This window comes from Cryptomeria japonica, chromosome 5 (genome assembly GCF_030272615.1).
Source record: "Cryptomeria japonica chromosome 5, Sugi_1.0, whole genome shotgun sequence".
In the NCBI taxonomy this organism is placed as follows: Eukaryota; Viridiplantae; Streptophyta; class Pinopsida; order Cupressales; family Cupressaceae; genus Cryptomeria; species Cryptomeria japonica.
This window is the reverse complement of record NC_081409.1, coordinates 11,991,455-12,135,633: the sequence shown is the minus strand read 5'-3', so window position 1 is coordinate 12,135,633 and position 144,179 is coordinate 11,991,455. Positions and strand designations below refer to the sequence as shown.

Below are 144,179 nucleotides of genomic sequence, written 5' to 3'. Positions count from 1 at the left end.
CTGAGGAGATGGTTGTGAAGCTTGGATTGAAGAGGCTTGAGCATCCTTGTCCTTATGAGGTAAGTTGGTTGCAAGATGATCAAAAGATAGAAGTAAAGGAGCAATGTTTGGTGAATTTTAATATTGGGCCTTTCAGGGATGAGGTTTTGTGTGATGTTGTATCTATGAGTGCTTGTCATGTCTTGTTGAGAAAACCTTGGCTATTTGATAGAGGAGCTATTTATGACTATAGAAGAAACCTAGTCACTATTGAGAAGGATGGGCAGAAGTTCACATTGATTTCTTTGAAGGAGAAAGAGAAGGAGGTGAAGAATATGAGTCTTGAGAAAATTTGCAATCCTAAGAAACCGGTGGCAGAGGTTATACTGGAAGGTTTGAAGAAACATCTGATAGAATTGATTGTAGAGTTTATACAAGAGGGTGACATCAGTTTGCAAAAGGATCTGACAGATGAGCCTGATGGACAAAGGGATCCAGATGAAAGAGAGCCTATGATGAAAAACTGGATGAAGTCTTTCGATAAAAAGAAATCAGAGATAAAGAAGAAAGAGAGCAGTAAATAGAGACAATGTGCAGATTTGAAGCAAAGGAAGAGAAACAAAGAGAGTCAGGGGTTAGAGAAACTGGTTGAGGTACCGGAGGAGCTAAAAAAGAGGTTGGCAGATAAAGAAGATGTTTGGATCATAAATGAGCATGGGATCTTTATTCCGAATCCCTTTAGATAATCATGAGTTGCCTCTCATGGAACATCTTCTTTCTACCTAGGGTGTCTAATGCAGGAGGGCATCCCCGGTCGATGAGAAATCTTGCATCAACCAAAAATATTTCCTTTTAGTTTTGTTCTTGTTTAGTTATTTGTGCAGTTTTCTGTGTTCTTACTAGTTGGTACCGGTAGTTGCTTATTTTTCATGGCAAATATTATTTTCAGTTTCTAGGATGTTCACATACTTAATTCCATATTTTTAGTTCATTTGGGTTCTTTTCTAGTCAGATATCGCTTCTGGTTGTCTATTTATGGGTTCTAGGATAGTTCTTGTGCTTACTGATTGGTTTTTCTTCTTTACCAACGTGATTCTTGGTGTGTGGACCTATTTAGGATCTTGTTCGATGTTCTTTGGTGTGTGGCTGACCTTCCTGTTGAACCACACCTCTTGGTTATTATTTTATGGAAATGTTTCTCTATTTCTTAGGGCCAACCTAGTTACATGTTTCATTTTCCTGCATTGGTAAATGTAATCTTATGAGGCCGACCTGGATATGTTCCGATGGGTATATATATGACATTATGTAATGATTTGTAGAGCAGAGGAAGTAGAATTGAGAATAACAATTGAGATTCACATTTTGTGATCCAATTGATTCTTAGAGTTCCGATTGGATTCTATCTGGCTAATAGCCTGAATGTAATTGGTTAACTACTATATGTTCTATGATGATCATCTATTGTTAACTAGATGGTTTATGTATGTTCTAAGGCAATAATATTATTTGTTTATGTTGTGTTACTCTTACTGTGTAAGTTGGTTGATTCTTTTTTAGAGTTTTACTGATTATGGCTACATCAGTGAGGTCTTGCATCTATTGTCTCAACATATCCATTTTTGTAAGATGAAGGGGGATGTTGTTGTCTTGATAGTTATTGTCATAGTTATGTGTATTTCTTGTCCCCCTATCACCTTGATTTTGTTCTTGTCGATGGCTATGTGGTGCAGGTCACACATCATTCCAAGCAATTTTAGTTTTTTATAAGTCTTTGATAGTTCTAATGCTTAATGTTAAGTACACATGCCAAGCTAACAAGATGAGAAGGGGGGGGGGGTGAATCATACAAACTTAAACTTCAATAAAACTAACAGATTCAACCTCGGTAACATATACTTCAGTAATATAACCAAAACTGCTAAACATGCAAACTCAAAAGCATATAAACATCATAACACTCATAACACCAGATTTAACATGGAAACCCAAATAGAGAAAAACCACTGTGGGATTTTGGACCCACTAAGAAATATACTCTTCTAGAGTATGCTCGATTAAAAGCAAATCCTGTTAAAAATTACAAACACGTTGCTAGATGTGACTGGGTTAAGGGATTTCCCTCAGATTTGTTAGGATCTTCACCTTGTTAGAAGTGACCTTGTTAAAGGACTTCAAACACTCAATCAGAATGTCACCTTGCTAGAGGGTTTTACAAATAAGACTATTAAGTCCACTCAGTTAAGAGATTTTTTGTCACTTCACAAAATAACAGTAATAAAAATCTATCTACAACTTCACATCTAAAATGCTAAAGCAGATTCTTATTTTCTCAATACAATAGGACTTATCTTGTCCATCTGTTGGGCTCTATACTCTATTATTCAAATAGATCTTCAAGCTTCTATGCTTGGTAATCACTATGTAGCAACCCTGTGCATACACTTGCCCGCATACATTGTCTATCAACAGTTCCTTATTTATAAACAATTCGCCAACCACTTAATCTCCTTGATCACATTTCCCATGATCAATCATAGCGATCAGATCTTCAATCTTGACCAGGTTCAATGTATCCTTTGATCTGAAAATGTTTTACCCTGCCTTGGAACTTGCATATATTTCTTGGAACTTGTGCTAGGGTATTGCGGTTCAATCTGAGTTGTAGATCTTCCTACCGATTTTTCTTTACCATATATTCTTTAACAAACTTCATGCACGACATACCAATCATTTAATCAGTTCCAGCTCATCAGCTTCCTTCATTAAATAATGCTTTTATTCATTAAATGCATTATATTACTACTTGGTTGCAACTCGGTAAATACTAAACTTCACTCGGTAGACATTCTGCCTTCATTAACTGATAGCGATAACCTTAGGGTTTATCGACTAGGTTCTTTGCTCGGTAACATAGTATAGTATTAACCTTACAATAAATAACATATGTATGATATCAAAACAATCTAAACATCATTGTCTAACTCAGTAATAGTTATCCATTGAATAACTTATTCCTCCCCTTATTCATCATATTCTTTCTGTGTCTTTTACCAACATCTTTATACTCATCAAATCATACTTCTTAAGATATGGCAACATCATACTAAATTAGAAAATCAATTTCTTGACATCAATGATGAAATAATAATATTAAGATAGTAAACATCCTTGATCAGTTATATCCATATTCATCAACAACCTTCTTAATTTCCTTATTGAAATTCCAACAATCTCCCTTTGTCTGTTATAATGCCAACAATCTCCCCCTTTGGCATTGATGGAAAAACCAATTGATTTGACCTAACTAATTCAGATTGCTGTGAGATTATAAAATGCTAAAATACTCTCCCTATCATCAGCCTTCTCCCCCATACATTAGTCTTCTCCTCTTTTCTTTAGTCTTCTCCCCCTTTGACAACAATGCCAAAAAGTAAAGAACTAAAACATAATTTCTTCCTGTATGGAGTGATTTCCTGTTGTTATGTGTCAACTTAGTCTCGGTCAGAGCATTTTGTCTTCAATTCTTGTTCCCTGTATTTGTTTCTTGCACACATTTAGAAAACATCCTAAAGTGTGTAAATCAACATCAACTCCTAAAAGATATTTTGTAGAGTCATCGAATTGATGCATTCACCAAACTTGGTCAGTGAATGGAAGATAGGGGTAGGACCCCTAACTTACTTTTGAGATACTCAAAAGTGTCCCTTGGTAGTGGCTTGGTAAAGATATCTGCTATTTGTTCCTTTGTGCTAACATATTCCAACACCACTTTCTTCTCTTAAGCTTCTTCTCTAAGATAATGATATTTGATAGAGATGTGATTTGTCTTAGAGTGCATAATAGGATTCTTTGAAATGTTAATGGCACTAGTATTGTCACAGAATATAGTTACTAGCTAGGTAACTTTCTCATTTATACCTTCCAACAGTTGTTTGATCTATGCTATGTTGGTACAATTCAATCCTGCAACAATATATTCAGCTTCTGCTATTGACTGTGAAACACATCCTTGTTTCTTGCTAAGCCAACTCACTAGTCTTTCTCCTAAAAAGAAAGCTCCTCCACTTGTGCTTTTTCTGTCATCAATGTTGCCTGCCCAATCAACATCAGTATAAACTTTTAAATCAAAGTCATTTCCTTTTTGATATACTAAGCCATAATCTTCAGTGCCTTTCAAGTATCTAAAAATTATCTTGATTGTTGTCATGTGTGTTTCCTTGGGATCTGCAAAGAATCTTGCAACTATACCTATTGCACGTGCTATGTCTGGCCTACTGTGAACAACATATTGTAGCTTTCCAATCATGGATTGGTAAAGTGTCTCATCAACAGATGCAGATTCATCATTCTTTGATAGTTTATAGTTGGTAGTCATAGGAGTACTTACTGGTTTTGAATCCTCCATTCCAAATTTCTTCAAGATTTCCTTTATGTACTTGGATTGAGTAATGAAAATCTCATTTTTCATTTGTAGTGTCTGTAAACCTATAAAATACTTTATCTCACCGATTAATGACATCTCAAATTCTTTGCTCATTTCATTTCCAAAGTTCTTGCATAGAGAGTCATTTCCACAAAAGATAATATCATCAACAAATATGGTTGAGATCAGTATTCCATTTTCATCATTCTTCATGTACATATTGTTGTTTTCACTTGTTCTTATAAAACCAATCTTGATTAAATAAGAGTGCAATCTTTCATACCATGCTCTAGGTGCTTATTTCAAACCATATAAAGCTTTGTTCAATTTACATACTTGATCTTTAGTCTTGTCTTCAACAAATCCTTCAGGTTGTTCAATAAAAACTTCTTCTTCTAATATACCATTCAGAAATGCAGATTTGATATCCATTTGATATACCTTGAAATTCTTGTAAGCAGCATATGCCAACAATGTTCTTACTCCTTCAAGTCTAGCCACAGGTGCAAAAGTCTCACCATAGTCAATTCCTTCTTCTTGGGCATAACCTTTGCAAACTAGTCTTGCTTTATTTTGAATGACCTCACCTTTTTCATTAAGCTTGTTTTTGAAAATCCACTTTGTACCGATTACTTTTTTGTCCTTCAGTCTTGGGACCAGTGTCCATGTGTCATTCTTCTTGATTTGATCAATCTCTTCTGTCATAGCGTTTATCCAATCATCACTATTAAATGCATCTTTCACTATTCTCGGTTCAAATTCAGATATCAAACATGTGTTCTGTCTCAGTTTGTTCCTTGTCATCATTGGATCATCCTTATCTCCTATAATCTGGCTTGATGCATGATGTCTTCTGAAATACTTGGCTAATGCAGGCTTGGTAGGCTCTGTATGATCTTCTTCATCACTCAGTGACTGGACAATATCTTCATTTTCTTGAACAGTTCTCTCGGTAGGACTTATCGGTTGAACATAGACAAATTCATCATAATCTTCTAGTTCTTTGGAGTTTCCTTCATCATTTCTTTCTGCAAATTCATCAATTTTCACATTTGCACTTTCTACTATTTTGTTAGATGATTTGATCAGACATTTAAATGCTTTACTTCTAGAAGAATAACCAAGAAATGTTCCTTCTTCAGTTTTCTGATGAAACTTTCCATTTCTATCATCTTTGTGTACATAGCATCTACTTCCAAAGATTTTGAAATAACTTAAATTAGGTTTCTTGTCATACCAGATCTCATATGGTGTCTTCAAAGTTCCTTTCTTTAGTTGTACTCGGTTCAGGGTGTAAACTGCTATGCTTATTGCTTCTCTCCAAAATGTTTGTGACACTTTCTTTTCAATCATCAGGGTTCTGGCACAATGCACAATAGATCTATTTCTTCTCTCAGCTATCCCATTTTTTTGTGGAGTTCTCAGTGCAGAGACTTATCTCTTTATACCATGATCATTGCAGAATAAGTTGAACTCATCAGATGTGAACTCTCCTCCTCTATCTGATATAAGACATTTCAGTTGTCTTCCTATTTCATTTTCAACTCTTGCCTTGTACCATTTAAACATTTGAAAAGCTTCTAATTTTTCTTTTAAAAACATAACTGACATCATCCTTGAGTAATCATCCACAAATAATATGAAATATTTATCACCATAATAACTTTGAACTTTCATAGGACCACAAAGATCAGTGTGCACAAGATCTAAAATTCCCTTAGAAGTGTAGGACTTACTTGTAAAGCTTGATCTTGTCATTTTACCCATCTGGCATCCTCCGCACATAGCATTCTCAGGTTTTTCCAAACTCGGTAGACCTCTTACTCGGTGCTTCTTGCTTATTTTGATCAGATTATCAAAATTTACATGACAAAACCTTTTATGCCATAATGAGGTATCATCTATCTTTGCATACAAACACTTATTCCGAGTTGAGTCAAGATTAAATGTATTACCTTTTGTTTGTGTCTCGGTAGCAGCTAACTTTCCATGCTTATCATGAACTTTGACAATTCCTTTCTGAAATTCTATTTAGTAACCTGTATTGTTTAGTTGTGCTACACTCAACAAATTGTATTTCAAACCTTCAACCCAATAAACACCATTGCATCTAGCATCGTCAAGAAGTGTTATGGATCGTTTACCTTTTCCTGGACATGGTGCATCATTACCAACTCTTACATAGCCTCCATCATAATCTTCTAACATAACAAACTTGTGTTTATCACCTGTCATGTGATGTGAGCATCCACTATCTATGATCCAAGAATCATTAGTATTTATGTGAGATATTAGGGCTTTTTCTTCATACCTTTCTTCATCTGATCCATCTTTGATAGCCACATAAACTACTTCCTTTGTATCAGTTTCATCTAATTTATCATCATTGGATTCCTCATCAGCTATTAAGCATGACTTGCTATCTCTTCTTCTGAAGTCTCAGTGTCCTTTGTAATGATTATCTTTCTATCTGTCATCTCGGTAATCTCTCTTTTCATTGGAATGTTTGTCAGGATAGTTAGAAGCCATATGTCCTATCTTATCACAATTGAAGCATTTCAAAGGTAGTTTTCCTTTATACTTACCTTTGCCTCTCGGTAACCTTCTCACTAATAGTGCTTCAAACTCTTCTTGCTTTCTAATTTCCTAATACAGTTTGTGTACTTCCTCCATGTTCTTGTGAAATATTTCACTTGCTCCACTATGATCTCCTTCAAAATACTTATACTTTCTTTCATTGTAATCATTAGATTCACCAATATGAAAAGAACTGAATGCAGATTCAACTTTATTTACCAAAGACCCACTGTTATCAAAGTTACTATTATCAAAGAGAAACTGGCATATTGGGTACAGACCTTAATCTCCTTTAGTCTTGTACTGTACTGGGTTATGTTCTCACCTTCATTCATCCTCATAGATTCAAGTTGTCCTCTTAGACTGTCCACTTTTTCTCTTTGAACATGTTCATCTCCACCATACACAGATATGAGCTTGTCCCACATTGGCTTTGCATCATTGCAGCCTTCTAGATCATTAAACTCTAAGTTGGTCAATGCAGATGTTATTTCAATCATTGCTTGGATATGTTCTTGATTTGCTTTTATCTCTTCCATTATCAATGGATAGGTGCTCAGTGTGATGAAATTATTCTCCAGATAATATACAACATATTCTCCAACTCCTGATAGGTGTAGCTTCATCCTTTTCTGCCATGTAGAGAAACTTGACTTATTCAGCTTCGGTCCATCCCTCTTATACATCTTTGGATCTTTGCCTCAGGTACCTTTAAACTTTTTCTTTTGGAGTCCAAAACTCTGATACCAATTGATAGTTCTGATACTTAATGTTAAGTACAGGTGCCAAGCTAACAAGATGAGAAGGGGGGGGTGAATCATACAAACTTAATCTTCCATAAAAATAATAGATTCAACCTCGGTAACATATACTTCAGTAATATAACCAAAACTAATAAACATGCAAACTCAAAAGCATATAAACATCATAACACTCATAACACCAGATTTAATGTGGAAACCCAAATAGGGAAAAACCACTGTGGGATTTTGGACCCACTAAGAAATATACTCTTCTAGAGTATGCTTGGTTAAAAGAAAATCCTATTAAAGATTACAAACACGTTGCTAGATGTAACCCAGTTAAGGGATTTCCCTCAGATCTGTTAGGATCTTCACCTTGTTAGAAGTGACCTTGTTAAAAGACTTCAAACACTCAATCAGAATGTCACCTTGCTAGAGGGTTTTACAAATAAGACTGTTAAGTCCACTCAGTTAAGAGATTTTCTATCACTTCACAAAATAACAGTAATAAAAATCTATCTGCAACTTCACATCTAAAATGCTAAAGCAGATTCTTATTTGCTCAATACAATAGGACTTATCTTGTCCATCTGCTGGGATCTATACTCTATTATTCAAACAGGTCTTCAAGCTTTTGTGCTCAGTAATCACTATCTAGCAACCCTATGCATACACTTGCCCACATACATTGTTTATCAACAATTCCTTATTTATAAACAATTCACCAACCACTTAATCTCCTTGATCACATTTCCCATGATCAATCATAGCCATCAAATCTTCAATCTTGACCATGTTCAATGTATCCTTCAATCTAAAAATGTTTTACCCCACCTTGGAACTTGCATATATTTCTTGGAACTTGTGCTAGGGTATTGCGGTTCAATCTGAGCTGTAGATCTTCCTGCTGATTTTCATTTACCATAGATTCTTTAACAAACTTCATGCACGACATACCAATCATTTAATCAGTTCCAGCTCATCAGCTTCCTTCATTAAATAATGCTTTTATTCATTCAATGCATTCTATTACTACTCGGTTGCAACCAGGTAAATACTAAACTTCACTCGGTAGATATTCTGCCTTCATTAACCGATAGCAATAACCTTAGGGTTTACCGACTAGGTTCCTTAGGGTTTACCGACTAGGTTCTTTGCTTGGTAACATAGTATAGTATTAACCTTACAATAAATAACATATGTAGGATATCAAAACAATCTAAACATCATGATCTCATCACTGTCTAACTCAGTAATAGTTGCCCATTGAATAACTTATTCCTCCCCTTATTCATCATATTCTTTCAGTGTCTTTTACCGATATCTTTATACTCATCAAATCATACTTCTTAAGATATGGCAACATCATACTGAATTAGAAAATCAATTTCTTGACATCAATGACAAAATAATAATATTAAGACAGTAAACATCCTTGATCAGTTATATCCATATTCATCAACAACCTTCTCAATATCCTTATTGAAATGCCAACAATCTCCCTTTGTTTGTTATAATGCCAACAGTATTTAGTGTTTTTTTTCAAGTTGTAATAATGGACCAACCATTTGGGACTCAGGGAGCCATGCTTGAGTTGTCCAAGCTTTTATTGTGTTCAGGATGTTGATATCCTACAAGGTTGTAATGTTGATGTTCTTCATATTTGCATTACTATAGAATAGAGTCATCATGTAATATGGTGCAATCCATTGTTCTTAGGTCTCCTAGAGTACATAGAGGGCCTTTGGAGCCTTGTAGGACACTAAAATGTAAATTTGCATTCTCAGTAGGAAAAGATGTAAAGTTGCTAAGCAACATTTTGGCAATTTTGCAAAAAGTTCCATTTTTTTTTTTATTGGTGGTGAAATTTGGTTCAACCAACTAAATCACAAGCATATAAGCCAAAAACAACTTCATTGTACAGGTTAGAAGATCAGGAATGCAAAAGCAATTTTTTGGGTTGTAAGGAAATCTTGTTTTGACACCGTTTTGATAATTTTCTTTATTTTTGTTGCATTGTACGGACCAACACGAACTTGTCAGAACAATCTCATTGAAGGGCATGAGAGTTTATTGAATATTCTTTCCATCAAGGTAGATATCCAAGCTTGGTTGTGTCTGGTTGTAGAGATTAGAACCATTCTCTGTGATTAGGTGCAAAACCCTTATAAAGTAGGGTTTAAGGGAAAAATGGCTCTAACCTGAGCATCCATTGATGGCACCAGTTGAAATCATGTGGAATGCTAGGTTAGGGTCTATAAATTTCTTTAGAGTAGGTTTTTTGGTTTTGCAGGCCTTTGTGGTGTTTCTACAATGATACCCTAGGCTCACAACTAGGAGTTGGTGAGGCTACGACAATAGAAGATGTGTGATTTCAGAGCATAGGTGGATTGGTAGAAGAAAAGTTGACACATGGTTGGAGACCCCTGAGAGCGCCTTTAAAGAATCCATAATTAGTTTTGGTAGATGTTTTGGTTGGTGAATCTTTCCAAGTCACTCGAGTAGGCCTAAACCCCTTGAAAATAGGATAGTTTTGGTAACCCCATGTGTACGGAGAACCCAGATGGAAATTTGAGATATTTTATGTAACTCTAAAAAGGGTGTCCATAAATGTAGCTTATTTATGGCCTTGTGTGGGAAGATTTCAAACTAAGCCCTGAAAACCGAGATAGGAGAGCTAATTGTATTAAGCCTATTTGGAGCTGGTAGAGACATAGTGAGGTGGAGAAAGCTTGGCGATGGGCTTGAAGGTGATCAAACCCCTCAAATACATCAAATTCCCTATATAAATTCATTTCACATACATAGAACAAGTTGGTGAAGCAAGATCCTTTGCAGAGGTTGTTGGACCCCTTAGGAGTGGTGTTAGAGATTGAGGTGGAATCCTCAATAGGAAGTTAGATTGATAAAGATTAGTGGCTATACCTTGGAGGAAAGACAAAGTGGATTAGGCCTTGGAGATCTAACTAGGAGAACCCTCACCAAGTACCATTAGATGGGCTTGAGGAGCTAGTGGGTTGAGTAAAATAAGAAAGACAAGAAGGTGAATAGGATTAGCTTCAAGACTCTCTACATCAGAGTGGTATCAAAGCCACCCTTTTGAAACATTGGTGTATGTTAGGCTATGAGGAATCAAAAGCAAGTTTAATGCCTCCAAAGGAAATGACTCCAGAAGTCATCCGACAGATGGTGACATAGATGCTAGAAGGATTGAAGGATCAGGAAGGAAATAAAGGAACCAAATATGTTAAGGAAAAGGGGAAGGTTAAGACACAATGGGGAGATGAGACAAATGAAGAAATGGAAGATGAGGAGGACTAGATAGCAGTAGCAATGCCCCAAGACCAAAAACTATTCTTGGATGCAGTCAAATCTATCTCCAAGGATAACTTGGATGGATTACCCACCTATGGAGGAAATCTCAATGGAGAGGAGCTAGTAGATTTGATAGAAGCATTGAATAATCATTTTGATTATAAGGAGGTAGCAGAAGAGAAAAGAGTAAATGTGGCCAAGTCAAGATTGAGGGGATCAACCCTAGTTTGGTGAAACATGATTCAAGAAGAAAGGGTGCAGGTAGGTAAGAAAAAGATAACTTCATGGGAGCATATGAAGATAAGGATGAAAGATAAATTCCTACCAGGAGATTATGAAGTCCAAATCCACAAGAGACTTCAAAATTTGAAACAAAGGGAACTAGATGTCAATGCATACATTGAGGAATTCCACAAACTCAGTTTGAGGGCTAGGAAGCATGAGAATGAAGTGGAGAAATTGGTCAGATACATGAATGGCCTTAGGAAAACAATACAAGATGAAATAAGCATCCTCACACCAGACACTATTCATAAGTGTTTTCAGTTGGCATTAAGGGTAGAGGAAAATATCAAAAGGAGAAGTGAGAAAAATTGGAAGCATAAAGGTGGTAAGAACTTCAAAGGTAGAGGAACCTTTGGCAGAGGGCAGAATGCTACAAGAAATGAAGAACATCAAAACCAAGAAGGAAGTGGGTACTCTCAAAGAGGAACATATAGAGGATCCTTTAGAGGGAGAAGCAATTTCAGGGGCAAGTTTTGGAAGCTCAGGGAGATGAAATACAGTCTTCAATGGTAGGTGTTACCAATGCAACCAAGTTGGACATACCATGAGTAGGCTCCCGAAAAAAGCTTCAAGTTCAACAAGCTCATACATGGGTGAAAGAAGGACTCACTTAGTGCAAGAGGAGGATACTCTAATTGAGACCTCTCCAATCAATAAGGAAGGGCCAGTGATAGATGGAGAAAACTTAATGATGAGAAGAACAATGCTAAAGATACCCCAAGATCAAGAGCCACCTCAGAGGAAAATTTTATTTAAGACCACTTGTAAGTTACATGGGAAGATTTGTAAGGTGGTTGTGGATTTAGGGTCCATAGAGAATATTGTCTCAGTTGAAATGGTGGATAAACTCAAACTGAAAAGATTACCTCATCTCACTCCCTATAACATGTCATGGCTCAACCGAGGTCAACATGTCTTAGTTGATGAACAAGCATGGGTGGACTTTGAGATTGGTGACTACAAAGACAAAATTCTATGTGACATATTGCCTATGGATGCTTGTCATCTTCTTTTGGGCTGTCCATGGCAATATGATGTGAAAGCCTATCATGATGGAGAAAAGAACAATTATCTCATCATCAAAAATGGTAAGAAGTACCAAATCGATCCATTACCTAATCCAAAGGAGGAAAAACAAGTAGGGTCAAGTGTTATGATGTTGAGTGGTAAAGAGTTCCTTTAAGTATTTAAACACGAAGGTAATCAGGGCTATGCTATAGTGTTAAAATCTAAAGATGAAGCTAAGGTAGATCCAATGAGTGAAGTGCCTCAAGAGGTGCAAGGTTTACTAAAGCAATATATAGAAGTTATAGAAGATGATATGCCTAATTCTTTGCCTCCAATGAGGGATGTAAATCATCAAATAGACTTGATACCAAGGACAAATTTGCCTAACAAAGCTTCTTATAAAATGACACCTAGTCAAAATGAAGAGATCACCAAACAAGTGCAAGAACTCTTAGAAAAAGGGTTTATCAAAAAGAGATTAATTCCTTGTGTTGTTCCCATAGTTCTAGTGCCTAAAAAAGGAGGAAAATGGAGAATGTGCACTGACTCAAGGGAAATTAATAAGATCACTATAAGATACTAGTTTCCCATGCCAAGGATAGAGGACCTATTGGACAATCTAGGTGGAGCATGGTACTTCACAAAGGTGGACTTGAAATCTGGATATCATCAGATAAGAATCAGACCTGGTGATGAATGGAAGACAACCTTTAGAACCAATGCAGGCCTATATGAGTGGTTAGTGATGCCTTTTGGCCTCACCAATGCACCTAGTATCTTTCAAAGGCTCATGAATTACATCTTAGTTGATTTTATTGGTAAATTTGTTATAGTGTATCTTGATGACATTTTGGTCTTTAGTAGTTCCAAGGAGGAACACCTTAAGCATGTGGAGATGGTCTTGAAGAAGTTGAAGGAGGCTCAACTCAAAATCAACCTTGATAAATGTGAGTTCTTGAAAACAGAGTTAGTTTACCTTGGTTTTGTTATTTCACAAGGTTGTTTAAAGATAGATCCAAGTAAAGTATAAGAAATACTTAATTGACCTATACCTAGGGGGCATAAGTGATGTTAGAAGTTTTCATGGAATGACATCTTTTTATAGGAAGTTTGTGAGAAAATTTATCCATGTTTGTGCTCCTATACTCAACACCATTAAAGGAGGGATTAATGTCAATTTAAGTGGACAGAGAAAGCCAATAAGGGGTTTGAATTGTTGAAAGAAAAAATAGCAGAGTTGCGAACCCTTAGATTGCTTGATTTCAGTCAGTTGTTTATAGTAGAGTGTGATGCAAGCCAGAGGGCAATAGGGGTTGTTTTGAGCCAAGAAGGTCATCCTAAAGCATTCTTTTTAGAGAAATTGAATGAATCCAAGAAAAGATACTCCACATATGACTTGGAGTTGTATGATATGGTGCAAGCATTGAAGAAGTGGCATCATTACTTTCTGCCCAAAGATTTTGTAGTTTACACTGACAACCATGCCCTTAGTTTCCTTAATGGGCAAGAGAAGTTGAACCAAAGACACCTAAAGTGGGTTGAATACCTACAATCCTACACCTTCACTATTAAGCACAAAAAGGGCACTACAAACAAGGTAGTTGATGCATTAAGTAGGAGAGTTGTGACTATGTAGGAGATACAATTGCAGAGTGTGGGATTGAATGAGTTAAAAGACCTCTACAAGGATGATAAAGACTTTGCAGAGATATATGATGTTTGTACTAATTTTTCTAACACCTCACATGTCTCTTATTTAGAGTATATGATACAAGAGGGTTTTTTGTTCAAGGGACACCTTCTTTGCATTCCCCAATGTTCTATGAGACAAAACATTATCAAAGAAAAGCATCAAGGAGGTCTAGGGGGTCATTTTGGCATAGATAAAACTATGGAGTAGGTTAGTATGTTTTACCATTGTCCCAAGTTGCAATCAGAAGTGAGAAGGCTTGTAGAACAGTGTGCAATCTTTCAAAGAGAAAAAGGTTCATCAAGTAATGCAAGTCTATACCAACCTTTGGTCATACCTCAAAGGCCTTGGGAATGTTTGAGCATGGATTTTGTGTTAGGCTTCCCAAGAACTCCAAGGGGATTTGATAGTGTGTATGTAGTGGTTGATAGGTTCAGCAAAATGACACATTTTATACCTTGCAAGAGCACCAATGATGCCACCTACATCGCAGGACTCTTTTTCAAGGAGATAGTTAGAATTAATGGCCTTCCAATCAGCATAGTCAGTGATAGGCATGTGAAGTTCTTAAGCCACTTTTGGAGGACCCTTTGGATAAATTTGGGCACACAATTATCCTTTTCATCTGCCTATCATCCTCAATCAGATGATCAGACAGAGGTAGTCAATAGATACTTAGGTAATTTATTAAGATGCATCACTAAACAACATGGGAAGACTTCAGATTTGGTACTCGACCAGGCAGAATATGCATACAATGAATCAGTTAACCAAAGCACAAGTAAAAGTCCCTTTGAGATAGTGTATGGATTTCATCCTAGGGGCATATTAGAGCTCAGATATCTCAGTTCTATGGCACCTAAGAGTGCACAAGGTGAGAATTTTGCAGAATGTATTAAAGAAGTGCATGATAAGGTAAGGCAGACCTTACAACCAAATTCCAAGCAGTATAAGGTGAATGCTGATAAAACAAGAAGGAATGTGCAATTTAAGATTGGAGATTTGGTCCTAGCATACCTAAGGAAGGAGAGACTTCCAAAAGGGAAGCCTATTAAGCTATTGATGAAGAAGATTGGGCCTCTCAAGGTGGTGCACAAATATGGACAAAATGCATATGAACTTGAACTCCCTCCCACCCTAGGTATTTCTCCTATCTTTAATGTATGTGATCTCTATCCATACGAGGGATAATCACACACACATCAGTTAGACACTTCATCACAAGGTACTGAAGATTAGGTGAGAGATTTGCCACCATGCCAACCGATCAAGTTGGAAAGTATCTTGGACACCAAGATAGTAAAGAAGACAAGGAAAGGAGTATACAAGCATTATCTTGTCAAGTGGGAAGGTTTACTAGAATCAGATGCTATGTGGATGTCAGAATCAAATATACTCCAGCATGGTGTCAAAATTAAAGACCTCTTAACTCAAGGGACTTGAGTTCTTTGTCTCAGGGGAGTATGCTACAGGGCACACATCATTCTAATAAATTTTGGTTTGTTCAAAGTCTTTAGTGTTGTTTTTAAAGTTGTAATAATGGACCAACCATTTAGGACTCAGTGGAGCCATGGTTGAGTTGTCCAAGGTTTTGTTGTGTTCAGGATGTTGATATCCTAGAAGGTTGTAATGTTGGTGTTCTTCATATTTTCACTACTCTAGAATAGATTCATCATGTAATAGGGTGAAATGCATTGTTATTAGGTCTCCTAGAGTGCATAGAGGGCCTTTGGAGCCTTGTAGGACACTGAAATGCAAAGTTGCATTCTCAAGAGGAAAAGATGTAAAGTTGCTAAGCAACATTTTGGCAATCTTGCAAAAAGTTGCATTTTTTGTCGATTAGCGGTGAAAGTTGGTTCAACTAACTGAATCATGAGCATATAAGACAAAAACAAATTCATTGTCCGGGTTAGAAGATATAGAATGCAAAATCAAGTTCTTGAGTTGTAAGGAAATCTTGTTTTGACACTGTTTTGACAGTTTTCTTTGTTTTTGCTGCATTGTACGGTCCAGTACGGACTTGTTAGGAGAATCTCATTGTAGGGCATGAGAGTTTGTTGAATATTCTTTCCAGAAATGTAGATATCCAATCTTTCTTGTGTCTGGTTGTAGAGATTAGAACTATTCTATGTGATTAGGTGCAAAACCCTTGTAAAGTAGGGTTTAAGGGGAAAATGGCTCTAACCTGAACATCCATTGATGGTACTAGTTGAAATCATGTTGAATGATAGGTTAGGGTCTGTACATATGTTTATAGTAGGTTTTTTGGTTTTGCAGGCCTTTGTGGTGTTTCTACAATGATACCCTAGGCTCATAACTAGGAGTTGGTGAGGCTAGGACAACAGAAGATGTGCGATTTCAGAGAACAGGTGGATTGGTAGAAGAAAAGTTGACACATGGTTGGATAACCCTGAGAGTTCCCTTAAACAATCCATAATTATTTTTGCCAGATGTTTTGACTGGTGAAGCTTTCCAAATCCATCTTTCCAAGTCACTCGGGTAGGCTTAAAACCCTTGAAAATAGGACAGTTTTGGTTACCCCATGTGTACGGAGATCCCAGATGGAATTTTGAGATATTGTATGTAAACCTGAAAAGGGTGTCCATAAATGTAATATATTTGTGGCCTTGTGTCAAAATATTTCAGACTAAGCCCTAAAAACCAAGAGAAGAGGTCTAATTGTATTAGGCCTATTTGGAGCCGGTACAGACATAGTGAGGTGGATAAAGCTTGGCGATGGTCTTGAAGGTGATCAAACCCCTCAAAGACATCAAATACCCTATGTAAATTCATTTCACACACATAGAACAAGTTGGTGAAGCAAGATCCTTTGCAGAGGTTGTTGGAGTTAGAAGTGGTGTTAGAGATTGAGGTGGACTCCTCAATAGGAAGTTAGATTGATAAAGATCAGTGGCTATACCTTGGAGGAAAACCAAATTGGATTAGGCCTTGGAGGTATAACTAGGAGAACCCTCACCAAGTACCATTGGATGGGCTTGAGGAGCTAGTGGGTTGAGTAAAACAAGAAAGACAAGAAGGTGAATAGGATTAGCTTCAAGACTCTTTTTATCACTATGTTGGGCTTGTTCTGGTATAAACATAAGTTGTGATAAGTCAAAGTCAGTGGGAAGTTTGGCCCCATATTGATAAATTTTTTAAAAATAGGAATCAACACTTCCATTGAGAATTTCTTCAAAAAGTTTGTGAAATTTGGGGTTGGTAAGTGCATCTTCTATTTGTGCTTGTGTAGGGGTATCTGGGTCTCCTCTTCTGTAAAAGGGGTTAACATTTTCTTCTTCTTCTTCTTCCCATATTTCATTTTGATTTTGTCTATGACACTGAGACCTAGTCCTAGCCATGTTTGGAGCACGCATCTGTGGGCGAAAAAGTGTGTTTGGTCTCCTTTGACAGGTCCAATAATTGTTTGAGTAAGATGTAATGAAGATGTGTTTGAAACATGTATGGATGAGTGATCTCCTTTTACCTAAGGTTGGATATCAACAAAGTTTTTTTTTGAGATTTCTTGCTTTGTTTTAAATACTTGTGAGATGAGGTGTAGTGAGGTTTTGTGTATTATAAAGCACAAGCCACCTCACTATGAGAGGATGCACTCAAAAGCTAGTTTTAACCTATCTAGATGCTTAATAATGCCTCTTAAGATGATTGATCCTAGATGTAGAGACACACTAGAAAGTATGTTTTGTTGTGTTGTAGAAATATCATAAAATAACTAAGGACAAAACCTTGGTGTGTTGGGAGTGGAATGGATTTGTGATGTGTTTGGAATGAGAATTGGAATGATATGTGAATTTGTAATGGGATTATGGAAGATATGTGAATTTGGAATGTGGATTTGAAATGAGATTTTAAACGATATGTAAATTTGAAATGGGATTATGGAAGATATATGAATTTGGAATCTGAATTGGAATGGGATTTTGAAAGGATTATGTGAATTTGGAATGTGGATTTCAAAATGGGATTTTGGAAGGATTATGTGGATTTGGAAATGATTTGAAATTGATGAGTGAAGATTAAATATAGAAGACTTATGAAATATGGAAGAGGTGAAACCTTTGAATCTCTAATAGGTGATTGCTGGTTGTGGAATATATGATGGATGAATGTGTTGACCGTGATTATGATTATATGACAAAGCTCGCCTTTGAAAGAAAGCTTGGGATGCAAGTGGTTCTAATTCAAAGTCGTTGGTGAAACCGTGACTAAAATCATGATATCGATGGATGAAGGTGCGGCGTTTTAACAACAACTTACGGTTTTTGTACAAGAAACTTATTCTCTTTCAGATTTTCTTTTCACTTTGCTTCTTTTTGGTTTTTTGATAAATTGACTTCTTGGAGTATTTGAGAGATTTCCAAATATGAAGCATTGATGGATTTTTCAAGAATTTTTGTTTTTGGGATGTAACTTGTTTCAAATGGTGGATGATTTCTTTGACAAGAAGACATGACAAGCACACAAGCACATAAAAACACTTTTTTTCTCTTGCTGATGTAGGTTTAGGATATTTTCAAATCCTCTTTTGTTTTCACAGGTTGTTGAACAAACAAAATGTTAAATCATATAGACTCTACTATTGTCAAAAAGGTCATTCCTAATATCAACAACCCATGCTTGATACTCTATCAGCTCAAACAACCCTATCACACCCTAAGGTGTGCCTGTTTTTTCGTCTTTGTCCAGAATGTGAACCAAAGAGAATTTCTCCTCAATTGGATCATTTTCTTGGGAGATATATGGTGGGTGTCTTGGGGGCAAATTCTTCCCCACCCTTGCACTATGATATTACAAATGTCTGGCTAATTGACTTGGCAAAGTTTCTACTTCTAAAGTTTGTAATCTGACTTTCATTTGGTCTTCAGTGATAAACTCCCTTGGGAGGCTTCCCAACCTTTAGAACAAAGGCTTTACGTATCTCAAGGATATTGGGGGAAGGCTAATCGCTGAGCAAAATAGTTGGAGGGGATTTTCATCAGCCTCCACATTTGATTATAGTGGGTTGGAATACTTGGCTAAAAGTCGTTTCCCACTTAGGTCATTCCCCTCTCACCGGACTTAAAGGTCCCCTAAGGGAAACTTGGGAGGGTAGACCTTCTAAAGGATTTATTGCATGAAATTGAAAGAAAGCAAGTAAAAGTGAGTTTGGGTTTTTGATCACCCAATTAAGGGGAGAGCATTTACATATCACTTAAGACAAAGCAAGCAATGTTTCATTTTAGCTCTTTATAGCAATGGTTTTCTAAGTCCTATTTGGAGATGTTTCTTGAGAAAGCATGATGTTGTTTTTATCCACAAATCAATTTGTGTGTTTCAAAACTTTGGAAATAAAACCTACTCAACTGAAAATAAAATCGTATACTAGCCAACAAAATCAAAATCATGTAGCCGATTATCAATGAGATTCTTTGTATTTTTCACCAAATAAAATAAAGTTCTTTTTAGGTTCCACTGCACGACCATTCTTAATCTTGTAATTAAGGCTTCATAATCTGTTATGTTGTTCATGCATAGGAATGTGATCCGATATGATTTTGGAATGTTGTCACCCTGAGGTGTGATAAAAAAATGTTGGCTCCTGAACCATGTCTAGTGTATGAGCCATCAAAATATAATTTCCATTGTTGTGCTTCTATGACTGTGAAGATTTCCTCATCTAGAAAATTTGAGATGAGCAGATCATCTCCTATGAGTGGTACTTTGGCCATCTGATCTACAATGACCTACCCTTTGATTGCTTTTCAGTCCACATACTCTATGTCAAATTCATTGAGTAGCATAACCCACTTTACCAAACGGCCTATTAGCTCTTCTTTATTGAGTAGGTACTTGAGTGGATCAATTTTGGCAATGACTTGTATCTTATGTGTCATCTTTTAGTGCCTCATTTTGGTAGCTGCTAAAATCACTGTGAGACAGGCTCGTTCAATAGAGGTATAATTGAGTTCATACCCTACCAATGCTCTGGAAATGTACTATATTGCACATTCTTTTCCTTCTACATTATGTTGTGTGATTAAGATGTCTAAGGCCATAGTTGTAGCTGATACGTATAACAATAATGGACTATCTAGAGATGGTGGTGTCAATAATGGTGGTGTCATTAGGTAGTCCTTTAACTACTGGAATGTTTGCTGGCAATTCTCTTCCCATTTAAAACAGACATTCTTGTGAAGCAGATGTGTGAAAGGATGAAATTTATCATCCAATTGTGCGATGAAGTGACAGATTGACTATAGCCTTCCTTGTAATGTCCTTAACTGATTGATGTTCTTAGGAGGTGGCATTTCCATAATCGCTTTGACCTTTATAGTATCAACCTCAATTCCTTTGTTTGATACAGTGTATCCTAGGAGCTTCCCAAAGGTCACTCCAAAGACACACTTCTTTGGATTTAGGTATACATTATATTGTTCTAGTCTGTTGAAGATTTTGTCTAGCATGACAAGGTGTCACTCTCTTGTTAATGATTTAGCTAGTAAATCATCCACATAGTCTTCCATTAGTGTATGCATCATGTCATGGAAGATGGTAGTAATTTCCCTTTGATATGTGGCACTTGCATTCTTGAGATCGAATGACATTACATTCCAACAGTATGTATCCCATGGGCATGTAAAAGTTGTTTCATGTTGATCTTCTGGAGAAATCTTTATCTATTTGTATCCTGAAAATCCATCCATGAGTGATAGCATTGCATGTCCTGTTGTGAGATCCATGATCATATCAATGTTTGGAAGAGGTAAGTCATCCTTAGGACATCCTCTATTGAGATCTCTAAAATCTATAAAAAAAAGACAGATGCCCCCAATTGGTTTTGCCACCAGTACAAGGTTGGAGATCCATTCTGCATAATCAATAGATCTTATGAAACCCACATCTAATAGCTTCTTGAGTTTGACTTTTACTAAGAGTGCAATCTGAGAATGCATCTTCCTGAGCTTTTGTTTTACTGATTTTGCTCCTTCTTTTACTGTCAAATGATGTGTTTTGAGTTTTGGATCTAATCCTGGCATATCTTGATAGGACCATGCGAAATTGATTTGTCGCTTGCGAAAGAACTCTAAAAAATTAAGTTCTTCTGCTAGATGTAGTATGTGTGGATTTTATGGTGCCCCTAGATTGACTTCCTTTGTCTCTTCAATAAGAATTGACGATCTCTCCCGATTAATCTTTAAGGGGAGAATATCAAACCTTCCACCCTTAGGCACCTCAGAGAGGTTTTCACTATTGGATACATCCTTTGTTTTTACTCTTTTTGTTTCAAGAAGTGCCACAGTGTGGTTTTTACTTGAGGATCCTATTTTTATTGTAATATTTTTACGACTGAAAGGTTTGGAATTCTCTCCAAAGTAAGTTGTGTTGTTAAGTTCAATAGCATACCCAACTTTTTTATTCCTACTTGGTATATCATCTCGTAATTAAAGAAATTCTATGATCGCATCATCATTTGGAAGGTGTCAAGGTGTGGGGGATCTTGTAGGTCCCAATTAATGAGTTTAGGGTGAATCATTGGCATGGATTCATCAATCAAGTTAAGTTCATAGGATGTATCGGTTAGGGTAAGTATGGAGGAATCAAGGTCATCACCAGTACTATCATCCTCATAATTAAGTTGGGGTGGTGACCTATCCATTCATGAAGTATCTTTAGGATCAGAATCCCAAAAATGTTTAATCCATGTTTCTCCTTCAATGATTTTGTCTACAAGAGGACCAGGGGAATCATCTTCATATTACTATGAAGCTAAAGAACCCCATTCGTACTCATGTGAATCCATCTTTTGTATGTTATAGGGATGCCGACCAATGTGAAAGATTTATCAACAATTGTTGTTGGGGTTTTATCTGATGGTGTTGTTGATGTCACTTGGGTCTCTGAAGTGGAAAAGAGTTTTATCCTAGGAGTGATAGTTTGGTAGGCAACATAACTCCTTTTCTTACTTTGAGAAGTGATTTTGTGACTGGAATTCATTGATCTTGTAAGTTGATTATCAATAGACACTGCCTTGCCTCTGGAAGGGGTAATCTTGGAAGTGGTCTTCTTTTGTTTGCCGAGAATCCTGAGCTTAAGAGAGCCTCATGAACTAGGGTTGAATCCAAGTCAAGTCGTATGTCATGGTTGTAGCAATGGCTACAATGGATCATGTATATTGGCATATGTGCAGAGATTGATGACATGATGATATTGTATGTTGTCATTGATGTCAATATGCTGAAGTATGAACTGGAATATTTTAGTAAGAAAACCGACAAGAGAACCGGTATGATGTTGTGAACTGGTATATGTGAAAAAGTGAAGCGGTATGTTTGTTCAAGGTGAACTGGTATGTTGGAATGAGAATCGGTAAAAGGAAGTTTTGTATCGGGTTTCATTTGGTATGACTACCAATTGGTAGTCCCAGCCTCAGGGTTTCCAGTTGATGCATTCCAAGCCTGTGTGATTTAACCAATGACATCTTGTGATGAGTTAGCATTGTAATGAAGATGAGATAGTGTTGCCATGTTATCCTTGTGCACATGAAGGATTTCCTTGAGGATCTTGCATGAAGATTGATCCTATCTACCTCGTGAATGTGCGAAGTCTCTATAAATGGTGGAGAACACATGATGGGTTATCAGCTTCCTGAAGTGGAAAAGAATGAATGTTGGAGAATGTCTTGAGATATGTTCAAGACTACTGTATTTAATGCAGTATAATTAATGGTCAAGATTGAACCGACTGAATTGTCAAACCTAAATGTTTAGGGTTTAGGGTTTATGCTATCGGCCTATCTGTTTCCTATAAGGTCGATGATGTTTTTCATTTTGAAGTTGTTGGCAAATGTTATGTGAGTATTAGAGTGAAGAGATACTTGATTCTTTCCAGACCAGAGAAGTGTGTTGATACCTACAGAGTGTGATTGCAGAAGAAAAGGAGCTAAAGAGGATCTACCTTGGCATTGTGTGCTATTATCAAATTAGTGTATTACCTGTTGACTTTTAACCATTTCAGCAATTAGAAAATCCCTTAACCAGGTAGCTTTAATAGGATTTTGTGTAAATCCTTTAATAGGGTGACTCAATTCAATGATTTCTTCAAATTGTAATGCACATACCCTAGTCGGACTTTTAAAACCCGTTTGACCTTGATTGACTTCCTATGTGGCATTCTTGAATGGTAGGTTAACCGATATGCAATGTGTAGTTTAGATAATACAAATAAATTGTGCATACTTATTATTGTGCTTTTTCATCGATCCTTGTGTAAATGTAATTGTTTCCTAACTCTTGTGATAAATCTCAAGCTAACGCCTTCATTGAATATGTATATGTATATGTATGCTTGCGTGATTCATGAGTGCAGGAGATTGCAGGTACGACTCCGCCTAAGGCAAGGTTCATCTCCTTTGGGATTTGCAAGGTTGAGTATGCCTCCTTTATCTTTAGAAATCAGTTTTGGTGGTCATATAACTATCGTCTTTCCTTAGCCATGGTCAGGTGAGCATCGCACGTGTGGTTCGTGGGGCTCTCACTTTTCATTGGATTTCATGTCATGTGATTTGGTGGACTTCCTCGTTTTGCGTGCCTTGCACGAGGTAAGTGGAGTTTGTTGTTCTAAGTATTAAATTCAATTTATGAGTAGACGAGCACATTAGTAATTTAGAAATTTAAATGGGTAGCTTCCTTTATATGATTAATCATTAATTTAAGAGATTGCCTTAAATTATTAATGTAGCAAGCTTAAGGTATTTAACTTGGATTAGTGTGCTCATTTGCGCATTTGTAACATTTACGTATTTGTAGTTGAGAAATTAGAAGAAATAAGACTCTTGCATTAGATTAGTCATTTATTTTTAAAAAGGTCGCTTTACTATGTTATAGCAAGTCAATTTAATAGTTAAATTCGAAAATAATGAATTTAATGAGTTATGCGTTTTGGAAAGGAAAAATTTAAAAGTCAATTGAGAAATAGAAATAAATTACTCATTTTCGCATTTTGGAAGAAAAAGGGGTAAATTATTACTATTTAAAAAGAAATTATCTCCTTTTTACTTGTAAAGTGGATATAGTATAAAAGTTTGGTTTTTAGAAAATTAAATTAATCAAAATATAAAGTGTTGGCTAAAGTGATATGAAGAAATTTAAAATTAGAGTTAAATAAGAAATGGAAGCTTTTTAATTTTAAAAAGAAAAATGAATAAGAAGGATTGAATAGTGGTTTCCATTTTGATTTTCATTTATTTTATTTTAAAAAAATAAATGCCTAATTTCGAAAGTGAAAATTAGGGCAAAATTAGGGTTTCTCTTTTTAACCTAGTTTTGTAAACATTTTGGGGGTTCTCTCTTTTGGGGGATTTTTTTTGAAAAAAAATGGAGGTGGGAAAAATGGTGGGAGAAAATGGAGTTCTCTTGCTTGGAGTTGCAGGTGGAGCTCTGCATCAGATTCTTGCCCGGAGTGCGTTATAAGGTAGGATTCGAATCTACTCCTTTATTTGTTTGTTGAATACAAAAAAATAGTATTACCCATGAATGTTTTGAGGCTTAGTTTCAATTTTCTCCCAACCTTGGTTGTTCTTGAATCAAATCCTTGTCCTTGATGGATTTTGTGATTTTTAAACTTGATAGGAAATATTCTTCCCATAATGGAGATTTTGGTAGAATCTGGAAAAAAAAAGAATGGGTCTGTGACAAAAAAAAATGAAAACAAAACAAATATTAAAGATGGGAGAATTCGTTATTTGGTTATATACTTATTTTTTTTAAAAGATTTTTAATGGATAAATCCGACTGTGAATCGGATCATATATTAACAAAAAAAAAATATAATAACAAAAAAAAAGAAAATAATAACAAATTTGGGGTTTCCGGGGGGGAGCCGAAGCTCAACCCGCCCCTCCCCATGCGCCGCTTGCAGTTACTATCGGCGCCCACACACAGTGGGGGCCGAAGGGGACTGCGTCTCCTTTGGAGGCCGCAGCCCCTTCCGGCACCACTGTGTGGGGGAGCCGTAGGGACTGCGTTCCCCATGGCGGACGCAGTAAACCCCGGGTTGCGCCCATCATGGTGGCCGCAGTTCCTATCAGTTAGGGCACGGCTAGGGTTTGGCCGCCCTTTGCTTTGTTTTTAAAATGTTTTTTAAAAAAAAATCTATTAGTATAGTTAAACATGAAATGAGGGTTTTCATTTTATAAAATGGGGAGATGTTATTGGTGTAAAATCTGTTTTAAGTAATATATTGTATTTTCAAATGAGTTGGGATTTTGTATTAGTATATATAATGTTTAAAAAAAAAAAGGGGGGGATTTACTTATTAGTATAAAGTTATCATAAGAAATATTTTGGTATTAAAAAAAAAAAATGAGATGTAGTTTATACTCTAGCAAGTATGTTTAACCAAAAGGGGATAAAGGTATATATTTAAAATATATGCTAATATGGGTAACACCTATTTAGCATGTATTATTAAATATATATATACAGAATTATGGGCCTTAATATAGCAATGACCTTCATTGTAATTTTTAAACCCAAATGATAAATAACTATATGATAAAGGGTAAATTAAATGGAGGTGATGGTTTTTGATCCTTAAATGTATGCAATAGAAGCTAATTTAGCTCAGAAATGATTTTCTTTCCTTTTCTTCATTCACTCATTATGTATTTGTTCTTCATAGAAAAAGGGGAAATTTTGTTTTGTGTCATTAGAAAGGGGGCTAGACTATTGTTGTAAACCAATTTGTCATTAGTGGGTATCTAAGGGTTAATTAATCTGATTAGACGTTTATGTCAACTTGAGAAAGTGTTGTAATTACCCGTTAATGCTTGAGCATGGCTTATTATTTTGGGAAGATTTGTTGTGTCTGTTATAATAGCACGGCTTAGATAGACATGTTGGGTCCCCGTCATCTGATTGCTTTTGTCTGACCAACGTCGATCAAGTCTCCATTTAGGATACCACCAGTTAAGAAACCCTTGCTCTTTTTGTTTTGATGTATTTGGTAAGATCCGCTTCAAAAGGGATCATTATGTAATTAACGTCCGAGGTGTCTGTTGTATATTGATTGTATTCGCCTAAGTGGCAAGATGTAAAAGACTTATAAATTTTGTATTCCTAATGTTATAATACCAAAGGGGTCTTGCAATTGAGCAGACCCGGAGATGTAGCCCCTTTAGGGGTGAACTCCGAGATCATATCTGTGTTATGCGAGGTTGTTAGCTTACTTTGTTTTATGCTTTAAATTATCATGGATGGTTGTATTCTTGTATATGTATATGGTGGAAATTTAATGAATTTAAATCTAAGTGCTTAACATTATTTATCTTGATAAATGTAGTTATTAGGTTCACAAAACATTGTAATTATGATTATGGAAGAATATTCTGATAATGTGGTTTAAAAGTTGTAATAGTGGAAAGAATCTTGCTAGATTACATCATTGGATTAACTTGTTATTAAGCATGTAAATTGAACAAATGAGTAGGGGAAAACAAAGAATTAATGTTAAAATTTCTAAGTTGGAATCTAAAGAATGACCAACATATAGGTAATTACTTTTATCTTCTTAAATGAGCTACGCCATGTTAATTATATTCCACTAAATTGGATGAATATTTTTAGTTAATTATGTTGTAATTATAATCAATAATCCTCACCAGATTAATTTTATAATTGGGTGAACTCAACTAGATATCCATATTTTAATCCTTATAAAAAGAATCCCTTATGATTGCTAAAATTGAACTAAAATGGGAAATAATTGATTAGTTGTTTATACATTAAATCTTAGTAAAAGTATCTCTCTCATATTTAACTTCATTTAACCCAAAAAAAGAGTGATATGCAATAAGATAATTGTATTTTAATCCTAATAGAAGAACGTCACTATGATCTTATTATTCTAATCTTGAAATGATGAATGTCATCTAGCTAACGATATTTTAATTTAAAGGATGCTCTCGTGTGTCCTAATGCATATCCACCTTAATGAAATTAGTCCGTTTATTTGCATTATCAAAACTTCAAATGAATTCTATGGCTACTCACATTTTACCTTTCATAAAAGAACTACAACTCACTAGTTGGCTATGCATGAAATCAAATGAAGGGATCTCACTCTATTAATTGTAGTTAATCCTTAATGAATGAATCTCGTCTGATTAACCATACTTTTAATATTAAAGGATGATATCGAATTGTGAATGGATTCCCTAATCCCAATAGAATGAACTTCATTATATTAAACGCATGAACCTTTTTGGAGGCCTCTTAATGTAATTATGAATTAAATTGCAATGAATAAATAACCTCTCAATGGCCTCCTAACCACCCAAAGTAATTGAACGCTTCCTAAAATTATAAGATGTCCAACCATAGAACACATATATAATCAAGATCTATGCATTATCTCGTAATTATGATATCCAGTTTAATGGATCTAATGATGCAAGTTGAGTTAGGTGTAAGGTTATGTAATCGCGTTGGGAAACTCCTTAGGATCGTTTCAGCCTTCCGCTGTGTTATCTAGTTAGAGATAACTTTGAGATAACTTCAAACTATCGAGATTCATATGCACTATATCCGAGAGCTCATCCAAGAGCAGGTCATTGATTTGCAGTATTGTCCTATAGCAGAGCAGGTTGCTGACATATTCACCAAACCTTTCACTGAGAGTAAGTTCTAGCAGTTGCGAGCTCTCTTGGGGGTGCGGGATGTGTCATTAGGGGGGGTCAGCTGACTTCTCCTTCCTCTCTAATGGGGGGGACTTTTTTCTCTTTGAGGTTTTGTCCTTCTTCTTTGAGAGTCTTTTGTACATTCATCTCTCTTTTGGGGGGGAGTTTTTTCCCACTGGGTTTTCTCCCTTTCTCCGTTTGTGAAAGATTGCATTGCATAGTTTTGCTTGCATTTGCATATTGTACATGGGTACCTATCATGGCCTAGTAGCCGAGACCCATCTTGCATTGTTGACTTGAGTCTTCATTTCCCTAAGTTGCACTTAAGGGGGGTTGTTGGTGTAAATAAATATTCATTTTAGATATTATTACACTTACTTAAGTTAACTTAGAATAATGCATCTCTTCGTAGTTTGGATTTGAGACACTTAGGGAAGTGTGCACTTAGGGATAGAGCTTGTAGGAGAAATTCCACCTTTTGTGGTCTTATTTTGTTGTTACACTCCACATTCGGTGGGTCATCCACCTCTTGTGGAATATTATATTATTTCTCCTACCTACCCTTAGTATTTCTTACCTACCCTTATTTCTCATTGAGCCACATGTCATATTTGTGTGCTCATACATCCATATGGCCTTGCTTATATAAGCAGACCTCTATTCATTGTATTGGTTAATCCAATTGATCATTTTGCATATTGATGAGAATACAGTTTGTTCTTGTCATTCTATTGTCTCTTTTATGCTTTTCATTGTGCCCTTGATCTTGGCAAAATCTTACAGTTTTCTTAAGTCTACATACATGAGACTCTGCATTATGAATTTCAAACCCTTCAGGTTGCTCTAGGTAGACTTCTTCTAAGATCTCGCCATTTAAAAATGTTGTCTTAACATCCATCTGGTGTACCTTCCATCCCTTTGCTGCTGCAATGGCTAGTACAGCTCTTACCAATGTATATCTGGCAACAGGTGCAAATGTTTCTTCATAATCTATTCGTTCCCTTTGTGAGAACCCTCTAGCTACAAATCTGGCCTTATGTTTTTCAATACTACCATTTGTAGCATGTTTGATCTTGAAAAGCCATTTAGATGAAACAACATATTTTTTAGTTGGCCTAGGAACAATCTCTCAAACATCATTCTTCATAATGGATTGATACTCTTCAGACATGGCATCCTTCCATACTTGATGTTCAAGTGCATCTGATACATTGTTTGGTTCAACTTTAGAGAGATCATTCATAAGGGCAACATAGCTAGTGAATTTATTAGGCCTTTTACTTTCCCTGAAGGTTCCTGAAGGAGCAGCAAAGTTCTGAGCTTCTGTTACAGTCTTGGTGGCCCATAGTGGTCTTTTCTTGAGGTTTTCTCTAGGTGGGTTTTGAGTTTCACCTATAGTCTCCTTAGAATTATCCCTCTAAAGCTCAGGAGTAGGATCTTCTTCTATTTTAGGAGTAGGGATATAGATTTCAGGTTCTATTGTACTTTGGGCTCTTTTGAAGGCTAAGTCTTCTTCAAAGATTACATCCCTACTAAGTTCAATATTTCTTTGACCTTGTATATAAATTCTATAGGCCTTGGATGTTTCACTATATCCTACAAGTATTTCCTTTTTTTCCAGAAGGTTCTAGTTTTAGTCTTTTCTCTTTAGGTACATGTATATAGACGAGACACCCAAATATCCTAAGGTGGCTGATATCTGGCTTTATTTTGGTGAAGACTTCCTCAGGAGTTTTATCTTCAAGGTGGGAGTGAGGACATATGTTTTGTATATACACCGCAATGCTAGTTGCTTCTGCCCAAAGTTTGATACTTAGATTTTGATCAAGAATCATGGCTTTGGCAGCTTCTACAATAGTCCTATTTTTCCTCTCAGCTACCCCATTTTGTTGAGGATTATAAGGTATTGTTAACTCCCTCTTAATCCCTGAATTTTTACAAAAATCTTTAAATAATTATGAAGTATATTCCCCCCCATTGTCAGTTCTTAAGGTTTTAATTTTATTTCCTGAGTAGTTCTCTGTTAGTGATTTGAATTCTTTAAACCTATTGAGGATCTCTTCTGATTCTTTATATTTCATAAAGTAGATCCAAGTTTTCCTAGAGTAGTCATCAACAAATATTACATAATACAAAAATCCCCCTAGAGAAGGTTCAAACATAGGTCCACATACATCAGAATGAACTAATTCTAATATTTTTCTTGTCTTCCTAGTACAATTTTGGAAGGCACCCTTGGTATTTTTACCTAGGGCACATCCCTTGCATGCCTCTGATGATATTGCTTCAACTTAGGTAGATCTGTGACAAGATTTCCCATAGGTGATAAAGCCCTATAATTCAGGTGGCCTAGTCTTCTATGCCACACCTCATTTGCATTTGTGGCTTCATGAATTAAGGCTAAGTTGGGCTCTGTGCATAGTTCATACAAATAGCCTTGTCTTTGTCCAATGACTTTAGCTTTCTTGATGGTAGAATTTCTCAGCTAAGCCAACACCTTGTTTTCCATGAAGGTCACTCTGTATCCATTATCCTCTAGTGTTGATATGGAGACTAGATTTCTTTTGCTCTTGGAGACAATCATCTCTTAACCTTTCAAACTTAGGATATTTGGACCTTGCACTAATGCCTTGGACAAATGTATTCCATCCACTGGGCAACCCATCTAGAGCAATGAGTGTCAATTCTTTACTCTGGATCTCATAATCATGGGTTGCAAGTTCATCTCTTAGAGTTGATATTCGCATGAAGTAGGAGTTGATTGTCTCCCCTTTGTTCATCGTGATATGATTTATCTCTCATTTCAATGCCAGAGTATGACTTGCATTTGATATCTCAAATGTCCTTTCAAGTGCTTTGAACATTTTGTAAGCCGTCTCTTGTTTCTTTATGATGGGCATTATGTTGTTTGTTACCCCATCAACTATTTTTTAATAGCCTTTTCATTTCCCTCAATCCATGTTGTTTTGTCGGGTTCATTCTCGAGTGCTGCACTTTCAGTTTGAACATATGAATCAACTTTGTTTTCTCTCAAAATCATTTTGATTCTAAACTTCCAAGCTGAGAAATCATCGCTACCTCTGAGTCTATCTTCGAATCTAATAGCACTGGCCATTTTGGAAATGTGATGTAATATATAATTTTGTTTTTGAATTATTCAGAAATTGAATAGCCTCATATTCGATTAGCCTCGCTCTGATACCATGTAAAGTTTTATTCAATTGCAATAAACGAACAAATTATATATGTGAGAATTTGATATGATTATATTGTCTGATAATCTGATTGTTTTGTTGCGGGCTGAAGGAGAAAGATCATTAATATTTTTATATGTCTTCTCCAAATGATTCATGTCGGGCTTTATATGTTTTAGAAGACCGGTCAATAGATGTCTTGACCGGTCTTGTCTTTTAGACATGACCGATCAAGGCACCTATTGATCGATGTCTTTCCATATTGCACATCCCGATTTCGGTTATGTTTGGTAACTAACATTTAATACTTAAACACTCGGTTGAAATGGTGTTAGTTATGATGCTTTGTTAATGGCCCGATTATAAATGTTCATCGGTATGAACTAAACCTGATAACAAATAGCATTACCTATGCTATCGGGTTATTAGCCCGATAGCATTTAGATCGACGCTTAACTATGTTAAGCAAGTCGTCGATCTAATCCATCTTTATCCAATGCCAATATCATAATCATGATCAATGTTACAATCTGATAAACATATTCAATTCGGAAAGCATAAATCAGATAATCTAATAGCATAGATGAATAAACCATAACAGAATAAAGGAGATTAACGGGTTAGAGAAGTCTTATCTTGCAAAAGCTACTAATGCATTAACAATTCCTTGATACCCTATTTCTAAACGAGGCCCCCACACCTATATCCCATGCCTCAAGGTCACTAGAAAAAAAACTCATTTGATAAAACATCAAATGATTATTATGCCTTCAAGGGACAAAAGAAGTAAAAATTCTTACAACCACTTGACCTTGTGACATTCCTTCAAATCAAATTATTAAGACAACTTTTTATTAAAAATAATCACAAGTTGGGCCTTCATAAGAGTAAAACAACCAAACATTATTAGTCAACCACTTCTTGGCCTTGTGACATTCCTTCAAATCAAAATTTAGAGGTATTTATTATAAAACCACACATAATTAACAATTTTAGGACTCCATGATGGATAATGTTGTGATAGATTGATTTCTCGAGCACCGTGGGAGTCCAAATTATCCAATGCGAAGCAACCTATCACAAGTACACAGCTCTTTACTTGTAAGTGTGAATCTTGAATTCCTTTAGTTGATCAAAACACACTTCGTGCATTATGATTACATTTGTGCCGTGGAAACAAGGTAAATGAGTTCAATCCATCTTGTAAATGGAATCTAATATCTGGAGAAGGGTAAGGCATGCACATCTCATTGATCAATATATAATGCAAATGGAAAAAATCATAGATGAATCTCATACACCAAATTGATGTCTGACTTGACAGTGATCTGAAAGACTAGATTTAGCTTTACTTTTCTTACTATCATGGTGGAGATGGAATCTGATGTTAAATAATGTGTTCTTAAATTTTCTTGCATTGCCTTTTTTATGTAATATCATTTTCCAAAAGAAGCTTCCATATTTAGATTAATTGATACATCTTCACCTTTTTAATGTAATATAATTATCCAAAAGAAGCTTCCATATAAGATTACTTGATACATCTTCACAGAATTCTACAACAATAAGGCACAACCATGGTAATAGACATTAAAAATTTTGATGGGTTCAAAAAGCTGAAAATTTTACCAACGTTTGGGATTTCAAAAGGGCTCAAAGCTATATAACATAAAAAATTATACATAATTGCAGAAATATAAAATGAAATTTGATATTAAAGAAAATTCAATGACCAATATTCATGGTAGTTGAAAATTTGATAGATAAGAATATCACTCAATGTCCCAAGGATGGCACTTAATCTCAGAGGTTCCAGTATCCATTGTTGAGACTCTAGGGGAATTACACTATAGGAAGACAATTTAAGTATCTTCAAAATATAATACTCGTACAAGATCTGATTTGTGATCATTAATAGAATTAGTGCCAACATCCTTATTCAATGCATCTGTGCTAGCACAACAATATTCAGTTTGTCCATGCATTCTTTTCAAAATATGCGGAGCTTCAAAATGGAGTTTACTTGACTAAAATGAAGATTGATGTCACAGTCAATGTGCTGAACTAACATTGTTAGATTCAGTTCAATAGCTTCTGGCCTCAGAAAAAAACGAGGTATTGGTTCTGTCAAAACTTGCTACTATTAGCATAGCATAACATGCTTGACCCATCCTCTACATAACTTAAGTTGTAGGTTTGGTAATTAAGCCTAAGAATTATAACTTAAAATTCTTGTTCTATTATTTTTGGCTTTAAAAACGCCCTTTCACCCAGCTTCTCTGAATCTCTTACAAAAGGATGTCTCAAAAACATAGAAATGAAATCAACAAGTAGCAGACATGGAAATGGGCAGCAAACCAGGACTTTCAATTTCCTACAAGATGCTTCCAGCTTCGCTGCTTCTTACAGGCCATCCAATCTAAATAATTCTCAGAAAAATAAGGCTTCATGGTTGAAAATTGCGATTTTGCACCCACTCAAACCCATGCACATTGCTGAAAACCTTTAGGATTTATAGGAAGCATTTATTTCATAAAAGGGAACTATTTTTCTCACAGCCCCTTATGAACAAACTGTGAAGTAAAAACAACTCTTTCTAAATCCTGCAGAATATGAACCCCATCTAAGTTTACATACCACATTGAAAACATTTTGCAGAGCTCTGACTTCTCCTTGCTGAATGAAGTTTAGCAGCATCTCAAATTTGCTGATAACAATTCTTCCACCAACATCAGCAGTGTCTAGTCAATCCATGATGCACCTACCATCTTGGCCATGAATGAATATCTGTCAGCTGCTCTTTCAATCTGAAAATGGTTGAACCTTTTAGTGTCTATTAACGGAGTGGAAAATCACTGTGAATTAAATTTACAGCTTCCAATAAGGATACAAAATCTCAATCTGTAAAAGTGGTGAAATTCTAATAAACATACAAAAACAAAATAATATTTTAATGAGACAGGAATTTGCACTCATTCATGTATTCAAATGAAATTACTTGAAAAAATCTCATTAACTACTACGATGTATTTCTGCTGTTAGGAAAGAGATTAACATCTCAAACACATGTACGGTTCTGTAGAAAAGCAGTGTCAGTTGATACTTACAAGCAAACAAAGCATTTTGTGTTAAAGGAGATCAATAAAATCAGAAATACTAGAAATTATTCTCAACTATATTTTCTTTTCATAAAGAAAGTTGTCCCTGGTTAATTACTGACTAAAATGGATTCCCAGCAGACAGCAAGAAAAGTGAAACGATTGAAACAATGCTAATGCATCAAAGAAGATAAGGTAACTTACCCTTTTGAATGTGGGACTTCCAGCTCCATGGCCTGACTTTGTTTCAAGTCTTGCAATGATGGGATTGGTTTGGGGACTGTTTTTCACACTTTTGCATAGAACATACTGCATGGTCTGCAATTGTTAATAAGAAAATATTTTAGTAGAGATGATCAATTTAACATCCACAAACACCCAAATACAGAAGAGAACCATAGAGGATTTGACAGAGTCAAATTGTTTGGCAAATGATCCATAAACAGAGTGGCTATGCCACACTCTGCTCTTTAGCAATGGATTTAGTTTGATATGAATATCTCAGATACTCTACAATCTGCATTGAATCCAATTAATAATGGATTAACTTCTACTTCTATATATGCAAATAAATCAAACAAAGATATTAACCCATCAGCAATGCAGAAAGTAATCAAACAAAAATGTACAAATCTGGAAAAACGCATGCAATCTGGAGAAAAATTCATTCCAGGTTAAAAAAAAACTCCAGTCTAAGGAACAAAAACTCACCATTGCATTAAGCAATTAGGAATTACAGAGGTACAACCACTAATCTAGTCCAAACAAGTTCCAACAGTGCTTATAAGAGTTCTAAAACAACTCAGTAAACACTACCCAGCTCACACAAATTTTGCATAAACATGCAGTCTTCTATAATGGTTCAAAACCATCAGCATTCGTCTAACCCTCTCCCGAGTATGGAAATAGAATCTAAAACATCCCTAAGCCTCCCAACAGTTAGAATAAAGAAGATCAAACACTGAGAACCAAATATCACAATTTTTGGAATGCAAAAATTCACTCTTTTGGGCGTTTTTAATAAAACTGGCAATGTTTAATCACTTATGTTGTTGCTACTGAGATTTGGACACTTGTAAGACAGTTACTTGCTCACTAGGATGATTAAAAACCTCAAGAAGCTTCCAAAAAGATTCAACAATCATTTAAATGGATTAAATCACAACAAAAGCACTTCGGCAGCAACCTTCCTGAAGCCATATCTTTTGCATAAAAACTCAAAATGTGATGCTGTCTTTTTTTGAAATTGCATACAATTTCAAGAGAAAAAACAATATACAAAAATATTCCACTTTTGACTCCATTTGACCACTATTTTGGCCCTACAACAACGTTGCATACTCATGACATGACCCTAATGGTCCAAATGTCAAAAAAGTTCCACAATTTCAGATCACATCTCTTTAACCAAAGGGCTTTTGGTCCCTGAAAGATCCCTGATGGATCTCTTTTACTAATCTGCTGTAATTTTTATTATTTTAAATTGATTTTTCCTGCTTATTAATATTTTCTTTCAGAAATAGACAGAAGTTGCAGAAGGGTTGGATTCTTTTTGTATTTTGAAGATTTTTCAACAAGTAAATAATGAAGTACAAGTACATGAACAAAGTACTGAAAATGAAGTTCATATACAACCAAGACAAATTCGATTCAAGGCAGATTTTTGAATATAAAATCAAATATTCGACCAGATGAAGATTTCCAATAATTTCAGGAAGATTACAATCAGGAATAATCCCAACCTGGATGCTGAAAGAGTAACATAACCAGGAATGAAGCTGCGGCAAGATTCCAACCCTCCAAGTGCTGCACGTGGGAAGAAAAGTGGCTGCCAGGTACAACCGTACTAAATCTCCAAGATGCTAATAGCTGCAAATAAATCCAAACCACTGTATTGGGGGCTACGTCCCAAACAGGCAAGGCATTGGGGTTGGCGTCCCAGATGCTGAAAAGCTCTTCCAGAGCCAAATCTCAAATCCAAGATGTAAAATATGTAAAAGATAATCATAGAATGAAGCTCCTATCCCCTTATAACCCCTCTCAATTGCAAATCGAACCCTAATTGTCTCCAAGTGGCGTGGTCTAGTGGAAATGTTATAATTTCTTATTTTAAAGTGGTCATGTTACTAGAAAATGACCTTTTTCCCCATAGACAGAAATCCGCTCACTGAATTGCCCTGAGACCAAAGAGAAAGATTTAAAGAATTTCAAGATCTTTCCAACGAGCTATCACACAATAGGATGCGCATCCAGATGAGACCAAAAATCCCCTTATTACTCCAAAATGGCTAACAACTTAGCCTTATTTAATTATTAAACGCTAACTTAGGAAATATTAAAAATATAACCCAAATAGCCACAAAATGCCCAACTGACATTACAAACCCTAAAATCATCCTGTCACCTGTCTGTGACTGAAGTCGGAAATCAAGGATTCACTGGTAGTCTCATCCCTAAAATCTAGGGATGTTCCTAAAATTTAGGAAACAAGCCCAATCTCTTTGAAACTGAAACCATCTAAAAGGTCATGAATAACCTCACGACTGGCAACTGTCACGACCTCCTAAAATTTAGGGATACCCCCTAAAATCTAGGAACTGCTCCAAACTGGCTCCAAACTGCCTGTAAAGCCAAAATCCAATCACTATATGCACTGAATGAGTCCCAATCAACCTCTGCTAGCCTACGAGACTCCAATGATAGGCCAACTCCTCCGTCTCCGATGTCCACTCTAGAAAGGGGACATGACAGTCCCCAAAAGCCTTGGCACGCCACTTAAATTGAATTGAAGAACTCAGTCCACATGTCTTTCAAGAATCCTTAACATGACTAGGTATCATCCAAGCCTACTCTATTTCGTCAAGTAATTGTGATCTAGTCATAGACACCATCTTGTCTCCTGACTGTTCCACTGACCACACCAGCAAATTAGAAAGAAAAATATTGCCCACCTGTGTGGTTATATTTTTCAACTCACTTTTCTCTTCCTCAATTCCACTGCTGTCCCCTGTTCCACATAGTCCCTCATCCACTAAAGAATCCAACCTTCCAAAAGCACTGATTAATCTCTTTGAATTTGAGGTGCTAGAAATGGAAATTCCATGCCTACCAACATATTGCACATAAAATTCTGCCCTTCAAATAGAGAATATATTAAATCTGGTACCTAAAATAGATAGCATCCTTCATATGCAAATTAGGGACTAACAAAAATCCAACGGCACAACATCAAATGCAACTTCACCCTTTTTTTCCAAATTTAGGCTAAAAGCTTCTTTACATTACAAATTCACCCGTATACTCCAAATATAGGCTAAATGCTAATTTACATCACATCTTCATCCTTATACTTTGAATATAGGCTAAATGCTACTTTACATTAGAATTTCATGAACCCTTATATTCTAGATGGATGCTAAAGCTAATTTACGTTACTTACCCTCATATATAAGTGTTGTAACCCTACCCAAAGTGTATAGGCATGGGTGTGGCACAACCTATTAGTTCCACAAACATGAGTCAGATAAAGTAGTTAACTTCTTATCTTTCACTTTCACACTTGCTTGAACTGACTAGGTAATCTCCTCTTCATGACAAGAGCTTCCACTTTTTTTCAAACTGCCCTTCTTGAGCATGGAACAAGATATATGCCCCCCTTAATCTAGAATTACCCACAAATTTATTATCTCTCCATGATGATAACATTGTTACCTTTCTTCTTCCTCCTACCAAGAAGGCATCAACTCAAGATGAAATTTCCAACATTTCTCCCCATGTGACCATCCTTCTGACAATGAGAGCAATGAAACTTGCTCTTACTTTTGTCCTTGGACTTTGACACAGAAGTACAACTCTTTATTTTTTGCTCTCTGAATTCTTCTTACTACCATGCTATTGTTCATTACCTTTGCTGGAAGAAAAAGGAACACCGTTTTGGTAATGTGCTTGGCTCATCAATATTCTTGAGTTTAGCCATGAGGACTGCCCATTGTAGATGGTCCAGTAGAGCTCCCATGTATTTAATCATCACCTCATGCTCCATTATATCCTTCTCAAGTTGTAATCTCAAAATTTGTTGGTATAAACCCATACACTTTGCCCTTAATCCTACTCCAAAATGATGCTACTGCATCACCCAGTTTTTTTCATGGCAACGAGAATAAAATTGTTTCTCCAACGCTAACTTGAAATCTTCCCACTTCAACACTGGTTGTAGTTTTCAAATCTCTAAAGAATATGCATAGCTCTCATACCAAATAAGACCATGCACTGCAAGTTTGAACCTTGCAAAGAAGATTCATGGTTGTGTAGATAGCTGGTACAAACAGAAATATGATTCGATTTGGGACACCCATTAGTGCAGTGTCTCTATGTTGATTTTTCTATCACACAGTTGTCTTGGCCTCTGCTTTGAATAACCTATTAGGTTTCGGAGTATACTCGATTAGAATATACTAAAAGCAATGAGAAGCCATATGTAGCAAGAAATAAACACTCAAACCTTTATTCAACAAATGACTAAAGAATGAAATTAGTAAAATAAGGACAGCTTCCAAGAATTCGATAAAAGCAAAAGATTGCGATACAAGAATATGGTTCAACACTTGGTTTTCATTACTGCTGTCATAACATTATAGGAAATATTACTGATCATAATGATTGATATAAAACATTGTTATTAAGATGGGGAATTGCTGTTCTGAGATATCATGGATGATTGTTGCCACTATCTGATGGGATATTTTAATCATATATTATTTTGATATTACATCATTAATATTTTAATGTTAATAATAATCGCATTATTATCATTAACATAGATACTGGTTGATTGGTTGCTCAAGTGTTGATTGAATAGTTCTTTCAACCACTCATTTTGTGTGTGTATTAATCCTCATGTCATATATAGGATTACAGCAATATTAATCCTTGTGTCTATGGAAGAGGCTGTCTGTGAAGAAGCATGTGAGAGGCAGATAAATTTCCGTGAATCATAGTTCAGAGTCAAATCTAGGGAAGCAAATCTTCCTATGCAAACTGCCAATTTAAATTCACGCTCTTAAATGCTGCAATATGAGCAGGATGGTAAGATTTCAACAAAAGGAGACAATCTTGTGAAGAAACTCACGTATAATCAAAGGCTGATCCAAAGTTGTGTGGAAATTGCATGAAAATTTCATCTACAATTTCAGAGCAAAGGTGTTGGCATCAGAAAATGAGCATGAAGAATAGCAAGATGCTGTTTGATAGGGTATAAAATTCTTCATCTCAGGAAGTCTATGTACTACTAGTTGCATGAAGGCCACCTTTTGAAGGTCATTGGAGTGTTAAACTATCAGGCACGTTTGTTTTTGAAATAAATCTCAGTTTACTCTAAAATTTGGAGATAAAAAAATATTTTGGAAAGTTTGCATATGGATAGGTTTTTGGAGTATTAAAAACAATTACACAAGGACACAAACTTTGGAGTTAAAGGGAGAATTATTTTTAAAAAAACAGTTTAATTGGTGAGTTGGTAATTATTTGATTTTTTAATTAATTTTTTATTTTGATTTTGCCAAATTAATTTGGCTTGTCGATGGTGAGTTAACTAAATTGACTATTAGGTTAATTATTTTGATTGGTGAGTTAACCTAATTGATTATTTAGTTAATTAACTCATGAGGTGTGATTTATTATTTAAATTAATTTAATTTGGCTAATTTTGATTTGAATTCAAATTAAATTAATTAAAACATAAATTTTAATTAATGAATTTAGTTGTGTAAATTAATAGACTTAGAATGGTATTAATTATTTTAATGGATTAAGAGATGGTATGTGAGTTAAATGTTAACATGAGATGTTATTATGGAAACTAGTGTATATCTGATTTCAGTGTCTACATTTTGCCCCCCTTTAAAATGGAGTTGCAATTAGAAGAAGCAATATCGTTTCAAAAAAAGCAGTTATGGAAATAGCAAGTATCAACATTGATAATCAATGTCCCAAGCATCAAAGGTTAAGAGCTGATTGGTTGTACTGAAAATAGCAAGTATCGACATTGATAATCAATGTCCCAAGCATCAAAGGTTAAGAGCTGATTGGTTGTACTGATTAGATCAATTAAATTGATTGATTGATTGGATGATTGGATTTGAAAGATGTAACGATGCTTGGATAGATTTTGGATTCGAAATGTTGATTTGATTTTTAGGATTGAATTGGACGATGACAGCCGGATTGGAAGAACACAGTTGTGCTCTCAAAATAGATAGAACGTTATTAGCAATGATGGGAAGGATGAATGGAGGTTAATATTCATAAATATGATGGAAAAAATAAAATAAATAATTCAATATGATTGAGAAAGATGTAAGAAGTTTGGAAGAAGATTAAGACAAGTAGGATGTAGAGATGGAGACTAGGAGGAGAAAAGTAAGGACGATGAAAAGAAATTAGATGGTAGATATGGGGGACATGTAATGTCCCTCTTCCTAATCTTCCATTATTCTGCCCTAGGTTATACCTCATCAAATGTCAAGTAGGTTTTAGGGAGAGAATCTTCTGGTTTTCTTGATATGAACAGCCTGCAACACATGTTAGAGAACAACATTCTAATTACAACATATGTATGACTATCACTAAAAGATCAGTTATGGAGTATAAAATTAAGTTTAGATAGAACAAGAAACAAACATTGATTTGCAGATTAAAGAGACTGTAAATTATGTTGATGCATGATAGCCTCGGTAAGATAAATGATTGAAAGAGAGATAAATGAAGTCTCTCATTCAATCATCTATTTTATCGATAGACTATGATAAAGACTTCAATTATCATTCCTTCATTTGATGATTATTCTTCGACTTATATATATATACAACCTTGCTTGCAGATTCCGATCAACATCGGATTCTTAACCAATGTCTAACTACCGATAATTATCGGTTGTAAATCATAAAGCACAGAATACCGATTGGTATCAGTTTACCTTGTTAATCATATGCACACCGATTAGTATCGGTCAAACATGTTAACTATATAAACACCGCTTGTTATCGGGTTTAGTAAATGACTGCATACATACCGATTAGTATCGATTAACTTGTTAATGATATACATACCGATTAGTATCGGTTAACTTGCTAATGATATACACGCCGGTTAGTATCGGGTAACTTGTTAAGTTTTATATATACCGATTGGTAGAAGATAAATGTGATTATGATTGAAGAGGAATCAAGTAATATCTTGATCGGTGGTATTGCTTGATCCTCCTTGCTGACATATATATATATATATATATATATATATATATATATATATATATATATATATATATATATATATATATATATATATATATATATATATATATATATATATATATATATATCAATCGGTGATTATGAGAAGGACATCGAAATTGATAAATGCTCCTTCTCCATCTGCATCATATCAGATAATAATCAGATCTATAATATTAAGAAATAACATATACTTGAAAGAAGAAAAATAACCTTGAATATAACTTACATCTTGAATTGAAAATCGAATAACATTTACATGGTATCAAAGCCAGGTTAAATCAAACCTGAGGCTATTCAATTTTGTGGAAAATTCAAGACAAGCATATATTCAACATCACATTTCTTCTAATGTCTAGTGCTATCAGATTCGAAGATAGACTCGGAAGAGGTGATGACTTCTCAACATGGAAGTTCAAAATTCGGATGATTCTAAAAGAAAATAAAGTCGAATCATTTGTAAAAACTGAAACTACAGAACCTGAGACTGAACCTGACAAAACAACTTGGATAGAGGGAAATGAAGAGGCCATCAAAATCATAGTTGATGGGGTGAGAAATAATATTATGCCCATCATAAGGAAACATGAAACGGCCTACAACATGTTCAAAGCACTTAAAGATGCATTTGAGATATCCAACACTAGTAGAACCTTGGCTTTAAAGAGAGAAATAAATCAAATAGCTATGATCAAAGGGGATTCAGTCAATGCCTACTTCATGCAGATATCAGCCCTAAGGGATGAACTAGCAACACTTGGATATGAGATCCAAAGCAAAGAATTAACACTCATTGCTCTAGATGGGTTGCCTAGTATATGGGAAACATTCATCCAAGGCATCAGTGCAAGGGATAAATTTCCAAAGTTTGATAGGCTAAAGGCAGATTGTCTCCAAGAAGAATCAAGGTTAAATAAGAAAGGGATCGAACAAAAAAAATATAGATGAAGATATTTAAGTCCTAAATACAAACTCCAACAAGAAAAGCAAGCAGAAACAATTTAGGAAGAGGAAAGGTCATCATGGCAAGAACACCTTCAAGAAGGATCTTTCACAGATTCAATGTTAGTATGTTACAGATGTGACAAATTCGGACACTATGTTGCCAAATGTCCAAAAAAAGCCAAACAACAAGCCACATTTGCCAAAGCAGGAAAATCTAAAAGGGAAGATGACTCCGAGAAGTATGTACTCTACTCAACACTTACAAACCAAGCATCAAACAAGGTTAACTCCTGGGTGATCGACAGTGGCTCATCCAGACACATTACAGAGTTTAGAGAAGTGCTAGACTCCATGATAGAGGAGAATGATGAGGAAGTGACTATCGGAGATGACTCCACACATCCAGTCAGAGGAGTTGGAACCTGCACCATCAAACTAAAGTCGGGTGTATCATTGCTTAAAGGAGTACTATATGTCCCAGGCATCAAGAGAAACCTAGTCTCCATATCAGCACTAGAGGATAATGGGTACAGAGTGACCTTCATGGACAACAGGGTGTTGGCTTGGCCAAAGAATTCATCTATCAAGAAAGCTAAAACCATTGGTCAAAGACAAGGCTACTTGTATGAGTTGTGCACAAAGCTTAACCTAGCCCTAATCCATGAAACTACAGATGCTAATGAAGTTTGGCATAGAAGACTAGGTCACCTAAATTTTAGAGCTTTATCATCAATGGGAAACCTTGTCACACGCCTACCTAAGTTAAAGCAATATCATTCAGGGGCATGCAAGGGATGTACCTTAGGTAAAAATGCTAAAAGTGTCTTTCAAAATAGTACTAGGAAAACAAGCAAAGTTCTCGAGTTAGTTCATTTTGATGTATGTGGACCTATGTTCGTACCTTCCTTAGGGGGATTTTTGTATTATGTAATATTTGTTGAAGACTACTCTAGGAAAACTTGGATCTACTTTTTGAAATGTAAAGAATCAGAAGAGATCTTTAATAGGTTTAAGGAATTTAAATCACTAACAGAAAACTACTCAGGAAATAAAATCAAAACCTTAAGAACTGACAATGGGGGGGAATACACCTCAGATTTGTTTAAAGATTTTTGTAAAAATGTTGGGATTAAGAGGGAGCTTACTATACCCTATAACCCTCAACAAAATGGGGTAGCTAAGAGGAAAAATAGGACAATTGTAGACGCTGCCAAAGCCATGATTCTTGATCAGAATCTAAATACCAATCTTTGGGCAGAAGCAACAAGCACTGTTGTATATATACAAAATACTAAGTTACCGATTCTTTGGGTATTGGCTTGGGTCCGGGTCCTGGTTCATGCCCGGTCCTAGTCTGGCCCGAGTTCGACCTGGGTTCCACCCGGGTCCTTCCCAAGTGGTCGGGTTCCCTGTGGGTCGCAGGACCCACAAGGAACCCGACCACCTGGGAAGGAGCAGGACCCACAGGGAACCCGACCACCTAGGAAGGACCCGGGTGGAACCCAGGTCGAACCCAGGAGGACCCGAGTGAACCCAGGCCCGTGGGTTCCCAAAAACCTGGCCCACAGGGCAAAAAACAATAAAAACCAATAAAAAAAGTACTTTAAAAAATAGTTAATTAATAATTAAACCCTAATTCGCCCCTTTATGATGCATTTCATGCATCAAAACATTCATTCAACTCATTCTATTTGCATTTTTGAAGATTTTTTCTCTAAAGCCGGGTTTCTTAGTTTTTGCATTTTTCTTCAAAGGTAGACTATGAAGATGTGAGACAAGCATAAAAGGCATAGGAATCACTGGAGAAGGAAGATTTAGCCATCAAAGGTGAGTGAATCTGAATTTTTTACAAGTTTTCAAGAATTTTTTTTAGTTTTTTTCAAAAAATTTAATTTTTTTTAAAAGTTTTTTTAAAAAAATTTAAATAAGTTTTGTATATTTTTTTACACTTTGTATGCATAGTATGGGGTTATAATGCCGAAATTTTATCAATTGATCAAGATTCACCACTTTGGCATTATACAACAATGATCAAGCAAGTGTCTGGTGGTGGGGGTTTTGTTTGGAAGTGTAACCATTGTGGCACTAAGTATACCAGCTCATACTATCGAGTGAAAGGCCACCTTTGTTTCATCCCCAGGCGTGGAATAAAATTTTGTAAGGGATCAGATGGCAAGGGGCTGCCAAAAGCTCTAGTTTTGGAATATATTAGAGAACAAGAGGAAGTTGATAGGAGAAGTGGCAAAACAAAGACTGATCATCCTCTTGTCTAGTCAAGCTCGAAGACTACAAGGCCTTCTAGTAGTATTGGCTCCACAAGACCAGCCGGATCGCATCCTTTCATGCCAAAACCACCAGTTGCTCCACTAGAGAATCAAAATGTTGTGGCTTCACGGAAAAGAGCCCCATTGGATACTACCTTCAAAAATGAAATGAGAGAGATTGCAGATTGGAGCATTGGGCGTTGAATTTATGGCATTGGGCTTCCTTTCAACCTTGTTAGATCACCTTACTTTTGGGACATGGTACATACCCTTTGCAACACACCTTCTGATTATGTTTGTCCAGGGTATGAAAAGGTTAGAACCACCTTATTGGAAAAGGAGAAAGCATCCGTAGAGTCACAGTTGAAAGTCATCAAAGATGCATGGCCGGAAATTGGTTTGACCATCGTTTTTGATGGAGGGAAAGATTGTAAAAATAGGCCATTGATCAATGTTATAGCAGTGTGCCCTAAAGGGGCAATGTTTTTGAAAGCGGTGGATTGTGAGGGGCAAGTGAAAGATGCAAGTTTCATTGCCAATATCCTCATAGAATGCATTGACATGGTGGGGCCTAGAAATGTTGTCCAAGTCATAACGGACAATGCTAAAAATTGTAGGGCAGCAGGGACTATAGTGGAGGCTACATACGGTCACATCTTTTGGACACAATGTGCAGTCCACTCACTCAATTTAATCATGCAAAAGATTGGCACACAAATTGATTGGGTGAAAAAACTGTACGAGGAGGGCGAGGAGATTCAAATGTTTGTGACTAATCATCATATGTCACAAGCCATTTTTAGGACCTTCTCCAAGTTGGAGTTGTTGAAGGTAATTATAAATTTAAATTTTTTATTTTATTTTTTTATTTTTTATAATTGATATATGTTGTGTATTTTTTTATGTCATGTTAGGTAGCTGAAATACGATTTGTATCTCACACACTTGTCTTAAGACGACTTGTAAAGGTGTGAGAGGCCTTGAGTTCTATGGTCATCAACGGATTCTGGAGTGTATGGAAGCAGACCCATACAGAAAGAGCTCTAAAAGTAAGAGCATTAATCCTTGATGAGAAATGGTGGGATAATGTGGAATATGTTTTGAATTTCACTGAGCCCATCATGAGCATGATTAGGTGTGCTGATACTGATCGCCCATGTTTGGGTGAGATTTATGATGGCGTGGATTGCATGGTGGAGAAAATAAGAGAAGTAATAAAAAGAAAAGTAAATGACCCAACGGAAACATTTTTCAAAGTTGTGCAGAATATTATTGTTGACTGTTGGAACAAGATGACCAATCCCTTACATCTCTTAGCATTTGCTTTGACACCAAAATTTTATAGTGTAGAGATGCTTGCAACACCAAGGAGGGTACCACCATATAGAGATGCTGAGGTTGCTTCTGGCTATAGAGTTGCCTTTAAAAAGATATATCAAGATGAGGAGACAAGAAATGTTGTCATGAAGGAGTTTGGCCAATTTGTATCCACAAAAAATCATGATGTTGTAGCTCTCAATGCTAGATATGGGATGGATGCTAATGAGTGGTGGCATGTACATGGTCAAGGCTTCGTTTACTTGCAGCCTCTTGCAGTTATACTTCTCTCCCAAGTATGTATCTTTTTATTTTTTATAGTTTTCCAATTCCATTTGATGCTATCATATTTTTATTTTATAATTTATAAATTTCTAATAATATTTTAACTTTTAACAGGTTGCAAGTTCTTCTTCAGCTGAGCAGAATTGGAGTACATACTCCTTCATCCACTCAGTCAAACGTAATCGTTTGGGTGCAAAGAGAGCTGAGGATTTGGTCTACGTACACTCCAACCTTCGTTTGTTGTCACATAAGGACCTTGAATATAATGTGGGTGCAACAAGGAATTGGGATCTAGCCCCTGAGTGTGCTGATTTAGATGCTACAGTTGCACAACTTGCCCAAGTCTCTATAGACAAGGCAGCTATGGAACTTGAGAGAGACTTAGCTAGTGGGTGTGACATTCTATTCAATAGTGGTTCAATTGATGCTGGATTTGAACCACTTGATGACCTTGGGCTTGGGTTGGATGGTTTGGATGAAGATGAATATGGAATTTAAATCCCAAAGATGGCTTGTAATTTGAATTTTTATTGTGTCATGACATATTCACATTTTGAAACTTGAATCAGTTGAAACTTGAAACTTGAATATTATCTTTTTTGCAAATTATGAATATGATATTAGACTTTAGTTATTAGTTTACTGATAACATTTGCGATATATGGATATTTATTGGCATTGGCAATTATGGATTTATCATTTATCATTTATCATTTATGTATGGAAAGTCACATTGTATATTTTATTTTTGTATGGATTGTATATATTGAAGATATATATAATATGTGTATATATATAAATTTATAATTAATATATGTATATATGTACAGACGAACCCGTACCCGTACCCAAGAAAAAAAAATTGCCGAATCCACGAATCCGAACCCGAACCGGTAACTTAGACAAAATAGATGTCCTCACTCCCATCTTTAAGCTAAAACCCCTGAGGAAGTCTTTACTAAAACAAAGCCAGATATCAGCCACCTTAGAATATTTGGGTGTCCTGTCTATATTCATGTACCTAAGGAGAAAAGATTAAAATTAGAGCCTTCTGGAAAAAGGGGAATACTTGTAGGATATAGTAAAACCTTCAAGGCCTACAGAATCTATATATCTAGTTAGAGGAATATTGAACTGAGTAGGGATGTAATCTTTGAAGAAGACTTAGCCTTCAAAAGAACTCAAAGCTCAATAGAACCTGAAGTCTATATCCCCACCCCTAGAATAGAGGAAGACTCTGCTCCTGAGCTTCAGAGGGAGAGTCTTGAAGAAAATGTAGGTGAAACACAAAACCCACCTAGAGAGAATTTCAAGAAAAGACCACTATGGGCCACCAAAACTGTAGAAGAAGCTCAGAAGTATGCTGCTCCTTCAGGAACCTTCAGAGAAAGTAAAAGGCCTAACAAACTCACCAACTACGTCGCTCTCATGAATGATCTCTCAAAAGCAGAACCTACTAATGTATCAAATGCACTTAAACATCAAGTATGGAAGAATGCCATGTCTGAGGAATACCAATCTATTATGAAAAATGATGTTTGGGAGATTGTCCCTAGGCCAGCTAGGAAATCTGTTGTCACCTCCAAATGGCTCTTCAAAATCAAACACGCTACAGATGGCAGCATTGAGAAACACAAGGCTAGATTTGTAGCCAGAGGGTACTCTCAAAAGGAAGGAATTGATTATGAAGAAACATTTGCACCTGTAGCCAGATACACCTCAGTAAGAGTGGTCTTAGCCATTGCAGCATCAAAGGGATGGAAAGTTCATCAGATGGATGTTAAGACAACATTCCTTAATGGTGAGATCTCAGAAGAAGTATACCTAGAGCAACCTGAAGGGTTTGAGATTCATGATGCAGAGTCTCATGTGTGTAGACTCAAGAAAGCTCTCTATGGGCTTAAACAGGCTCCCAGGGCCTGGTATGAAAGAATTGATACTTATCTCTCAAAACTAGGCTTCTCCAAGAATAATACAAATCCTAATCTCTATTATAAGCAAAACAAAGGTGATATGCTAATATTGATTTTATATGTTGATGATTTCTTAATCACAAGAAAAGATCACCTCATAGATCAGTGTAAGAAAGACCTTGCTAAAGAATTTGATATGAAGGACCTGGGACTCCTTCATTACTTCCTAGGTTTGGAAGTATGGCAGAATTCTGATGGCATTATACTAAACCAAGGTAAATATACCTTGGACATTTTGAAGAGATTTGGAATGCTAAACTACAGACCCATGACCTCTCCAATGGAAACAAACCTTCATAAACTTAAGGAAGCAACAACAGAATCACAACCCTTAGATCCTACTCTATATAGGCAAATGATTGGGTCCCTGATGTATCTTGTAAATACGAGACCAAATATCTGTTATATAGTTAATGCCCTAAGTCAGTTTATGTGTGAACCAAAGGATACACCTGGTAGCAGTAAAACATATAATGAGATATTTACAAGGCACCCTAAAACTTGGTCTCAAATATGAGAGAGTTGAACTAGATCTACACGGATTCACAGATTCATATTGGGTTGGAAGTGTAACTGACAAGAAAAGCACCTCAGGGTGCTGTTTCAGTTTAGGTTCAGCCATGATATCCTAGATCAGCAGGAAACAATCATCAGTAGCATAGAGTTCCACTGAGGCCGAATACATTGCAGCCTCCATAGCTGCTCGAGAGGCAATATGGCTTAGGAAGCTGTTTGTGGGGTTATTCGGTGAACCAATGAAGCCTACAGTTATTCATTGCGACAACCAAAATTGTATAGAACTTTCAATGAATCCGATGTTTCATGATGAATCCGATGTTTCATGACAAATCCAAACATATTGAGATTCCATATCATTATGTACGAGACGTGGTAGATAGGAATGTGATCCAATTGGAATACATTTGTACAAGAGATCAGACAGCAGATATTCTTACCAAACCACTTTCAAGGGTGAAAATTGAGCACTTCAGAAAAGGTCTTGGTATGATTGAAATGTAATTTTCTTTGTACTCCTATGCTTATTAAGATGTTTTATGTGTAAACTTCTTTGTCATGTTAGGACTTTTATGGATTTAAATCCCCTGTGTTCATGTCTAAGAAGTGATGATCTCTCAGATAATGAACACATGTATGTAGACAATATGAGGTGAGGATCTTATGATGTTCAAACCAGTTATCATGTTGGATCTCTGGTATGACATGGATGTGCCATGATTGTGTTGTGGTAAAACATTTGAATAAAATGTTAGTGCACATACCACAACTTGAATAAGTAGAAAATTTAACTATTTTTCTATACTTATTCCTAAAGTATTGCGTGTTTAGGCAATACTGATATCACGTGCTTAGGTGATATCTTGTCATCACAAGTTGATGTGATGAACGTTTGTATCATATGTTTAGGTAATACTTCATGTCATGTGCTTAGGTGATGTGATTTCCTATATCAGATGATTGATGATACTTCATGTCACATGTTTAGGTGATATGATCTTCTAGAGAGTCAGATTACGTAAGGAATACTGACCATCATTAGAAATGTGATGCCAGTTATGTTGTCTTTCATTTATCTTACCTAGCTAAGAGGGAGTGTTGATGCATGATAGCCTCAATAAGATAAATGATTGAATGAGAGATAAATGAAGTCTCTCATTCAATCATCTATCTTATCGATAGACAATGATAAAGACTTCAGTTATCATTCCTTCATTTGATGATTATTCTTCGACTTATATATATATACAACCTTGCTTGCAGATTCCGATCAACATCGGATTCTTAACCAATGTCTAACTACCGATAATTATCGGTTGTAAATCATAAAGCACAGAATATCGATTGGTATCTGTTTACCTTGTTAATCGTATGCACACCGATTAGTATCAGTCAAACATGTTAAATATATAAATACCGCTTATTATCGGGTTTAGTAAATGACTGCATACATACCGATTAGTATCGGTTAACTTGTTAATGATATACATACCGATTAGTATCGGTTAACTTGTTAAGTTTTATATATACCGATTGGTAGAAGATAAATGCGATTATGATTGAAGAGGTGCGATCAAGTAATATCTTGATTGGTCATGTCTAATAAACATGACCGGTCAAGGTATTGCTTGATCCTCCTTGCTGACATATATATATCAATCGGTGATTATGAGAAGGACATCGAAATTGATAAATGCTCCTTCTCCATCTGCATCATATCAGATAATAATCAGATCTATAATATTAAGAAATAACATATACCTGAAAGAAGAAAAATAACCTTGAATATAACTTACATCTTGAATTGAAAATCGAATAACATTTACAAATTAAGGGGTGTTACAATGAGATTTAGGACTATTATGCAACATTACTGTAATGTAAGAATCAGAAAGTTCTGAGTTAACTATTGTAAGAATCAGAAAGTTCTAAGTTAACTACGAGAGTTTCTATTCATCTTGTTAGGGTGCCTTAGTAACGGTTCTCCCTAAACAAGCCATTTGATGAGGGTGCCTGAACAGCAGTTCTCCCTCAGTAGATGAGGGTGCCTTGCAGCGGTTCTCCCTCAGTAGATTCATATTTAATAATATCAGGGATTAGACATATAAGTGCAGGATTAACAAATTTATGGAAAGAGTTATCAGCATTGAATCACAAACACCAATATATAAGAATTGTGCACATATCGTCCCCTCAGTGAACATCATAAATTATATCTATATACCACTATATACATTCTCAGATTATTATACAGAATATTATTTCAGATTGAGAAAATGATTCAGAATACTATAGTGTTTACATAGACTGTTGTTTCAGATTTAGAAGTGACATGTATATGTATCGATGGGGGAACATGCTTATATATAGACAATATTAAAACCACATTATTCTGCCATACGTGTGCCAATGCGTGGATGTGGTGTACTCTTTTCTTCTGTCTTATCACTGTTTGTGATTCATCCCTGAGGCTCCTTCTTATTCTTCCTCCACGTCTGCAATGTAAGGTCATGCCTGTTGGGAGGAGTGTGTTCCACCATTTGATGCCAATGTCTGAAGCACTATCATTTTAGCGCTGACTCAATAATCGGATGATATTAATATTAGTCTTAATATTAATTCACTAATATTCCTTTACAAAGGTTAATGGTTAATCTAATGAATAATATTTCATTATTAATTGAAATTGATAATAACTTGCTAATTACTAATCTACTAATTCTCATTTTAAAGACATTTGATGATCAATGTATTTTAGGGAATAATAATTTATTATTGTTGATAAATTAATAATCAGTGAATAATCAGTAAATATTATTATTAATTTCTTTGTGGTTACATTATCACATAGAAAATTGAGGGAACGTGATAGGACATAGTAAGAATGGGGTGGGATGGAGTATGAAGATTAAATAATGAGTGGTGTAACATTGTTGTAATGGAGCTTAGGATGATGGACATGGATATGTGTAATGTCCTTATTTTTGGAGAAGAATTGATTAATTAATTTAATTAGTTAAGTTGTCCAAATTATTATTATTTTTCATGGATAGCTTAATTAATTATTTTAATTAATAATAATAAGTTAATTATCTATAAAGTTATCAAATAAATTAAAAAAATTAAAAGATGACTTTATATTTAATTAATTTATAAAGTGACTAATTAAATATTATTTCATAAAGTCACTTCTAGAAGCTTCTGGATGTTGGGGTGAAAAAGTATTAAAGGAGATCAAGTTGAAGCTTCAAGGCAGCATGGATTTTGGATTATGATTTGGATTGGATCTTGTAGAACTGAGAGAGGTGTCTACAAACTTTGAGGGAGTGGAAGACCTTCCAAGGGGTTGCTTTTGAGAGAGGGAGACAAATTAGTCTTCCTAAGTGTGCTTATCAAGTTTGTTATCTTTCCATGGTGGATGGGTTCATGCTATTATCAGAATTTTCAGATTGGAGGCCCAAAATGCATTGATTTTGTTTGGAGGAGTGAGGTGATTCTATTGGTGGGCATTCTGAAGAAGATTTTTGAGTTGCTGTTGTAAATTTTGCAGGTCTGAGCCAAGTTCATAGTTCACCTCATAACCCACGATTTGGATCAGATCTCATCTAGAAGTCACTAAATCTTCAACCTAATGTCAACGATATTTTTGAAGGAATTAGGCAATTCATTGCCAGACAATTTGGAGGTGTTTTTGCAGAGTTACCCAGGGACGCGTCCCCGACCTGAAAACCCCCGTCCTCGTCCCAGGGACGTTTTGGGGACTTGGGAATGGCCAGGGGACGTTTCCCCCCATCCCCAAATTGCCCTGTATTTTGAGGGGACATCCCCGAAACGGGTGGACACCTACCCTAGCTCTGGGGGACGTCCGTACGTCCCAGGGACGGCTGGGACGTCCCCAATCCGTCCCGGGGACGGCCAGATGTCCCCCATATCTAAGGCCCTTAAAAAATATTAAAATAATTTTAAAAGTTGTATTTTCAATTTTTTATTTAAATTTTCCAATATAGGCCCCTTATTAATTCAAATTGTTATTAAAAATTAAAAAAATTAAAAGATAACATTAATTAAATTTTAAATTTATTAATTTAATTCATAATTTTGACAATGAAACTATATGGCAGCAGTGTAGCCTTTGGGCATTTTGACACAGAGATTAGAAAATCGCCAAACTCGGCGAGTCAATAGAAAAATAACACCCAATGCCTTTATTAAAGAATAAGTTTTTTTGGCCTCGCGGGGCGCTGCCCCTCGACCCTGCCCTGTATCGCAACAGGGAGCGCGCAAGGGGCGCTGCCCCTTGACTCCACCTTGGGGGCGCTACCCCCAAACCCCCGTTGAAAAATATGAGGGGAAACTGCATCGATAGAAGTAGGGAAAATTTAACCTCCGAGTCTATTGATATGCATATTGACAATGTGAATGAATTGAAATTCTGATTTATGAGTGCATAATTGCATATTGTCTATTGAGTATTAACAATGTTGTATGTTCAGAATTTACATTCTAAAATGTTTTCAACTTTTCATAGTATCATACACATGCTATATCCATGTTTTATTGTTTTCATATGAATATAATGTATGTATGCATGCTTTATCCATGTTTTCATATGAACATTTAGAATTTTGAAATTTTCCTATATATTTTAAATTTTTCCTATATTTTATATAGCCGTCCCCTTTGCCGTCCCCCGCCATCCCCAAATTTGGCAAAAAGAATTTGCCGTCCCGGAAACGCGTCCCGCCATCCCCTGCCGTCCCCGTCCCGGAAACTCGGGATAACTTTGTGTTTTTGTGTAAGAATCAGTGATATATTTCAGTCTGAGTCAGAATCATGGCAATCAGGTTATACCTACGATTTTGCTCATATCTCTTCTTATTGGCATCTAATCACCTCAATAAGAATAGCGCTATACTTGTGGAGGAAGGGCGATCACTTTTGAGGAAGAATGGGGGACTTGCAGCTGTCAGTCATTATTGTATCAGACCTCCATTAGCAGCAGCAGGGGCGATTTGTCAAGGAAGGCGAATTCACTCATTGGAGACTCCCTAGTCCATGATACTACTTGCATCTTCAAGACACCATATTCCAGGTTCATTTGCCTATAATAATTTATTGAAATCTCAGTCTGAATGTATGAGTTAGTAGCTGTCATTTGTCTTCAGAAGTCTGAAAGTGGTCAATGAATAACAGTCAATGTGTTTGACTATATCACTGTCTTTGCAATGTCTCATTTGATCCTCATATGAATAAAGAAGGAAGGAGTATTGATTGCATCTTCATTCATGAATTTTCTGAGAGTGTCTGACAACTGTTTGCTAAAATGTCAGCTTGCTGTTAGCACATGATTTTCGGGCCTAGTTTATATAATACAACATTAGATAGTTGTATATGCATCCCTAGTAAACTATCAATCTAGAAGAGTCATTAGAAGTTGTTAATTCATGAGATATACATGTGTGATGACCTTCATATCAGACTGAAAAACTCTGTCAGCATAACACGCAAATCTCATAACAGCATAACATGCAGTTTGGACAGTTAAATATTCCTTGTTTTCAGTCATTTCAGTACAGGGGATATTTCAATATGGATGATTATGATATCGTCTTGAAGTTTTTGAGCTTAGTTATGAGGAGATTTTTATGTGTTTGAGTAATAATTTTCATTTTGCATAGGCATTGTACATTACAATATAAGGGATCATAATGACAATGCAGCATATGTGTAAAGGACTGACTTGAAACAATAAAGCAAAAATAAAAGAAAGCAAAGAAACAATAAAACAAAGATAAAAGGGAAGACTCAAATGCCTCAATAAAGAAAACCTCAAGAGGCAAACATAGTACAAGGAGCCCTGATGTCCTTGTGGAAGTATTACAAGCAACAACTACGATCATGAGAACCAAATGAAGCATGAGGGCATGAAAACAGCCAAGGTATCTCTCATCTCCAAGTTGCCATGATACTCGTAGCGATGGTTGGATCATCCAAACTAGAATAATCCAATGGGACCAATGTGTGAGAATTGTTTTCCAATTTGATACTAGGAGTGTGACGTGTTAAAGGTCATTATTAATAAAGAGACGACAATGTCTTCAAACTTGAAAGACCAAATGAAATCGGTGTTATAAGGTATAGATCACCATGCCATAGCAGAGTAGGTGTTTTCTAGATATTGTTTCCAAGCACTAATCAAGGGATGGCTCAGTATACTACAAGGTTCCGTGCACAAGGATGTGGTAAGTGGATGGATGGTTAAACTCAATGCCCCTAGTTGTGCAAACTGCAAAGTATTTATAGATAAGAGGAATATGGATATACATGACGGCTATGAACAAGTTTTCATCATGATGCTTGCCCAAGGCATCATAAAAAAAAAATCACCAAAGGACAACTTTTTCCTCTTTATTATTTTTTTAATGATTTTTTTTTTTTTTTGTTAGAGATGACACCTATGAATAGGTTTTCATCATGGTGACTGCCCCAAGGCACCATAAAAATGGTTTTCACCAAAAGACTATTTTTTCTCCTTCGTTTTTTTCCTATTTGATTTTTGTTATTTTTTGCTTTTTGACTTTTTTTATTTTTGTTTTGTACTTCTTTCTTTTTTGATTGTTTAATGGACAAAGATAACTCAAACATGGAAGTACATAAGATGATGGCATTCATGGGTTCAGCCAGCTCCTAGCCATGTGGTGTAGATAACTTGTAGGTACCTGAGCCAAATTTTGTTGTAATAATGTAAGGGCCTTGCCAATTGGGTTCAAATTTACCTTTCCTTTCTCTAACAAGGTCATCAATTTCAAACTCTCCACTGTGGAGATGTTTGTTGTAATTACATCGGAGATTGTTCTAGTAGACCTTCAAGCGATCTAGAGCTGCAAGCTGATGTTCATCCAAGAATTCTAATTCATGCAAACATACAATCAAATAGTCCTCGTCAATGAGATGTTTCAATTATACAAACAAGGAGGGAATTTCGATCTCAATCAACAAGATGACCTCAATGCCAAAGACTAATGAATAGGGCTTAGTCCCTGTGGGTGCGTGGATATTGATATGATATGCCCAAAAGGTCTGGAGTTGCCCTACGGGTAGTAAGGAGTAGACCATTGTGTTGGATATAGAATTTATTGCCATTATCGATAACAATAGAACTAGGAATAACATACTAGCAAATGATATGATTAAGGATGAATCAGAGAACCATCATTTGTAACTTATGTATTCAATGAGAAGTCCACTATGCAACCTCCCTCTTACATGCTCTTACACATCAAAGAATTGTATTAAGATCTCTTACACATCTTACAAGGTCCTAAAATACTCTTACACATCTCTATGACCTAGATGCTTTTACAACTTCTTACACATGTAATACAATTAAATACAAGTGGAAAATAACGCTAAAACAAAATGGGAGGCCCTTTTCCAAGAGGACTTACAGATTAATTAATAAATTCACCATTAGGATTGGAAGGTGTATGACACACCTATCCCAACACTATCAATGTTTATAAAAGCTCTGAAACACCACAACAAAGACTCCCTTGCTCCCACAAATTTTGCATACAAATATGGTCTTCCACAATGGTTCAAACCATCTACATCCATCTAACCCTCTTCTAGGCATGGAGATAGGATAGAAAACATCTATCAATCTACTCATCATTATAATAAATATGATCAAACACCAAAAACCAAAGACTGCAATTTTTGGAATACTAAAAGTCACTATTTTGGGCAGTTTTCATTAAACATGGCAATTTGTAATCACTTATATTGTTGACGTTAAGATTTGGATGCTTGTAAAACGTTTATTGACCACATAGGATTATTAAAAACCTTCAACAAGCTTCCAAAAAGACCAAACAATTATTTAAATGGATTAAAATCACACCAAAAGCACTTCAGCAGCAAACTGTGCAACTTTTTCAGCAACCTTCCTGGAGCCATATCTTTTGTATACAAAATCAAAACATGATGCCTTTTTTTTTCTTTTTGAAATTGCATAAAATTTAGAGAGGAACAAGAATATGCAAAAAATCTACCTTTGACCCCATTTGACTTACTATATTTGGCCCTACAATGGTGTTGCACACTCATGCCACGACCCTAATGGTCCAAATGTCAAAAACAGATCTGCGCCACTTAATCAATTTTAGATCAGCGAACCCTAAAACATCATAGGTCCATGTTTTCCAAAACTAAAGCAAGTTAGAATTGCTAGTCTAGAATGCTCTAAGGAACTTTGATAACTAATCATTATTTGATAATAAACCTAAGAAACAACAATTTCAAATAAGCAGTGGGTAAGGGGGTTAAGTTAGTATATCGAAGGGACAATAAAAACAATCCTATTAGAAGAATGCCCTTTTTCAAGACTGCATCAAAGTAGAGCAAGAAAAGGCCAGCCTCCTTGTCATATACCACTAAGAAGCCAACACAAAATCTCACCATATTCCTCAAGGAAGTTACCTTGGCCAAGGTATTCCTCATAAAGGGATACTTCTGGTAATTGGTAATTGGCTTCAACCCATATAAATCAGACAGTGAATGTAGGTGAGATCTGCATGGGGTGTGAGAATCAAAAGTTTCCAATGGATTGGTGTCCAGTCACACCAAGGACATCACCTCATATATCCATCTTCATCGGTCTTGGCAATTGCTTTAACCAATGGGTGTATAACACTTCCACAAGCTGAAAGAAGTTGTCAGATGACAACCAACACACACAAGCCATTTAAGACATAGGGCATTGTTGACGTGTATTTTGTACACTATCAAACACAGAATAAAATACTCAAATGGTACCTTATCCTCTCTTGAAATAAAGCCTCTGAATGCTGAAGATATTGCGAAAAGGATCAATCAGGGTGACTTCAAGGTTCTTCGTTGTAGGATCTCTACGTGTGGATAAGCAACAGTGGTCATTGTAAATGTTGTTTCTTCAAGGGGTCTTACGCACTTTCTGAGAAAGCTGGTCCGTGTTGCTCTCGTTTGACTGCAGGAACAGGATTTTCCTAATACTAACAAATTCTCAAAAAAAGATCAAAAGATAAGGGTTTCAAGAGATGAATTCTAATCTAATCCTAAGAATGACTCGATGTAGGCTAGACTTGGTAAGATTCTACCAATTTCAGTATTGCCAAGGAATTACAACTCTACTGGAATTGATGCGATCTTCTAAGGTGATTAGTGATTTTCAAATCATCAAGAATTATAGATACTATCATAAAGATACATATCAATATTTCAATAATGATTGAATGTTCAAGCAATCTCAATATCTCCAGTTGACCACACAAGGCATCCTTACAATCAGTAAGAAGCTAGTGGTTTGGATATGAATCTCACTAAAAATCAAGCACAACACTTAGTCCTTCAAACTTCAATACTACTTCGACTGAGAATGATTCAAGAAGATAAACAACCATGAAGATAGCCACAAGTATTGCAATAAAACACCATAACTTCAATATTTTATTGATCTCAAAGCCAAATGGACAACAATTGTTCAAAATTCTCTCTTCACTACTCAATCTTGCTACACAATAACTTTCTCTCTAAGCTCTTCTAATCTCTCTCTCTAATATCTAATCATCTAATCTTCTTCTAATTTCTAATGACAAAATAAAAATGAGTGAGGGTATATATAGCATCCTCAATTACAATGAACGGCCCAGATCGAAAGAAGATCAATGGCTGAGATTTTGACACCTAAACCCTAATTAGGGTTTGTTACAAAAAGTTCCCTTTTTAGATGAACATTATTAAATGCATAGCCAAATATTTAATTGGCACAAAAGTCGAGGAAACATAGACCAATGATAATTTAGATGCCACATCATCCTATAACAACCTTTCTTCTAGAACCTTGTTCCCTTTCCTATGTTCTTTCTTAGCATATCCAACGAATCTGGACACAATTCCTTCAATCTCAGCAATGGGAATCTCAGGAAGATTCTTCATTCGTTCCTCCAAGTGAATTGCCTGATCAAAAGCAGTGAGAAGAGTTGTTTCCCATCCAGGTTCGAGTTCTTTGATCTTCTCAATCAGGAGCATGGTAGTGAACATCAAGTCTCGTTGCTCATCTGTGATGACATTCTCCTCTTTGCAAAAGATGACCTTGACTCTCTCCTCCAACTCTTGGATGTCTACATCTGTCTCAATCTCGATCCGCCTTCCAAGGATGGTACACAATACTTCAAACACCTTATCTTGAATTGGATGGATGATACCTTCAACTTGACTGCATTTGGTGTTGATGTCTTCAAAAAGAACCTCTTTCATCTAGAGTAAAGCTGACCACTGTAGTAAGTTATGAGTTCCTCCATCCATTATCTTTTCTTGTGCCAGGATCCGTCTTGGTGTTTGTCTTATTACTTGCAAGACAGAAATGATAACATCTCTAGTGTGAGCAAAAGCGGCTACAGTTATCATTAGATTATGAATAATCTCAAGGACCTAGATAGCTCGATGAATTGTCTTCATCATTCTTGTTGCAAATTCAACAGCTACCATGTGGGATTTATCAATCCAAGAGCTCATAAGCTGAACCAAGCTTTTGACCCTTTCTGCTTCGCCAACCGATTCAAGAGGAACTGCTTGTAAAGGAGATACTGCTGGATCCTGACGTCTCAAGGGCTGATTGAGATGACTAAAATAGCCTCTCCAAGAACCAACCTCTCTTTCAAGCTTCCTATTCTTCTCCATTTCTTCCTTAAGTTTGTCTTTAAGTGCTTCAAATGAATCGGTTGCTTCTTCCATTGCTTGCTCAGTAGTGAGTGGACCAAGCTCAAAGGTTTCTAAGTCATACTCATCTGCAAGAATCTCACCTTCATACTTGTCCACCACTGGTGTAGCTATTTGCAATTTCCTGGATCCTGTCTCATCCCTTATCACCTTGGACATCTTTGTGGCCTTCTTCTTTTCTGTTACCTCCTGAGAATTTCCTATAAGGCTTTCTAAATCAATTACATCTTCTTCCTCTTCAACCACAATTACCCTTGTCAGTCTCTCTTTTAACCAGTCTGGGATGGCGGATCTTGTTTCTCTAACTTGTATTTCTTTAGGCAATGGTTCATCTTCTCGGAGAGGAGATGTCGCTTCATCATCATTCTTCTCTTCATGCAGCTCATTAGCATCAACTTGGGGAGATTGACTTAATGAATGTTGCGGCGTCTGTCCCTTCTCTGGCTTATCATTTTGCACCATGGATTTCATAGATTCATCAACTTCAGGTACCATCTTCTCTTGACCTTCCCCTTGGCTTGCCTTCTTTTCATGTCGAGAAGATGTGCTTGATGGGTGATCTCGACTGGCCTCTTGTTTCTTCTTGGAAGATTCCCTTTTCTCAGGTCTTTCTTTCCTCTTTGCACCTCTAGGATGAGAAGTGTTCTCACTCACGGTTGCTTCTCCTTCTTCTAGTCTTGCCTCCAAAGTAAAAGTCATCGATACGTTCTGCTCTCTCAACTTCTGATGTTGTACATCCACCCATCTACGAGTACATGATAAAATAGGGGCCATCAAAGCTCTCAAGTCCAAAACCTCGGACTCATCCCAATCTATCTTCACTCTTTTATCTTCTTTGTCATATGACGACTGGAGGTATCTGCCATTATCTTGGGCTTGATCAGCTACTCTATAAACTTTGCATTTCCTAATGAAATCTAAAGGTAGTCTGGAATGCATCTTTCTTTTAACTTCTAAATCATTTGAGAGATTCATCCAAAAATCCTCCACCTGAAACTCATGTCTGTACTTCTTACCAACTGTTTCCTCCATATAACCATGAGGATCAAAATTCTCCCGCGAGGCAAAGAATGTGAATGAATACAAGGATAATTCCCTCTCTGCATCTTCTGAGGCTTGAGTGTTAGGACATACCTCAATTGAATTCCCCAATATGATGGGCACAGGAACTCCATTTCCATGCTTGTGTCTGGATGCCTTCGCATAAGCTGCCAACTGTCTGGTCACTTCAAGTAGCACTATCCTGTTTGTCGGATATCTCGGCAACATGTAGGGAGGTGAAGGACACCCATGAACTCTGATGTATGTAAACTTTTGAAACTGAATGAACCACACACCATACTTCTTCACAAGTTCTTGTGCATCCAGAGATAGTCGATTATGAATCCCACCTTGCAATATCCTAGTGATGTTCATCGTGAAGGTATCATTGACTAACTTGTAGTCACTTCTAGGCGGGTGATGCAGATGAACATAAGAGTCACAAACTCTCACTTCTCCGGGTCCTCTTCCGATCACTCCTCTGTGAGGTAGCCCTGCATACTCGAAACTCCTGATCAGGGCATATATAACATATGAGCTCATATGGAATGATTTGGTAGGCCTTAGTCTTCTCAACTGCACATCCAGACTATTGCTAATAATTCTGGCCCAATGAAGCATTCCTTTTCCTTGGACTGTCACTTGGATGAAGAAGAACATCCACTTTTCGAAGTAGAAGGCTTGAGGAGCCCCTGTAACTCGATTGAGCAAAGTTATCAAATCTCTATACTCCTCCTAGAAGTCGATCCTATGTGGTGTGTTGGGAATCTTGTTCAGGCGAGGTCGACTTTTGAGCAACCAATTCTTGTTGATGAGATTCAAACAGGTATCAGGATCATCCTCATCCATTGACTTGGCTCCTTCTAAGCTTTTGTAAATCATATCTTTATGCTCTGGAAGATGAAGAGCTTCACTTATAGCCTCCTCTGAAAGGTAAGCTAAGGTGTTCCCTTCCTTGGATACGATCAATCTTGATTGTGAGTCATAGTGGCGGGCACACTCGATCATCAGCTCATGACACTGATTGCTGGAGGAAAACCTCCCGCCTTGATGATGCCACTTTCAATTATCTTCTTCGCAACAGGTGATGGCTTGCCAATGTAGGGGACCTCTCGAAACTTCTTCACATTGAAGTTTCCCAAGTTGGTATCTCCAATATTACTCCATTTGGACACGATCCTGGTCTCCAATTCGTCGTTCCTCAGATCTTCTTTGATGAGAGTCGGGCGACTAGTAGATGTTCCTGCCTTTGGAGTAGCCATCTTGACACCTACACAACATTTCAAAATTAGCTCTTAAGCATTAAGTGTAGAAATTAAGATTCAAAAGGAAGTTTTAAGATATTAATTAGGAAACTTCATGATAAATCTAGAGTTATCATTTCCTAATTAACCATGCAATACTTAGACTTTTCTAAAAAAAAGTCTAAAAATCAAATCTTGAACAAGGGTGTTAAGATGATTTCGCCATACCTCCTCTTGAGTATTAACCTCTAAGAAATGATGTAAAAATAGATTTCGCTAGGCAAAGTGTAGATCAAAGCCTTCTCTTGGATAAATTGCGCCTCCTCTAGCTTGAAAAGAATAAACCCCACTTCCTTCTAGCCTTCAACACTTAAAAGAAATTCGCTCCAAACCAGCTCTATTTCGCACCTCCAATTAGCTCTCCAATTTCACACTTAAAAGGATGATTGAATGAATTGAAATGTGAAACAAAACTCCTCCAATATATAGAGCGCTCACCCCTTGCTTCCTCTAGGCCGACTTGGCAAAAAAGGAGGTAAAAAAATAAATAAAATTTCAAAAAAGGGGGCCAACTTGGCTAATAAAAGCAAAAATAGTGCCTTGAGCGCTTTATTTTTAATTTTAATTTAATAAAAAATTAATTTTAAATGCCTCCAAAGTAAAATTTCGGTTTTCTCAAGGCTCAAAATTAATTTATTAAATGCCAAAATGCTTTTAATTTAATGCGAATTTAATTTTAATTTTCCAAATGCCTCAAAATTAGTAATTTTGGCGATCTAATGCAAATTGGAGAATATCAATTTTTAAAACATGGCTTAATGAAACTTCAAATAATTTCGCCCTGGACCCTCTCTGAGGGTCAAGAGCGATTTTGCAATTTTAGCCTTGAATACTTCGCATCTTGACTTGAAAATCTCCTGGAGGGTAAATTGATATTCAGTTAAGGTGTTGCACTTCAAATTTGACATTTTGCATGAGGAAAAATAGGTGGAAATGTCAATTTTGCCCTGGACCCTCTCCAAGGGTCAAGAGCGATATTTCATTTTTAAGTTATAATCCACCTTGGCTTGATTGTTGACCCTTCAATGTTACTTCTAAGATCCATTTCCTTGCACTACCAAGTTAATTCATCAATAATTTTGAAGGAAATAATGCCTTAGAGGAAATTTCGCCCTGGACCCTCAGCAAGGGTCAGGAGCGAGTTTCCTAATTTTGCTCAAGATTAGCATTTTTCAACGTTCAAAATCTCTTCAAGACATTTCAAAAAGATCTTCTCACTGGCTGCCAGACTTTGCTCTACCCAATTTGGGAGAAAAGGTGCAATTTTGGTGTTTTTTGCCCTGGACCCTCAACAAGGGTCAGGAGCGATTTTTTCAATTTTGACAAAAAATCTTCATTTCCTCATCAAAACATTTTCTCACCAAGCTAGATCATGTTAATGCTTCCAGACTAAGCAAGATTTTGCCTTTTCAAGTTTTCACCCTGGACCCTCAGCAAGGGTCAGGAGCGATTTTTTCAATTTGGACTCAATTCATCATCATTTTTTCTTGAATCTTTGTTCATCACTAGGTAATGACCTTGCTTTAACCACTCCCTCCAAATTTGCTTCGTTGTTGCAAGGTAAAATGAGAGTTTTCAACATTTTCGCCCTGGACCCTCTCTAAGGGTCAGGAGCGATTTTTTGGTTTTAGGCATATTTCTTCGTTCTTTAGACCTCAAATTACCTCTAAAGCATAAAACATCACATCCTCTTCTTATCCAAGCAAGATTTTGTCTTAATTCTTCAAATAAAGGAGAGAATCCTGGAAATTCGCTCTAGACCCTCAGTAAGGGTCAGGAGCGATTTTTGTAATTGCCTTCAAAATCCTGACTCTCCACAATCCTTCTTCACTTCAAGGAAATTTAAACATCATTTCAAGCTCATGTCTAGGCTTAGACTTGTCCAAACTCAGAGGAAAAGGCTGAATATTAAGTTTTTCGCCCTGGACCCTCAGCAAGGGTCAGGAGCGATTTTCCTATTTTGGCTTGATTGCTTCCTTGTTGATCATCCAAGTTATATTCAATGGGTAAGACATGCTTCCTTGATTCCATTCCAATCATAAAAACATTTTAATTTCGCAAGAAAAATGTGCTTTTGAAAAAATTCGCTCTGGGCCTTCAGAGAAGGTCAGGAACGATTCTTGCAGTTGTGACCAAAATCCTTCACTTTCCATCTTAAAATCACATTGCTAAGGAAGATGCCATCTTGCTTCATGCTATGAATAGGCTTTCATGTCCAAGAAAAGTCAAAAAATATGTTTGCAAAGAATTTCACTCTGGATCCTCAGCAAGGGTCAGGAGCGATTTTACCTTTCCTGGGCAATATTCCTTTATCTCATCAAGTCTGGATACTTTAACATGCTCACTTCACCCTCCACCATGCCTTTGACATCTCAAATCGACCAAATAAGGCTAGCAATGACTTCTATAAGATTTTTCGCCCTGGACCCTCTGCAAGGGTCAGGAGCGATTTTGATGATATCAACAAGATCCTCCATCATTTCAAGTCAAAACTCCTTCAGGTGGGTGGAGAAAGTCATTCATTTTCCCTTCATGCTCAAAATTTGATCTCCTTCCACTGCAAAATGAGGGAAATCAAAATTTCGCCCTGGACCCTCAATAAGGGTCAGGAGCGAATTTGTCCTTAGTCTCCAAAATTCATCATTTTTCACGTTTTCAAACCTTCAAAAGCATCGAGTCACATCCAATCATCCTTCCAGGAGACCCTGCACAAAACAATTTAGAAAAGTCAGTGACAAATAAGCTTTAAACCACTTTTCGCCCTAGACCCTCAGCAAGGGTCAGGAGCGATTTTACCCTTTTAGGCTAAACTGCTCAACATTTGAGTCTCAAACCACTTCACCAGGCAAAATTAGGTCACTTTCAAGGCCAGGAACCAGTTAGCAAGTCTTCTCAAAACAAGAATTTGTGTTTATGATGAAGTTCGCCCTGGGCCCTCAGCAAGGGTCAGGAGCAAATTCTCTGTTTCAGGCATCATCTTGCTTTCCAAAAATTGATCAAAACTCCCCCAGGCAAGAACACACAATTTCTCCTTCAAAAATGCTAACACTTAGTCAAAATTGGACTTTACCCTAAAAACCCTTATTAGATCTAACCTAAGACCTATTTGACTCCCCTGAAAGGCTTACCTTATATTAACAATCTCAATTCTTCAGGAGGGCATTTAACAATTCTAAAACTTAACTGGACTTGGCTTGAATGACGCCCAAAAGGAACCCCTAAGGTTTAGCCCTAGTCCAGGATTACCACTCACTCACTCAAAACCCTAAACACAGAGAGAAGAACAAGCAGAGAGAAAACAAGAACAAAAGCAAAAAGAGGGGGTCCCCATTCTAATGGGGCAATGTGTGAAATGGTCACAACAGGCATAAGCACAAAAGAAGCCATTTAAAACTCATTAGGAATACATTAATAATGCTGCATTTTTATGCAAAGCAAAACTTAAGAAAGAAACTATATCCTCTATCATTTTTTTTGGATTCTCTTCTATGCAAGGAAATGTCAATAGTGTAAAACATTAAAAGTGGAAGAATATTATTTAATGAATATCATTTTGTGCAGTAGTATCCTACATGCTGCACACAATCAGGGTTTACAAAACACTTATCAAACATAAGATCAACAAACAGTGCAATGTAAAGATCATAGTTATGTGATTCTCCAGGTCATTCATAAAATTTGCTAGTCCAAGCAGTAAGTGACACAAAACAAGTCAAAATGGATCATCTCACCAAGATTCTGACTCGGCAATTCTCTTCGAATTTTTTTGGCATGAATCTTGGAGTCAAGCATAAGACTAGACCACCTCAAAAACAGAGCAAAAGAAGGCCTCATTTGGATTAGCAAATGCCAATACTTTTGCCAAGTCCATGTATGCCTGATATGTATGGGGCCATAGGCTACTACAACAGTGTTTAAGGGGTACCAGAAGAATCCCGTCAAGGAAAATCTTGTCAATGAAAACTGAACTACATGAAAGTGCTTCATGCCTATCCTCACACTAAAAAAGAGAGACAAAAGTACAGAACTAGATGTGCTTCCCAGCATTAAGTTTTACTTTAGTGAGTTATTGGTCCTTGTCTCGATACTAAAAAATTGGTCATTTTCTACAAAGGTTAAAATGGAAGGAATGGTTAGAGATCATAAAAGTTATAGAGCTGTCACAAGAACTTGTCAAAATTTATTCCACACAAGCAAAGTAACATTCCAATGTCAACTCCAATATGCTCGCAGAGTTGAATACACTAGACAAGAGACAGAAAGAAAAGCTTAAACCAAAACTTGAAATTGGAGTCCATGTTCGAGCCAGAAAATCTTGAGTAATCAATAGCTGACCACTGCTACCCTGGAAATTTGATGAGTTTAGTGTTAATGATGCTCGATTAATATGCAATGAAGACCTTATATATGTATGCAGTTTTCATATGTAGCCTATAGCCTAAAAAATTGCAATAACAGTAAAATAATGATAAAGCTTTATCAGATAATTTAACATCTAGGAATTATTGACAGAGCAAAGAGTTGTGTGAAAGCTTACAGCTAGGAGTTTTAAAGAATGAAGTGGAACAACTCGGTCGTCATGATCTGCCGTGAATAGCATGATTGCTGGGTACTGGGAACTTTTCACCCCAGTCATTTCCCACGGCTTCTTGACATTATGAAGAGGTGAATATCTGCAAAATTTTAATGAAAAAGATGGTACCCAGTTGACCTCTATGGCTAACCTTAAAATGGAAATAAATACATGGGCATTTCTGACAACACCAAAAACCTTCTGAACTTCAATGGTTTTAATTTGATCCTTTTATAAAAAATCAATATATCTTATCAGTTCACTTTAATGTCATCCTGGGGTATGGGCTATGATTGTCTTCTTACTTGATCAGCCTATGGAACTCTTCTTCATTTTCTGAAGAACCATACTCGGTTGTCCAAGCATGCCCTGAAGATTGCAGAATATTTTCAACGCTCATGTACATTTAACATATGCAAGCACCTGACCAAAAACATTCTTCATAACAAAATTGAAGTATATGGAACACAATATCTACTATGTGCTGACCTGATACTTACCTATAGTGAACTTGTGGAAGCGTAGCATATCCATTACACCAGCTTGAGCTAAGGCACATCCAAAAAGATCAGGTCTCTGAGTTATACAGATAAGTCAGAATTCAAATGCCTAAAAGAGTCCAGAGAACCATATAAATTTTCCTTTTCTTTGAAATGCAAGACAAGGCAGGTAAGATTGTTGCTGAAGACAAAATAATAATCAATGATGATGATCAAGAGCACAGTCATAAGATTTTTTGGTGTAGAAAAATCAATTCATCAAACTGCTTACAAAAGTATCATACCTGATTTACGCAAGAAGCAACAAGGAGACCTCCATTACTACCTCCCTCAATACATAACCTTTTAGGTTGTGTATACCCCTCTGAAATAAGGAACTCGGCACAGGAAATGAAGTCATCAAAGCAATTCTGCTTATTTTCAAGAGAACCTGCTTTATGCCACTCCTCTCCATACTCTCCGCCACCACGAACATTTGCAATGGCACATATCGCACCCAGATGCTTTGCAATGACAATGCGTGCAATGTTCAATGATGGGGTGACACTAATATTGAAACCACCATAACCATATAATAATGCTGGATGCCTCCCATTAAGGGGGAAGTTCTTCTTGGACACAATGAACATCGGTATTTTAGTTCCATCCTTGCTAGACACAAAAACCTGAACACGGTAAAAATAAGTAGCTTGAATGAAAAACTTGTGAACCAAATCTTTTAGTCAGCAGTTGCTACAACCAAATTAGTTGGACTCAAACGAATGCTAGAGTGGAAACTTGAATGCAGTCATTATTGTTCTGATATAACACAAGAAGCAAAGTGTGTGCTTATCTTGAAGCTCCTGTAAGTAGAGCATAATTTGTCATTTCAAAGAGTCATCCTAAGTTGCCAGGCATTTTGCTTAGACTAATTTTGTCTTTCAACTATACTTCAGATCACTAGGTCTTTTCTGAACTGGCTTCTGCACAGATTAAGACATTTCAGCCTATCCCCTTCTACCTTATTTCTCATTTGCAAACGTTAACAGGATCAAAATGGTGAGCTGACATGATTATGACAATGTTAAAAGAAAAAAAATAACAATAGAAACCTGATATACCTGCCTAAGAATTAAGAAATATCTAAATTATGAAGTGAACAAAAAAAATGCAAAAAGAACGATCACCAATTTCAAAAACTGTGATATAGGGAAGAGATGATTATGCAAGCCTATAAACGTTTCTGAAGAACCATGTGATCCAAGGGAATGTCAGTGGTAAAAACTAATCACTTTTAGATGTATCCATATCACATAGCTTCTCTATTAGAAGGTAGCGAAAGAACATCAAGGTTAACCTTGGCACATATAGTAGTCTGCTCATTGAGCATTTGTAACTCCAAACCGGGTAGCCAGTTATGCCACTCACATAAACTTCAAGCTATCTATAAATATTATCATGTAAATGTACTGAAGACAAAGTTGGGCACATAAAACTAGGTGCTGATTATGATTTCATTAAAAAATTCAAAACATAAGAAATTGATATGAAAAATCAGGCCAAAGCCTGCTGGACCATCGGGGTCATGGTGTTTGATGTTCATTGTAGGTTGACAAGGACCTAGGAGATTGAATTTGAAACTTCTTGGTGAGTTATGTTGCAAAATGGTCTATGATGATGGTTTTGTATGATCAACTCACCGCGTTCGAATTCGAATTCGAGTTCAGCAACCATAAAATTCGGATGAATAACCGCAAGGGCAAAAAAATCGGCTTTAAATTCACCTTATATAAATTTAATTTTTAGAATATAAATAATATATTCACAAAAAGATCAAAAGAGTTTAAAATTGCTAAATAGATTTAGATTTGTTCACACCAAAACATATAAAATTTGTATAAAATAAAAAATTAATTTTATACCACATACAGAACATATATTATATATTTAATGAGCAAAATCAACATAAATATTAAATTCATAATTTATAAATTAAATAATATTAAATGTTAAAAATATAGAATATTGAATTTGTTAACTAAAAATATTAAAATTTAAATAATATTTTAGACATATAATATTATACTAATAAATTGAAAATATTTAACTTTAAATATAATTACATTAATCATATTTATTAATTATAGATATTAAAATTTACATAATATTTTAGACATATATAATATTATACTAATAAATTAGAAATATTTAACTTTAAATATAATTATATTGTTTATATAAATTGAATTCTAATAAATTCATAAATTAATAATAATAAAATTATCTTACTGTATAGTTTCAAGTATATCAAGAGTCAATTGCTTGATGTGAATCGTATCAAAATCGCTTGACGCAAAATGCCAGCCGCCATATTTCTGCTGCTTCCATATACAAAATTCCCCTATGCTGGTCGATGCAAAAGTGAAGACATAAATGCGGGGAAGACCGCTGAAAACCCACATGAAGGTGGAGCCCTAAAAAGGCGGAAAAATCCTCTTGAACTCTTAAGAAGCCCGAAAAAACACCTACAGTAAAGGTTTTTCTCAAACATATTTTATTAAATATGCCACGCTATTTAATCCGTACGAATTTGAAGCAAATTTGAACGAATTTTCAGCAATTGTTTGAAGTTCACCGAATTTTGAATTTCATGCATGAAATTCAGCGAATGCGGTGACTAAGTGATCAAGGATGGTGTGGGACATCTCTTAGAGTCTTCCGTCATAGACCTCAGAATGACCTTGGAAACAAAGTTGCCCCAACAAATATGTTGTGGCGATTTCTTTTTGTAGAACAGGCAAATTTGCCATGGTGCAAACATAACATTAACTTATTGGCAAATTAGATGTTTTGATGGTGAATTTATTTGCCATGGTTCCAATTAGGTGTCAAATTAGAAGTTTTTGATGATCGAACTTCCAATTTGTTGATTGGTTTCTGATTTTTTGACAAGATGTGATGTCCCCTACTAGGTTTAGATCTGTTTTAACCATAATTAATCTATTTCAATATACTTAAGACTTAAACTAAATTGATTAGGAGACAACTCTATTCTTAGCTCTTTCCTTAACATAAATTAAATCTGTGATATTCCATAGTTTTAAATAATTTATCAATTATTAATGAATAAATTGTCAATCCACCATACTAGACAATTAATTCTATCATATTAAATAGTTAATTTTATCATCCATAATTCTTAATACAAAGTTCAATCCTTGTCACTACTCCAATTTTAAGGAAGGAGGAGATGACTATGTTGCCAAGCGCTTAGATACCAAACTCAATAGGCTCTCTCAAAGTTTACGTATCCAAGCCCTTACCCTATCTATGGAAGAAGAACTAAATCAAATTGAAAAGAATAATACATGGATTTTAGTTCCTAGACCTAAGGATAAAAATGTAATTGGAACTAAATGGGTGTTTCGAAATAAGTTGAATGAGCAAGGTGAAGTTGTTAGAAATAAAGCAAGACTTGTTTGTAAAGGTTATTCTTAGATGGAAGGTATTGATTTTGAGGAGACTTTTGCTCTGGTAGCTAGAATTAAAGCTATTATATTATTTCTTGCTTATGCTACTTACAAAGATTTCAAGGTTTATCAGATGGATGTCAAGTTAGCCTTTCTTAATGGTGAGCTGGAAGAAGAAGTCTAAATTGAGCAGCCGGATGGTTTTCAGTTGACAGATCAAAAAGATATGGTTTGCAGGTTTGTTGATGTGTTTTTTATGCACATGTGAACACAGAATAAAATACCAAGGTATCTTATCCTCTCTTGAACAAACTTATCTGAATGTTGAAGATTTGCCTAAGGATCAATCGAAATAACTCCAAGGTTCTTATATGTAGGGTCTCTACGTGTGGATAAGTTCAATTTGGTGTGATGTGATCATGCTGGATTCACAAGGGGACTTACATTTGAATGTCCGAGCGTTTAATCTGCTTGAACTCAAGTCCTGTCTACTCACCGGGAAGAATAAAGAAATAGCAAAAGGTATAGGGTTTAGAGAGTCTATTCTAGGACCTAGAATGTAAGAAGATGGATGAGTGACACATGATATTCATTCTAACATGGCATTTCCACTTCAAACCATCAACAAGAAGGCACTAGGATCAATTTCGCTTTGGACCTATTGACGTGTCTGAAATCACATTGCTACGACTCCATCCAACCAACGCGGAATAGAATGTACTCACTGAGTATCCTATCCTCTCTTGAGATAAGGAAATCCCTCAAGGTTTTGATTGTCAGGTCTTGACTGCGAGATTACTCAGTGGTTTGATATGTTTTGCTGGAAACACAAAGGGGACTTACGGTGAGATGGACAATTTTTGGATGAGTTCCCTAAAATTCTAACAGTCTCGTTATCGGTTGATTTCAGTTGGATCGATACTACTTCAGCTAGACTATGGGGTTTCTTCTTGGTAAAAAAAGGGAAAAAGAGGGATAAGGAAAAGAGGTACAGAAAATCTAATTACTTAACTAAGATAGCATGTTCAAGAAAAACAGACAGACACCTTCAATTAACCAGATTTAACACTATCAGCTATTTAAGCACAATGTTTGTAAGAATCTAGTGCGATCTTCAAGGGAAAATAAGTTTTCATGCTATTAAACATAAATTCAAAATTTTATCATTCATTCATTAACTGTCTAATAACCAAACTAAGCATATGAGAGGGTTCAGATTAACCATGCAAAGGGAATGACAGTCAGTCAGTCCTTAATAGTATGAACAATGAGAATTCTATCAGATGTTTATCCTAAAATGCTATTGAAAAATAAATGACATAACAGAATAATTTAAATGGTGAAGAAGGAGACCATGCACTCACAAATGAAATGAAAACAGCCTTAATTTTCCATTAATCCTATGTAAATTTCGCCAAAGCTTCAGCAACAATCCTTGAACTTCTTACAAAATGAGGGAAAACCAGTCCCTTTAAATAGATTTCCAAAAATAGATGAATGGCCGAGATTTAAACTACACAAGTGGCCCATATTCGTGTTTACAAAAGGTATCCATACCCATAAATGGAAGGTAAATAACAGCAACCACCCAAAGGGGAGCAATAACTACCTAAAAAAGGTAATTAAAATTATCCATAACAATTCAAAAAGTGCACATGCACAAAGTTTAAAGTTTACAGCTGACTTGGCAGTCAAATATGAACTTTTGGCCAAAAAGTGCTTTTTCAAATTTAAAAGAAAAATGCATTCTAAGAAAGCACTTTTTCTTTTCCAGCTTCATATCCCTTTCCTAAAAATTGATCCTCGCCATGCAAATATTCTTTCCAAATGTCCCGACCTGCTGCACGCTCTTCACGAACATACTCTTGGAACCTGATACACAACTGGAACAGCATCGTGAGCTGAGGCATAGGGGGATGACATATTTTATACTGCATGCCCTCGAGATAATGATCTACGTGCTTCAAACCATCCTGCCAGCTGGACCGATTACACTCAAAGTGCAAAATGTCTGAATGTAGTTTGCCGGCAAAATCCAAATCCTCAGTGGAGTAGGCGATCCTATCCGCTCTCAATCTTTTCTCCCAGTCTGGTTGCACTACGTCATCAAACAGATCATTTTTCCACCCTAGAACCATTGATCGAAGGATTGTCTTGCCAAATTCCCGCATGTTCTTTAGAATTCCCTCGCACGCATCTTGCTCTTTGTCAATGATTTCTCTTGTCTCGCTTTTCATGGTGATGGTCCAGTACCATTCTTTAAAAACGTTAATATCATGGGGGTCCAAGATGGCGGAGAAAGTAGGGATCTATGCTTGGGTCCAAAAAAGAGCTCTTACGAGAGGAAGAGTTTTAGTAGCTACCTCATGGACTTTGAGGCATTCCCGTTTTACCTCGAGCAGCTTGACCAAAACGGTCTCTCGATGGTGGGCCATTTCTTTTACCTCTTCAATGATTTGCTCTCCCCTTTCTTTAAGGCCCTGCATCCATTCCTTGACGGCCTTGGCAGTATCTCGTACTCCTTCAAATTCTGCAGTGGTCCTTTGCGCCAATGCTATCGAGGGAATGTGGGATTCGGCGGCATTATGCAATGGTCTCAGGAGTTGATCAATATACCCCTCAGCCTGCTCAGCACGAACTCAATACATGTCCTTTTTAGTCGTTATCTCTTCAAGTTGTCTGAGCATGTTTTGCACAGAGTCCTTGAATTCCTCCCTTTCCTGTTCCTTGGTGGCTCGTCCGATGGGGGCGGTTGTGATGCTATAATCACCCAGAGTAATTTGATCTATTGGCTTATCGACAGGTGGGGTGGCGATATGAAGGGTACGGTTCCTTTGCTCATCTTTGGTTATCCGGGAATATGCTTTAGGCTTTTTCTTCCCCTTGGACTTGGCTTCGCCTATGCGCGAGAAGATGTCTTCCAAGTCGATGAGCGGCTTGGTGGCTGCCTTGCGCTGAGCTCGAGCAACTGACCAATCTTGAGGTATGGTTTGGGCTGATGCTATAGTTAAATTTGCACTCTGCCCTTTAATGTTTTCAGCTGGCTCATTGCATATTTGCAGCTGCTCCGTTATAGGAGTGGAGGAAGTGTCAAGTCCTTTGCTCGTAGCTGAGTTCTCTCCTACTTCACTGAACAATTGTCTGGTATCTTCATGTGATGGTTGTTCTTTAGTCCTTTCAGGCTCGTGGGTCTCATCTGTCATTTGCTCTCCTTCAACAGTGAAGTCATCCTTGGCAGTACTATGCAATTGCAATTCATGGCAGCTCCCCTAGGTGGGTTCATGCACCTCAACCCCTTGAGTAGACGGAATTTCTCCTTCCTCCACTTGATTCTCAGGTTCGACAAACTCAATGACCTTCACCTCTGTATTTAGCATGTCTTGTGCAAGAGGATCATCAGCTTTGAATGCATCAATATCGCTCTGAGAAGGCGGAGCAGGTATATAATCTAGTTCTATTACATCATCAGATGAATTGGGGTCTTTTGATGATGAAGTGACCTCTGGTCTCCTAATAGGGATCTCCTCCCTTCTTGTTCTTTTAGATGTTCGAGTCCCTCTGCTAGCTTTAGCCTTCTTCCTTTTTTCGGGCTTTTCAACCTCTTCCTTTGGTGCACTCGAGGTTCTCTCATCTTCAGAGGACTGAGAATCAAGGCTACCCATCATTTGGTAGGTGAATTGGACTCCCTCATGAATCAGCCGCTCAATTTGCTGGCGTAACCACTGATCAGTGTACCTTCCTGGGGCTGCCATGATTGCCTCAAAATCAGTGATTGGATCTTGTGACCAGTTGATGCCTGGCAAGAGATGTCTTACTGCCTCAAATTCTTGGACTTGTAAGCGATTTCCTGAATCTGTTAACTAATCTGGGACCCGACAGTATTCATAGAGTCGCATTTGCTGCACACTCAGCCTTGAATATTAGCATCATCGAACCTCGTAGTCATCAGAGTAGTTCTTCCAATAATCTTCAACTGACTCCTTTGCTCTGTATCACCTACCATAGGCTCTCTTTGTAGGATTGTCATGATTAAAGCATTTCCTTTGGAAATGTTCCTGTAAGCCGTAAGAGGCCAATTCTGCAAGGGATTCTTCTGCATGGGCTGGATTCTTCAGATGGACATCAAGGTTACCTATAATCATAGGGAAGACGAATCCAAACTGCTTCTTGTCTCTGAGTAAACTATTTGCCGGACGTGACTGCCTTGCGACTTCCAGAAGAACTATTTTGTGGTTGGGTATCGCAGAAGTCGGAAAGGAGCGCCCTCAAAGCCGGCTATTCGGATGTAGGAGAATCTTGGGAACTGAATGAACCAGGCACCATACCTTTGTATCAGAATGGTAGCTTGCTCTGAAAGCCTTATGTGTAGTCCTCCTTGCATCAACCTGACCAGGCGCATTGTGAAGGCGTCATTGACGTGCTCATACTGACCAACTGCACAGGCAGGGCTGCTCTTTTCCCTCTGAGCTATGTCCTGATAGTGTAATTGTGGATAACAATCATATACCTTTATCTGATTGGGCCCATTCCCAATTTCACCATTCATGATTAAACCTGGCAGTGGTTGGTTTCTGGCGAACATGTAGACTAGATAGGATGTCATAGTAAAGTACTTTTTCGCCTCAAGTTCGCTCAATTGGGTATGGATGTTGTCACTTATGCTCTGGGCCCAGTCGTACTTGGATTTCCCAGCGAAGACCTGTTCTGTAAAGTAGAACATCCACTCTTCAAAATAGTTAGATTGGGGGAATCCCATAACCCTGCTGAGCAATGTGACCATATCTCCATGCTCATTGTGAAAGTCCCTTCTGGGGGTCATTTTCCCAATTCTGATGCTTGGAGGTCTTCTCTCTTTGTACCACTCCTCGTTTATCAATATTCTGCATTTGGCAGGGTTCATATCATACGCCACCTGCGCTTCATCTATAGTTGTTGCTATGGGGTTGTTCGGAAAGGGGATGTGTCACCAATGGCTTCAGGAGTGAAGTCAATGAGGACCATATTCTCAAGGAGCACCAATCTGGTGTTTGGTTGGTAATGTCGAGCAGCCTCTACTACCAGCTCATAGTTTTGCACTGACAGGGGAAATCCTGCTGCCTAGGCGATGCCACTCTCCATCATCCGGCTAGGCCTGCCATAGGCATTAGGGGAGAAAACTCTATCTCTGAAATCTTGAATATCAATGCACCCCAGGTCAGTATCACCTACATTTTCCCACACACTTTGAACTTTTGATTCCCTCAATCCTCCTCTCTGATACTGATATCTCATCTTTTCGACTCTGCGAAGGATGTCTGACTTGGATGCTCGGGATGTTTCGGCTACACCAAGTGTCTTTGAGGACTCCACCGTAGATTTAGGCATCTATCCTGCACAGCCAAACACGGATTACGAGACAATATGAAGGGAACGAAGTGGGTTAGATAAAAGGGATACGTTAGCAAACAAGGATTAATTTGAAAACCGAATTTAAAGAAAGCATGACACTTTAGCTAAAGAGCCTGATTGATTTAGACGTGAACATTTATGAAGCTCTTCGATTACAAATTTATTTATGCGGCTGCGGTTTAAGGCCTTAGGCGATTTCGACTGCTAAATCCGCACCTAGATATTTTAGGATTGATTTTCAAAATGGACGAGATTTAAGATTTTCCCCAAGTCTGAAAAATTGCGTTCTTGGTTGACTCCTGGGAACAGACTCTGATTTCAATTGCTTTGCCTGACGCCTTATAAACGGGAAAAGATGCGGTTTAAAGATTTAATCATTTTAATCAATTTCGTGCAAACACATCTATCCAATTTTGCATATATTTTGAATGATTTTAAGAGAGACAAAGAAAACTTACCTGGCGAAATGAATGGCGTGAATCCGCACAATCTGGCCTGCAGGAATGATTTCCTTTGGATTTTGAAAAAAATGCCTCTCTTATGCCCTATGTTTGAAAAGACAAACTCACAATTTGCAAATTTGGAATGGGAGAGTTCTGCAATTTCAAATTTTAACGGTTAACTTCCTATTCCTAATTTTCACGCCTAAATTTGGAGAGAGAAATGCAGTTTAGAAACTTAGACTTAGCGATTTTTACCTTGGTGATTTTGCCTCCTGCGTGATTTTTGCCTTGGGCGTTTTGGGTGTTCAAAAACCTTCACACTCCTGCGATCTTACCTTGGGTGTTTTGGGTTAATGGCAATTTTGAAAAGGGTTTGTAACATTTAGAAATCGTGATTTTTCTCCTATATGAACTTCGGCATTTTGTTTCTCTCTGCAAAGTATGAAAACCTCACGTGATTACTATGGCGTCTTTTAAGGCTCTTGTAAACTTTATAAACAAAATCACGATTTACCCTTAGCTCAACTCTGGCAATTTAAAGCTGTTTGCAAACTGTTGATGTGTATTTTGTACACAATCATACACAGAATAAAATACCCAAGGGTACCTTATCCTCTCTTGAATAAAGTCTCTGATTGCTGAAGATGTCGCAAAAAGGATCAATCAGGGTGACTCCAATGTTCTTTTATGTAGGGTCTCTACGTGTGGATAAGCACCAGTGGTCGTTGTGATTGCCGTTTCATCAAGGGGACTTACGTATCCGAATTGCAGGAACAAGATTTCCTAATACTAATGAATTCCAAAAAGATCAAAAGGGTGAGGCTTGCAAGAGATAAACTCTAATCTAATCCTAAGAATGACTCAATGTAGGCTAGACTTGGCAAGATTCTACCAACTTCAGTATTGCCAAGGAATTACAACTTTACTAAAACTGATGCGATCTTCTAAGGTGAATAATGATTTTCAAATCATCAAGAATCATAGGCACTACCATGAAGGTACATATCAATGACTCAATAATGAATGAAGGTTTATGCAATCCAAATATTTCCAGTCGACCACACAAGGCGTCCTTACAATCAGTAAGAAGCTAGTGGTTTGGAGTATGAATCTCACCAAAGATCAAGCCCAACACTTAGTCCTTCAAATTTAAATACTACTTTGACTAAGAATGATTCAAGAGAATAAACAACCATGAAGATAACCACAAGAATTGCAACAAAACACCATAACTTCAATATTTTATTGATCTCAAAGCCATCATAAACAACAATTGTTTAAAATTCCTTCTTCAAAGCTCAATCTTGCTACAAAATAACTTGCTTCTCAAAAACTCTAACTATTTCTTATTGCTCTCTCTTAATTCTAATTTCTCCTATCTATCTATCTCTATATATCAACATGAAAATGAATGAGGGTATAAATAGCATCCTCAATTACAATAAACGGTCCAGATCAAAAGAAGATCACTGGCTAAGATTATGACACCTAAACCCTAATTAGGGTTTATTACAAATAGCCCCCTTTTTATTGCACAACATTAAATGCATAGCCAAATATTAAATTTGGCACAAAAATCTAGGAAACATAGACCAATGACAATTAAGGTGCCACATCATCTATAACAACCTTTCTTCTAGAATCTTATTCCCTTTCCAATGCTCCTTTTTAGCATATGCAATGAATCTAGACACGATTCCTTCGATCTCAGCAATTGGAATCTCGGGAAGATTCCTCATTCGTTCCTCCAAGTGGATGACCTGATCGAAAGCCTTGAGCAGAGCAGTGTCCCATCCAGGTTCAAGTTCTTTGATTTTCTCAATCAAGAGCATGGTAGCAAACATCTGATCCCGTTGCTCATCTGTAATAACATTCTCATCTTTGCAAAAGATGACCTTGACTCTATCTTCTAATTCTTGCAAATCCACATCTGTCTCAACTGCAATCCTCCTGCCAAGAATAGTACATAATACTTCAAACACCTTGTCCTGGATCGGGTGGATAATCTCTTCAACCTAATTGCATTTGTTACTGATATCCTCAAAAAGAACTTCCTTCATCTGGAGTAAAGTTGACCATTGGAGTAAACTATGAGGTCCTCCATCCATTATCCTTTCTTGTGCTAGGACCTTCCTTGATGTTTGCCTGATTACTTGCAGGACAGGAATGATAACATCCTTAGTATGAGCAAAAGCAGCTACAGTTATCATTAGGTTGTGGATGACCTCAAGAACCTGAATAGCTCGGTGAATGGTCTGCATCATCCTTGTTGCAAATTCAATAGCAACTGTATGGGATTTGTCAATCCAAGAGCTCATAAGCTGAACCAAACTCCTAACTCTCTCTCCCTCGCCAACTGATTCAAGGGGAAGTGCCTGTGCAAGAGATACCGCTGGATCCTGACGCCTCAAAGGCTGATTGAGATGACTAAAGTAGCCTCTCCAAGCACTGACCTCTCGCTCAAGCTTCCTATTCTTTTCCATTTCTTCTCTAAGCTTGTCCTTAAGTGCCTCAAATGAATCAGTGGCATCATCCAACGTCTGCTCGGCTATGAGTGGACCAAGCTCAAATGTCTCTACATCATATTCCTCTGCGAGGATCTCACCTTCATACTTGTCCACTGCTGGTGTAGCTATCTGCAATTTCCTGGATCCTGTCTCATCTCTGATCATCTTGGACATCTTAGTAGCCTTCCTCCTTTCTGTCACTTCCTGAGAATTTCCAACAAGGCTCTCTAAATCAATCACATTAACTTCGTCCTCGATCACAATCACCCTTGTTAGTCTCTCTTTTAACCAATCTGGAATGGCAAATCTTGTTTCTCTAACCTGTATCTCCTTAAGCAATGTTTCTTCTTCTCTGAGAGGAGATGTCACTTCGTCATCGTTCTTGTCTTCATGTAACTCATTAACTCGGAGAGATTGGCTTGATGAACGTTGAGGTGCCTGTCCTTCTTCCTGTTTATCGTTTTGTACCATTGATTCCATAGATTCCTCCATTTCAAGTGTCCTCTTCTCCTGTCGGGAAGATGTGCCGGATGAACGATCTCTGTTGGCTTCTTGCTTCTTCTTGGAGGATTCTCTTTTCTCGGGTCTCTCTTTTCTCTTTGAGCCTCTAGGATGGGGGTTGCCTTCACTTACGCTTCGAAGGTTGCCTTCACTTGTGTTTCTGGGATTAGGATTACCTTCACTTACACTTGCTCCTCCTTCGGATGGCCTTTCCTCCAAAGTAAAAGTCATAGATATGCCTTGCTCTCTCAACTTTTGATGTTGCACATCAACCCATCTGCGAGTACAAGACAAAACTGGAGCCATCAAGGCATCTAGATCCAAAATTTTAGGTTCATTCCAATCTAGCTTCACTGCTTTGCTCTCTCGGTCATAAGATGATTGGAGATGTCTGCCACTGTCCTGAGCTTGGTCGGCCACTCTGTAAATTTTGCATTTCCTGATGAAGTCTGAAGGCAATCTGAAATGCATCTTTCTTTTCACTTCAAGATCATCTGAGAGATTCATCACAAAGTCCTCTACCTGAGGTTCATGTCTGTATTTCCTTCCGACTGTCTCTTCTATATACCCATAAGGATCAAAACTCTCTCTCATGGCAAAGAATGAAAATGAATATAAAGCTAACTCCTTTTCTGCATCATCCATGGCTAGAGCATTAGGACATACCTCAACTGAATTTCCTAGTATGATAGGAACAGGAACTCTATTTCCATGCTTGTGTCTGAATGCCTTTGCATACGCTGCCAACTGTCTAGTTACCTCAAGTAACACTATTCTGTCTGTCGGATATCTTGGCAACATGTAGGGAGGTGAAGGACATCCATGAACTCTAATATATGTAAACTTCTGAAATTGGATGAACCAAGCACCGTACCTCTTTACAAGCTCTTGTGCATCTTGAGATAGCCGATTGTGAATCCCGCCTTGCAATGTCCTAGTGATGTTCATTGTGAAGGTATCATTGACTAACTTGTAGTCACTTCCTGGCGGATGATGCAAATGAACATAGGAATCACAAACTCTGACTTCCCCGGGCCCTCTTCCGATCACTCCTCTGTGAGGCAGTCCTGCATATTCAAAACTCCTGATCAAGGCATACATGATGTATGAACTCATGTAGAAAGACTTGGTAGCCTTCAGTCTTCTTAACTGCACGTCCAAGCAATGGCTAATTATTCTAGCCCAGTGAATTGTTCCTTTTCCTTGAACTATCACTTGGATGAAGTAGAACATCCATTTCTCAAAATAGAAGGCTTGAGGAGCTCCTGTGACTCGGTTGAGTAATGTTATCAAATCTCTGTACTCCTCCTGGAAGTCAATCCTATGTGGTGTGTTCGGAATCTTGCTCAGGCGAGGACGACTCTTGAGTAACCAATTCTTGTTGATGATGCTCAAGCAAGTGTCTGGATCATCTTCGTACATGGACCTGGCTCCTTCTAAGCTTTTATAAATCATATCTTTATGTTCTGGCAGGTGAAGAGCTTCACTGATAGCCTCCTCTGAAAGATAAGCCAAAGTGTTTCCTTCCTTGGACACGATCGATCTGGACTGTGGATCATAATGGCGAGCACACTCGATCATCAACTCATGGCACTGGATTGCTGGAGGGAAGCCGGCCGCCTTGATAATGCCACTTTCAATTACTCTTCTTGCGACAGGTGATGGCTTGCCAATGTAAGGGACCTCTCGAAACTTCTTCACACTGAAGTTTCCCAAGTTGGTATCTCCAATGTTGCTCCATTTAGACACGATCTTGGTCTCCAATTCTTCGTTCTTCTGATCTTCCTTCATGAGGGCTGGACGACTGGTAGATGCTCCTGCCTTCGGGGTCGCCATCGTGACACCTACACAACATTTCACAATGAGTAATAGATTTTGCAATATAGGAATATAGACTAGATTAAAGATAGAATTTAGGAAACTTCATGATAAGTCTTTGAATTATCATTTCCTAAATACGATTGAGCTACTGGAAATTCAAAATTTCAAAATTCAAAATTCAAGACTAAGACTAGGACGATTAAAATTCAAAATTTGAACAAGGGAACCTCGCCATACCTCACTTTGAGAGCTAACTCTAACAAAAGGATGCAAAATTAGGAAATTCGCCTAGGCAAAATGAAGATTGAAGTCTTCAACGTGAGCTTCCTCTAGCAAATGCGTCTCCTTTATTAACTTCACCACCTTGAGGGCAAATTCGCTCCACCATAAACAAAGTTCACACTCCTCTTGATGAGATCTCGCACTTCCCTATTCGCCTCTCCAAATCGCATATGAACAATGATTGAATGATGGTTAAAACATGCTCACATACCTTCATTATATAGGCGCTCACCTCTTTGCAATCCCTATAGGCCGACTTGGAAATAAGGCAAATAACAACAAAATTTAAATAAAAGAGGAGGCCGACTTTTGTAAAAACATTACAATAAAACCCAAGCGCTCTCTTTTTATTTAATTTAATAATTAATTAATTTTAATGCCTTTGTATTTAATAATTTCGATTTTTAAAAAGGCTAAATTAATCATTAAATGCCTCATGCGTTATTTTTAAATGCTAATTCAATTAAATATTTCAAGTTTTATCGATTTTTAGCATTTAATGCATTTCGAAAATATTGGCGCCTAATCATGGGAGGATTTTGGAATATTAACAATATCGCTTTGGTCCCTGGGAGAGGGACAGGAGCGAACTTTGTGTTTGAGCTCAAAATTGTTGACTTTCGACGTTAACCCCTTGTTCATCATCTTCCTAAAGACATTTTCGATCTTGCATGTCCTTGCCTTGACGTGGTCTAGGAAGGAAATGATTGTTTCAATGAATATCGCCCTGGTCCTCTAGTGAAGGACAGGAGCGAACTTTGTTCCTTGTGCTAATCCTTGATCATATCAACTTTCAATTGCTTTCAAAATGTAAAATAGTGTCTCTTACTCCTTCTTGAACGTTTGAAACGGAAGTGACACCTCAAAATTGGACACACTTGCATATTTCGCTCTAGTCCCTTGGAGAGGGACAGGAGCGCCTTAGTCATTTCTCATCACTTTTCGTGGTCTCTGTAACCTTGCTTTCCTTCGAAGCACCTCCAACATCTTCGCCACCTTGCGCCTTGGCTTGGATCCGACCAAACTTGGAAGGGACGACTTGATAATCTATATTTCGCCCTGGTCCCTAGCAGAGGGACAGGAGCGATTTTACCTCTATAGGCTAAGTCATTCATTGCCAATGTTTAAAACTATCTTCAATGGATTCATTATGCTCCCCTTCACTCATCTCCAACATGAAACTTGTTCCAACTTTGTGGGAAATTTGCTTCATGAGGAAATCGCTCTGGTCCCTTGGAGAGGGACAGGAGCGCCTAGGACAAAATATGTTTCACTTTGCGTCTTGCAACCTTCAAAATTATCTTCAATGGAACGACTACGCCTTCTTTTATTTGCCTCAAACTTAAAACTTTCTTCCTCTTCGCCAAAAACTTGTCCTCTAAGAAAATCGCTCTGGTCCCTTGGAGAGGGACAGGAGCGCCTTGGGCAATTTCATCAAGTTCTCGAGTTATTTACAACTTCATTCTTTTTTGAGGCATTCCAAACATCTTTACCATCCTGCCCTTTGGCCTGGACTTAACCAAATTCGGAAGGGAATGCTAGATAATGTATATTTCGCCCTGGTCCTTGACTGAAGGACAGGAGCGATTTTGTATTTATTAGCTCAATTGTGTTTCGCCAACTTTCAAAATTCATCTTTGACGGATTGGTTGGGTCGCCCTTCATTCATTTCTAGCTTGAAATTCGCTTTTCCTTGGTCCAAAACTTGTCCTTTGAGAAAATCGCTCTAGTCCCTTGGAGAGGGACAGGAGCTATCTTTAAAATTCGCCTTGGTCCCTGACAGAGGGACAGGAGCGAACTTGACTTTTTGGGTAAATTTTCTCTTTCGGGATCCATTCAAGTTATATTCAATAGGCAAAACGTACCTTCCTTGATCTCTTCCAATCCAAAAATCGTTTAATCCTGCAAGAATAAGGCAAACTTGGTGTTCGAGCTCCGGTCCTTCAGTGAGGGACAGGAGCGATTTTGTCATTTTAGCATATTTCCTTGCTTGCAAATTACTTCAAACTATATTCAATGGACAAAAGATGCCCTCCTTGATCTCTTCCAATCCAAAAATCGTCTTGGTCCTGCAAAGACAGTGCAATTTTGAGAAACAAGCTCCAGTCCTTCAGTGAGGGACAGGAGCGATTTTTGTCCTTAAGGCCAAATGTTCAACTTTCATTGCAAATGACTAAGTCTGGATGCTCCATTAGGTTGATTTCATCTCTTATTGCGTTCTTGATGCCTTAATTTTGATCAACTAAGACCAAAATGGTCTAAGTAGGCCATTTCGCCCTGGTCCCTGGCTGAGGGACAAGAGCGATTTAACCTTAAACCTTGAAACTTGCCATTTTTGAGTCTCAAAATCTTCAAAAACCCCCTATTTATGCTCAACTGCATCTCCTGGCGACCCTGCACAAGACAAATGAAACAAGTTAATAACCAAGAGGTATAAAATACCAACTTCGCCCTGGTCCTTGACTGAAGGACAGGAGCGATTTTACCCCTATAGGCCAAAATATCAAGAATTTAGGCTTTCAGTCACTTCACAAGGCATTACTAGGTCATCTCCGAGGCCAGGGGTCAATTATCAAACTTTCCAAAATTTGGTCAAAAATCACCCGAACAAAATCTTATAATTCCATCATTAACACTTAGGTAAAATTTGAACTGGCTTTCAAAATTCCTACTGGACCTAGACAGACACACCTGACATCCTGACAGACTCATCCTATTTCAAAATTGCAATTCACGCGAGGATGCTCAATAATCTTCAAAATTTGACTAGACTTCGGCTTGAAAATATCAACAGGAAACCCTAAGGCTTAGCCCTAGTCCGGACGACTCACTCACTTACTCAAAACCCGAAAAGCAAAGAGAAGAACAGGCAAAACCGAGCAAAAAAGAGGGGGTCCCCATTTTAATGGGGCGATGTGTGAAATGGTCACAACACAAACTTTGTTAGGAAATCACGATTTTCCTCATGAGGTGCGATTTTCGGCATTTGGGAGGGGATTGCAAAGTTTGACTTCTAAAATCGCGGTTTGGGGAGTCTTCTAAAACTTCGGCGTTTGGAGGTTATTTGCAACTTTTAAAACCTTCTTCACTTACCCTTCATGCGATTTTCAGGGTTTCATGTTGCTTTTGCAAGTTTTCACTTTTGGCATTTATCCCTTAGATCGCGATTTTCGGGGTTTTTAGATGCTTTTGCAAGTTTTACGAAAATCGCGATTTTACCTTGGTATGCAAACTTCAGGTTTTGAGTTTACTTTTCAAACTTTCTCAATTTCTTAAACTTACCCTCATAATGCGCTTTTCAGGGTTTCATGTTACTTTTCAAACTTTTATACTTTTCGCACTTATCCCTTATAATGCGATTTTCGGTGATTTGATTGCTTTTGAAAACTATTTACTTCTTTCACCTTTCCTCCATAACGCGATTTTTGGGTTTTTAGTTGCTTTTGAAAACTTTTAACTTTTCGCACTTATCCCTTCTAATGCAATTTTCGGTGATTTGATTGCTTTTGAAAACTTTTTACTTCTTTCACCTTTCCTCCATAACGCGATTTTCGGGTTTTTGGTTGCTTTTGAAAACTTTTAACTTTTCGCACTTATCCCTTATAATGCGATTTTCAAGAAATGGAGAGAGTTTGCCAAGTTTTACTTCTTGCATTTTATTCAATACTGGTGAATTTCGGGGATTTCACCCATTTTGTAAATTTCTCAAAAACCTTTGCCATTTTCCCCTTTAGTGCGAATTTTGGAAAAATGAGACATTTTGTCAACTTTTGACACTTTGCATTTTTTTATCTCCTCTATATCCTTTGGCGAAAATCGGCACTTTGGGTCCTTATGCGACCTTCAGACGCTTTACCTTTTGCTTGGGGAATTTTGCAAGCTTCTACCATTCCTCACCTATCTCGGGCGATTTCACAAGTTTAAACGATCTCTTGGAATTTTTAATGCCCGAAGGTTCAACTCACCTTGCGAATTCACAAGCTTCCGCTCATGACATCATCATCTCATGGACTGATTACGGGCATGCTCAAAAGGACGCGAGACACCCTGCGCAGAACTCAACAGGGCGAAGGCGAAAAGACCAAAAAGAAGAAGGGGGACCCTGTCGGTGACAGGGAGCGTGTGCAAGGCACAACAGGACCCTCTAGAAGGATAGGCCCTATAATGAAATTTTCTTTGGACCCTCTCTAAGGACGGGCCCTATAATGAAATTCACTCTGGACCCTCTCCAAGGATAGGCCCTATAATAAAATTCGCTCTGGACCCTCTCCAAGGACAAGCCCTATAATGAAATTCGCTCTGGACCCTCTCCAAAGATAGGCCCTATAATGAAATTCGCTCTGGACCCTTTGGAAGGGTCAAGAGCGAAAATTGACAAAGTTTCTCAATTTACCTCACATAGACTTCATTTTCAACCTTATCTTACCAAGATCAAATTATTCACCTCCAAAATTGCTTAGGAATAGGTTTCACTCAAGGGCCTAGGCAAAACATTAGACCTCCTAGGAATTTCGCTCTGGACCCTCTGGAAGGGTCAGGAGCTTAGGTGAATTTCACTTTGGACCCTTTGGAAGGGTCAAGAGCGAAATTTGTCTTTTAACAGGCAAGTACACATCAATCTTTTCTCAACCATGCCTTAGGAACCAAGATTTCGACCCAAAATAAGGAGCAAGTAGAGGTTTTAGGAAATTTCGCTCTAGACCCTTTGGAAGGGTCAAGAGCGAAATTTGTCTTTTGACACCATTCATCTTCCATTCATCATCATGTTGCCTTGAACTTAGCTTATCAAACCTCCTATCATGATCAAGTCAATTCGCCATCAATTTAGCTTAAAACAAGGTTCTTTTAGTGCACTAGGCAAAATAGAGTCTTTCTAGGAATTTCGCTTTGGACCCTCTGGAAGGGTCAGGAGCAAAACTGGCATTTCTAGGCTCAATTCACATTCAATTTGCCTTGGAATTGTCTTTCGACCCTTACCTTATCATACTCAAGCCAAGTTGCTCTTAAAGTGATGTCTACTCAATGCTTTTGTTGAGGAAATAAATCTTTTGGAGGATTTCGCTCTGGACCCTCTAGAAAGGTCAGGAGCGAAATTTAGGGACTAGTCTTGGACGTCAATCGAACACTCAAACTTCATCCTTATTCACATTGCCCTCACCCTAGGACATGCTAACAAATCACCTTAAAGGGGCATCTAGTTCAAAATGATGGATCAAAAGGATATCTTAACAATTTCGCTTAGGTACCTTTGGAAGGTACATGACCTCAAGAGGAATTTCACTCTAGACCCTTTGGAAGAGTCAGGAGCGAAATTTGCTTTTTAGCTCAAATTCCTAACATTTTGGTCTTCAAGTTTGTTTTCGTTCATTTATAAGGCTCGGATAGATCCTTCTTCATTCAATTGAAGCCTAGAAGCAAGGGTTATAGCCCAAGTTAGGATCAAGAGAGGTTCTTAGGAGAATTCACTTTGGACCCTTTGGAAGGGTCAGGAGCGAAATTCTTCTTTGAGCTCAAATTCTCTCTCAAATTTTCAAGTCTATTTCTCATAATTACATCCCTCCAAACTTGCCCTTGCTAGCCTTCGTCGTTCGTGCCTACACTTCGATTATTTGCTTCATCACATCAACTCAAACTCCACAAGAGACCCTTGACAAAACTCTAGCCTAGCCACTTCACAACTTGACCCATACCCCTGACTCATTTGGACTCAAACTCTCAAGACTTCCTCTACAAAATATACATTCTCCGACTTTCTAAGGCAAGGTCTTGTTAATATTCACATCAAGATTCTAAGCATAGAACAATGACTTCCCCAAGCTTAGGCCAGATTTGGCCCTAAAAAGAACCCTAGGCAAGCTCTACAAAGGAAACCCTAACCTACCTAACCTAGGCCATCACTAACTCACTCAAAACACCTAACAAGCAAAGAAATCAGAAAAGCTAAGCAAAGAGAAAGCAAAACCCAAAAAAAGAGGGGTCCGCATTTTGATGGGGTGATTTGTGAGATGGTCACAACAAGGTTGAAGAAAGCCCTATATGGATTGAAGAAAGCCCCAAGAGCCTAGTATGAAAGATTCGATAAGTACTTAATAAAGCTTGAGTTCAATAAAGGTACTGCTGACAGTAATTTGTACTTCAAGATTGATATTGATAACATCTTAATTGCTGAAGTTTTTGTTGATGACATTATTTTTGGTGGAAATGATGGTTTGTGCAAGAAGTTTGCTGATGATATGCAGAATGAGTTTGAGATGTCTATGATTGGTGAGATGAAATTCTTTTTGGGATTGCAAATTAATCAGTTGGATAAAGGTATTTTCATATCTCAATCTAAGTATGTGAAGGAATTATTGAAGAAGTTTGGTTTAGATAATGCAAAGCCTGTTGGTACACCTATGGTGACCGGATGTAAGTTGACAAAGGATGATGATTATCCGAAAGCAAATCAGACTAAATACAGATCTATGATTGGTGGTTTGTTGTATTTGACTCAAACTAGACCTGATATTATGAATGTTGTGTGTCTTGTTGCTAGATTTCAAGTTGATCCTAAGGAATCTCATGTTGTTGTTGTGAAAAGAATTTTCAGATATTTGAAAGAAACAGTTGACTTTGGTTTGTGGTATCCTAGAGATGATGACTTTACTTTGAGTGACTTTACAGATGTTGATTGGGCAGGTGATGTTGATGACAGAAAGAGTAACACTAGTGGTGCATTTTTCTTGGGTAAGAGATTGGTTTCATGGGCAATTAAGAAGCAGAATGCTATATCTTTATCTACTGCACAAGCTGAATACATTACTGCTGCTAGCAATTGTACTTAGGTGATTTGGATGAAGCGGATGCTGAAGGAAATCAAAGTTACTTTTAATGAGCCTACTACTATATATTGTGCCAATTCAAGTGCTATCAATATTTCCAAGAATTCGGTGCTACATTCTAAGACTAAGCATATATCAATAAAGTTTCATTTCTTGAGAGAGAGTGAATGAGAAGGAAGTCAGATTGGAGTATGTATCTACAAAGGAACAGATTGCAGATATCTTCACGAAGCCTTTGCCTAAAGATACATTTAAGTACCTCATAGAGAAGCTAGGGGTGATTGCCCCTCCTGATGAGAACTAAGATGCATGGAGTTGCATCAGTCTAGTGGACTTCACAAAGATATCTTGTGATCCGGATTGATGAGTGAGACTGCTACTCAGGGTGAGTAGTTAGTGGTGTGTTTCAAATGTTCAGAATTGTTAGAGTGTGTATTTAAGGGGGAGAGATTATCTAGTAAGTGTGAGAGAATAATGATTGGTGTTGTTTATGCCTTTGTCATTGATGTCAAAGGGGGAGAGAAGCATGTGAAAAACCCTATGGGGTGAGAGTTATGTTAAGCTATGTGCATAATCTTAGTGGGAGATTGTTGGTTGTTGATTTATTTCTTTGCATTGATTGTTTTTCACATTCATATGTTTCCATCAATGCCAAAGGGGGAGATTGTTGGATATTGTTGAAGATTTTGTTGGAATGATAAGTTGTCATTGATATCAACATATTCTTCTATGTATTCCAATGTTGCAGTCAGATTAAATGAATGAGTTGGTTTGGCTAGTGTGTTGCAGATGAGCTATTGCAGTTTAATGGGTTTTAGGTATGTATATTTAGTTGATTCAGCAGAAGTTTCAGTGATCTGCATGTTGATTTGATCGAGTTAAGAGGTCCAGTATTGTGGTTGGTTATTCAATTGTTGTGTTATTCGATATTCTAGTTTGTGCTCTGCATTGCTCCAGAATTTCGATATCTTGGTTTGCGGATTTGGCAAAGTGTTTGGGACGTTCATATGTGTCTTCAATTCAGATGGTTCGTGATTTGGAAGTCCGCAAGTGAATCTTTCAGTTTGTCAGTCAGTTGAGTTGATGTACTTGAAGTTCTGTATAATGATGATGATTCTAGTAAGTGGTGATGTTGCGGTTGTTTCTGGTGCGATTCACATTGCTTGTGCATGTTTCTAGATCGGGTCATATCCATGTTGATAGTCTGCATTGATTGTTGTGCGCGTTATTGATCATTTTCTTGATCCGATGGTGTTCTTCGTGTTATGTGACATTCTTGGTGATTGTAGTGTGTTGCGGATGTTTGAGGTGCAATTGTTGGTGGTGTTGCGTGTTTGCGGTGTTGATTTGGGTCCAGACTATGTCTTAGCTGACATTGTTTTGGTCCGCATGTATTATTGTAGCGTGTGAGGTTAATATTTTGTAATTTGTGTTGAGGGTTTAGCTGACCTATATTTCAATGGTTGATGATTTGTATAAATAAATGTAATAGTCATGTTGCGAATGTGTCTGCTTGGTATCTGTGTGTGCGAATATTGAAATGATCTTTTAGTTGCAGAGGAGAAGTGTAAAAGAGTGTGAAGAAGTGGGAAGAGCAGAGTTTGGGTATATGTGCTTAACCGGGACTGTAATCAGGCATTGGAAGATGCTATTTTCACAGTTCATGTAAAATCCAGATTGTTGTCCGATCTTTGTAAGGCAATGAGCCTTCCTCAAGGTTGTAGCCCTTCTTGTATTTGAGCAGTGAGCTCTAGGTAGTGTGCCTGAATGTATGTGCATTGCCCATTGTAATATTTACACTTACTCCTAACAGGGTATTATCTCATTGTGGGTAGGTTCCCACCGTGGTTTTTCCCTTAAAGGGTTTTCCACGCCAAAAATCTTGGTGTTATGTGTGTTATTGATATAGTGTTGATTTGTGCTTTAACTGTTTATTATCAAATCTAAGTTTAAGTTTGAATTGTGTAGAATTTGAGAGCAAATTGATTCACCCCCCCCCCACCCCTCACAGTTTGTTGCATTGTTGCCAACACTAGTAGCGTTAATGATTTCACATAGATCATGTTTATTCATTTATGAGCAAGCACCCAATGTTCCACAACAATCCAATAGATAGGATCACAAAATCTTTGAAGATCTATTTTAAATCACTCAAGCTTCCTTTCACATTTAAAATCATTCTTCAAAGAAGCTTCCTTTCACAATTTGAGCCTAATGAACTTGGCGACATAACAAAATATTAATGTAGTTGGATAGCTATGAATAGAGGCACTACTAATCAGTTGCAAGTTTCTCTTCTTCAATCAACAATTCTAGTTGTGGGAATCCAATAATAAAGTGCAACTTTGTCTACAAACATTATCAACCCACCATTGAAAAAAAAAATTTTAAACCTGGGCAGTACTTATGGTGCATATTCATTGAGAAAGTTTTGGAGTGATTTCCTTGCATTTAGGACACTGATGTAGTTGCACTGTCATCAAGGACACCCCATGTCTCAATATTTCAAGTTTGTCGATTTCCCCAAAAAAATCACATGCTTTCACCTCTTTTCCTCAAATGTGAAGAAGGTGAGTATTAACTCTAGTAATGTTGCCATATAATTCAAGTGCACAAAAGTTGCACTTCCACAACCTTGCGCCCCCAAATGTCCAAGGCTTGCCCGATAATTTTGTTGCAAATTGTTTCAAAAGAGACTTTTGCCAATAATGTGGAGGGGCAATCTATACTTACAGCTGCACTTGCCATGGAACTAGTGGTTTGGCTTTCAAGTTCAGCCTCATAGTCACCCCCCTCAGCCTCAAGTGCATAATCAGATTCAATACTTTCAATGTAAACCTCAACCTCACCTCAATCATGTCATGAGAACTCACTATGACACTGCAATAAACAAACTTATTTTAAAATTATAAGTTTATAATTCTTGAATTTTCATCCTATTTTGACAAACTTGAAAATAAAAATTAAATTTCAATGCTGAATCTTGATGACAATATGAACAATGAACATTGCATGAATCTATGAATATGCACTTGTAACCGTGTCTATGAAATTATGATTAAAATTAAATTTTGAAAATGAAACTTACAAAATAAAACAAAAAAAAATTGAATAGAATCCTACCTTGTGCTTGAAAAAATTCTTCCAACTTAGTGTAGAATCCCTCATCTTCCTCTTCTGGCTCCTCACCCCTTTTGCACTTGCAACAATTCCATCACACTCCTTCACTCACTCTCTTGCTAATCTAGCTGTTGAAATGAGATCGTGAGTAAAAATGAGGGATTTGGAGTCTTTTAGTGAGTTTTGAGGGCATGGCAGGGTGGGAACTAACCATTAGGGTTTGACCTTGGGCTCTGAGATCGAGGAAAAAGAATTTGCCGCCACAAGGAGATCAAAGTTGGGATTTGGGAGGACGTGTCCTCGAGGTTCATAGGTGTCATTACACCCAAATCCCAGTACTTATGGGTTGGCTGCTTTGATCAGAGAAAATATGTTTGTTGTGTTCCTCATGAGTGGTTGTCTCCTAGAATGAGTCACTCTCCAAATCACCAATATTGAAGTCATCATGAACACTCCACTCCAAGAGTTTAGTTTGGATGTCAATTTGGAACTCCCCTAAGCTAACATCACTGAAAAGTGATAAGAGATTGTCTCTATTGTTGAATTTTGCAACACAAGCACCTACAAGATCAAACAGCAAAACAAAACACCTTCCATAAACAAGAGTTGTAAGTAAAGAATTGCTATATTCCTCTAAAGCAAAGATTACACAACGAATGAAACAAAACATGAAGGCTTGCTTTATAGAAAAGCAAGAACTACCTAATCTATAATTAGGGAACAAAAATTAGCTCAATGAAGTCCTAAGTGAACTTAACCTCAATATAGAATGCCTCCTAAACATGGAATGCACTAACACCCGCCCTTAAGTGAAACTTGAGGAGAATTAAAAAAACTCTAAGTGCAAATGCACGAAATGCAGAGATGGGTCCTAACAACTAAAGGTCTGATGTGGTACCTGTTGTGACCAATTCAAACATCGCCCCATCAAACGGGGAACCCCTCTTTTGTTTGCAGTCTTAGGTTTTGTTAGATTAGTTTGTTGAGGTTGATCCTTTTTGAGTGATTGAGTTTGAGACTAATAGCTCATCCAGCGACTTGAGAGTTGGCAATTCACATCCTTTGATAAGAATCAAGTGCGAATTTTACTTAGACATGGTGATTGCCTAGGTCCGATTGCCTTTCATTTGATTAGAAGGGTGACATAGGTCATTTTATTACTCTCTTCCATTGCCTGGAATACCTCTTTAAGATGGTTCATTCCCCTTGATGGTCAAGGTCAGTGAATTAAGAGGTTTTAATTTTCAGTCTGATTTCATTTCCGTGGAGGTCTTGAGGTGCGATTTGACAATCTTGAGCGATCTCCTTTGATTCAGCAACATACGGCATTTACATCCTTTAACAAAGGATATCAACAACATTACCCTCCGCGGACCTTCCTTGGCAATGACCGATTGCATCCCTTGACAAGGCGTCCTTAGGCAAAGGACATTGAGGAAATAAGGATTTCAAGGCGTCCTTAGGCAAGAGACATTGGTGACATAAGGTTTTACATCCTTCCTTGGCAAAGACCGAAATCCATCCTAGGCAATGATGCATATGTGAATGTTGAAGATGAAGAACAAGAAGTTATGTCTCCACCCCAAGAAAACCAGCAATTGAATGAAGTGCAAGTCGGAGAAGAGAGATCGGCTATCCTTGCATGGCTTAGACAAAGGTTAACAAAAGAAGTGATAACAGAAGAGGATGATCCCGTTGATCTAGGTAGCTACCTAGATAGAAATCAAGAAACTAAAAAGAAAGCAACCAAGATGTCAAAGATTACAAGAGATGGTGATGGATCTTGGATAATTCAGACTGCCACTCCAAGAGTAGACAAACCCAAGGATGAGATCATAGCAAAGGAATATGACTTGGAGACTATTGATTTAGGTCCTCCCACCACTAATCAGGCATTGGAAGATATGAATGACACGGTAAAGACAGTTCATGACATGCTAAAGCTGAAAGTATAAAAGAATAAGAAGTTAGAGAAGGAAAATAGTATATTGAGGAGTCACCTCTAGCAACTCAAGCAACCACTGAGGCAGCATGATCCTTTGGCTACAACTCCACCATTGCCTCCTCCAAACGCAATTGATGATTTTGAAAAGATGGAATCCTCGGCACAACTGATGGATACATGGATAAATAAGACTTACAAAAGGGCAAAGGCATTCATAAGAGAGTTAGTGAAAATATTTTATAGAGCTATGGGCATTCTTGAAAGAACTCAAGCACTCATGACAACATATGATACTTTTGTTTACACCAAAGATTTTGTTAGTTTTTAGGATCAGAAATGTAAGTGTGTATTCGTCACCTTTGCAAATGATTTGAGTCTCCTTATATAGCTCCATGTTTAGTGAAATGATGCGCCTCTTTAGAAAAGAGACATTATTTGAAAGGGTGTGTCTTTAGTTAACAACTCTATTAATTGTTGCCTTTGTTATAATGGCCTCTCTTTATATTTGCCTTTGTTTATATGAATCACTGCCTTTGTTAGTTTTATTATTTTATATTTAGAGAAAAATATCTCCTGAAGCTACCAAACACTAACAGATTTCACCATACCCATATTGCAAGTAATGAAGAACACATCGAGGCAAACCTCGGTGAGCTAAGGAATATTGAAAGATGGGTAAGCACATGATTTCCAGTAGTGGTGTAATTTGCTTTGCATGAGGAGACTCATATTTGAAGATATCAGTGGTGGATGCACTCAAGTTGATCAGGCAATTAATTTAATACATGACAAGATCTTGGAAGTAGCTGAGATCATTCTTAAGAAAAAGAAGAATGAAGGGATTGACATTGTTGTCGAGGAGCTAGCTGAGAGAGAGAAGACTATCTTCTTTGGAACCAATGAATCAACTTCTGAGAGGCAGCTGGACGATATCCACTCATTCACCATACTTGCCAGCAAGACGAGAGATTTTGGGACAAAATGGGAGACAACCTTTGTCTCAAGCTTAGATGAGGTCAATTCCTTGGAAGAACAATTGAAGAACCTGCCTGCAGTTTGAATAACTGAGATTGAATCAATGACATCCAAATTTGTTGAATTCACCAAAAGAGAAAAGGATAAGGGTAACAAGATTCTAGAAGATAGTTTGTTATGATCCAATGTGGCGTCAAATTTTCCTATTGGAGGATTTTTTTCCTTGTATTTTGTGCCAAATGGATGTCACATTCCCATTGGTTGATATTTAATATTTTGCAATAATTAGGTATCTGGTTGTAACAAACCCTAATTAGGGTTTAGGTGGCAAAATTTGGGCTCTCAATTCTAGTTTAATCTTGGCCATTCATTGTAATTGAGAGCTCTATATAAGCTCAACTCATTTCATTTGTAAAGGATCGATTAGAAGAGTTTTGAAGCATTTGCTTGTTTCTTCATCCTTTTATGAGAGAAGTTAAAATTGAAAAGAAAAAAAGAAAAAAATAGAATTTGCTTTAAGTACTTTAGATGAGTGAAAGATGTATGTGCATGATTGAAAGTGAAGTTCGTTGTTCATACTACTAGTACTCCATCGATGATGAAGTATCTCATGTACTCAACCAAACCCATTTTAGCCAAAGCTTAACTTCAATTACTATTTCCATCATTGATATGCTTCGTCATGAAGGTGTCTATGTTTGTGATAGTGATTTGAAAATTGCCAAGCTATCCCTAGAAGATGATGATCAAGATCAAGAAGTCAACAAATTGCATGAGTGCCCCCAACGACACTACTTGAACAATAATTAGATGTAAAACAAAGGCAAAACATCTATCAATCGAAAATACAGATGGGACATGAATCTGCACATGTGACTCCAAAGACGCTACTCAACTAGTAAGGAATACTGCAAGTCAAAAATGTAGGTACCAATAGTCTAAAGAACATTGATCAACTGAGGGTAGGTCACCTCCACAAAACTAAAATGCAATAATTTCTATATGGTAAGTGCTCCATCTCACCAAAATACAGCCACTACATACAGCTGGTACATAGGAACAAATACTAGATACATAGCTCACTCTGAAGCAAAACCAAGGAAGCATTCGCATCAATAGTAGAAATCCCCCCATAATAGTGACAAGGGAGAGGCATGACATGTCCACTAAAACTGTGTGTTGCCATGTAGTCCATGAAGAAGAACAAACATCCAAACATGCACAAAAGAGTACATGCAACTAAAAAAGGGTATGCAAACCAATGCACACATCCATTGGACAAGAATCACTAGGACTCAATGTCATCATAGGACACTCACTTGACAAAGGTGTGATGGTGAAAAAAAGGAAGTACACGACACCCCCTATCACTTTGAAAGATTCCAAACTGAAATCTTTACCAAACTTCTGATTTGTTTCCAATTTTTGTCTTTGTCCAGCAATGGGATTTTGTTGGGTTTGTTTTGGTTTTTTTATGTTTTTCTTATTCTTTTGTGTTTTTTGACTTTGAATGAATTTTGAATGCGGAATACAAGACAATAAATGACTGAAATATAATTCCAGAATTCTGAATTTAATAACAGCAAAATATGAAAACAAATCATTGAAGATTCTCTACCAAGAAGGACAAATAGCATACCAGGAAGTCCCACGCCTAGCCTAGAATGAAAGTTTTTATTGATATTTTGCAGAACAATGATGTCCAAAGTAAATCCAAGCCTCCAATGAGGTTTATTTGCTTTAACAATAATTATCAAAAGCAATTCTTGCAAAAATAGATAAGTTTGATGCTGATTCCCTCAAGGCCCTAGGAGACTTCACTGAAATTGGTCAAGTTTCCCCATTGATTTGCTCAAATCTCTCTCCCATGCTGAGATAAACCTGAAGAAATGATTTATTTGCCAATTCCTATTGCTGATAATAATTTTTGTACAAAAAGACCAACTGCAAACCCTTTATTTTATTTTTATTGAAACCCCAGGCAAGCTGAAAAGGTACAGCTAGCTGGGAATTGTACGGCTGGCTCCAAAATGGCACAATTTTCAATGAAATGTCTCTTATTCCTGCTCGGATCTGAAAATCAGACCCTAATGATGTTGTATTACTCCAATTAGCTCTTGAATTTGGTTCTAATAACCAGATAAGAGCTTCCTTTGCTGAACAAATTGTTGATTGGTGCAAAGGGTTTCATCCTATCACTAAGAAATGGAGGTTTTCGTCCCCAATTCCACTCCAAAACTTTGCCACCAAACTCGTAAAACTCTGCCAAACTCGTTGCAGACCTGTAGAAAATAATATCCTCTCAAAAAATAAACAATTCCATGCCAAAATGATTGTCAAATTCACTTTTTATTTCAGGTCTAACCCTAATTTCGAATTAGGATTTCATCTCCCCTTTTATTAATAAAATAACTTTATTTTATTTATGTCTCCTTATGAAAAACAAACCACAAGGGTCTCCATCATTATTTTAATTTGGCCCTCATCATTATAATAATATTTGCTAAAATGCCTAGGTAAGAGGGCCAATGAATTATTATAACTTATTTCCCCATAAAGTGATTATAATATCACTTTATTATTATTTTATTAAATCCAAACTTAGAAAATATTTCCTTATTTATTAATAAAATGAGATTCAGGGCTCAGGTTGGAATTTCGTCTCAAGTGTTATGATCAATGGTGACGACTGAACCCCTACAGGTTGACTAGCAGTTCCTCCTAAAAAATAGGAACCTCTCTCAAAGTGTAGAAACTGTCTGAAAGGCTCCTGCTCAACTCCGTGGTCCCCCGGGTGGTCAACCTGTTAACTGCCAATTCTCCCTAAAAAGTAGGAACTTTTGTTTGAACATCTGAATCAGCTCACAAAGCCCCCTACAAGGCTCCATGACTCTTGAATGGGTTCCCTCTTCACTCCACTGGCCTATGGAAACCAGATGATAGGCCAATCCCTGCTCAACTACCTGTCACCTAGGAAGGGGACATTACACACTTTACAATACAATGTGAGTACAACAATGCACAACAAAATGTGCAAAATCCCAAAAAACATGAACAAAGGTGAAACTTTATCTCAATAGATCTACAAATAGAGAAGTTCATGCAAAAGATGTTTTTAGTGTCCAAATCGGACAAAATGTTGTAAATACATGTAGAACAGGCCAAGTAAAGCCATTCAATGCAAACGGAAAGTTTCAAGGAGCCAAAATGACCAACTAATCATCCAAAATGTGAAAACACAAAAACTAAATAAAATGTATCTAGAGAAAATTTGGAAAAAATGATGGATAGATAGGAATGTCTAAGAGACCTTTCCAACGCAACAAGAATTATGAAAAACGAAGGAAATGGCAAAAATATACTAGCTCAAGAGTGAAAACAAAAAATCTAGCTTCAAGAGGCAATAAAATGCATCAATATCAAATATATACCTGCACGAGTTGCACCTATAATTCACAAACTCGGACTTGGAGTGTACTCAACAAACCCAAAAATTTCAACTAGGGAAATACTCCATAAAATCTCAACAAAAACTCGGCAACTTAGAAAGTAATAAAAATTTAAAAAATTTAAAGAAGCATTTTCTTTTTGCAAAATTCAATTACAAAATGTATTAAATAAAAAATTGACATCTCAAAAGAGAAAATGAATGGTTTTACAGCAAAAACATGTGAACAATACATTTTAACCAACATTTTACTCACAAGCATTTTTACTAGCATTTTTCTTGCGTTTGTAAAAACTCGCAAGTTAAACTTGTAAAACTTACCCAGCAAAAAAAAAAAGAGAGTACTTGGCAACTTGAAGAGTACTCACAGAGTTTGCAAACTATGCTTGCACCAATATATCAAGCTCAAAATCATCTTTATGATGATATTTGGTTTGTGAAAAACAGATTCTGGAAGTGCAAGATATGGCTTTGGGAGCTCAAACGGGAAGATTTAACTTCAAAGGCCTATTAAAAACTCTAGAAGCAAAATCTAGATAATATACCAGCACCACATGATAGCCCTCTAAATCAACTTTCCAACAATGTCGTTTGCAAATGCAAAAAACAAACACCATATGCAAAAGTTACAACAAAAGGAACAACAAGCTAAATTTAGCCAAACCAATAACCAATAGACATAGCCTTTCTAACCTGAATTCTACAAAATTTACTCATTACACGCAAAATCTAAAAGATCATAGATGGTTTCTCAAAGCTACAAACAAAACCCAAAAATCTTTTTTCTCACAATTTTACAAGGAAATTGTTTTGCTTTTGCTTTTTTCTGCATATTTTGTTCTTTTCTTTTTTTCTCGCAAAATTTAACAAATTTTGGCAAATTGATCGATATCCAATTGGTTTTTCATGTCCACAAACAAAACCCAAAAATCTTTTTTTTCTAAGATGAGCTGATTTGTAGGTTTTGGGATGCTACAAATGCAATGTGAGGTCTTTTTCCTCCGAAAAGCTAAAAAATATACCCACTTCTAGATCCACATAAACCTAATCTATAATTAGGGAACTAAAATTAGCTCAAAGAAACTAAACTTAGCTCAATGAAGTCTAATTGAACTTAACCTAGATATAGCATGCCTCCTAAACATAGAATGCACTAACATCTATAAGCTGACTTGAAAGCTTCAATGTCCCCAACTTCAACGGGCTCTTAATCTGAAAATACATCAATTAACTCCACAATATCATCATTTACATCTATTCCACTAGAATCATTAAGGAACCCAATAGTCTCAGAAACATCAATAGATAAATCAAAACTTGTACTCAAAGTTGTTTTGCATTGCTCCTTATGCACCAACTCCTCAACAATAATTGCGTGCATGTCTAAGAGGTCATCTTGAGGCTTGGTCACACATTCCTCATGTGTCAAGCATCTTTTCCATCCAAATGTTCTTCTATAAACTCCTTTCCATCCACCTCCTCCTCATTAACCAAGAAAGGTTTCATCTTCCTCTCACACTAAACAATCACCTTTTCAGCTAAGTCTGGCTTAATTGATAGGATTCCATGATCACCCTTTGTGTTAGCTGATAGAATAGAAAAAAGTAATTGCGGCACATTATCACCTTCATATACTCTCTTAATATGAAAAGCCCCCACACCTTCCAAAACATATTCCAACCTTCATGTGAGGATATTAATCAACAGCAATGAATAATACTTTCAGATTATTCTTTCATGCCTAGCAAATAAAGTAAAACAACACCCAGATCTTATTAAAGTTGAAGCACAAGTGCGTCCAACTACAAAAAATGTGTTTTCCTATGCAATTCATTCCCTTTGTTAATGTAGATTAGATTTCTTAGTAGATAGAATAGAGGTATCTTTTAATTTTATGTTTCACAAATGATGCTCTTACTAACCTATGAATCTTGCAGGTTGCTGCAAGTGTAAGGAGGAATTAATAAATGCACATAGTAAGTAAATTTGCCAAGTATGATTATATTGCTAAGTGTGAAGAATAGATCGATCTTCAAAGGCATGTACTTATCGATTGCTGTAACACCTTTCATCGATCTGTTCGTGAATTATATATATATATATATATATATATATGAGAAGGCACATCGATGGATAGACATGTCTCCACACGTGTGTGGAGACATGTCTCTCCACCGATATGTCTATTCATTTATTATTACAAACATCATACCGATTCATAATCAGTAGTTTAATAATCAATAGTTTCATAATTCATTAGCACAAAACCGTTTCATTTACCAAACTGATTCTAATTGATAGTTAACAATTCATTTAACACAACCGATTCACAACCGGTATGTTAAAATGAAGAATCATTAATCAATATACATTATCGATAATGGTAAATCGATACACATTATCGATTTATGGTAAATCGAAATCGAAGAAGGTAGTCGATACACACTATCGACAAGGTTTAGATCATGCACGATCACAAATTTATACTTGGAAGATGATGATAGACATATGATCAGCCATTAGATCATTCAATCGAATTTAGTTTATTCATGACAAGAATATTAATGTATGTATATTAATATATATAATAATAATAAACTCAATTATTATTATTATGTATATTGGTATACATATATGAATTATGCCAATGATGTAAGTCTCATTCATGATCATATTTATCTGACCGAAGCTATCATCTTTAACACCCTAAACCAAGATTATTTCAACTAAATCTTAATTGCCTAGCAAAGTTTGGACTATGTTGTCCACATGTGCAAGCTAAAATTCTTCAATATATGTATAAATCTTCAATCATAACCACAATACCTGAAATTTGACTTTTCAAAAAGGCTTCACAAATTTTCCAACTTCAATTTTTGAATCCACATGAAAAACCTAAGTGATTTCTCCTACTACCAGCTAGGGAGGAATCTTTCACCTCCAAAACGAATCTTCTCCAAAGAGTTTTCGTCCTCCAGAGGCTGAGATGAACCAAGTGTTGATGTGTATTTTACGCACATACGAACACAGAATAAAATACCAAAGTATCTTATCCTGTCTTGAACAAAGTCTCTCAAATGCTATGCTTTGCTATCAAATGAGACAACTCCAAGGTTACGAAATGTCAAGTCTTGATGTGTGGATAAGTTCAGTGGTTTGATGTGATAATGTTGGAATCACAAGGGGACTTACGTTGTACATGAATGCTCAACCTTATCATGGATTAGGATAGGCATGCTGATAAATTAGGATTTGGTAATGTAGTTCTTGACTTAATTCTAACAAGACTTTCTAAAAAAGAACGAAAGGGAATAAGGTTCAAGAAATCTATTCTAAGCCTAGGAATGTAGGAAATGATGAGCAAATTTAGTGGAATCAAACTAGGCAAGGTCTCACCATCAAATTGAACAGATTTTGACACGAGCTTAGTGCAATCATCTGAGTATCTTATAGATTTTCAAATTACTACCATCAAGCATTGAAACCATCCAAGTTGATGCATAACAATGGATATGTAATAATCAAAGTTAAGTTTGCATAAATTTCCAGTTGACCACGCAAGGCACACTTACAATCAGCAAGAGGCTGGTGGTATGGATTCATAGATTCCACACAAATATACTCAACAATTCTTTCATTCAATCTAACAAACATGAATGCAAATTCTAATCTAACTTGGAGGAATTGAGAACCTTGAATGCAAAACAACACTTAAACAAAAATCACCATCAAGTCGAACAATGATTTGTATTCAAATCTGCAGCATCTACCAACAATTCTCAAAAACCTCTCTTACAAATGAGAGGCAATGGGGTATATATAGAGCCTCAAAAGAAATGAATGGCTCAGATTGATTCAAGATCAACGGCCAAGATTACAAGATAAAACCCTAACTAGGGTTTGTTACAACCACCATTACATTGGCCAATGAGAAACGAGGGTAAGTAAGATAAATAATATTTCATGTAGTGCGATGTGTCACCTATTCCCTCCTTGAATGAATGTTGACTTGGTACCCTTTGATTAAACAAATGGTGACTAGGATGCCACCTCAGCTTGCCTTATACACTTAATCAATTTGCCTTGTACATTCTTCTCTTCATAATGTTTGGAATTCCTTATGATACTTTGCATTTCATCCATATGTTAAGGAATTCCCCATGAACTATTTCCTCATGTTTGGAAAATTTCCCAATCTTGGAATCCTGAAATATTTCCTTCCTTGGTGCCCTTTGATATTGGAATGCCCTAATGTAGTTCCGGATTTATTGATGTGAAATCCTTTTGTGCTCATGTCTTGAACTTGCTTTCCTTCATTTGTTCGCCATCAACGTGAAGTCTTCTTCATGATTGATCTAGTCCTCATCTTCACCTTTGGAAATCCTTGTCCTGAAATCCTCATCCAATCTTTGAAGTGTTGATCTTCCTCATCCACATTTGTTGTGTTGAAGTGTTGACCATTGTGCTTCCCTTCCTCGTAACAGTCCTGCAAAACAAACAAGTATTAAATCAAACACCAGTATGGTAAACTTAATTTCAACCTTGGTGGGAAATCCATCCACATGGACTGATCAGTCCTCAAAACATCTGCATTATCCCTGTCCATTTCTTCACTTGGTGGAAATTTGATGTCTATCTGGACAACTTCTTTCCTTTGTAATTCCACACTTAAGTGGAAATCCAATCCCCATCCAGACTCAATGTCCTTGAAAACTTTGTCTGATTGGATCACCATTCGATGGAGTGGACATCCAAACACCATCAGGACTCTGTTCTTGACATTTGTCCCAACATGTGATAGGTAATCTTAGAAAATTGTAACTCCAATCTAGAAAATATGAAGATCCGGATTGAAATCTGGAAAATTCTCCTCAAGAAAACCGATTTTCAGACTTAGGATGAGTCTGATTGCAATAAGTAAGTCTGAAGGCACCCCTGTAAACTTGGAAAATCAAGTATTTGGAGCCCAATAATGAATGTCCAGGTCTGGAAATATCACTTGGAGGTCTGAAAACACTCAGAAAGTGACTGATTTTTTATATCAAAGTTGTAATAAAAGTATGATTGTTTGAGGACTGAGTCTGAATACACCCTCCAATGTTTGAAAATACTCATTAAATGGTGTATTGAAGTATGATTTTCTGATTCTTAAGTCTGAATACACCCTCTGAAAGTCTGAAAATGGCTCCAAAAAGTCTGAGGACTCTGAAAATGATCAAAATCAGTGGCTGGAAGTGATCACAGCCCTGTCACATGCTTGCATTTGAATTATTTTGCCCCTCAAAACTCAGAAATGGTCACATCTGGGCACAACTATGTGGCTGAGAACAAAGTTTCAGTCTGAAGACAACCTGGTATACTTAAAAAAATATCAAAAATGGCGTCCGAAAGTATACCACAATTCTGAAAAATGCTTGGAAAAGGATGTAGAAAAGTTTGATTTTTAGTTCTTAAAGTTTGAAGACACCCTTCCAAGGTCCAACAATGGCTGCCCAATGTCTGAAGACAACCTACAACTTCAATAAATCGGTCATTTAAACTTGTTGCAGTCATAAGAAACACTTGTATTTGATGGATTTTACCTTCCCAAAGTGAAGATTGTCAATTCTGGGCACAAACAAAGGGCTGGTAAAAATATTTGTCTGAAGACAAGTCTGATCTAAGTTTCAGACTTAGATCAGCAATGGAAGCTCCACCAAATGCCCAAAAAACTCATAAGGATGATGCATGAGTGAAATTTCCCAAGTGTAGAGGTGGTTGGAAATGAAATTTTTTCTGAGGACAACCTCCAACTATCGAGTTTTAGACTGTAACAACAATGGTGTGCCTCAGAAAATGCCTCCAAATCCTTCCAAAATGGCTTCCCAATGAAATCGTCTAAGTGTGTAATGGCCGGGAGTGAAAAGTTAAATCTGGAAATGAAGGTTCCAGCCAACAATGGTGTCCAAATCACTTCCAGAAATGGCATCAAACTCTGATCTGAGTGTAACGGCAGCCTCCCAGCAACAATGGAGCTCAAGAGAATCACAAAAAACACCCAAAATGAAGGGCAATTTGCCTCACAAACAAAATCACAGCCCCTCCAATCATGGCACTATCTCCCAAAATCGATATATGTGGCTTAATCAGCCATTAAACATGTTGTAGCTCCTCTCCAATGGTGGCGCCCAGGTCTGATTGGGTAAACTCCTTCAAATCTGCAACTTCAACTCCAACAATGGTGTCAACTTGACACTTGGGCAAAATCGCCCAACTGGGACCTCCAATCTGCCTTCAATCAGCCACCTAACTGTCACATCAGCAACTTATAATGTTATTTTATTGTTGGGCAGGCATACTTAAACACATTTTCACCTTGAAACTTCACCACACAAGCAATGTGGGATAAAACTTTGCCTTTATAGCCTGCCTGGGAAAATCAATTTGCATTAGAAAAATAATTAATTATTAAATGATCATTGCAAATAATTAAATAATTGTTTTTTATTATTAAATAATCGTCAACACTTGTAAAAACAATTAATTTTGGGTCAACTTATTAAAAATATTTCAAAATTTAGATCAAAATTGACCTCAAGGGAAAATCGCCCTCCTTTGGGATAAAAATCCCAATGAAAAATTATTAAAAATCATTAAAATGCCCTTGGGGGAAAATCGCCCCATGTTTGGATAAAAATCCTGACAAAATTTCATCAAACTTGCACAAATTTGCCTCTAGGGGAAAATCGACCCCTGTCTGGACAGTTATTCGGACTCAAAATTGTCAAAATCATCACTTGTGGAAATTCACCTAAGGTTTGGAATCACTATCCACGTTAAAATCCATGATATCTCGTCACAGAAGTCCTGGTGGAAAATCGATAGTCATCAGGAATCATCATTTTAGTCCTCATTAAAGTCATCCGGAATCTTGGTGGAAAATCGTGGGTCATCAAGAAGAATTTCCACACTTAGTCAAATTTTGAGCATCCTGGTGGAAAATCGCCCCATGTCTGGATAATGAGTGGGGGAAAAATGAGGTCCATCTGGAATCCAATGGAAATTCACCACCGGTCAGGTCAGGATTTTGAGTGGGGGAAAATCATGGGTCATCAGGAATGTGGGGGGAAAAGCACCTCCAGTCTGGAATTTTGACATTTTGACCCTTAGAATGTGGATTTTCATTCGGAATTTAACAGTTTAACCACTCAAAATCATTTGAACACTTAAAAAATTTCAATAAAACGTATCGGGACTTAGGCAAATTTACCAAAATTTGAGCGAAACATAAAGAAACCTATCAGGATAAAGTGCAAAATTAACTTGAATAACTTCCTAGGAGCGAGAAAACAACTCCTAAAGGTCCTAAAACACCCAGGCACTTAAAAATCACTGACGAGGACGTTGAAAAACACGTTTACACTCAAATGTCAAGGCAAAATTAAAACTCAACACTTAGCAAGAATAAATCAAAACCCTTAAGCAACCCCTAGACTTAGGCAAAACTCGAGATCATTCTAATATTTTGACATTTTAAACACATGATCCTATTCAAAATTCAAAAACCCTCTCATTAGCAAAGGCAAACACTAGGAAGCTAGGCAAAACTTCTACTCTAAAAAGGCGAAAAAGTGGGGGTCCCCATTTGCAATGGGGCGATGTGTGAAGACGTCACAACACCAAGTTCGATCTCCCAAACCACAAAGGTTTCAACCAAAAAAAAAGAATAAATTGCAAAATCCAAATGAACTCTCAACCCCTTTTTTATTAGTTTTTTCAAGAACTTGGAAAACTAAATTATAAAATCAATTTATTAATTAAATAAGCCTTATATCCCCAAAAAGTGATTTAATTCATTTTAAAACATTTATGGCACTTACAGTACCATTCAGTGTCCCACCATTTAAAACTTTTCATCCTAGTTCCAACAAGCTATAACACTAAGGTGCACATTAAAATATTTTAATTAAAATAGCAACCTTAATAAAATTAATAAAATATAACTCAATATTATACCCAAGTTATGGAAATGGTCAAAATGCATCAGAAAAGCTAACTATGTCAGAGAGATACTTATGATGAATGATGATAATCAAACCCAACCAATTGACTTACTATAAACAAGCACTCTCTCCAAGAATATTCGAGAACACACCAAAAGCTGGAAATGATATCGGAAAGAGTCCACTAAGTCCTCACAACCGTCTAAGCTGGTTGGTAACATCAAATAGCCATTTTGGTAAGGCTGACACACACCCAGAAGGTCAAAGCCAACTGCATAGCAAGAGAACCTGAAAATGGGGACATTACAATAGGTTGCAAGTTCTTCAACTAAGCAAAATTGGAGTACATGCTCCATCCACTTAGTCAAACACAACCGTTTGGGTGCAAAAAAGGCAGAGGATTTGATCTATACACACTCCAACCTTCATCTCTTGTCACATAAGAAACTTGAATATAGTGAGGGTGCGACAAAGAATTGGGATCTAACCCCTTGAGTGTGCTGATTTAGATCCCACAATTGCACAGCTTACCTAAGTCTCCACGGGAAGCAGTTTTTGTACTTGACACAACTACTAGGAGTGGCAATCTAGTTGATTGTGGTTCAAATGAAATTGAACCAAATGTTGACCCTGATGCTTCTGATGAAGAAGAATATAAAGACAATTAAATATCAATTGTAATTTAAACTTTCATTGTGTAATGACATTTTGAGTCTTAACTATTTTCACTTTCGCAAATTATGAATTTGAGGTATTCGAATATTCTATTTATTGGCAATTATAAGTATCATTGTTCTTATATATTCCCATACCTATATCCAAGGCAAACGAAACTTTGTTATATTGGCAATGTTTTTTTTATAAACATTTTTGCATCTTAAGCTTCCACGAACATAAAAATAATGTGTAGTTGATCCAAAAAAAAAAGCAATATTGCCATTTAGTTCGTTGTGAACAAAGGACTTTTAAAAATAAAAGAGATAAATTATTTGTTATCATTTTATGACACCCTTGGTCCATCTGTAAGAACCGATCAGAGATACTATCCATGGACCTGTTGACGTGTATTTTGTACACAATCATACACAGAATAAAATACCCAAAGGCATCTTATCCTCTCTTGAATAAAGTCGCTAACTGCTGAAGATATCGCAAGAAGGATCAGTTAGGATGACTCCAATGTTCTTTTTAGTAGGGTCTCTACGTGTGGATAAGCACCAGTGGTCGTTGTGATTGTTGTGTCATCAAGGGGCCTTACGTCGCCGAAGATTTTTCCTAAACTAAACAAACTTTCAAAAAATGCCAAAAGAGTAGGGTTTGCGAGAGGTCTAATCTAATCTAACCCTAAGAATGACTTAATGTGGACAAGGCTTGGTGAGATTCTACCAACTTCAATATTGCCATAAATTAACAACTCAATTGAAATTGATGTGATCTTCTAAGGTAATAAATGATTTTTCAATACATCAAAGATCAAGGACACTACCACGAAGGTACATATCCAAGATACAACAACGATTGAAGGTTTAAGTGATTCAAGTATCTCCAGTCGACCACGCAAGGCGTTCCTACAATCAGCAAGAAGCTAGAGGTTTGGAAAGCGAATCCTACCAAAGATCAAGTCCAACACTTTGTCCTTCGAATTAACACACTACTTTGATTGAGAATGATTCAAGAAAAATGAACAACCATGAAGATAACCAAGAGAATTGCAACAAAACACCATAACTTCAATATTTCATTGATCTCAAAGCCATCATGTACAACAATTGTTTGAATTCCTTTCTCAAAGCTCAATCTTGCTACAAAAGTAAATTGCTTCTAAACTCTCTAATTCTCTAATACATCAATAATTTCTAACTCTCTCTGATTTTCTAGTTCTCGTTACAAAAATGAAAGAAATGAGGGTATAAATAGCATCCTCAATTACAATGAACGGTCCAGATTGAAAGAAGATCAATAGCCAAGATTATGACACCTAAACCCTAATTAGGGTTTATTACAAATAGCCTCCTTTTTACTGAACAATATTAAATGCATAGCCAAATATTAAATTTGGCACAAAATCTAGGAGACATAGACCAATGACAATTAAGGTGCCATGTCATCTATAACAACCTCTCATCTAGAATCTTATTCCCTTTCCAATGCTCCTTTTTAGCATATGCAATGAATCTTGATACGATTCCTTCGATCTCAGCAATTGGAATCTCGGGAAGATTCCTCATTCTTTCTTCCAAGTGGATGACCTGATCAAATGCCTTGAGAAGAGCAGCGTCCCATTCAGGTTCGAGTTCCTTAGTCTTTTCAATCAGGAGCATGGTAGCAAACATCTGGTCCCGTTGCTCATCTGTGATAACATTAGCATCCTTGCAAAAGATGACTTTAATTCTATCCTCCAATTCCTGCAAATCTACATCTGTCTCAACTTCGATCCTCCTACCAAGAATGGTACGTAGTACCTCAAATACTCTGTCCTGGATCGGGTGGATAACCTCCTCAACATGGCTACATCTAGTACTGATGTCCTCAAAGAGAACTTCCTTCATCTGGAGTAAGGTTGACCACTGAAGTAAACTGTGAGGTCCTCCATCCATGATCTTTTCCTGTGCTAGGACCTTCCTTGACGTTTGTCTGATTACTTGCAAGACAAGAATGATAACATCTTTGGTATGAGCAAAAGCGGCCACTGTTATCATCAAGTTGTGGATGATCTCAAGAACCTGGATAGCCCTATGAATGGTCTTCATCATCCTTGTTGCAAATTCTACGGCAATTGTATGAGATTTGTTAATCCAAGTGCTCATAAGCTGGACCATACTCCTGAATCTCTCTGCCTCACTAATTGATTGAAGGGGAAGTGCCTGTACGGGTGATCTTACTGGATCCTGACGTCCCAAAGGCTGATTGAGATGGCTGAAATACGTTCTCCATGCACCAACCTCTCTCTCAAGCTTTCTATTTTTCTCCATTTCTTCTCTAAGCTTGTCTTTCAATGCCTCAAATGAATCGGTGGCATCATCCATTGTCTGTTCAGCTGTGGATGGACCTAGCTCAAATGTTTCTACATCATATTCCTCCACAAGGATCTCACCTTCATACTTATCTACTGTTGGTGTAGCTATCTGCAACTTTCTGGATCCAGTCTCATCTCTAATCATCTTGGACATCTTGGTAGCTTTTTTCTTCTCTGTCACTTCCTGGGAATGTCCAACAAGGCTCTCCAAATCAATCACATTGTCCTCGTCCTTGATTACAATCACCTTCGTTAATCTTTCCTTCAAACAATCTGGGATGGCAGATCTTGTCTCTTTAACCTGTATTTCCTTAAGCCATTCTTCTTCTCTGGGAGGAGATGTTACTTCATTACCTTCCCTATCTTCATGTAACTCATTATCCTGGAGAGATCCACCTGGTGACCTTTGAGGTGCCTGTCCTTCTTTATCGTTCTGCACCATTGACTCCATAGACTCCTCTATCTCAAATGCCCTCTTCTCTTGTCGAGAAGATGTACCGGATGAACGATCTTGGTTGGCCTCTTGCTTCTTCTTGGAAGATTCTCTCTTCTCAGGTCTTTCTTTCCTCTTCGAGCCTCTTGGATGGAGATTGCCGTCACTTGCACTTCGAAGGTTGCCTTCACTTGTATTTCTGGGATTAGGATTGCCTTCGCTTACACTGGCTCCACCCTCAGCTAGTCTTTCCTCCAAGGTAAAAGTCATAGCTATGCCTTGCTCTCTCAACTTCTGATGCTGCACATCAACCCATCTGCGAGTACAAGACAAGACTGGAGCCATCAAAGCATCTAGATCCACAACCTCGGGCTCATTCCAATCTAACCTCACTGTTTTGCTATCTCGATCATAGGATGATTGGAGATGTCTGCCACTGTCCTGAGCTTGGTCGGCCACTCTGTAAATCTTGCATTTCCTGATGAAATCCAAAGGCAATCTAGAATGCATCTTCCTTTTCACTTCAAGATCGTCTAAGAGATTCATCATAAAATCTTCTACCTGAAACTCATGCTTAAATTTCCTACCGACTGTCTCCTCTCTATATCCATGTGGATCAAAGCTTTCTCTCAAGGCAAAGAACGAAAATGAATACAAAGCTAACTCCTTCTCTGCGTCATCCATGGCTAAAGCATTAGGACATACCTCAACTGAATTGCCCAATATGATAGGTACAGGAATTCCATTTCCATGTCTGAATGCCTTCGCATAAGCTGCCAACTGTCTTGTTACCTCGAGTAACACTATTCTGTCTGTCGGATATCTCGGCAACATGTATGGAGGTGAAGGACATCCATGAACTCTGATATAAGTAAATTTCGGAAATTGGATAAACCAAGCACCGTACCTCTTTACTAGCTCCTGTGCGTCCTGAGATAGACGATTGTGAATCCCACCTTGCAACGTCCTTGTGATGTTCATCGTGAAGGTATCATTAACTAACTTGTAGTTGCTCCCTAGCGGATGATGCAAGTGAACGTAGGAATCACAAACTCTGACCTCGCCGGGTCCTCTTCCAATCACTCCTCTGTGAGGTAGTCCTGCGTACTCAAAGCTCCTGATTAAGGCATATATGACGTATGAACTCATGTGGAAGGACTTGGTAGCTTTTAGTCTCCTCAATTGTACGTCCAAGCAATGGCTAATCATCCTAGCCCAATGAATTGTTCCTTTTCCCTGAACTATCACCTGGATGAAGTAGAACATCCACTTCTCAAAGTAGAAGGCTTGAGGAGTTCCTGTGACTCGGTTGAGCATCGTTATCAAATCTCTGTACTCCTCCTGGAGATCGATCCTATGTGGTGTGTTCGGGATCTTGCTCAGGCGAGGACGACTCTTAAGTAACCAGTTCTTGTTGATGATACTTAGGCAAGCATCTGGATCATCTTCGTACATGGACTTGGCTCCTTCTATGCTTTTGTAGACCATATCTCTGTGCTCTGGAAGATGGAAAGCCTCACTTATAGCTTCCTCTGAAAGATAAGCTAAAGTGTTTCCCTCATTGGACACGATTGTTCTGGACTGTGGATCATAATGACGAGCACACTCAATCATCAACTCATGGCACTGTACTGCTGGAGGGAAGCCGGCCGCCTTAATGATGCCACTTTCAATTATCCTCCTGGCGACAGGTGATGGCTTGCCAATGTAAGGGACCTCTCGAAACTTCTTCGTACTGAAGTTGCCCAAGTTGGTATCTCCAATGTTGCTCCACTTAGACACGATCTTTGTCTCCAGTTCTTCGATCTTTTGATCTTCCTTCATAAGAGCTGGACGACTGGTGGATGCTCCCGCCTTCGGGGTCGCCATTGTAACACCTACACAACATTTCACAATAAGTAACTAGATTTTGCAAGGTATAACTATAGATTAGAGATTAAATTTAGGAAACTTCATGATAAGTCTTTGAGTTATCATTTCCTAAATATGATCGAGCTACTGAAATTCAAAATTTCAAAATTCAAAATTTAAGGCTATGACGATCAAAATTCAAAATTAAGGCAAGGGATCACATCGCCATACCTTACTTGAGAGCTAACTCTAAAATGCAAAATTAAGAAATTCGCCTAGGCAAAAATCGGAGTTTGGAAGATTTCAACGTGATTCCCTTCAAACGAACGTCCTCCTTAGCAACTTCGCCACCTTTGGGGTCTTCGATGTCTTGATGGCAAGCTCGCTTCACTTGAAACTAAGTTCGCACTCCCCTTTGATGATGTTTCGCACCTCCTTTATGAAATTCGCACTTCTCCTAGTACTCTCCAAATCGCATGCAAAGGAATGTTCGAATGATGACTTGAAAATGAAATAATTCACCTCCCCTTTATAGGCGCTCACCCTCTCATTCACCTCTAGGCCGACTTTGCAAAATAAGGCAATTTAAAACAATTTTTAAATAAAAACCAAGGGCCGACTTTGTAAAATATAAGATTTAAAATTTAAGCGCTCACCCCACTTTAATTTTTATTTAAAATAATAATTAATTCATTTAATGCTCTTGCAATTAATTAATTCGATTTTTTAAAGGCAAAAAATAATTAATTAAATGTCCATGCGCAAATTTCAAATGCTAACTTTAATTGAATATTCAAATTTTATTGATTTTAGCATTTAATAAAATTCAAAATGTTATTAGCGCCAAAATTTGGGAGATGGAAAAATACAAACCATATCGCTCTGGTCCTTGGGAGAGGGACAGGAGCGAATTAGCATTTTAGCCTTGATTCTTTTGTCTTTTACGTTCAAAACTACCTTCTCCACGTGCAAACTGGCACCTTCGTTGGGTTTCTCGAGCTTGATTGATTCAACTTTGTGGATAAATGCCACTTAAGGTCAATATCGCCCTGGTCCCTTGGTGAGGGACAGGAGCGAACCTTGTGTTCTCCTTAATCCCTGTTTCTTTGGTCACCAATTTTCATCACTAGGCAAGTAACAACGTTACCCCTTCACTCCACGCATACTTTACTTGGCTTTTACAAAGCACATTTGATGTTTGAAGGATTTTCGCCCTAGTCCCTTGGTGAGGGACAGGAGCGATCCTTGTGTTCTAGCCAAAATTCGTCATCTCTTAACCTTAGCTTCTCGTTCATGACCTTTCAAATGACATATTCGATCTTGTGTACCTTTGCTTGACGTGATCTTGTGGGACGAATGATTGATTTAATTAATATCGCCCTGGTCCTTGACTGAAGGATAGGAGCGATCCTTGGTGTCCTGGGCTCATCCTTGTTTCTATCAACTCGCAAACGCCTTCACAGTGTAAAACAATGTCCTTTGGTCCTTCTTGAACATTTGAAATGTGATTAACATTCAAAACTTGAACCCCCATAGAGATTTCGCTCTGGTCCCTAACTGAGGGACAGGAGCGAATTTGGGCATATCGTGTAAATCCTTCATCATATTGACTTGCAATTGTCTTTGAGGCGCAAAATGATGTTCTTTACTCCCTTTCGAACACTTGAAATGTGAGTGGCAACTTAAATTTGGACACATCTGAACATTTCGCTCTGGTCCCTTGGAGAGGGACAGGAGCGAACTTGGGCATTTCCATCACCTTTGCAGTCTTTGATACTTCATTCTTCGTCGAGACACCTCAAACGTCATTGCCACCTTGTGCTTTGACTTGGAGTGACTTTATATTTGTAAGGAAGGCAATATAACCAATATTTCGCCCTGGTCCCTGGCTGAGGGACAGGAGCGAACTTACACTTGTAGGCTCAATCGTGCTTTGATAACTTCCAAATTTATCTTCAACGGATTCGTTGTGCCCCCTTTCACTTATCCTTGGCATGGCATTCGTTTTATCTTGTTGCGAATTTGATCTAAGGAAGAAATCACTCTGGTCCCTGACTGAGGGACAGGAGCGCCTAGGCAAATATGGGCCTCGCTTCGGTGTCTTGCAATCTTCAATTTGTCTTCAATGGGTCCGTTACACCTTCTTTGCTTTCCTCAAACCTAATCTTCACTTGATCTTTGCCCAAATTTTGCCCTATAAGGAATTTCGCTCTGGTCCCTGGGAGAGGGACGGGAGCTATCATCAAATTTCGCCCTGGTCCCTGGCTGAGGGACAGGAGCGATTTTGCTTCTAAGTCTAATTTTCCTTATGATGACATTTCCAAGTTATATTCAACTGACAGGATGTACTTCCTTGGTTCTCCTCAAATTGCGAAATTGTTGAAATCTTGCAAGGACAAGGCAATGTTGGATTTTAAGCTCCGGTCCTTCAGTGAGGGACAGGAGCGATTTTTGCTCCTGGCACATTTCCATGTTCGCGAAATTCTTCAAATTATATTCAACGGAAAGAACATGCCTCCCTTTATCTCTTCCAATCCGAAAATCATCTTGATCCTGCAAGGACAATAAAATTTTGAGAAACAAGCTCCGGTCCTTCAGTGAGGGACAAGAGCGATTTGTCTTCCACAGGCCAAAATATCACGATTTCAAGGGTTTAATCACTTCACAAGGCAAAGTTAGGTCATTTCCAATACCCGGGATCAATCATCAAAATTCCAAAATTTGGTCAAAATCATTCAATCATACAAGATTCCATAACTCATCATCAACACTTATGCAAAAATTGGACTCTGCATCAAAATTCCGACTGAACTAGACCAACTCACTTGACCACCTGACGAATTCACCTTATTCAAAATTGCATCCTACGGGAGGAAGCTCAAAAAGCTCTCAAGATTGACTGGATCTTGGCCTGAAAACACTAAAACGGGAACCCTAAGGCTTGACCCTAGTCCAGACGACTGACATACTAAACCAAAACCCTAAAAAGCAGAGAGAAAGGCGAGCACAAACGAGCAAAAAGAGGGGGTCCCCATTTTAATGGGGCGATGTGTGAAATGGTCACAACAGGACCAGCGCTGCCCCAGTTGATGAAGGAGAAGGCAGAAGTCTTGAAGTGTGAGGTGTTGCCTTGCCCAGAGGAAGTTCCTCCCTTGGCCTTTTTTGCCTTCCCCGGAACTCGGTAACCCCGAGGTTCCGAAGTTCCTTTCCCTTGCCTTCCCCGAAACTTCGGAACCTCGTTCAGAGTTCCCTCCTTGCCTTCCTTCCTTTCTCCGGAACTCCAAAACTCGAGGTTTCGAAGTTCCTTCCCTTTGCTGCCTCTCCTTTCTTTTCCCGGAACTCTAAAAACCCGAGTTTTCGGAGTTCCTCCCTTTCTTTCCCCTTCTCTTCCATTCCTCGAAACTCCGGAACCCCAAGGTTCCAAAGTTCCTTTCCCTTGCCTTCCCTGGAACTCCAGAACCCCGAGGTTCCGAAGTTCCCTCCTTGCCTTTCTTCCTTTCTTTCTCCGGAACCCCGAGGTTTCGAAGTTCCTTCCCTTTGATGCCACTCCTCTCTTTTCCCAGAACTCCGGAACCCCGAGGTTCTAAAGTTCCTTCCTTCCTTAGCCCTTTTTTCAGTTCTCTGGAACCCTGAGGTTCTAAAGTTCTTTCCTTGTCTTCCCCACTTCGGGAACCCGAGTTTCCGAAGTCCTCGGACTTCTTTCGAGCTGGCAACACTTCCGGATGGCGTGATCGACACTCAAAGCTTTAAATGCTTCGACGACTTTTGTGACTTATGCACCTTCTTTTGTGGAGCCCTAGGGGTGCATTTAATGTTTTTGGCAGGATTTCCATCAGGAGAGGTACGAGGCCATGCTTGTTGTGGTGACTTATGTCATGTTTGCATGCTCTGACTTTGGAAGGTCAGTCAATCCACCCTTCTCAGGGTTGCCTTTTCAAGGCATGGCTAGGTTGCTTGCATGTACAGAAGTCAAGTGCATAGATTTCCCTCCACTCCCAGACTGACATACAGGGGTCATGATCACTCTTGTAACCAATTTTCTATATAAAGGTTGTTAAGCCTCATTGTAAAGGGTTCTCTCCCTGCTAGCTTGAGCTATTCTATGCTCTCTCACTTCTCTTGTATTATTCTGTATTTTGTAACTATAAGTTGGCCATTGGCCTTATAATTAATTGAAATCACCATTCTTGCCTTCTTTCAACTTATGTATGTTGTGTATGTTTTCTTACCTTCATCATAGGTGTATGTTTTGTGGCTCTTCTCTCATTTATGTTGTGTTAACTTATTTCTGAGTGGGACTTGTGGGAAACCTTCTCCCCTCTTGGCATTCAGCGAATTCTAACATCCATACATGCATTGGGGTCACTCATACAACTGAAGTTTGTGCATCTCCTGGGTTTTTCAGTTGATTCTTGGTGTCATTTCGGGTAGGGAGAGGAACAATCTCTTCTTGGTGCATCACCTTTTATTTCAAGCAATTCTATCCTCCCTTTACCTCTACAAGTTGTTAGGATAGGCTTAGGAGTAAGTTTTGAAGTGTTGAGTTGGTTCAACACCTGCACCTGGATTGAGAAGGAAGCCAGCCTTCTCTGGAGATTCAACCCCTTGCGCGAGGTCCCACACTTTGGGGTTGTTTCCATGTTTCACAAGGTTGCTGAGTTGATAGCTCAGAAAGGGTGCGAGCTTTTGTGATAACATTATCATTTGCCTAATATCTCATACAATATTTGATGTTTCCTTAAGTGGTTTGTTTGTTCGAACTTCATGGAAAATTTCTCATTTGTTGTTAAAAAAGTTCAATAATTTATAATCTCTTCCTATAAAAATCACTTATGTTTATTCACATTGTGGTGAGGAAATATCTTAATGTGCTATGAACGGTTCTTGGATGGCACCACGAAAAAATATGATTGAAAAGATGTAAGAAACCTAATAAGTGATAAATTAATTGATAGATTTGAAGGCCTCTTAAAGGTGTTAGGTCTTAATTAGCTTTAAAATCAAAGCCAAATCAGGTCCATTCACTCACAATTTTGAGTAAGGTTTCGCTTTAACCTAGTAATACTCATTCTAAATACCCAGGCTAACTGATTTTCCACATAATATCAAATGAATGTGTTGTGTACTGCCTCAGAAGAGATTCAACTTACAACATAAGATCCACCAATAGGAGAGTGTGTGAGAAGCTCAAAAAATATGCAAGACACATATTGCTACATATATTTGAAATGCAATACAAATGACATATAAGAATACATATCTGCTTGAGATATTATTGTAAAAAAATAACACATAAGAGTTGATATAAAATCAATGCTATTTAGAAGAAACAAGAAAATAAAGATCAAAGACTTGAGAAGACTGTGAAAAAAAATCAAATCAAAGATTTTAGAGGTTTCATCTGTAAGATAAACAACTTTTCAAATTTCATAAAACTTTTAACTAAAGTTTTGGACCTTTGGTTGTCCTAAATTAGCATAGAAGCTGTATGCAATGATGTGCATAAAATGAGAACCATCATTTGAATTATGCTAGCTTGAAAATAAATGTAGGCTGAGTATTTTAGGCTGGTCATTCCTATGAGTATTTTGGACTGATCATTCCTATGAGTATTTTAGACTGGTCATTCTTGAAGACTGAAGAATTGCAACTCATTAAATGTAGTTTCTTTGTTGTTTCTCAGGCTCTCAGCAAGAACATTCACTTTTAGCTTAAACTAGACAACGGTGTCCCAACTTTTAAGAAACACACAATTGTGGAATCATAACTTTTTCATCAAATGAATGATCATTACGTGACAAAATGTAAAACTGAAAAATTTAAATTGCTTGTAAGTTGATAAAAAAGAAACGCACACCTGTTTAGTCTCAAATTCTGAACGATCAAAATGGCTAATGACACTCTCACGAAACACTTGCAACTCTGGTTTCTCAGAATCTAAGTTGCATTCATAAATAATACTAGGAGTAAGAAAGCTTCTAAAATTGATAAATGCCACTGAGTCATCACGCCTTCCAGATATTCCTGAAATTGTCCCAATATCTATTGACAAGTTATGGAGCAGCTGGCCTGTTTCGGAATGCCGTACTTGCAGAACATACTTGACATCCCTCAGGTAACAAATCAATAGTTTATCATTATTAATGGCATGAGCTGATACAAGGACATCAATTTTAGATTCTTCAATCATATCTTTCCAAGACTCTGGCTCTCTAATATCCACACAGGCCAGCTTATACCTTGAAGCATTTTTATTAGTCCGGAAAGTGAAACTTGTCTGATTATTTAAGATGAGATGGTAATGTGCGTCAAAATTATCAACAAGTTTAATAAAATGTAGCATGCCTTCATTTCCTTTGACTTCTTCAAGTTGTTGAGACAGAGTGGTGATGTCGCAATAATAGACCATATTCATAGGTTTACAGCCCTCTCTAATGTACAGAATAATATACTGCCACAAATAAGGGAAAAAATTCCATCAGGACCAAAGTAAATCAACAAAAATATACATTCCTTAAAATTTTAAACTAAATATTTCTTTCAGCGACTTCAAAAAATTAGAATTCTCAATATGAATCATGCCTTTTCTTAATGAAACATCTTTGCCACTATAACCAGAAACAAAATAAAAAACTCAAATTAGTAAAGAAGAAAAGAAGCAGATTATGAGGTTTCTATGTTCTCCCTACATGAAAAGATTACTGCCATTCAGACAAAGCAGCAAGAACACCATAAATTTCACATTCGAGAAGATGTCAATAAATGATGATGCAAAATATACACAATCTAAGGCTTTTTGAGTCCATAAGAATATGGACAGGGTAAAAAACAATTCTAAAACAACATGAGCCCGTATAAGATCAAGTGCTTTTTGAGTCCATATGATTATTTACAGGCTAAAGAAAAAAAAAATCTTAAAGGACATGAGCCCGTATAAAATCAAATGGATCATTATAAAAGCAAGTATGTTTTACAACCTTCCCATCTTCAGTTATTGCAGTTTTGAACATTCGCTTAGGATTTTTTAGATCTTTCCAACAGAGGATATCCTCTGACTGATTAGTTCCTAAAATGTGGTAATAGACTTGATGATTTAGATTGATATTTGTTTCTGTTCCTTGATCCACCTCCTCTCCTTTCCTGCAAAAACCATCAAATGATGAAAAATGTGGGAAATAGTTACCACATATACTGAAAAAATAGAAGCTATCCACAAAAAAGTCACTTACATGGGAGAAGGAAAACGGCTATAAAAGAAACCCCTATTATCTTGAGTCCATGCAATGGATGTGAACTTGACCTATTATCAGCAGCAAAGTACCCTGTATTAGCATGAAATACAAGAGCAAATTGAAGAAACAAGACACACTGCAGAGAAAAACACCATGCTCACCCATAATAGAGAATCAGGCTCCATGCACTTATCTGGCACATGTATGATCTTTATATTCACCCAATCACTGCCCCTAGAGCTTAAGCCAACTGCCACATATTCTCCATTTTCACTCACAGAGCAATTACTCAAAGCAATAGTTCCATCTTCTCCAAGCTTGTTTGGATCAAATAGGACCTCTGGTTCCCCAGTAAAGTTGTCCTGAAATAAGTAATTCCAGACAAGTGAGGAAAATCTGCAAGAAGTCAACAACAATATTGAACTTCTTTCCTATTCAATTAAAATTTAAATAATCGGTTCCCAGTGTTGAGTTGTATAAATATGCATGCTACTAAATCCGAGTTGAAGAAATCCTCATTTTAAGATTTCAACAATACCTGGACGTAAAGAACACTTTGAGGCTGAAGCCCTGTGTTACAAAAGTAGAAATATTTGTTGCCTCTTCTGAACGGGCGACTGTATCTTTGGCGGTCACTGAGTTTGCTGATGTGTTCTCTCAATTTCTCTCTTGTTTCACATGTCTGAAGCAAAGATTCAGTTAACTCTGCTTGCTTTGAAACAAAATGTTTGACCTGTTTTGAATGAGCATCTTCAAGCCTGTCAAATTCAAAAGTGTTCTATTAACAGTCAAATAGGGCCAAGAAAACTAATTATACTTAGGTAACCAAGTCAATCTAAAGGTCATTTTATGACATAAATTCTTCATTCTTGCTTCATTTGCCCTTCATATTTTTCAATTTTCAACAAAATTTAGATATAAGTTATTTATTCCAAGCGTAGCCAAATTTTAGATATTCTTGATTCTTGATTTCTACAGATACAAGTAAAAGTCAAATACTCTATAAATGTTTATCTGGAATGTCAAATCATGCAAAACTAGTGTGCTTGTAGTTTCTACCATCAGTGTCTTTCCACTAGATGAACCTGCACTGTTCTTGCAAATGATAAGTGAAGAAATTCTATGAAACAGCAACTGAGGTTGAACGAAATATACATTGGATTTGGATGCAGGATAGTACCCGCTAGCTTGTTCAGTCAGGCATATATCTATGGTAACAGGAATCAAAGATATTGCATGTAAAACATTAATGGAGGAGACATGAAGAAAAGGCAGATGCCAGAAATCTGAAACAAACTAGCCAACACAGCATTTTTGCATGGATTTTCAGAGAGGAAAGTACTTGCATATTGTCAAAAGCATCTGAACTGCCAAACTCCTGAACCCTGCAATAAAAAATGATAAGAACTGGCTAGTTGCATAGCTCATGTATTTTGAAAACTCACAACTACGGTAAATGCAGTTTTTGAGGTCAACTGCGAAACTCCTGAACCCTGCAATAAAAAATGATAAGAACTGGCTAGTTGCGTAGCTCATGTATTTTGAAAACTCATAACTAAGGTAAATGCAGTTTTTGTGGTCAATTTAGTGTTACTATTATTAAAAATTTGTTGTCAACTTCATGACCAAGCTCAATAATAAATTGGAACTTGTCAATCCACCAAAGTACTCCAAAATTGATGGAGAGAAGGGTGTGACGTTTTCAGTCATACATGCCATGAATCAATCCAACAGAGGTGCAATACAAACTGAAGTTGAGGAAATCAAACCCTCAACCTAGGCCTGTTATGGCATAAGTGCAGTGGGTCAACCAACCTGGCTTATGGTGAACAAAAGGAAAGTTAACACAATGCCTAATTATCATTACATCAAATGTGATACCATCACTGATGGTTATACAGAAGCCATTGCCTGGGAAACAGCATAGTTTGTTCAGTCAGGCATGTACTTGAGATGTTCCTTTCAAAGTAAAGGGAGCAACTTGCCCACCTTCAAAATATTCCACATGAACAATTAATTTTTAATCTTTGTGAGTATTGAGAAAACTTGCACCACTGATGTAGGTTTGCAGGCTGAGAAACCTGCTTACAACGTATAATGCATCTTAGGAGGTGAATCTTTTTCAGAGTTCTTTCAAAGCTACCCTACAATTTTTTCAGGTAATCATCAGAATGTTTTCCTGTACAATTTGTTGTCATATGGAACGTGCCTAATGGGAACAAATAATCATTGGAATTAAACAGAGAGTACCTCCCAGTTTTAAACATAATGTATTTTATATTATTTAGTTTCAAAATTTGCAATAGACAAAAATCAATCTGTAACTCATAAGATCTTGCAAACGACCCTGGCTTAAACCCGGGAAGGGCTAGAGTTCCATTTGTGTGTGTATTGTGGGTTTGACATACTCTTTTAAGAAAACGTCTTGCAACAAGAAGCATTAATCAGAAACTCAAAGATATATATGTTTTCCGAGGTTTACCAGCGGTAAGGATCAGGAATAAGCACCCCATGATAGTTATCCACCACTGTTTCATCCCTCATTGCATCTGGATAATCAAAGTAATCATCCAACTCGGGTAATGCACCCATTATTTACTTTAAGAAGGAAAAAATGTATTCTTAATCAACTCCCCTTGAAACTAATAAGGTAGGCTAAGCGACAATGCAGCTACGACCAGATTGACACCAGGAAGCCCCCGAGATCCTTACGAAAGCCTTGAACGTGTATTGGCTGTAACCAAGATTTAGAAAAGTTATCAATGTAATAAGCCCTGCACATAATGGATGCTTAACAGAAGCCATCAGCAATATCCCAATCCCTATATTCACAAATATTATACAGTACCACAAGAATTGCACTATCAAATTGCACCATTCATTGCTCTAAGCCGGCCAAACAATACTGAAATCAGACTTACCCAAAAAGAAAATTAGATGGTTAAAGTCTACAAGTGTTTTATCAGAGTCAATCCAGTTAATCAAATCCAATGCAGGTGCAGCAGGCACGGCCCAATTTAAATAGTCGGGCGACTTGTGCATCAATAGGTATAGAATGGTTAAGCAGGCCAGGAATCTGAAATTCGCGCGTCATTTATTATTCCCCACGACACATTGCTCAGCTAGGATTTTTTTCATGATCATTACTTTTCAAGTAACTGACAAAAAAAATTACGCAACGCGGCTTGTAATCTGAAACTGGACATTCTCCACAAGGTTTTTAATGGTGTGATGTAAACAACCAGTTCCAATCCATAGGCTGCAGTAGGATCCCAATTTAGCTTGTTTGGCAAATGAGAGAACGATTCAATGGACATAGCTGACCATAGAGCCATCAAGTCGTGAGAATAAGTATGTAAAGAGTCTCTTAAGTAATATAATAGACACATATTCATCCATAAAATATTATAAAGTCGGGTATTATTCCCTGCAACAGATTGTCCTCTGATTAGAAACTTCGGTTGGAAGATGACTAATGAAGCAACACATAAATTTGACTGAATAAAATATAGATAGAAAACATAGGTTTGCGACAATGTCGAACTTTACTTTTCCCTTTTATAAATTCCTCCCCATTTCTATACTCTAGTAGTCCAAAGAATGACTCGTTTCCACCGATGCACAAACTTACTCTGCACGAGTTTGTTTCTATGTATTTTTAATACACTCTTTTTGGAAAGCTCTCTTTTTCATAAATGAGTTTATAGAGATTAATTAAGTGAATGTATATAATTATTACTTTGTATAAGTTTGTCTTTATATTTTTAATATTTTTTTTAGAAAGCTAGAATAAATCTCTTTTTCATAAATAAATTTATAGAAATTAATTAAGTAAATGTATATAATTTTTATTTTGTCTCTATATATTTTTAATTAATAAATTCTTTTGGAAAGTTAGAATAAGTCTCTTTTCCATAAATGAGTTTATAAAAACAAATTAAGAAAATATATATAATTATTATTTTATATAAGTTTGGTTTTCTATATTTTTAATAGATTCTTTTTGAAAGCTAGAATAAATCTCTTTTTCAAAAATGAGTTTGTAAGGATTAATTAAGTAGATGTATATAATACTCATTTTATATGAGTATGTTTCTATATATTTTTAATAAATTATTTTGGAAAGCTAGTATAAGTCTCTTTTTCATAAATGAGTTTATAGATAAATTAAGAAAAAGTATATAATTATTAATTTGTATAAGTTTGTTTCTTTATATTTTTAATAGATTCGTTTGGAAAGCTAGAATAAATCTCTTTTTCATAAATGAGTTTATAATTCTTATTAATATGAAAAACAGGTTTTAAGGACCCAAAAGCTTTAACATGGGAGCATAAAATAGTTCATCAAAAAGCATCCAGACCAGCTAGAAATAGCTTACAAAACGATTGGCAAAAAGGCCAGTAAACCAAACAGACAGCAAAAGAAAGGAACAGCAAAGCGGAACAACCAAAGAAAACACAAAACAACTATAAGGACTTAAGAAGGTTCGCTGCCTTATTGACCAGCTAGTCATAGTTTGCCGCAGCAACTTTGAGTTCTTCCATATCCTCGTTTGGCTTCTTTTCCTTCTTTTTGCCTCTGGTTCTTGTTCTGGGTCCTTGCACTTCTCTCGTACCTTAATGTCTGGTTCAAGCTCCAGGGAATCCTTGTCGTCCTCCAGATTGCTGATGAGGATTTTGGTATTGTCAGCTGAAGCCTTCAAAATATTAAAACTTTATTAAGTAAATCTATATAATTATTTCTTTGTATGAGTTTGTTTTTTATATATTTTTAATAAATTCTTTTGGAAAGTTAGAATAAGTTTCTTTTTCATAAATGAGTTTATAGAGAGTAATTAAGTAATTGTATATATCTAATTGAAATTAGATATAAGAGTTTTGATTGATAATTAGATTTAAATAAGTATAATAAGTGTATTCAATTTTAGGATCGGTAATGGGAGAATAAAGTTGATGTTGTTTTAAATCAAATTTTTTAATTACAAACAACCAAATTTGTCCATACCCTCTTGTTCTTCAAACATGCATGTCCTCTCAAGGGGGTATACCTAGCTCCCATCCTTCCATTGATTGGAGTATCAAGCTACTAGTCTTTATCATTTATATTGGATTTTAGGATTGATAATGGGAGAATAAAGTTGATGTTGTTTTGAATCATTTTTTATTATTATAGACACCTAAATCTGCTAGTACACGTGTATTCTTCAAACTTGTGTGTCCTCTCGAGGGGGCACACCTAACTCCCATCCTTCCAATGAGTGGGGTATCAAGCTACTAGTCCTTATCCTTTACCTACCCAATATGTTTTATTCTTCTTTGAAATGAGGTTACCTCCCTTAGTTGCATCATTTTAAATAGGGGAAAAATATAGACACCTAAATCTATCCATACCCAACCACACCTAATTTTAGTCTATCCTAAGCAATTAATTAAAAAAATATTCTTTATTTATTTAATTATTTTATCCATCCTTTATCCTACCATATCCTAGCCATTAATTAAATAAAAAATTATTATTCATTTAATAATTTTTACCCTTTACTTGATCATATTAATTAAATTAATATTTATTATTTATTTAATTAATTTTATAATTCACCTTTATCACTTTCTCATGGTTCATTCAAGTCTAGCTCTTAAACTTGTTCATATGGATCACAATCTAAAATTGTCATCATGTGGCAAGTGTCCCTTTCACATGACTAACTAAGTCTTATCTAGATTCATTGAACTTAGACACTTAACCTAAAGCCAAACTAACTTTTTATACTATTTGTTTCTACGCCTGAATGTCATATGTATTAAGCTAATTAGAAAATAAGAACGAATCACCAATTCTCAACTAATTAACAAGCATCAAACATAATCAATGAAAATCAATACAAAACTAAGAAATGAATTCAACTAAAGACTTCCTCATTCTGCATCTTTGCTTCCATTGTTCTCCAATTTGAGTGGTTGGTGGCTCTCAGGTATTGCACCAATTTCCTGCATACAAATATTTTGAAGACTCTGATTCTATAATTCTAGCTTGAATTGAGAAAATGATGTTTAATTTATAGATTTTCAACACAAAGGGGGTGAGAAATAGAACTCAAGTGTTGATTGATAGATAATTGAAATTGATTGATCAGTTAACTAAGTTGATTGATTTGTTAACTCAATAGATTGAGGAATCAACTGAATTGATTGGAGAGTGAACTCAATAGATTGGAGAGTAAACTCATTTGATTGATCAGTAAACTGAATAGACTAGAGAGATGACTGAATTGATGGATTAGTCATAAAAAATTGATTTTGAGTTAAAAAGGATGATTGATGAGTTAACTGAGTTAACTGATTAGACAGCTAATTTGATCAATCAATTATGATTTTAGCATGTGTTGTTGGAATTTGAAATTGAATTTGATTTTCATTTTCAATTTGGATTTGAATTTGGTCATTCGAATGTTGAAATGCACATGAAATTAACTGAAATTCAGATTTGGTGAAATGTGAATTTGATGATTTGGAATTAGATGAAATTTTGTGAAATTCGAATTTGGGGAAATATGAAATGAAATTAGATGGAATTAATTGGAATTATAATTTGGGGAATTGGAGGAATTTAATTAATTAATTTAAATAATTTAAATGAAATTATTTAAACTTAGGAAATTGAATTAATTAAATAATAAAGATTATTTAACTAAGGAATAAATCATAATTAATCAAATAATTGATATTTAATTAATAATTGAGATATGGTTAATTGATTAAATGATGAAATGATAGAAATTTGATAATTAGGAGTGTTGAAGGATGATGATTAGAATAAATAGTTAGGTTAATCAAATAATTAAAGAATTACTTAATTAAATAGACGAATAATTAGTGTAGAATTAATGAGACATTTTTAGGTGTCTACACTATCCATTCATTTCAAACTAAACCTCTTAATCTTAGCCATTCACATAAGGATGTTTTCCTAATGCAGCTCCTAACCCTAGCCCTTATCCATCGTGTGACACTTGTCATGTGACTACATCTTTAATCCTGACCCTAATCTTCATTCAATCCTATTCATCTATCATCAACCTATCTTAGTCCTTGAATTTTGCCTCTTGGGAATCCTATAAATGAGAGGTCTCTCATCCTATTTTTATATCTTCTTTCATCTTAGTTATTATGCCCCTAACCCTATAATGTGTATTGTGATATGAGTAGTCGACTTGTGACTATGTTAACTCTTAAATAAGCTACATAATCATTATTAAAATGATATATATGTATTTAGGTCATCCTAGGAGTTATATTTAAGTGTCTAAGTTGGCCTAGGTGTTATCCAAGGCATAAGTATGGTATATATAGGAGGTATAATTTAATTATTATCATCATGTTGAGTGTTGAGATGTTATTGAAGATTATTGGAGGTATCTGCCTTGAAGTAGATAAGGAGGTTACCCCCTCAAAGTGACATATTATTATCAATTTTTTGAAGCATATTTCATATTATATTCATATTGTGCAATTACTATTAAAGCATAATATTGGCACCGTGAAGACAAGGCCTTTTCATCAATTTTGGAGGTCATTTTGAAAATCACATATCTTTCAAAATGAAGCGAAATTTTTCGTCATTTTTAAAGGGTTTTTAAGACAATATTGGAGCACCTTTAGTCCAATTTTTAGAGTAATTTGGACAAAAGTGAGCAAGTTATTATAAAATTAGGGATTCTACCCTATTTTTTGTAAAATGTGTATCTCACGTGTATGAGCCAAATTATAACTAAATTTTAAAGGATTTCTTAGGAGGCCATTGGAGAGTCTAAAATAAAAAAAATTGAGATATTGGAATAGAAATAAGTGACTTATTGTAAATTTATTTTGTTAAAAAATTTCCACAATAAGAAGTAGTAAAAGAAGAAGAAAAGGGAAAATAACAAGTACAAGAAGTAGAAGAACAAGAAAAAAAAAAGGAAGTAGAAGAATAAGAGTAAGAGAAAGAGAAGGATAAGAAGAAAGAGCAAGAGCAAGAAAAAGAGAAAGAGAAAGAGCAAGAGTAAAAGAAAGAAAAAGAGAAAGCATAGGAAAAAGAAAAAGACTAAGAACAAGGGCAAGAGCAAGAGCAAGAGAAAGAACAAGAGAAATAACAAGAAGAATAGGAAACAAAAAAGAAGAAGAAATAGGTGGGAAAAGGAGATGAAGAAGAAGAAAAAGTAAAAAGCTAGCATTGAGGATAATGATTTCGTAGAGGGGGGGGGATGTTATACACCTAACCCTATAGTGTGTATTGTATTAAGAGTAGTTAGCTTGTGGCTACCTTTAACTCTTAAAGAAGCTACATAATGATTATTATAATCATTTATATGTATTTATGTCATTCTAAGAGCTATATTAAGTATCTAAGTCATCCTAGGTGGTATCCAAGGCATTAGTATGGTATACATAGAAGGTATAAGTTAGTTATTATCATCATGTTGAGTATTGAGTTATTATTGAAGACTATTATGTTAGAGTTATCTTGTATTAGCTAATAATTAGTTATTTAATTATTAGTCTATTAAACTCTACGCTTAAGCTAAACTTAGGCATTTAATAAATATTGTAGGTATTTAATAATTATTCTAATTATTAAATACACATTATCCCTTTAGGGTTTCTTTAGGGTTGCATATCTTTAGGGTTTCTATTATCCTTTTATAAAGATTGTATTGTACTTGTTAATTCAACTGATTCCCTTTCTGAATGATAATTTTCTTCTTCAAAGCATTTATGCTTTTTTGTTTTATGTGCCTCCATTCTTCTCTTGTGACAGGTATTTGCATGCAGGTGTTCTTGGGATCTCTGAAGTTGTATTTCCTCAACTTCTTCATGGTATCAAAGCCTACATCTACTGCTACTTGTTCCTGATTTTTCAGAAAAAATTTTGGAGGAGGATTTCAAGCTTTTTCGAAGTTTTTTTTATTGGATATGGGCTACCTATTTTGTTTTTGATCATTTTGGGCTCAAACGAACTTCACCATTGAGATCAAAATGCCCCAAAACCCCCATTTCTATATAAAATTTGTTGTGAAATTTTTTCTTTGGTTTTGCCTTTTTTTGGCACGAATTTCAAGAAATTCGTCAAAAAAAAATTAAAAACAAAAATTTAGAGCAATTTGGGCCAAAAAGGATCTCACCGTTGGCTTCCGAAAGGCGTTTCCAATAATTTTGATATATAATTCGACCTATTTTGGTGACAAGTGCATCTGGGCCATGATTTTTTCATTGGCATGCTTTACGATGCACAAAATTCCGTATGGTTGTACCTACAAATGCGTCAGAAAATTTTCGTCAAAAAAAAAAAAAACCTTTTTATGTCTTAAAAGAGGGGTTTTTTTTCTTTTGGCCATAACTTGGTCATACGGAGGCGCTTTTTCAAAAACCTTATATCGTTAGAAAGCTCTCTCCAGATCTGGAGGTTTGATCTTCTGATTTTTCTTTCTTGATGGTGTTTTTTTTTTGTCAAAGCTAGAAGTTCCTTTTTGCACTCTAGGAGCCATAGAATGAGGATCTGAACTTCGTTTTTCGAAAACTTTATATCATTGGAAAGATTGTCCTGTGTACTTTCCAGCCATATGAGTTTTCTTTCCAGATTCTGCTCCAGGAATATTTTCTTCAGTTTTTTGCTTTTTCAGCACTCTGTGGATATCTTGGTTGTTTTGGGTCATGGGATCTCTTCTCTGAGTAGGATGTCTCAGTTTTGGTTCTCTTTTCTATTTCCAGTCTTCTAATCATTGTAGCTTCTTTTATGCAAACGCACTGAGATAAAGTGCCATAATGCATTGTTTACTTGGGATCTTGCACATCTTGTGCCTTATTATACATGCACTACTTATAAAGTGCCATGAGGGGGTTGATGTTTGCCTTTTGTTTGCCATCTACCTTTGTCCAATGAGTGTTCCTTCCATGACATTCACCTCATGATGTGTGTCCAGTGAGTGTTCCTTCCACAACACTATGTACTTTCTCTGCACCTTTGATGTTCTTGGTTCTTCGTCATGCAGTTCTTGTTGGTCGTTCTTTTCAGTGTACTTGTCCCTCTCCATTTTCAGCATTATGGGGAGGTTTGTCCTATTGGTTCTAATGCTTCCTTGGTTCGATTGATCAGCTCTTCAGGTTTTGGTGTCTCGTGCCATATGTATCTTCGAGTTCAGTTGTTTGCCTTTGTTTGCCATCTGATTTGAGTAGTGTCATTTGAGGGCACTTATGTAGATTACAGTCTTCTCTACCTGGTCATGTTCTATTTCAGTGGAGGTTCTTCAGATCAGCAGCTACTATTCGATAGTGTTTGCATCTATTTCATGCTTCAGTGGTGTTCTTCTTGCTTTTCCATCTCTTTTTAGAGTAGAGTTTTTTTCTCACGTGGTTTTCTCTATTTCTCCGTTTTATAGAGATTTGGTTGTGATTGGGTACCTCATCAGGCCTTGTTGTCAGGACCCAAATTTGTCTTCATCATGTAGCTGCATTTTTTGCTTCATGCATTTAGTTTTTTAGCTACTCCCTAAGTTCATCTTAAGGGGGGGTGTTAGAGTTATCTTGTATTAGCTAATAATTATTTATTTAATTAATAGTCTATTAAACTCTACGCTTAAGCTAAACTTAGGCATTTAATAAATATTGTAGGTATTTAATAATTATTCTAATTATTAAATATATATTATCCCTTTAGGGTTTCTTTAGGGTTGCATATCTTTAGGGTTTCTATTATCCTTTTATAAAGATTGTATTGTACTTGTTAATTCAACTAATTCCCTTTCTGAATGATAATTTTCTTCTTCAGAGCATTTATGCTTTTTTGCTTTATGTGCCTCCATTCTTCTCTTATGACAGGTATTTGCATGCAGGTGTTCTTGGGATCTCTGAAGTTGTATTCCTCAACTTCTTCATATTAGAGGTTTCCCCCTCAAAGTGGATTAAGAGATTGCCCCCTCGAAGTAGCATATTATTATCAAGTATTTGAATTATATTTCTTATTATATTTATATTGTGCAATCTATTATATTACAAGTGATATTAGAGCATGATCTCGGGAATGTGAAAGCAAGACTTTTTCATCAATTTTGGAGATCATTTATGAAATCGCATATCTTTCAATTTGGAGCATTTTTTCTTCTGATTTTAAAGGATTTTTTAAGACTATATTGGAGCACATTCAGTTTAATTTGTAGGGAAATTAGGGTAGAATTAAGTATGTTATTTAAATAATTAGGGTTTCTTCCCTAAATTTTTGTAAAGTACATATCTCATGGATCTAAGAGAATTTCTACTTGATTGTTAAAGGGTTTTTGAGGAGGTATTGAGGAGTTTATACTCCAAATTTTAGAGAAATTAAAGCATAAATAAGTGACATATTTGAAAATTAGAGTTTTTGATAACTTCACTTGCAAGTCTGCAAATCAACTAAATTATTAGAGATTCTTTTGTGAAATTAATTATAGGCTTTGGTAAGTTACAAAAAAAAAATCATTTTGATTTCATTTGTGTGATTTATTACAAAAAAAAAATTATTGGAACTTTTTCACAACAAGAAGAAGCATAAGAAGAAAAAGAAAAAAAAGAACAAATACGAGAAGTAGAAGAAAAAGAAAAAGAAGAACAAGAACAAGAACAAGAACAAGAAAAAGAAAAAGAAAAAGAGCAAGAGGAAGAGCAAGAGCAAGAGCCAAGACCAAGAGCCAAGAGCAAGAGCAAGAGCAAGAGCAAGAGCAAGAGGAGTAGAAGAAAGAGAAAGAAGAAGAAAAAGAATAAGCACAAAGACAAGAACAAGAGAAAGAGAAAGAACAAGAAGAATAAGAAACAAAAAGAAGAAAAAGAAAAAGTTAGTATTGAGGGCAATGCTTTTGTAAGGTGGGGGTAATGCTATGCCCCTAACCCTATAGTGTGTATTGTATCATGAGTAGTAAGCTTGTGGCTACCTTAACTCTTAAATAAGCTAAATAATCATTATTAAAATAATATATATGTATTTAAGTCATCCTAGGAGTCATATTTAAGTATCTAAGTTGGCTTAGGTGGTATCCAAGGCATAAGCATGGCATATATAGGAGGTATAGGTTAGTTATTATCATCATGTTGAGTATTGAGAATTGAAGACTATTGGAAGTATCCCCCTTGAAGTGGATTAGGAGGTTACCCCCTCGAAGTAAAATATTATTATCAAGTATTTTTGGCATATTTCCTATTATATTTTTCTTGTGCAATTTATTTCATTACAACAATGTTATATTGTTCATTTTCTATCTAAAGTCTCTTCCATAAACTTGTGTTGTAGAAATTTATGTCTATTTTTTCATTGACATGTCATTATCACATCCTTATTCTATCTATTTGATCTCTCATCGTGTTATTGGTCCCACAAGCAATCACATTTCTACATTAAAGGAGCAAATCAAGTCAAGCTAGGGTACACTCTACTTCAACTCAATCTAAGGAGAAAGAAGGATTTTAGGTGAAGGTATTGTGTGTGTATCGCATTTATCTTCCATTTTATTTTTTTAAAATATTTTCTTATCTTCATTCATCATAAAATTATTTACTTTGATTTGATAAATATTTTAGTTTGAATTATTATTGGTACTAGAGAACAAGGTGAGCTCATATAGATGGGAACTCTCAAATATTGTATGTCACACATGCCTTGATTGCCAACTATGATAGAAAATATTAGAAAGGATTTGGTAAAAGGAATAGAGAAATGGATTTTGCAAATATGATTTTTTGTTGTCATTGATGTCAACCAAGGTCTGAAAGTTGGTCTAGAAGTATGTGATCAATGGTGTTGTATTAGGTGTTTGTGCATGTGTCTATGTTGATGTATGGTGGTTGATGGTAGTGACGATAAATTTTTTATCCAGTCATCTCATGGCTCTTTCGAAGAATTGAAGATGTATTTAGATGTTCGCAGTAAATTTTTACTAAGTACAACTATTCCTATGGATAGCCTATCAAACTAGGTTCGACTTTCTGGTTTGCATTATGTTGCATTGATTCATATTTGCTTTTGGTTGTAATATGATGTTGGTGGATGTAAAATAATATTATATCCAATTTTTCATGTTCTCATTTGATCCACAACTAATTTGGTGTTGGTCTAAGTGTCAGTTCTATAGTGGAAATGTACTTTTTTGCAAGAATGCTTTGCTTTCCTCGGCTTTGTAAATTTTTGGTGTTGTGGTTCTCTAATGTAGTTTGGTCAATGTTAGGTGATGCTATGTTGTGCATCCACAAGTGTTGTGGAGGTTCACATATTATTTTGAGTATGTTTGATTGTATTGCAATATTGATTCTATCATGTGGAGTTGACTTGAGTATTTTTGGTTCAAGCAGTAGCGTGCAAAGTTGAAGGCAATGATTTGGGAGTAATAGGAAGGTTGTACAATATGGTGTGATTATTCACACATCTTTTTTCTCTTCCACATTGCTTCGAAGAATGCATTTTGGGTTAATTATACTCTACACATTACATCTAATTAGGCCAACCTAATTGATGTATTTCTTTTGTGTAGATGGTATAAATAAGATGACATCTTTTGGAAGATTGTATATGTGATAATGAGTTGTATGAGAAGTGGTGTATGGTGTATGGCGTATGGCATATGACGTATGGCGTATGGCATATGGCGTATGGTGTATGGTGTAAGTGTGAAGGTGCACAAATGAGAAATAATGAAGTTAGTGCCAGATGTTTAGAACAATGAACTGTAATCAACATTTTAGAGGATGTGCTTCTACTTAGTTCAACATTAATTACTCTTTGTAATTAGATATATTGTATCTTGCCCTAGAGAAGTGATCTTCGGTATTTTTGTAAGTTCATTATATCTTTCCCTAAGGTTGTGTGTCTTAGCCTACAAGTCCAAATCAGGAGCAGTGAGCTTCCTTGGACTAGAGCCTAAAAATTTGTAATTTGTTTTCATATTGTGAGATAGTTCTCACCATGGCTTTCACCACTTTGGGTTTTTCACATAAAATCTTGGTGTCCTTATGTGATTGATCTTTTATTTTCTATTTTTTACTTTTGCACTTATGATAATTGGAATGAATGGCTAAGTTTTAATATATGTTCATTCACCCCTCCCCCCCCCACCTTCTCAACATCCAAAAGTGTTCAACAATGTGTATTAGAGTGAGGTTTCTGGAGAAACAATCTAACAATTGAGGTAGATTCAAGATTTGAACACAATGTTTGAATCTAAAGATTTTGATGCTATGGAATCACATGATTGGGATATTGATGCAATTGCAGATCTTGAAGGAGGATTAAGACTAGCTCTATCTAATATGGGAGATTATCAAAAAGAATTCAAGAAAGAAGAAGAACGTGTTTCCATCTAAAAAGGAAAATTGATGAAGGAAAGAAAACCATTGATGATCTTAAAACAAAGCTACGTAACAAATTTGGAGAGTACATTAATCTTGAAGAAGTAAACATGTTGAAGAAAGTATTGAAACAGGCAAAATAAAAAAATGAAAAGAACCTGAAGCTCAAAGGTGGCAATAATATGCTAAATGAGATGTTAAGCTCTCAAAATACATCTAAGGACAAAGGCAGTCTTGGTTTTGACAAAGGAGAAAGTTCTAAAACTCCTATCAAAGATGACAAAGGAAAGGAAAAGGTCAAGAATGAATCCAAGAAGACTAATGATGATAGAGAAGGTTTCACTTGGGTCTAGAACAAAAATAACACTATGAAGTCTCCTCTTGATCAATCTAAGTATTCACCATATTTCAATGGTAAATTCTTTACATGCAATAAGTTTGGACATAGAACTAGTGACTCCAAAAGTCAAATCAAATCTCAATCATTTAATGGTCAATGTTATGCTTGCAATAAGTTTGGGCATAAAGCAAATGAATGCAAAAGTAGAATGATGTGGAATGGATATGTGAATACAAATTATGGTATAAATGTTCAATCTTTCAATGGATATTGTTATCCATGCAGCAAATATGGGCACAAGGCTATTGAAAGCAGATCTAATGTTAGAAGAAATGGAAGTGGTCTGCAACATGGTCCTACTTGTTACAATTACAAAAAATTGGGACATATTGAGAGGTTCTATAGAGGAAAGAATGAGAATACCTCTACTCCAAAAAAGAAGGTTGATATCAATGGTATAAAGGAGAAGATACAAAAGACATGGGTGAAGAAATTTGATGAGAATGTAGAAGGCAAGACAATGGATGGGTCTATACCTACTAATTGTTGGAAAAAATGGTGTCTCAACCTTGCATTTACATGAGGTTACTATCACAGCACAAAATGGTACGAAATTCTCCCCAAGGCTTCTGGTTGGATATATAAGCATTCTAGTAAAGTTTCGTCGCAAGATCACAGTTAATTTTGAAGATATGAAAGTTTCTATTTTGGAGGGGTGCGATGAAAGGTTTACATTTAATTTTGAGGACTTTAGAGGCTTCAAAATGCCCTAAAAAGTGGACGTAAATGGTGTAGCGATTTATGAGGTGATAAAGCACTTTGTGATCTTTCCAGTGCTTCAAACGGTTCGTCAATCGGACACATGGTTCACAGGTTATGGTCTCCAAAAGTTTATACTCCTAAAATAGAAAATATAAAATGCATTGGATACATAAATGAGTTGTAAAAGGGAGGGACACATATTGATGTGTTTTTTGACACATTATAGGGCATCTAGATAGGAGATAAGGTCAGCTCCACTTTATTGGGTGGTTTTATCCCATGGTTTTGTAATACTGTTTGATGGTTTCTTGTATTGTATCTCCTATATATGAGGTGCCTGATATATAGGTTGTGTGTAAGAGTCTTATGGCGATTGAGTTAACTTCGAGTCTCTGATTAGTGGTACTCCTATGAAGAGCTTGCTTTGCAAATATATTGTAATATGTTATTGATTGTTGAATAACATATTGAGTTGCTTTTGGAGTGTCGGGTTTGATGAGCTGAAATAATAGCTCTTTTTGTGTTCATGTCTGTTATGTTTTTCATGGTTTAAGTTGTGTAATTAGACAATGTTGAGGGTATAGGATGTGTTAGAGGTTTTTGATCCTATACATGATGAACATTAACCAAACCTTTCAAACTTGGTATTATTTTTTGCTAAATATATTCATGTAGCTATGCAAATTACTATGATAATTTTATGTGGATGAATGAATGTTATGGTTGACAAAAAATGGATACATATGTGTTTGTGTGCTTTACCTCATGATGCAGGAATACTTAGGTAGCTGCAGAAGCGGTCAAACCATGCCAGAAAGGAAGATCGTGTTATTCAAGCCGTTAAAGCCAGAGTCAAGGTGGTTGTAAGCATTAAAAACAATGAGCAAGGTGGTAACTGAGCAGCTGAAGAATAGCGAAGCAGTTCAAGACTTATTTATGACTGTCTCTAGTACGCGGCAATCAAGCAGGAACCGTTGTGATATATTCTTGGTTATGAATGATGAATGTCCCACAATATTTTTGGTTGACTCTTTCTTTGTTGTAATAAAACTTCCACCTATTCTCTTGGGCGTGGTTTAGGTAGTTAGTAGTTTGTTATAATTTTCTTATAAATAAAGATTTGGACCTCCTCATGGGGGTTAGACAGAGTTTTCAGAGTTATACAGTATTCTCTCTGCTTTCATAGTATGTAATAGCTTTTGGAATGATAAATAAAGTGATGGTGTTTTGAACATATAAGACTATTTGAGCTCTGGACATGCTCATCCAAGGGGCCCACTTGTTGAGCAATCCTGTGTATTTGTTATGCTAGTTTTATTTTGCTATAGTTGTTGTTCTATCATTTGACTATTCCTACAGCCACTGGAACCAGAACCTATGATTGTTCCTGCAACCAAGGTGAACAAAGTAGTTCATGTTTGTCAGCTTCGAACATTAGTGGTAGTTAGCTGCTTGAATTGCCTTTCAGCATTGAGACTTCCTATAGCATTTTAGTCATTACATTTATGTGTGTTTATTTCAGTAATTCCCTTTGTTGTAGTAGAATAGAATGACTTTTATTGGAACTTAGTGCACAAACTATGCTGACCCATTTCAAGTAATACGTCCCTGGGTTGACATGTAAATGAAACCTCCACCATAGAAATGATAGTTATTCAGGATTGATGTTCAACCCCTTAGTTCAGGTTTTAAGATGAGTTATTGTTCTAATTGGGAAGGTCAACATTTTTGGAACCGTTGTTGTGGATGGTGCCAAACTAAGAACATGTCACAGCCATGAGCTTTTAGTTTTTAGTGATTTAGTGTTTTGGTAGTTTAAGATAAGTTGTCAAATAATTTTTTTGAATCTGCATGCATAGAAGAAGAAGAGATGTATGTGGTAGATTTCTTCCTAATCACCCCAATAATAGAGGACTCAACCCTTATGAAGCACCAGATGTAAATCCTTTTGCTACACTTTATCGAGCCCCAAATAATTTGGACTATCCTGCATTTGAACTTCCAGAAAATGGCCTTCATTTTATTTTTGGACCATCTGAAGAGGATCATTACCCTTTAGTTGTTTACCAAGGACCAATGGTATGACGTGGAGGTAACCCTCCACCTCTAGGAGGTGGCAGTCCACTTGTTAACCCAACATTTGAATTTCCCATTTCTGATCTACATGATAATGCTAACCTCAAGAACATTCCATCTTCTTCTCTGCCTAAGTTCTATGGGCTAGTTACAGAAGACCCAAACACTTTTCTGTTTGAATTTGATGTCCTTTGTAGGAGTTATGATTACACTATAGATGCCCATAGACTTAAAATATTCCCAACCACTTTGAAAGAATCTACCTTGAGATGGTTTATGAGCTAAGGGAGTAACACAATAGACACATGGGAGGAGATGAAATGATTGTTTCTTGAGAAATATAAGGATTATTGTAGGGGAACTGACCACCATGGAGATGATATCTTCAGGATGACATAGAAGGAGGATGAGAGTCTAGAAAACTATCTTGAGAGATTTCTATTTTGTGTCAAGAATCTAAACACAATACTCTAAATGAAGAATCTCTCAAGTTGATATTTCTAAGGGGTATCAGTGATGAATGCACAGATTCTCTAGACCTTATGGGAGGAGGAGATATAACTCAATCATCATGGAATTAAATTAGCCAAATTTGTCAAAAGTATTCCAGGGCCACTACCAAGAAGAATAGGCGTTATAAGTCAGGAATGTCTTCATTGTAAGGAAGTTAAGTAGCAGAAACAACTTCCTACACTAACCTTGAGAGGAGGGTAATGCAAAACTTTTTCAGATCATTACAACAGTTACAGAAAATAGAAATAGATATAATAGCAATCATACCACAACACAATGATTTACGTGGGGAAAACCCTTTCGGGAGAAAAACCCCACCCTCCAAAAGCAGCTCAATATTTTATTCAGCAATCAAAAACAGATTACAAAATACTTGCAGAGCAAGCTCTTCGCAGGAGTACCACTAATCAGAGATTCAGAGGCAACTCAATAGCCATAAGACTCTTACACACAACCTCTATCTCACACACCTCATAAATAGGAGATACAATACAAGAAACCATCAAACGGTATTACAAAACCATGGGCTAAAACCACCCAATAAGGTGTAGCCGACCTTATCTCCCTTCTAGATGCCCTATGACATGTTAAAGCACACATCAACACGTGTCGCTCCCTTTTACAGCTCATTTATGTATCCGATACAAATTATTTTTCCTATTTCAAGAGTACAAACTTTCGGAGGCCATAACTTGAGAACCGGGTGTCCGATTGACGAACCATTTGAAGCGCCGGAAAGCTCGCGAAGTGCTCTATCACCTCGTAACCCGCTTTGCTGGTTACGGCCACTTTTCAGGGCGTTTCAGAGCCTCTAAAGTCCCCAAAATTAAGTTTAAATATTTTATTGCACCCCTCCAAGACGAAAACTTTAATATCTTCAAAACTAGCTGTGACCTTGCGACGAAACTTTACCGGAATGCTTATCTAACCAACCAGAAGCTTCAGGGAGATTTTCGCACCATTTCGTGTTCAAATGAAAACTTACTATAAATAGTAACCTCACATAAATGCAAGGTTGAGACACCATTTTTCCCAACAAATCTCCCACTTGTCGAACACCTTGCATGAGCGGAAGGGAATGTCAACACAATGAATCAATTGCTAGGGGCCATAAGGCCCATAGACTCTGAACACCATCTGAACTTCTCTATGCTCACAGCCTTAGTTAAAGCATCTGCAACATTCATCAAAGTTTCCACCTTAACCAGCTTCACCCTACCATCTTCGACCATATCTCTAACAAAATGATACTGAACATCAATATGTTTGGTCCGGGCATGAAATATCGGGTTCTTAGCTAGGCTAATTGCACTCTGACTGTCACAGTAAACTGTCACTGTACCTTGTTTTATTCCAATATCCGAACACAGTCTCTTAAGCCAAATGGCCTCTTTACAAGCATGAGTAGCTGCCATATACTCTGCTTCAGTAGTGGATAAAGCAACCACAGCCTGTCGCTTACTCATCCAACTAATTGCACCACCAAACAAAGTAAACACATAAGCACTGGTGGATCTTCTGCTATCAATATCACCTGCCCAATCTGAATCTACATAACCATGGATATCAAGGGAAGTCATGTCTCCAACTGAATTACCATGATAACACAAAGAATACTCTGAAGTACCCTTCAAATATCTGAAGACTCTTTTGACTGCATCCCAATGAACTCTACCAGGATTAGACATATATCTAGAAAGTACTCCCACTGCTTGGGCAATATCTGGTCTAGTACAGACCATAGCATACATCAAGCTTCCAACTGCACTCTGGTAAGGCACTCTGCTCATGTCTTCCATCTCCAATGGGGATGTAGGACAATCTGAAATGGATAGTTTCATTCCAACTGTAAAAGGAACACTCAATGGTCTACAATTCTGCATGTTGAACCTCTGTAACACTGAATTCACATACTTACTCTGGCCTAGCCATAGCTTTCTGTTCGCCCTATCTCTTCTAATTTCCATCCCAAGAATGTGCTTTGCTGCACCAAGATCTTTCATTTCAAATTTAGCAGCGAGCTGAGACTTCAGTTCTGAAATCATACCTTTCCCTTTACCAATGAATAACATATCATCAACATACAATGCAATGAATAAGAAATGATCACCATAAGATTTATAATAAACACAGTGATCTGATTTAGAACGTTCAAATCCCAAACTCAACACATATGTATCAAATTTCTGGTACCACATCCCAGGACTTTGTTTGAGGCCATACAAAGATTTCTTCAATTTACAGACCAAATTACTTTTGCCTTTCACCACATAGTGCTCTGGCTGTGTCATATAAATATCTTCCTCCAAATCACCATGAAGGAAAGCAGTTTTCACATCCATTTGCTCAACCTCTAAATCATAAGCAGTAGCAATAGAAAGCAAAAATCTAATGGACGTCATTTTTGCAACAGGAGAAAATATCTCACCGTAATCAACACCCTCAACTTGAGAGTAGCCTTTTGCAACTAACCTTGCTTTATACTTTTCAATGCTTCCATCTGAACCAATCTTTTTCTTGAACACCCATTTACAACCAACAGGTTTTCGTCCTTCAAGCAATGGTACAAGATCCCATGTATCATTCTTTTTCAAAGCTGCCATTTCTTCCTCCATAGCAATCTTCCAGGATTCTGCATCATTCATACCTAATGCCTCTTCTACAGATTTCGGTTCATCCACACTAGTATTCAGAGCAAAAATACATCTCCGATCATCAGGTGAATACCTTTCAGGTGGTTGTCTATGTCTTGTAGACCTTCAAACAAGCTGAGTTGGAGGTTCTTCCTCCTCTTCTGAAGATTCAGAGCTAGACGAGCTTTCCTCAAATTCTTGCCTATCTAGGGGTCTTGATTCAACTCTTTCAGGTGTAGAAGGAAGTTGAATCACATCTTCTTTTTTAGTCTGTTCTGGCTGCAGTGTAACAAAAGGAGACTTAATTTCTCTAAAAATAACACTTCTACTGTGAATTACCTTTTGTGCAACAGGGTCCCAAAGCTTGTATCCTTTCACACCATAACTATATCCGATGAAGATACATTTCACAGCCTTGTTCTCCAACTTTGTTCGCTTCTCCTTTGGCACATGTGCATATGCCTCGCAACCAAAAACTCTAAGATGTCTCAATGAAGGCTTGTGACCTGACCATGCTTCCATAGGCGTTTTATCAACAAGAGCTGATGTAGGAGACCTATTAATCAGGTAGCAAGCAGTGGCAACAGCTTCAGCCCAAAACTTTTGTTCGAGACCAGCACCACTCAACATACTCCTAGCCTTCTCCATCAGTGTCCTATTCATTCTTTCTGCAACTCCATTCTGCTGTGGAGAATACGGAATTGTCTTCTGCCTGTTAATTCCACAGTCTTTACAAAATCTATCAAAATCATTCGAGCAAAACTCACCGCCATTATCAGTTCTCAAACATTTTATTTTCTTTCCAGTCTGCAACTCAACCATTGCTTTAAATTCTTTAAAATGACTAAAAACTTCAGATTTACTCTTTAGAAAATATACCCATGTCCTTCTACTAAAATCATCAATAAATGAAACATAATATGTGGATTTTCCAATCGAAGAGACATCTACTGGACCAAACACATCAGAATGGATAAGATCCAAAACACCACAAGTTTTATGAGAACTCGAGTAAAACTGAACGCGGTTTTGTTTTCCATAAATGCAATGCTCACAGAAATCAAAGTCAAGGTTACAGTCATTCAAACCTTCAACAAGATTTTTATTTTTCAAGGTCCTTAGACCCTTTTCTCCAATGTGGCCAAGTCTCTGGTGCCATAACATAGTCTTCTCTAGAGGTAACTTTGCTTCAGACGAAAGAGCACCCTTACGTACCCAAAAACCATTTCCATCTGCTGAAGGTGAAACCTTCAAATCTTCCAGTGAGGTATCCACAGATTTACTTTTCACAGAAGTGCTATTACACTCAACAGTGTATGCTTCAAGCTTATACAAAGTGCCAAACCTGACACCTCTAGCAACTACCATAGCACCCTTAATCATCTTACATCCTGTTTCAGAAAAGACTACCTGCACACCTGCATCTATTAGTTTGCTCACAGATAACAGGTTTCGTTTTAATCCAGGGATATGCAACACACCATTAATCCTTTTTATTCTACCATCAGAAAACCTGATTCTAACTTTACCTCGACCAACAATGTCTAGAGGTGAATCATCACCCAAGTACACCTTACCTCCATTAAATCCTTCATATTCAGAAAACCAATCTCTATTGGAAGTCATATGAAAAGATGCACCTGAGTCAATTAGCCAGGCATCATTACCTGCATGAGTCGCCAAAGCCGCAATAAATGCATCGCCATCTTCCTTGTCGGACTCAGAATCAGAATCGAACTTTTTCTTTTTCTTCTTCTTTTCTTCTTTGTAGTCCTTACGGATGTGACCCGGTTTACCGCAATTCCAGCAAATGACTTTGGACTTTCCAGGAGATTTCGATCTCCCTTTGGATTTGGAGTTGCCGCGCTTCTCATTCTTCTTGCCTTTCTCCTTAGGTCTTCCACAAACGGTTAGGGCTTCCTTTGAACTGATGGATACCTTCCTTCGCATCTCTTCACCGAGTAGGGCACCCACCACGTCTTCAGATTTCAAAACAACAGAAGTACTACCGATAGCCATAACAAGAGAATCCCACGAATCAGGCAAAGAACAAAGCAAGATCTGACATTTCTCCTCCTCGTCCATCTTAACACCGACGGATACTAATTGAGCCACAATCATATTGAATGCTTCTAGGTGGTCTGCAATTCGTCCACCCTCTTCCATCTTCAAGGAATACAATTTCTTTCTTAAGAAAATTTGATTTAATAAAGATTTCACTTGATACATCTCACCAAGCTTAGTCCATAGCTTTTTTGCAGAGTTCTCTTCATGGACATTGATTAGAACAGAGTCTGCCAGGCACAGTCTGATTAGACCCTTGGCTTTTCGGTCCATAACATCATACTGAGCTGCCGCAGTAGGATCTGAGGGCCTTTGGACATTCACATCAACAGCATCCCAAAGATCTCGATCTATTAGCAGATCTTCCATCTTCAGCTTCCACATCTCAAAATTACTTCCATTAAATTTCTCCACCTCTATTCTCCCTGACGAACTCGCCATCTGAATATTCCTGCAACAAGATCAAAAGGTGTCTTCTGCACAAGCTCCCACTCAAATCTAGATTAGTTCAAAAAACCCAACTGCCCACAATTGAAACCAAAGGTGATCAGGCTCTGATACCACTTGTAAGGAAGTTAAGTAGCGGAAACAACTTCCTACACTAACCTTGAGAGGAGGGTAATGCAAAACTTTTTCAGATCATTACAACAGTTACAGAAAATAGAAATAGATATAATAGCAATCATACCACAACACAATGATTTACGTGGGGAAAACCCTTTCGGGAGAAAAACCCCACCCTCCAAAAGCAGCTTAATATTTTATTCAGCAATCAAAAACAGATTACAAAATACTTGCAGAGAAAGCTCTTCGCAGGAGTACCACTAATCAGAGATTCAGAGGCAACTCAATAGCCATAAGACTCTTACACACAACCTCTATCTCACACACCTCATAAATAGGAGATACAATACAAGAAACCATCAAACGGTATTACAAAACCATGGGCTAAAACCACCCAATAAGGTGTAGCCGACCTTATCTCCCTTCTAGATGCCCTATGACATGTTAAAGCACACATCAACACGTGTCGCTCCCTTTTACAGCTCATTTATGTATCCGATACAAATTATTTTTCCTATTTCAGGAGTACAAACTTCCGAAAGCCATAACTTGAGAACCGGGTGTCCGATTGACGAACCGTTTGAAGCGCCGGAAAGCTCGCGAAGTGCTCTATCACCTCGTAACCCGCTTCGCCGGTTACGGCCACTTTTCAGGGCGTTTCGGAGCCTCTAAAGTCCCCAAAATTAAGTTTAAATATTTTATTGCACCCCTCCAAGACGAAAACTTTAATATCTTCAAAACTAGCTGTGACCTTGCGACGAAACTTTACCGGAATGCTTATCTAACCAACCAGAAGCTTCAGGGAGAGTTTCGCACCATTTCGTGCTCAAATGAAAACTTACTATAAATAGTAACCTCACATAAATGCAAGGTTGAGACACCATTTTTCCCAACATTCATCAGCAGCAAGCAATGGAGTTTATCGAATGGAATTAAGCCACCTTCTGAAGGATTTCAAGGAAGATATTATAAACAATATGGTCACTCAATTGGACACACTTCAAGTCAAGAAGAAGCATGAAGAAGCTGAAGCAATGCTTGCATAATTCTATCCTCACTGTAGACAAAAGAAGAAGGATTGTAGATGTAAGTTAGTTGCCAATCTTGATAATCACCATGTTCCTAAGTTTAATCCAATACATGGAGATGATTAACAACTCTTCTATGTTTCTCAAAGAAGGCCATGGGCCCCAAGACAAGGTATGCCTCCTGATCCATTATCTTTTGCTAGTTCTTATGGGAATTCTTATACACAAAATAATCAGTGGCAACCTCCATATGCTCAAAAATTTGGAAATTTTCCACCTCAATCTTGGTATAACCCCCAAAGTTCATGCTCAAATTATTTTAATCCTTCATCCCAATGGTAGCAGCCATAGGGAAATTGGTCTCAACCTCAAGGGTCATGGCAACCTCCACATGGAAATTGGCAACTAACTTGTCAATGGAGAGGGGGCCAACAGTGGTCAATCAACCTTATGCTTATTTATAACCACCACAACAACCTACTATAATGCCACACCTGCTCCTAATGCCACTCCACCTAAAGCTACTCAGCTTCCATGCCAACCCATACCAAATCCAAATAGTAAACCCCAACCACAACAACAAGTATATTCTATTGATCCTAACCAATACCCTGCATATTCTCTTAATATAAGTGATATTCATCTTAGATCAGGAACTACTTTGCCTAATCCATCTTCTCTAGTCATTACTGAAGTACCATCAAAGAAAGCAGTATCAAATAACCCAGAGATCAACCAGTTCAATCTACCCAAGCCCAACAACCTATAAGTTCGCCTTCAGTGAATAAAATACCTCCATTTCCTCATAGGTTACAAGCTAAAGAGACTGAGCAAAGTGAAGATGTAACTTTTGATCTCATTGATCAGCTGAATCACATGTGTTAATATTCCATTGTTTCAAGCTATCAAGGATGTTCCCATCTATAGTAAGGTCATTAAGGAAGCATGTTTGAAGAAACCTAGTAGGAAAAAGAAGGATCCACAAATAGTCCACATGATGGGACAACTAGCTGATATTATGTTGGGCAAGGTTACAATACCTAAGTACTTTGATCCACGTAGCCCTATTGTGGGAATATTCATTAATGGTACTCAAATTAAAAATACTCTAATAGATCTAAGAGCCACCATTAATATCATGACTAAGGACATCATGCAACAACTTAATATCACTAGTCTTCGACCTACTCCCATCGTCCTGCAGCTTGTTAATAGCTCTACTATCTGACTCGATGAAATGATAGAATATGTTGTAGTTACTTTGGATTCTTGGGAATATCCAGTAGATTTCATGATATTATCTCCTAAGGTCACATTGGGAGGATATCAAGTCATCTTAGGAAGGCCTTGTCTTGCTACAACTGATGCATACATAGGGTTCTGGTCAGGAGATATGACTATTTTGGATAGGAATTCCACTAATAAATTAGCTCTTTATTCTCCTGCACAACCTCAGCTTGCTCAAGAACAGGTCGTGTGGTCTAATGTAGGGGAAGAGACAAAAGAAGAAGTTAACTTTATTCGTCACCTCATGATGATAAATAGAGAACCATTCATACAACTTCAAGATGAAGATTGAGTGCTTTCCAATATTATAGAAAATCATTTTGGCTCAGAACCCTAGCCGCGGGAGTTAACTTCATGTGTCTTGCACTCAATTTTCCTGCCTCCCTCCTCATCTGAACTTCCTACAGCCACAAATATATTGCACACTTTATTACTGTAGGATGTACACACTTCTCTCACCAAAGTGGCTCAGATTGACCTAACCACCAAGGTAGAAGTTGCTCCGAACAAGTATTTAAATATTAATAATCAGCTCACGAAGGCACAAAAGGCAGCCTTGGTTGATCTACTTCAACGTCATAAAAAGGATTTTGCATGGGACTA

The 144,179-nt window shown here is 36.9% G+C and overlaps 1 protein-coding gene across 1 annotated transcript; it reads right to left on the bottom strand.

Moving 5' to 3' along the window:
- Positions 1-32,809: 32,809 nt before the first annotated feature.
- LOC131077977 (uncharacterized) lies at positions 32,810-121,519 on the bottom strand. The gene is made up of 13 exons (XM_058015587.2): positions 120,888-121,519; positions 120,449-120,700; positions 118,505-118,724; positions 118,128-118,328; positions 117,964-118,034; positions 117,712-117,874; positions 116,592-117,185; positions 67,037-67,417; positions 66,753-66,828; positions 66,558-66,621; positions 66,217-66,352; positions 34,192-34,305; positions 32,810-33,696 (listed from the first exon to the last, which is right to left on the bottom strand). The coding sequence occupies exons 2-13, from the start codon at positions 120,556-120,558 to the stop codon at positions 33,631-33,633; spliced, it is 2,196 nt and encodes a 731-aa protein (XP_057871570.1). The 5' UTR covers positions 120,559-120,700; positions 120,888-121,519; the 3' UTR covers positions 32,810-33,630.
- Positions 121,520-144,179: the final 22,660 nt, after the last annotated feature.

What these genes read in the sequence shown, in the direction of transcription:
- LOC131077977 (XM_058015587.2), bottom strand. Translation starts at nt 120,558, where the DNA reads ATGGGTGCATTACCCGAGTTGGATGATTACTTTGATTATCCAGATGCA. An exon ending in CAATAACTGAAGATGGGAAG is followed by an intron (nt 117,186 to 117,711) that starts GTTGTAAAACAT and finishes TATTTGTGGCAG; the next exon opens with TATATTATTCTGTACATTAG. An exon ending in GAAGTCCCACATTCAAAAGG is followed by an intron (nt 33,697 to 34,191) that starts GTAAGTTACCTT and finishes AACCATTTTCAG; the next exon opens with ATTGAAAGAGCAGCTGACAG.